The sequence below is a fragment of the Adiantum capillus-veneris genome, chromosome 2, assembly GCF_014529385.1.
Source record: "Adiantum capillus-veneris isolate H3 chromosome 2, ASM1452938v2, whole genome shotgun sequence".
In the NCBI taxonomy this organism is placed as follows: domain Eukaryota; kingdom Viridiplantae; phylum Streptophyta; class Polypodiopsida; order Polypodiales; family Pteridaceae; genus Adiantum; species Adiantum capillus-veneris.
In genome coordinates, this window is record NC_140932.1 from 75491808 (window position 1) to 75635986 (window position 144179).

The 144179-nt window shown below is 44.5% G+C and overlaps 2 protein-coding genes across 3 annotated transcripts; one reads left to right on the forward strand and one right to left on the reverse strand.

Moving 5' to 3' along the window:
• The first annotated feature begins 20816 nt into the window (after positions 1-20816).
• Positions 20817-97778, forward strand: LOC147463001 (major pollen allergen Ole e 10-like). 2 transcript variants are annotated; one of them, XM_086486619.1, is made up of 5 exons: positions 20817-20987; positions 21068-21158; positions 21226-21391; positions 55379-55406; positions 97168-97778. In XM_086486619.1, the coding sequence occupies exons 1-5, from the start codon at positions 20857-20859 to the stop codon at positions 97277-97279; spliced, it is 528 nt and encodes a 175-aa protein (XP_086342745.1). In that variant the 5' UTR covers positions 20817-20856; the 3' UTR covers positions 97280-97778. The 2 variants fall into 2 exon arrangements, with proteins under 2 accessions (XP_086342745.1, XP_086342741.1); XM_086486615.1 differs by having other exon boundaries at positions 20831-20987; positions 21068-21391.
• Positions 97779-130281: 32503 nt separating this feature from the next.
• LOC147463002 (uncharacterized) lies at positions 130282-131479 on the reverse strand. The gene has a single exon (XM_086486624.1). It carries the CDS (start codon positions 131223-131225, stop codon positions 130632-130634), a length of 594 nt encoding a protein of 197 aa, XP_086342750.1. The 5' UTR covers positions 131226-131479; the 3' UTR covers positions 130282-130631.
• Positions 131480-144179: the final 12700 nt, after the last annotated feature.

Below are 144179 nucleotides of genomic sequence, written 5' to 3' on the forward strand. Positions count from 1 at the left end.
CTCAGGATTAGCTCGCAAAGACAGAGTCAAAGAAGTCTGAAAAGTCAGATAAGATGGTGGTAGTGAATTGAGTGTTTTGGAAACCAAGTCCTTCTCTGGAATCACTTCATCAATGCTAAGCAATTGCTCTTTAAGATCCCTGATTTTTATAAGATGCTCGACAATATCGTCACCTTCGTTCATCTGTATTTTGTCAAGTTGTTTCTTCAAAAACTCTATTCTGGCAGTGTTTCTTCCTCCAAACATAGTTTGCAGAGTGTTCCAAGCATCCTCAGAAGTTCTGCAAGATCTGATATGTGGTGTGATTGTCCTCTTTATGGTTAAGGCAATCACAGCCATAGCTTGTGCATCTTTAGTATCCCATCTCTTTTGCTCTGGAGTGACTTGTGAGGGTCCTGCACCAACAACTGCACCACGACCAGGCGTGGCAGGTGCAATGCTAACTGGACGAACTTCATCTCCAGATACATAATCCCACAATCCTTTACCAACCAAAACATTTTTGGCCATAAAAGACCAAAGAGAATAGTTGGTACCATCCAATTTGTCTTCGGATGTAAACGCACCAAAAATCTCTTTCTCCGTAGATTGAGCCATACTGTGGATGCACACAAGAGAGAAAAATAACCTCCAAGAGATTCACAAATCTCCTCTCCAATGCAAGCAAAACTCTACACAAAATCTCAGCACAAAGCTAAGACAAGTTGCTTCCCAAAAGAACTGTTTACCTGAAGAAAATCTGTCAAAAAGCACACCCTCTTGATCTAAACGCCTCCGAAAAGTAACTTCTGCTACGCTGCTCAGAACAAAATTCTGAGGGCTTGAACGGCTTCGAAAGGGGGGTAAAACAGCAGGTCACATGTTCAGAATACTCTCGAAACGTCAAGGATGCTCCCACGAGCAAATTTTCCGAAAACTACCTGAAAACTGCGATTGCGCGCGCGGACGCGAAAACGCAAGTAGAGGCTCTAGAAATCACCTTGCTCTGATACCAATTGTTGAAGATGATGAAACAGGAAATAGAAGGAAGACAGCAACTCAGAGTAGGAAGAAGATGGAGAAGGAGAAGACACAGAGCTTGCGTACGAGATCTCTGTAGTCTGTCTCTCTGTATTAGAATAATAGAGTATCTACAAACTCAGAGCTACAAAGCTTATATGAAACCCTAAGAGATAAGGTGTCCTTTCACACCAAATGTCCAAGGGGAAAAACCCAGTGGGAGAAAAGTGCCCCTGGTGAAGCTCGTATACACACTAACACTACTACATGTCTACACTGATTAGCCATGTAACCTTGGAGCTGTACCACGATGGGGCACAAACTTTAGACGAGCTCATGAGCTCATGTTTACTATTTAGTATGAAAAAACAACCAAGATTATTGACAAGGATGGGGGCCAATACAAGTGACATTATCAAAGAGCGGGTTATAGAAACTCTCAAAGTACAAAAAGGATCTGACAATTTGTCTACCTAGACCATGCTTATAGATAGTGACAAAGCTTTTTGGCCCCGAACTACACCACAGGCCCAGCCCCAACCTACACCACAGGCAAAGACACAGAGCACACAGGGAGAGCCACCCTCCAAGCCCGGGGCTCCAACGGAGGAGGTATGGCAGTAGGTTCGCGGTCGAAAACGGCAGGGGCCACACTAACAGCCTGGCACTCAGGGTGGTCCTCAGGCACCTGCTCAGCAGTAGTGGGTTCCCATGGGGAATCGATTCGGTCCTTTTGAGCAGGACAAGGTCCCTACTCCTGCCCCCACCTCAGCTTCCCCCTCGACAGCCCCCCCTTCCCCCAAGTTCCCCCCTCCTCATCAGCTCCCCCCCCCCCGCCTCCTGCTCCTGCCGCACTCCTCCCCCACCTACCCTGCTCCTACACCCCCCCTCCCGCTCGAGTTCCACAGTTGACCCAGGGGGCAGGGTCATCACCAGCTGCTAGGAGATCTCTTGGCAGCACCTTTTCCACGAGTCGCTTGGCGAGAGAGGGACATCCTTTTTTGCGACCCCCTCTACAGGTACAGACGTCTCCCTTTGCAACAGTCTCGCGTGGTCTGATGAGCTTCGACGTTCGGCATCAATGGGACTTCTTTGCCTACGACTTCACGCGTTTTCTCGACGACTCCTCAGCAGACCTTGAGCTTCAGGGTTCATGTTTTGTTCCTTGCAGCTAGGGGGATAGAGGCCTTGGACTCAGCGGTTGGCTTCTCTTTTCCCCTTTGCAGCAGGGACTAGACTGAGTGGACTCTCGACTCAGTGTCAGAGTGGATCCACACACAGGCCCTAGAGTTCTCTCACCACATGGGAGACCTAGGAGTTACAAACATGCTTTAGACTCTATAGCCATTGGCCAAGTTTGTTGTGACCCCTCCAAATGCAGCAGGATGTAGACACATTGTGGTTCACGTCTTTGTTGATACACAGTGCCCGCCATGCTATGTACACATTCATGAGGACTCCTGGACAGAGGAGGTTGCTTTACGCACGGCTTGGTCTACTTGGGCTTGGGCCAGGCACTCTTTGCAGTCACGCCTATCTAGAGGACGCTCGGATGCGGATTACTCCCCATCCAAGCCAGCTTCGAAGATAGCACGTTTAGCTGTTGCGCGGTAGCATCTGTTCTCTCTCGCTCCCCATGAGGATCGTCTCATGGAACGTGCAGGGACTAGGTGGGCCCAAGTTTCAACGTCAGAGGGGCTGACTACGTAGGGAGATTCAGCGTTGCCTTGTGGGAGGAGAGATTGATCTCCCTATGCTACAGGAGCATCATCTGTTTGAGAGCCGCATTAGACGATGTGGTCAGCTCTTGCGTGGATGATATGATACTTTTTGGTCAGCTGCTTTTAAACCTGGAGGCATCCAGCGTGGGTATGTATGACCATTGCAGATTCTTTGCAGCAGGCCATTGTGGACAGAGGGATTATTGTGTCAGGCAGGGCTCAGTGGATCACTTTGCACTTTTCGGGTTGCCTTGTGGGCTTCCTGAACATATATGCACCCAATGTGGCGAGTGCACGAGCAGAGTTCTGGTCAAGGATTGTTGAGTCTCTACCACCGGAAGACCAGTGGTGCATAGGGGGTGACTTCAACATGTTGGAGGACCCTTCTGACAAGATTGGTGGTAGCCATGCTACTGTGCATGGAGTGGAGCTGGCAACTTGGGAGAGGTTTTGTATGACTGCGGGTTTCGGATGTGTGGCAGCACTCTAGCTTTGTGAGGCCCCCAAGCAGCCTGGCCTTCTCTTTTTTGGACCGTAGAATAGGAGGAGTGAATATATCACAGATAAATCGCTTCCTAGTGACCACTTCTGTGACTTGGGTGGTACAGTTGGCATTCTGGCAGGGACTTCCTTCTCGGACCATGCACCAGTGATCCTCACTGTGGCAGGTAGGCAGAGGAGGGGGAACACGATGCTTTGCATCCCTGAGAGGGTCTTGATGGACTCTGCACTCAGAGAGCGAGTAGAGGCTCTATGGACAGAGAGCATGGACATGCAAGATTCTCCTGCTGACAGAGTGGCCTTAGGACTAGCTCAGCTTAGTCGTTTCTTTCTCCAGGAGTCTCTGGCTTGCCTGGAAGCAGACAGAGGAAGAGCATCATCTCAGACGGGGTGTTGCTTCCCTACAGAGGATGCAAGAGCAACATCCAGACATTCCTTGGTTAGAGAAGCAGTTATAGCAGGCTCGCCAGGAGCTTGTTAGCACAGAGGAGTGGCGCCATGAGTTTGCTTTCCATCGACAGGCATCTCAGTGGACACAGGTGGGTGACAGAGTAACTCGTGCTTTCTTCGAGGCAGTGGGACCTCGGCATAGGCATGCCAAGGTTAGTCAGTTGAGGAGGCCCGACGGGTTAGTTGCTTCTGAGCCAGAGCACATGCGTGCATTTGCTACTCTTTTATCGTGAGTTGTTGTGTGCAGAGCCTCAATTAGAGTGTCAGGATGTATGCAGAGAGCAGGTGTGGGCACAGATGCCTTGTCTTGTGACCGAGGAGATGGGTCAGAGGCTTGAGCTGCCACTTCAGCTTGAGGAGTTGCACACGGCTCTTAGTGCACTCCTCCGTTGTAGCTCTCTAGGTGAGGATGGCTTGACTCCCAGTTTTTTCTTGGAGTACTGGGACTTGCTTGGCCCAGATCTCTGTAGTGCTTTCCAGTACATCTAGCACATAGGAGAGATGCCTGACAACATGAGTGAGGGTCTGATCTACCTCATTCCCAAGGAGGGTGGCTCCTTGGATGAGATTTGATAGTGGCGTACCATCACCATCCTCAACTTAGCCTACAAAATTCTTGCCAAGGCTCTGAGTTTGAGGATCCGGCCCCTTCTAGAGAGCCTTATACGTGGGACTCAGACAAGTTTTGTCAAGGAGCGCAGTATCCTTGACAAAATCTTTACTTTTTGGGAGGCTTCTGCCCTAGCACGGCTCCATGGTGAGGATCTGGTGTTTCTTCTTCTCGATTTTGAGAAGGCCTACGACAAAGTTGACTTGAACTTTCTAGAGGGCACTCTACGCAGGATGGGATTCTAAGATGCTTGGATAAGAGTGGTGTCAGCTTTGTACAGACGGACACACAGTCAGGTACTTTTGTCAGGAGGTAGAGGTGATCGTTTCATGTTCACAGTTCAGTCAGACAGGGCTGCCCTCTTGCCCCTTTCCTCTTTCTATTCTATGTTGAGGTGATGAACAGGTTTTTGGTGTCGCAGCAGGTTGGTTTATGGGGCTTAGCACTCCCTATTCGGGGAGATGAGCTATTGGACGCTGAGTTTGCTGATGACTCAGCCTTGTACTTGGATGGCGAGGAGGCCAACCTTCACAGGTGTGAGCAGGCTCTAGAGACCTTCTGTTGTGCATCTGGCACACTGATCAACTGGAAAAAAACAGTGGCTTTCTTGGTTGGTAGTGCTCCTATGCTCGATTGGATGCCAGGTGAGGGTTTCAGGTGGATCCCCCCAGGGACTGTAGTTTAGTACTTGGGATGTCAGGCTGGTCTGGACTTGTCTCCCGAGCAGTAGATTGCTCCCCTCCTCCTATCTATCAGGAGGAAGTTGTTACATTGGAGCTCCGCACTACTTTCTTTGGTTGGCAGAGTTGTAGTGGCCAACCAGGTGTTGTTGGCGACTATGTGGTACATCACTTCTTGCTGGATCTTCTTGAGTTCTTGTATTAGCCAGGTAGAGAGGCTCATCACGAACTTCCTTTGGTATGGAAGTGACATTCAGATAGCCCGGGCCAAAGTGGCTTGGCAGGTCATCACTCTTCCTTGTTCACAGGGAGGGCTTGGGATCATAGACCCAACACAGCAGAGCAGATCCCTTCTTGGGAAGTTCATTGTCAGAGGACTTCTTCGAGATAAGGAGCCCTGGAAGGAGTTCTTGCTACAACGGCTTTGTGCTAGAGTGCCCCAGGCAGGAGGCCCCTGGCGACTTCGACTAGATGGATCTTCACAGAGATGCGCAGAGTGGGTTTGAGCAGGAGACTGGAGGACCGCTTTGCTATGAGTTTGCTTCGATCTTGGGAGCATTTGCAACGAGGCCTACAGCAGCGGTAGCGTACTTGCGCGGAGGAGCGACTATGATAGCCCCTTGTTTAGAACCCCATGGTTAGCACTCAGAGAGGCCACGTAGTGGGTGGCCGGCCTCATGTTTCCTGGGGTCCCATGGCAGCGGGTCCAGCATGCTCTTTAGGTGACTGGTTACAGTTTCAGGCTTGTCAGAGCATGAGAGGGGTGCAGAGCATGTGCTAGGACATCTCTGAGGCAGTACCAACTGAGTGGCTCACACCACTCGAGCCAGCAGCACCCAAATGGATGGGAGCCTTCACGCGACTGGAGGTTCTCATCTCAATTCGGGCTTGCTCAGAGATTGTTCCCTCCCTGTTTTTTGAGTTACAGGGTGGGGGACGCTTACATCGAGCTGCAATAGAGGCCTCACAGGTGTCAGAGTGCTGTTCTGAGAGGATTCGAGTGGTGGGCATCTGTGGGAGGACTTGTGTCACGATCCTAACCCAACAGCTCTTGAGACTGGACATTGGAGGCTGTGGACCTGGGAGGGCTGTCCACTGGCACGAGTACAGTGGGACCCTGGAGAGTGGCTCTGGAGGGACCCTTTCTCTTCTGCAGACCAGCCAGGTGTCCCTTTCTTTCAGTACATTGTTCAACTGGGACGTCACATACTGGCAGCACAGAGAGAGGCTCGCCCTGCTGCAGCACCTCATTGGTAGAAGGAGGGTCTCACAGCTGAATTCTTAGCAGCTTGTTGGGAGAGGTTGTGGGACTCCAGACAGGCGAGGCGAGTCACTTTGTTTCAGTGGGGCTGGTCGCACAGAGAGCTATAGCAATTGGGAGCTGGCTTGTGCATAGTGGTCTCTCGGCCACATGTGCAGCTTGTGACCACCTTGTGGAGAGTCAATGTCATTGTCTTTGGGACTGTCCTTTGGCACGGTAGGTGTGGCTTCGTGTTCTTCGGATGATGCCTGCTATTTCCACGGCTCGGTAGTACACTTGGGGGGCAGCGGCTTGGTCCACTCTCACGGGCCTGGCACTTCAATTTGAGCTATCTTCCACCAGCAGGATGATAGTGATGCACGGTGGCAACCTACACTCCAGCCTGCCACTGAGCTTACTCCATAGGAGTGGTGCAGTGAGAGAGAGGAGTGTTGGGAGCTCATCAGTGGCCTGAAACTTTGGTTCATCTGGCGGACCTGGTGTTTCCGCATCTTTGAGGCTCGCCTTGTACCACCAGCATAGACTGTTTGCGATCTTTGGCTAGAGCTGATCCACACTCTCAGAGGACAACTCGAGAGACTCGAGGGCATCTCTAACCGCATGCGGGAGCGTAGAGAGGCCTTCCTTCGACTGTGGCATCCTGGGCCTTTTTTCACCATGGTTCAGGGTGTACTCAGATGGCACTACCGCCCACCTATGTGGCTTTTCCCTCCTCCCATTTCTTGATTTAACCTCATTGTACAGATGCTGTGTTTTCATTGGGAGAGTCTCCCCTTCATGGTTGTTGTAGCCCTCTCTCGAAGAGGTGGTTGTAGCCCTATGGGCAATTTCATTAACTAATAGAAGGATCTTTTTCTCGGAAAAAAAAACCATTCAACTTCAATCTCAATACATATTATAGGTACCAAACTTACATCATTGGCGGATCAATGCTAACAAGAACTGAATATTAGGCGCTTGGAATGATTATAGAGCTTCTGCAATCAAGAAGTCTTCTAGAATTCATACAAGTGACAAAGTGTCAAGTGAAGATAATCAAGGGAGTGGAGGCATCATCATCTACCACATCTAAAAGGTAAACAAGAACTGCTAGATCATCCACTAAAGAGAGCTAGCCCGGATCCTTTGTACATTCTAAAGCCATAGAGTCAAAAAAAGAGAAAGAAAGTGATTCAAAAGTGCATCTAGAATGTGAAAAGAGTAATAAAGAAGAAGAAGATGGTCCATCCAATGATCAAATCCCCAAAATCGTGGAAGTTATCGCAATGGAGCAAGCTAAAAATTTGAATGCCATGGATCAAGCAAAGGATCAGAGTGAAGAAGATGAAGAAGGAGACACTCTAATCATGATCATTCAAAGGAAAAGATATCTCCACCAAAAGTTGGCCATCGAACAAGTGTAATGGTATTTATTTATGGTTACTAATAGATATTTATACTTATTTTATGGCTTATAGGGGAAAATTAATATGGATAATTTAATGTTTGATGGATAATATTATACGCTCATGGATAAGGCTTTGCTATTATCTCCATTTATAAACTCTCGCTCTCTCTCTCTCTCGCTCTCTCTCTCTCTCTCTCTCTCTCTCTCTCTCTCTCTCTCTCTCTCACACACACACACACACACACACACACACACACACACACACACACACACACACAATGAACCCATGTGGGGGGAGTATCCTTTGCCCCAATGCCCGCGTCATTCCTCTCTAGTCTGCTTTATCTCTCATATATTCTCTCTCATGTGCGTACATAGTGCTCCACTCTAGGAGGTGCTCTCACTCTCCATTTTCCCTTCATGTGCTTGGAAGATAGAATGTCGTGCAAATGATCGTTTTTGTAGATATGTGTAGATTTCCTCTTGTATGCAGTGTTTTTACTGTGTAATGGAAATGGCCTATAAACTTTGAGAATAGCGGAATTAAGAGAATTAGAGTGAGCATTTTTGTGAGATTACTTTGAGAATATGGAGGGTGAACTTAATTGATGGTAGCAACATAAACATAATACGTAATTAACTTGGCATGAACAATACTTTTGCAAGAGAGAGAGAGTATTAGAGAACATGACAATAGATGAGAACCGGATTTACTTGTAGCCGGTCCCCCTCCAAAAGGTGTTTGTATTATAGATTCTCCAATCAAGAGCGACTTTGTTACAATACAATCTTTGTGTTCCTTGTGACCTTGGTATGCTATGAAGATGGAAAACTTCATGCATCACGAGCTTAACATAAACTTTGCAAAAATCATTAACTATCCCAAGCCTCAGTCCCAAGGCCTCAAACACCTTTGAAGGTGGAGAGAGCTAGCGGGGAATGAGGGTAGGGAAGAGGAAGAAGAAACATTCCATAGGAGAAGGAAATAGTTCCTCACTTATCATAACTCTTCTTGCTTAGCATATCATAATAGCATAGTAATGAAGATGAAGAAGATGGAAATCTTAAGCATTGAAGCATGGCTCTTGGTTGGATTTGCATTCCATAGCCAAGAGTGTTGGTGTAGGCTCTCCACTTCTCTCACAACCTTGGAGAAGGAGATGGAGCTCTTGCATTTGCACTCCACACAATGAGAGAATGTGTGTGTGTGTGTGTGTGTGGGAGAGTATATCCCCCCTCTCATGCTTGGTCCACCTCTCTCTCTCTCTCTCTCTCTCTCTCTCTCTCTCTCTCTCTCTCTCTCTCTCTCTCTCTCTCTCTCTCTTGCTTGTATTATTTTATTATTTCCTTTGGACATGTGTCCTCTTTTTTCCTCTTTGAGAGAGAGAACTTAATTTTTTATTTTTATGTATCTAAATTCTCATTGGACCCCTTTAAAACCTATCCAATAGCATTCAAACACACCATGAGGGCCACATGTGGAGGATCATTTGAACATGTGTCTTTTATGTTTATTAAGTCATTTGCTTGAATGGAATACTTCAAGAACTTTAATCATTTAAGCATGTGAGAAACACCTTAAGCTTTTGGGTAAAGTTTCCACTAAAACTTAGCAAGCCAATAAGCACCTCATGCTTGGGTAAGATTTCCACCTCAAGGTCAGCCCTAGCTTGCCTAAGGTCAAAGGACTTTTGAACACTAACTTTTGGAGTTCCTTAATGAATCTAAACCTACGGTCTTTAAGCTCCATTAGGTAGCATTGCTCTTTGACATACCATCTCTCATTTGGACCCCTTTACCATTGGCCCCGTGTTAAGATAGATCCGTAAGCACATGTCTATATTCTAACCCTTGTTCCGATTCATTATCCCACATTAAATGATCAGTTCAATATGAGAAAATCATTTGGGCTGGTTAGATATTAGATTTTATGACATTACCTCTCTCTTGAAATCATGGTCGTCCTCGACTATGAGGTAAAAGAGATAAAGCCATAGTCATTAATCAATTTGTCTTAGCGGGTAGAGGATCCCATTTTACCTACGACATCATTCCAAGATGGATGACTAATCCATTTGGTGCTTGGGAGACATAGCTGCCGCAAGCATGTGTGCTCTTTAGTCCATTTCAACCTCCCAAGTAGAGCGACAAATTCTACATGGTGTTTGAGAGACGTCCTCATCACAAACATGATTCTTAGTATGCATACTACTTAAATTTGTGCACAATAAAGAGAGAATTAGTCTTATAAGACAAAAACATTGATCATTTACAAGAAACATGTACATTTTCTTACTCTAATGTAGCATTGTAAGCGTTGACAAGGTTCATATTATCCTTAAGCTGGATTCCTTGCATCCATCTAGCATCTTCAAAAGGATCATTTTTAAACTCGATAAGATACCATCGGATAATCTTACCATGTCGTAGTACCTTGTCTTCATGCCGAAGGATAGCTTTGGGTTGTAGCACCTCTTCTTGGTCTTCGATTTTGGGAGGGTCTTCAATAATTGGTTCATTTGGAGGCTCTCCTTTGTAGGGCTTAAGTAGGCTCACATGAAAAGCATTGTGTATGAGCCAATGGTTAGGCAACTTGAGTTGATAAGCCACCTCATTGATTGGCTTCAAAATTTGAAAAGGCCATAGTATCTTTTTGCTAGTTTAGCATAATACTTTTGATGGCCCATAGGATTTTTGCCCGTCGTTTGCCTCAATTGAGCCTTAAGAAACTTAAGTAAGACCTAATCATTTTCTTTGAATGTTAAGGCCCTTCTGTGCTTGTCAGCAATAGCTTTTTGCCTTAGTTGAGAGATAGATATAGCCTCCTTAATCTTTTGAAAAGATGCTTGCAGGTCATAGCTATACTCATCGGCAGCGAAGGTCTTCCCATGTACTTTATGTAGCAAGGGACTTTTAGGTATTCCCTCTATGATTTCAAAAGGTGCTTTTCCCATAGAAGTATGGATAGTATTATTATACGCATACCCTACAAGAGTTAAGTACTTTTCCCATTGTGAGCATTGATCTACTTCTGTAACATAGGTCTTTAGTAGATCAAGAATTGTAAGATTGTCTATCTCACTTTGGCCATCTGTTTGTGGGTGATAGGCCGAAGAAAAATTCAATCTTGTACCTAGATTTTCAAAGAGACCTTTCCAAAAATTACTGGTCATTCTAGGATCTCTATCTGACACGATGGATGTTGGCAATCCATGGTGTTTAAAAATCTGCGATATGAAGAGAGTTGCCATTTGGTGTGCCTTAATAGTCTTCTTGACAAGGATAAAGTGTGATTGCTTGCTAAACCTGTCGACTATTGTCCATATTCCCGTATTCCCATGGATAGACTTGGATAATCCAAAGATAAAATCCATGGATATACTCTCCCATGGTGAATTAGGGATTGGCAATGGTTGGAGTAATCTAGGTTGCTTCCCTCTATCATACTTGTTCTTTTGGCATACCACACATTTTGAAACATACTCGTATGTCCACTTTCATGGTAGGCCAATAAAAGTACGTCTCTACTCCTCAAAGAGTAGGTTGAATGCCTCTATGCCCCGCATAGGAGGAGCATGGGATTCATACATGACTTTCTCACGAAGGGAATGGGTAACACATAGCCTATTGCCATGGAGAAGATAATCATCATGCAAGGTGAATGGTTCCTCTTTCTTCCCCAAAGCAAGGGCTGACATTATGTCTTTAAAGTCAGGGTCAGTAGCATACTCATCTATCATAGAAGATGGATCATTGTAAGTTGCTATAGACACAACATTAACTTTTGGTTGTCGTGAAAGTGCATCAGCCACTTGATTGTGCTTAACAGCAATGTGAGCAACGTGGAAATTAAATTGCGAAAGAAAATTTGCCCACCTCATTTGTTTGTCGGAAAGCTTTGTTTGCGTCATGAAGTGCTTGAGACTTTGATGGTTTGTTCGTAAAATGAATGGAGTCCCCAATAAATAGTGCTTCCATGTGTTTAGGGCATGTAGAACACCTAAAAGGTCTTTCTCATAAATGCCCAAGACCTATTCATCCGTATTGAGCCTTTGGCTCTCATATGCTATGGCATGCCCTTCTTGAAGCAAGACTGCTCCAAGGCAATCCCCACAAGCATCACATTGGACCTCAAATGGCGTTGAGAGATCCGGAAGCATGAGGACTGGTTGAGAGGTAAGCTTCTCTTTGAGCTTGTCAAAAGATTTTTGCTCCTTATCAGTCCATGAATACTTACGTTCTTCTTTGTAAAGTCATGTAATGGTCCTGCTATTTGAGAAAATTTTGCTATGAAGCGTCTATAGTATACACACACAATAAAGCTTCTTAGCTCATATAGATTCCTTGGATTAGGCCATGCTTTTATTACCTCTAACTTCGATGGATCCATACAGATACCATCTTGAGAGATAATATGACCTAAGTATGTATCTCTTGAAAAACAAATTCACTTTTCTTTTGGTTGAGAAAAAGCTTGTTCTCCCTCAATGCTTGAAAAATCACTTGGAGATGTTGCTTGTGTTCCTCCAAGGACTTGAAGTAGATGATGATATCATCAAAGAACACTCCAGTGAACTTGTGGTAGGGTCTAAATATTTTCTCCATCAAACGATTGAATGTGGTAGGTGCATTGGTCAAGCCAAAAGGCATGACTAGATATATTCATAAAGACCAAACGTTGTACGAAATGCGGTCTTTAGGATATCTTCCTCCACTATCCTTATTTGATGATAGCCACTTTTAAGGTCAATCCTACTGAAGTAGGTAGAGCCTTGTAGCTTATCAAACAGACCTTCTACGCGAGGCACATGAAATTTGTTTTTGATAGTGATATGGTTTAGTGTGCGATAGTCCACACACATGCAGTATGTACCATCTTTCTTTTGCACTAAAAGGACTGGAGAACAAAAGGGAGAGGAGCTAGGCCTCACCATCCCTTTGTCTACCAATTCTTATACTTGCTTCATAATCTCCTCTTGTTGAGCTTGGGAAACTCGATAAGGAGGCTTGTTAGGCGGTGAGCTTCCTAGAAGGAGCTCAATTCGATGGTCATCATCCCCTCATTTTGGAGGTAAGTCTACAGGGATATCATCGATGAACACATCTTGGATCCTTTAGAAAGTTAGACAAGTCTAACTCTTCTTGATTCCTACCATTTTCACTTGATAAACCATTAGTGTCATTAGTGGATTCTTTGACAAAAATTATATACGCAAAAATCGAGCTTTTCATTGACTTATCAAAAGCTGGTGGATTTATAAGTGGTATAGTACGACCAGACTCATTAGCATCTATATACATATTCTTTCCCCATTAGGTGAAGTAGATTCTCCTTTCAGGAAACTTTATGTTGGCAGCCATGCGATCAAACCATGGCGCCCCTAGGATAGCATCCTCATGTTGGAGAGGAGAGATGAAAAAGTCTTCTTTGTCGACATAGCTTTGGACATGAATCCTCAACTTCCCAATCAAGGGAGTAACGGAGGCTTACTGTCCCTTGAAAGCTGTGTCAATCGTTACAATATCTCCTATCTCAAAAGTTTGAATGCCCAACTTGGTGGCCAACTCCGTTGATATGAAGTTGTGAGTAGAGCCAGGGTCAAACAAGATGAAGGCATCATGCTCCCTTACCTTTTCCCAAGCATAGGAGAGAGGCGATCCTTTGCAATGAGCATCCTCTTTTGGAGCTTTGATAGTGGAAGCTCTAGGAGTCTCCTTGCGAGCATTTCTTTTGGGGCAAGAACGATAACCATGTCCTTGCTTCCCACACTTAAAACATTTGTGATCCTTGCGAAAAGTTTTAAGATCTTCAGGAGAGAGTTTATTTTTACCTTTGTAAACTCCTTTCTCCTTGGACCGATTGTTGTTGTTGTTGTTGGAATGGCCTTGGGAATAATTTTGGGCATTAATTTTTCCCTTTGCATCACTTTTGTCTTTATTTTCCATGGGCTTGACATTCTGTCTAGCCCCTTGTTGGAAATTGATGCGCGAAGCAACCATGGTATAGTGGATTACTTCGCTGATAGAACTAGGCCGTTGAGAGTTGACATACTCGGCCATCTTTCCAGATAATCCCGCATAGAATTGTTGCTTTTGCTAGACGAAGTCTATCTTTTGAAAGACAGTAGCCTTGAGATGTAATTCCCAAAACTTGTCCACATATTTGTGAATAGACTCATGAGAGAGAAGCCTCCAACTCCGCCATTCGGTGAGCACTTTGTCCTTTGCATCGCTTGCAAGGAATTGCTTCGTGATGGAAACTCGTAGAGTTTTCCATGTCTTCGGGGCTTTGCCATTGCCACGAAGGCTAGCCCACCATTGACGAGCCGATTTTTGGAAGTGCATAGCTACATGGCATACCTTGGAAGACTCTGTGAAGCCCTCCTCTCCAAAGTCCGTATCAAATTGTTGGATGAAGGCCAATACTTTGTCGGTAGCACCAAAGGTGCCATCATAGGTGAGAAAAGAGATACTCTTTCCTCCCTCTTTGAACTTCTTTAGCTTTTGTGACCTTTGCCATGCAAGGTAAGATTTTCGATGTCCTCCCCTCTTGTATTCTCTAGGAGAATAGCCATAGCTTTCATCGGTAGAGGAGGAAGGTGAAGAAGAAGGAGAAGAGGGTGACCTCTTTCTTGCCCTTTTCTTCCTTTGTTTCCTCTCTTCCCTTTTGGAGTGACAAGGAGAAGGACTATGGATTTACCGTTTCCTCTTGAGAGGAGTTGGCGATCGTTTAGTCCGCCTTCTTCATGGAGCCACATCTTCGGAGGAACTTAGGGATTCATTAGTTTCTTGATCTTTAGATTCCTCCTCTCGTATGGAAGAGAGTCTTCTTTTGTGGGTCTCATCAAGAGGCCTCATAAGCTCTCTCTCCTCTTGGAGAGGAAAGGAAATCCCATAAGCACGAAGTTGTTGAGTAACTTTTGCTTGCAAAGTGGGGTTGTTGACCATAGCTTGTTGCAACCTAGTAACAAGATAATTAACAAACATGGGGGCATCATCATTAGCACCTTCATGTGCAAAATCAAAGTTGTCAATGTTCATTCTAGTCTCTTGGTTATTTTCAGCCATATTAATTAAACTTATGTGTTTACTTAGTGCATGCTTTGGCAATTCAAAACCTTAGTTGTTACTCCTCTTAGCCTTTGAAAATAAGCACTTAAGTATCTACACCCACGGCTCGAATTGGTTAATTATAGAGAGTAGTGGAGTGGGTCTAACATAGCGAAGTTGCCAAGGGATAGCTCCTTTCGGACTTTTTATGGCTCAATAATGATAAAGCCGTAGGCAAGTCTAAGAAGCCTCCATTATTAAGACCAAAGCTCCCGAGGTGTGCACCATATCCCACATAGTGAGCTCAACAAAACCGATAATAGATCCCAATCCCACTTACCCTAATATAATTAAAAAAATTAACCATTAATGGGCTACTTAAGGACCTCTCTTATGAAGCAAAAAAAGAGAAACCAAACGCTCTGATACCAATGTAATGGGAATGGCCTATGAACTTTGAGAATAGCGGAATTAAGAGAATTAGAGTGAGCATTTTTGTGAGATTACTTTGAGAATATGGAGGGTGAACTTAATTGATGGTAGAAACATAAACATAGTACGTAATTAATTTGGCATGAACAATACTTTTGCAAGTGAGAGAGTATTAGAGAACATAACAATATATGAGGACCGGATTTACTTGGAGCCAATCCCCCCTCCAAAAGGTGTTTGTATTATAGATTCTCCCATCAAGAGAGACTTTGTTACAATACAATCTTTGTGTTCCTTGTGACCTTGGTGATGCTATGAATATGGAAAGCTTCATGCATCACGAGCTTAACATAAACTTTGCAAAAATCATTAACTATCCCAAGCCTCAGTCCCAAGGCCTCAAACACCTTCGAAGGTGGAGAGAGCTAGCGGGGAATGAGGGTAGGGAAGAGGAAGAAGAAACATTCCATAGGAGAAGGAAATAGTTCCTCACTTATCATCACTCTTCTTGCTTGGCATAGCATAATAGCATAGTAATGAAGATGAAGAAGATGGCAATCTTAAGCATTGAAGCATGGCTCTTGGTTGGATTTTCATTCCATAGCCAAGAGTGTTGGTGTAGGCTCTCCACTTCTCCACAAGCTTGGAGAAGGAGATGGAGCTCTTGCATTTTGCACTCCACACAATGAGAGAATGTGTGTGCGTGTGTGTGGGAGAGTATATCCCCCCTCTCATGCTTGGTCCACACCTCTCTCTCTCTCTCTCTCTTGTATTATTTTCTTTGGACATGTGTCCTCTTTTTTCCTCTTTGAGAGAAAGAACTTAATTTTTTATTTTTATGTATCTAAATTCTCATTGGACCCCACCTTTAAAAACTATCCAATAGCATTAAAACACACCATGAGGGCCACATGTGGAGGATCATTTGAACATGTGTCTTTTATGCTTATTAAGTCATTTGCTTGAATGGAATACTTCAAAGACTTATTTAATCAAGTATGGAACGTTCATGTCTCTTGAGAGTTAGCTTTGAATTGAATACTTCAAGAACTTTCATCATTTAAGCATGTGAGAAACACCTCAAGCTTTTGAGTAAAGTTTCCATTAAAACTTAGCAAGCCAACATGCACCTCATGCTTGGGTAGGATTCCCACCTCAAGGTCAACCCTAGCTTTCTTAAGGCCAAAGGACTTTTGAACACTAACTTTTGGAGGTCCTTAATGAAGCTGACCCTACGGTCTTTAAGCTCCATTAGATAACATTGCTTTGACATACCATCTCTCATTTGGACCCCTTTACCATTGGCCCCGTGTTGAGATAGATCCGTAAGCACATGTCTATATTCTAACCCTTGTTCCCGTTTATTATCCCACATTAAATGATCAGTTTAATATGAGAAAATCATTTGGGTTGGTTAGATATTAGATTTTATGACATACTGTATTTGTAGAGTCATCTCACCTTTTGCGTGTTTCATTGGTATCAAAGCACAAGTCACCACTTCTGGTGATGATGATGGAGGCAACAGAGATCTTTATGCGTGACTAACATGGAGTGAAGTTTATGATTTTCATTAAATTTCTTTTTCCCTTTTTCATTGGTATCAAAGCACAAGTCACCACTCTTGGTGATGCATGATGGAGGCAATATAGATCTTTATGCATGACTAACATGGATCTAAGTTTACGATTCTCATTAAATTTCTTTTTTATTTTGCTAATATTTGAAGACAATAATTGTTACCAAGAATAATGTCTTCAGAATATTCATGTATGTTTAGTTGTTCTTGTTTGTATTCTATCCTGAGTGGGTGCATATACCTTGAATAGTAGAATTTTGAAATCTCTTGTTAAAGAAGAAGCTGCCAAAATTATACAGTGCTAGCATATAATTTGTGAATTGAGACCTTGGTAATATATTGAGAATGGAAAGAATTAGGCTATTATATCACCATGAGTTAATTCTAGAGTAGAAGAAGAAGAAGAAGAAGAAGGAGGAGGAGGAGTAGCAGAGTAGGATGCGTTAGTATAGCTTCACTGGTTTAGGTAGTGTGACCTCAATGTAGATTTTTTGGTTTAGGGAGCACTAGTGTAGATTTTCCGATTTAAGTAATACTTCCAATTGATGTCAATTTTATGATTTAAGCAACACCAATTACAAAATCATATTGTAATGGTAGGCAACCACTGCTATTAGTGTGCTTTTGGTAGATCGGGCATATTATGGAAATGATTTGGATATAGAAAGAGAAGGAGTGAAAAGCAAGCACCTGCCACTGGCTTCATTGCCGCAAGTGCAAAAGAAGACACTAAAGTGAAGATGGTCGAGGAGAAAGATGATGCACTCAAGGAATCGATAAAAGAGAGAGATAAACAATTGATGGCCCAAGAGACCACCATCGTGGACCTCAAAAGATCAAGGAAGATGGTTAATTAGGACCTTGTATCAATCCATGTTGATCCAAACTTCGGTAATAAATCCCCTCTAAGAGACCAAACCAATGTTGGAGGAGTTGCCATGGGAATGTCATGCCTACCTTCCTCTTCAACTCTACTTTTTGCAACTAGTAAGAGTTTAATAACAGAATTGAAGAGTTTGCTAGCTCAAGAAGACAATCAAATAGCTCGAGAGTACCTCTAGTGGGAGTTGAAGGTGTTGCCCTTTGTAGCCTTGAAGTACCTAAACCCAAGCCAACCATAGAAAATTTTGTTGAGCAAATGCTACCTTTAGCTTTCTTGATGAAGAATGGGATCTTGATGAGTAAGAAATAGTTGTTCTAATGATACGGTGGTAATTTCCTACTCAAAATATCTGCTTCAAGTGCTTTCATTGCATGATTTGTGCTATGTTGGGACATTGCTCACTAGAGGGAATTAAATGGTTGTTTCTTGCAATCTAAGTACGTTACTATCAGAAAATGGTAAGTGGTCTTTGTGCAACTTGCCTCGTGGAAAAAAGGCAATTGATACAAACCTGGTTTTTAAGTTGAAACTTAAGCCTATGCTAGTGTTGATCTCGATAATGCTAAACTTGTGCGAAAAGGTATGCTCAAGTGAAGGGCATTGATTTTGATGAGAAGTTTGCTCCCATGGCTACCATTCATAGTTGGCAATGCATAATGGCTTGAATGTACATTTTTTGGACAAAATGCTATGACTAACATTCATAGCATTTGTGCATTGGTATCTTATAATGGATAGAATACAAATTAGTTGGACATAAACACTTCATTTTTGAAGGTTGAATTGCATGAGAAAGTGTATGTAGTGCAACCTCGTGATTTTGTTCAAAAAGGCAAGGGAAACTAAGTGTGCACGCTTAAAATTCTTTGAACGGTTTGAAAGGAAAACTAGGTGTGCATGCTTAAAAGGCTTTGTATGTTTTGAAGAAAGCTCTATGTGCTTGGTATGAAAAGACACATGTTTATTTGGTTGTTCACTTGGTTGCACATGGTTTTCATAATAGTCCAAATGAGTGCAATTTCTATGTCAAAGTGTGGATGATGTATTTCTCATCGTTGTGTTGTATGTTATGTTGCTCAAAACTAGCCAAAGGAAGGACATATTGTTGATTTGAATGCTCTTTTAAAATGTCAAATATGAGACTTTTGCGTCATTATTTGAGCATATAATTTAAACAGGTTGATGATATGTTGCTCAACTGACCAAAGGAGGGACATTTTGTTGATTTGAATGCTCTTTTGACATGCAAAATATGAGACTTATGCATCATTATTTGAGCATATAGTTTAAGAAGGTTGATGGAAGTATCTCTTTGTGCCAGAGGAAGTTCATTAAACCATTGCTGCATAGGTTCGGGACCTTGAAGACTACAAAGTTATTGCCACTCATATGGAGACAGGTTTGATGCTTCATCGTCATGATGCAGGAGATCACTTTGAAGCCACTTTCTATCAATAGGCTGTTGGTTGCTTGATTTATGTATGCATCATGAGGGCATATGTTCAATTTGTAGTTTTGTAAGCTGCTAGATTTACATGTTTTTTAAGACTCGATTTGGGTTGGTTGTTATGACACATAAGTGTCCACCAATGATTTTTGTTTCATACTCAATAGCTCATGCATATTTTGGTTGAGCAAGAAGCAGAGTAAAAGGCTTTCACATCTACTATTGTGTTTCACTTAGACGTCTATGACTAACTTGGGTGTTGAACAACAATCTACCACCACTATCTTCACAGATAGTGAGAGTGTTCTGGTAGTTGTGAGGAACTAAGTGTTCCACACTCGTACAAAGCACACTGAGGTGCATTATTACTATGTCAGGTGGAGACCCTTTGCAGGAGATGTCAACTTTGCTTATGTGCTTAGGGAGAATAACCCTGTTGATTTTTTCACAAAGGCTCTGCCTCATGAGAAGTTCAAAGCTTTTCGCAAAGCTTTGGGCTTACTCCCCATTGTGGAATGATCAAGCAGGGTCCAATACTTCCCTACACATGAATGCCAACCCTTGTTCACCTCATTACTCCCAAGGGGTCAATTTTGGAAACATACATCCCGATTCCCACTCAAGGGTGCCATTTATGCTTCCTTTGAGAAAATGGACGGCGCAAATCCCAATGAATCATGATCTAGGGTCATTTCTACCAACTTTGGAGAATTCGAGAGTGCACATCACCCAATGATCTAAGGCCAATAATCCCACGTGACATGTACCCACCTATTACATCCACCCCTCAATCAACTCTCTCGTGCGCCTATTCTCAATGTGTGAAGCATACATTGCGATTCTTCGTTACTACACTAAGTAACACGGGGTCTTTAAGACCTCGAGGAGATGGGATCGACGATTGTTGATCCCCTGCGAGAATCTCGAGACAAATGGGCAGCTAAAAAAAAAATGCGGGTCCCCCTTGCACCCACGTGTTTCTAACCCAGGACCTGCTACTAGCGAGTTGATGGCGTAACCACCACGCCCACGTGCATCATGTGACTTTAGTGGCAAACATAAGCGCTATAAATAAACTCGGACGTCCACCCCCCTTGTCCTAGTTTAATTTTTGAAAATTGGACGTTGTTGCGCATCTAGTGATTCCCGCTTGTAGTTCCTCACCGTGGATCCCATGGCCGGGGCTTCATTTAAGACCCCGTGTTAGTTAGTCTTGAGGAACAATCGGGTGGGACCGTAGATTGCGATTCCTCGGAGGTGTCAAATAGTACCGAGGATTGCGATCGCCGATCCTCGACTATATGTGACACTGGGAAAGTGAAGGGATCGACGGTGGAAGTTTATTTCACCGTTTATCGCATGCCATTGAGATGAAAAAAATAGGGTTCCTTTGCGTCTGCGTTGTAGTGGCCTGTTGAACCCACGACCTCCCCCTCTGCACCCTATTCATCCTAGCTAGCACGTGTTGATGCACAACAAGCGAGGTCGTTATAATTTCCTACCCCCCCTTTGCACGGCGATTGGATGACCCAAATCACGCTCGCCTTGCCGATCATTCACCTGCCATTTGTCCCTCGACTCTGACCCTGCGTCACTTATGACGAGGATCGCCGATTCCCACTCAGGCAGTCAATGCCAAGCAGGGTTATAAAAAAACCGGGGTGGGGTATATTTTAACCGGCTGAAATCCTAAAATCCCGCTTAGATTTTAAGCTTAGGTTGAAGAAAACTGGGAAATTTTCACAAGTAGCCCCTTATTTTCTTTGTTATGAAAGATGTATTTTTCTAGCCCTGCCGGCACTGCCAAGTCGTACTGGTCAACTGCCACGTATGGCGGGCATCTCTAAAAAATTAAAATGCCAAAAAACCGGAGTCACGTAAATTCTGAGTCAATTAATTTGCTGGTGCCTGAAAGCATCAATGGCAATCTATGCAGCTCTGCATTTAGCTTTGCTCCTCTTAATGATCCCGCCATCGCCATTTGCAGGTCTTCTTGCCCGGTCTTTCAGGAAGCTCTCGTTATGACATCCTACTGTCATTAAATTAACCATGCTTTAATTTCTACAGCTGCTGGTGGCTTGGAAGAGGATCTCAATGTGATGGGTGGGCTGATCTTCGACATTCCGATTCGACAAAGCATAACCCCAAAGAACAGTTGGTGCGTGGCGAAAAGTTCGATCGATGATTCCACTCTTCAATCAGCTCTAAATTATGCTTGTGGCCAGACTACTGCAGACTGCAGCGCTATCAGGCTTGGTGCTCCATGCTTTCTCCCAAACACAATTTTTCATCATGCCTCCTATGCCTTCAATAGCTATTACCAGATGAATGCCAAGGGTGCCGGCACCTGCTCTTTTGGTAGTGCTGCCACATTAACCACAGAAGATCCCAGTGAGTAAACGCATGTGCTCTCTAAGTACCAGAATGGCGAAATCAAAGTGATGTGCATGTGCCTCCGTTTGTTTGAGAGAGAGAGAGAGAGAGAGAGAGAGAGAGAGAGCCTTATTAATGTCTTCTAGAGGCCGAAGTCAGTCTATCTATTCTATATATTAAGCTGAGAGATATTCAGGGGGCCACTTGGCACAATTTCCTTTATCCGGCAGTGTGGCCCTGCATCTCCTGCTACAGTGTGCACGCAGGGGGAGAGAGAGAGAAAGAGAGAGGCGGCCGAAGGCCGCAGGCCACACTAGTGAGACATAATGATGTACATGTGTGTGTCCTTTGGGTATCTAGAAAAAAGGACAAATGTGATGAAAATGAACTTGCTAAACCTGATCAAAAAAGCTATATGCATAGGGCAGTACAACCATCATATGCAAAGGACTAGCTAGCTCCATTTGGTACCAAAATGGGGGTATAGTATGTCATTAGAAATCCCGCTGTATCTCCCTCTGTTTGGCCTGCTCATGTTGTAGTCGAATCTCTCGGAGGGTGTTATGGGGCGTCTACGGGCTCGAACAATCTCTGCTTGCTCTAGGGTGACCACTGTTTGAATGTGGGCGGGTGGGATCAGTGTAGCTCTTTGAAAGAAGTCCGTGAGCTATGACTGTTGCTGGTCTCTCGACTCCAATAGCACTCCAAGTGTGTGCTGTTTCGTGAAAAGGGTTGTATATCGCATAGTAACAAGGAATGGCCATTTTCAGGTCCTCGTTCCCCATTCCCATCCCAATTTCCCGTTCTGAATCCCCTTCCGTGTTTCAAACGTGAGTATCCGAAACAGGGAATGGCATTTCATGCATGTTGCCGTTCCCCGTTCCCCGTTCCGATTTCCCGTTCCTGGTAACTATGGTATATCGGCCTTGTATGCTCTCATATGCTGGCCACCCCATGTCCACATACCTTGCATTTCATCAAATCTTTGTGAATACGTGCAACCTGCTCAACCTCAAGCTCTAGTCTATAAGATAATACTTTGAGCTGTCCAATCGGCAGCTTAGCACTATGTGTTGTCCTATAAATGTCCATATATCTGGGCTGTTCAATGAAGCCACTTGAATAGTTATGAAGTGTTTTCTATAATACCACACCCTTGATGGAAGAGGTTTTCTTGGGTGTATTCCATGTCTCTTGGATGTATAACTGCCAGAGATTGTGCCTGATCATCCCGTTTTTCTCACTATGTGAGAGGTGTATGAATGGTGAGTCTAGATCATACTGAAGTCATGGGATCCAAACCATGTGTGCTGATCTAGTGAGTCATGTGTGCATACCATGATCTACTCTCACCTCCCTCTTCTAGCTGCCTAGATGCCTCGAAAGCTCTGCATGAGAGTTCATTCTGTGGTTGTATCTCAATCTTCGGTTGAAGCATACTGTTTGAAAGAGAGCCTCCGCTAACATGGATGGTGTGTCCAGCTCCGCTTTGATTATGTCATGTGGGATGAAGGGCTTGTTGTGGATGTTGCGGGAGATCATCATGAGTTGTGGCCTCTCTAGGGCTGGAATCTGAAAACGCTGGGCTGATTCTGCTGCTGAAGCTGGTGATGTGTTGATGGCTGAAAAATGTTGAAGATGCTTGTGCTGCAGGTACTTGTACTGCGGATCGTGGATGCTTGTATGGAGGGCAATAATTTATGCTTTGGAAGGGACCCCTAGGGTCACTTATATATGGGATTAAAGTTGGGTCGAGCAATCTCATAAAAAATTCCACCATTTGGTAATTGCTGGCTAAAATGTCACTTTTAATAAGTTGATGAACTACTAACAAGAGGTACTCTGTATGTAGTTGTTACCTAGGCTTGGTACTAATGGTGTTGTATGGGAACACTACCCAGTGTCTACACCTAGAAGACACTGGCTGTGCTCGTGTAATCAGAGGGTATGAAGTTACTCTAAAGTGCCTGGACATGCACGTCTTGCATATAGCCTGACAAGGGTGCGAAAACACTTCTTAAGCTGTCCTAAACCATAGAAGTGGGAGTTAGCTTGTCCACATGCACATGGGGTTGTGCACGTGACAATAGTTCATCAACATCAGCGTTTATCATTCACCATTTCAACATTCTAGCATTTTGTGCAAGTAATCTAAAGCAAGTAATCCCTTGCCAGAGTGAGAGGATCCTTGAGGGTGGTTGGGACTTGACATGCGATGTCATCTCTCTCTCTCTCTCTCTGCGCCTTTCTATCACCCAAGTGTGGTAGATTGGTTATGCCATTTCCCTCTTGAGCTCAACTCCTCGTCGGCTAGATATTTAAGGTCTCTTGGGATAGTTTCCTATGACATTAAAACTCTCTTCTTCTCGGGCGTGTGTGTCGGTGTGCTAATAAAAAGAGGAAAATGGTATAACCTTTTTATCATCCAAGTTTGGTAGATTGGTTATGCCATTTCCCTCTTGAATAACAGGTCTTGAGTTCAACTCCTCGTCGGCTAGATCTTTAAGGTCTCTTGGGATAGTTTCCTACGACGTTAAAACTCTCCTTCTTCTTCTTCTGTGTGTGTGTGTGTGTGTGTGTGTGTGTCTCTCTCTCTCTCTCTCTGTTTCTCTCTTGCATCGAGTTTAGTTCTCTCAAGTGAAGTAAAAGGGACCTCGTGTTCATGTGAAGTACTAGATTTGAAAATCCTTAAACCCTTCCGTTGCACCCGACATTGGTATTAGAGCTTTGGACATGCTTCAACTTCGCGAACTCAAGGAAAGAATCAAGAACCAAATGAACCTCTCCCAGATGTTCTCTCTCGATTTTCGATGAACGGATACACGAAGATGGAGATCTTGCGTACCAAGATCTGCTTGCCTCGTATGTGGATATGGAAGGAGTTGGAGAAAGGATCCCTAACCCTCTTTTGAATTCACATTTTTATTTAGCGTGCATCCACTTTTGTCGATATGGAATTGGAAATACCTCCAAGTACCCTTACCTTTCATCTTCACCCTCAATGTTTTCACGACAGGACTATCCAAGTGGTAGTACTTGCTCGCAAGGCAGAGTTAGCATCAAGGCTGGTTTTTAGTGACAATTTAAGGTTGCCTATTAACTTGTATGGTCCGTGTTTACATCGCAACAATACCTACATCTATGGTACCCATCGGTTTGGAGGCGTTTTCATCGGTTTATGCATCCGCAAGCATCAAGAGCATCCAAAAGTATAGAAAAGCATCCAAAACACAGAAGTTCAGTAGTTGTGCCTCGCCTTTAACGGGGGGGATGTCACGTGCGCATTGCACTTGAGCAAGATGGACATGCTACTCTGCCTTTGGGGCTATTCTATGGGGCCTTTCCAGTTTTGACATCAACAAACGATGGGACCTTGTCAGCTAACCCTTCACTCGATTTCTTGGCGACCCCATGTTGTCTTAGAGATGGCTTGTTTTCGGGTTCATGTCCGGTTTCTTGCGGCACGTGGTACAAATGCTCGAGACTCTACAGTGAGGATACTTTCCACTTTGTGGTCGGGACCAACAGGACTGGACCTTGGGTTCTACACTTGGTTGGCTATGGACTCAGGCCCTTGAGTTCTCTCATCACACGGGGGACCTCGGGATCACAGATTTGGTGCAGACTTTGTGGCCATTGGCCAAGCTCATAGTGAACTTCATGAAACCGGCCCGTAGGGCGGTGAACTTTAGCTTTCACCCGAATCCTTACTTGATAAACTTTACTTGAACTTTACAACACAGAGAAACTTCACGAGTAAACCTGTGATTGCAATTAACACTCCGAGCAAAGCTTGGCTTGGCAGCTAGAGCGCTCCAAAGTAGAGAACGACACCCTGTAGGCCCCAAGAACTAGCGCCCCTTTCGGTTTTTTAAATTCTTATTAAACTTAGGAGAAAAACCTGCAAATTCCTACGAGCTGTCCCGCTTTTACCGGGCTGAAAATGGCCTACTCTTGCCCGATTTTGGCAGCATGACCGCAGAGGACCGCAGTAGGAGACTTCACAGACAAAATTCCCGTGCAAAAGGTGACTTTCCCGGTGCATTCGAGCATTTTCCCAAACCTGGCGAGAATCTGCAGCACGCTGAATTCTCTGTTTTCTGCCCCGAAAATGCACCAGATCACCTGTACATTGATCCCCTGCTCTTGGGGATATTAAGGATCAATTAGAGTCAAAACCCTAAAAATGCAAAAATACACAGCAGGCTGTAATTTACTGTTTCGGGCTCCGTTTCACGTGCCGATCGCATCCGTAGCAAGCCCTTGAGCTCCTACACCTATAGGGCTACTTACCCTTTGAGTTGGACGAGATTTCTTGCGTGAAATCTCTCCGAGTTCACTTGTACCTGCGAGGGATTAGCAATTAGCTAATCCAATACCTATGCAAGAGGCTCTTGCCTTGGCAAACGTGCATCCACACAACTATACATACAGATAAAAAGGCCTCGAGCGGGGCATCATGTTTCTGTATTCAAAGGGGAGAGAGGCGCACGAGAGTGGAATCATTGTGCTACATAAGACAAGAGAGAAGGCGAGCTTTCCATCATAGCTGTGATCACCTACACCCACTACTCACACACACTGGAGTTCGTTTGTGTGCAGAATCAGCCTCCTCTCTCAATTTGGGCGCCCCCTCTTCATGCAAGTATGGAAATTCGACCCGGTGTTGCCATGTGTCCACTTTGCCTCTTTTGAGTCATTTTTCTAGTACCCACTAACTTATAAGTGTCGCGTGGGGCCTAACTGACTTTGAACTGAGCCTAGGCACCCTTTTATTGCCCAGATTTCAGTGCCGATTGGCCCGACCATCTCGTGGCGACCTGGCCTTCACTGCTGCGGGTGAAACTCTAGGCCGTCGGCCATTTCACACTAGCCACACAATGTCCATCCATTTATGACTTGAAAAAGAGGGTCCCCAAAAATCAAATAAAAATCAAAGGAAAGAAACCAACAACTTAGATTAGTGGTTCCACAGCCTCGTGACATACTTGCAATCGCAAAGGTTCTTGATTGCATGCCAGATATACATGCCATAGATGATTTTGTGTGGTTAGTACCCTTTTATCATCACATGTATCCACAAGAAAGGTCATGTAACATAGATACAAATGACTTAATGAAACCTTCATAATTTTTCCATTTCTATCTATGATAGAAGAGAACATTATACCTTTAGCATTTGTAGAGCAGATATATAGGTTGTAACCCAAAGGCCTCAAGGTAAAGCTGTAATACATTCGGTGATTCTAGCAGTTCACTCTCTTCCATCCACTTTGCATCGAGAAAGACAGTAGACCACAAACGCAAGATATGGTGAAGAGGGGGCGATCAGCTTCCCCGACTACCAGAGCAGAAGACCCAATACAATCAGATGTGTGGAAGTGGATACCTCCTTGGCCCCATAAATAGGTGCCCAAGGGGAGGTAGGGCAAAGCCTAGAAAAATTTCCCACAACCCAACAAGAAAATGATATATGCAAATATATGAGGGCGCCCGGACAAAAGTGGGCTGCCGGCTCGAGTTTGGCGGACCGGGTACAACCTAGACTATTGGTGGCCAGCCCGGAGATATACTAGCCGTACAAAGTATGCCCTAGACCTGTGTGAAGAGCAGAGTGGTGTAAATCTAACACCCCCTCTCAGCACCTGATGTTGAACAAACTACGTGAAGCCAAAGATGTGAGGCAAATGATGAAGATGTCTGCTGCGATGTCCACTGAAGGACAATATTCCAGCGAACTCCTTGAGTGTAGTAGCAATCTGGGGTGTCCCGATCGCCAAGAAATCTCCATGTGTGAAGTGCCGTCATGAGCAGTGTAGCAAATCGCTGTACTCCGCTGATACAGGGTGAAGATACTGCGTGAAGGTCTCGAACTGTGTGAACAATTCCTTGTCGTGAAAGAAGTGCCAATAGGCTTGTAAGTGTGTTGCCCAATAAGACCTGTGGTGTCTGTAGTCAAACCGTCTGGAGAAAATGGAGAAGCCCAGGACCTGTCATGAGAATGATCGGAAGCGTGTCAATGCATGAACCTGCAACTCAGTGTGGCTAGGTGGCTAAGCTGTGAAAAACTCCAAGAAGGCCAGATGTAGCAATCTGCGCCGTAAACTCCTCTGAATTAAGGAAAGCGAGACTAAGCAGTTTGCACTGTAGAAGCTACCGTAAGCTGCAACAGTCACCGATAAACTGCACGGACCACCAGTGGATGGTATCCTGTTAGTAGGTAGGGTAATCCAAAATGAGGGGAAAACCAGACTCAACAGTCTGCACTGTGAAGTGCCTCTGAGAAGAGGTGTGGTCAGACCAAGCTGTTTGCACCATAATCATCCTATAGAAGTGGGGAAGTCTGGCCTATAGAAGTAGGGAAGCCAGACTGAGCAGTGTGCATTGTCTTGCCTGTATCTCCTGCCTCCAATCCTCCGATGTCAACCAAAACAGAATCTGCTCCAGCAACGCCACCAAACCGCATCTCGGTGTGGCTCTCAATGTGAATGAGCTGGGAGTGGCCTATTGCCTAGGTCGGGAGATAAGTCTGTTGTAAGGTTACCGAGGGTGAGTGTAAGAAACTCTCAAGGTAGCATTTCAGATGATCAGGAGTGTAGAAGAGCAACTGCACTAATATCCAAGCCAAGCTCCGGGTGACTACGGATGTAGTCGCGGGATGCCTGATCTCCTGTATCTTGCGGGTAAACTCTCCGAAAGAGTCCAAAGCACTGAAGTCCCACTCCAGTCTGTAGATCCAAGCAATGAACCTGTCCAAGAAGAGATCCAAGATCCTCTGCCTACGTCCATGTAGATGCTCCTGTGTAAAAGTGATCTGACGTGTCGAGGTCAAGGTGCCATGAGCATGGCCATATCTCATGTGAACTCCTCTGATGAGTGCATAGGTGTGTCCATAGCAAACCACAAGTCATCACCCCCTCTAGAGTGCGCAACCGCCGAATGGAATGAATGGATCTCCCAAGGATCAAGGAACAGGATTTCACGTCTCCGTAGAAGGTACCATCTCCAAAGCTGTAGCAGTCCAAGATAACCGCTCAGACAACCACCGGATGGTGTCTTGACAAGCAAGGGAGTGAACAACCGCACAAAAGGCAAAAAATCAGCCTGCTGTCCGCCCAAAAAACGCTGCTGTAACAGAGAATTCAGCATGCCTGTATGCCATCAATCGGTATGGGAGCGTCGTAGAGGTTGCGGGTTAGGGGTCCTTGCACTTCTCAGCCATCGGAGGGCTGAAAACAGAGAAAAAAAAAGCAAGTAAATAATGCCAGCAAAGTGCCGATTTTGTGTAGATACATGAACAAGGTGTAGATCCGCAGATGCCAGGCGGTGTAGGAGACTCCCGTGAGTGCCTTGGCCGCTCCCGTGTATGCAAGAGGCTTAGCGTTTGCTGAAAATGCTACAACCTCAGAAAACAAAGCAACTTCTGAAAACGCAGATCTGGTTCAGAAAACGCAAGGCTGAAGTGATGCCTTGGGGTGCGTTTCTCTGCAAGGAGGGGGCGCCAAGAGAAGGATCAGCAAAGCAAGGCCAAAAACGTTGGCTGAACTGCAAAAACACTGCTGATCCCAAAAATACTAGGCTGATGTGATCTTGGAAGGAGTACCTGATGCGGGTATGCGCCTTGGATCATCAAGAGCCTGAAGGTGCTGATACCATGTGATGCCTAAGCTTTGATACCATGTGAGGGTGCGCATGTGCGGAAGCGTGAGAGAGGAGAGAGAGAGAGACAGTAGACCACAAACGCAAGATATGGTGAAGAGGGGGCGATCAGCCCCCCTGACTACCAGAGAAGAAGAGCCAATACAATCAGATGTGTGTGGAAGTGGGTACCCCCCTAGCCCCATAAATAGGTTCCCAAGGGGAGGTAGGGAAAAGCCTAGAAAAATCCCCCACGACCCAACAAGAAAATGATATATGGAAATATATGAGGGCGCCCGGACAAAAGTGGGCTGCCGGCCCCAAACTCGGGCGGCCGGACTAGGTACAACCTAGACTATAGGTGGCCAGTCCGGAGACATACTAGCTGTACAAGTATGCCCTAGACCTGTGTGAAGCAGCACAGTGGTGTAAATCTAACAATACCGTTGTGCAACTTTTCCCTTTTCTTATGTGCCAAAATTTGCTAAGGCACCAAGATCTCATCAAGGTCCTCAACTTCCGGTTGATCCTCATCTAGCATATCTTCTGGCACATCTCTCATGAAAGGTCTTAGAAGACTCACATGAAACACATTATGAATCTTCCAAGTATCTGGCAATTTCAACCTTCCACATGCATAATTTGAAAGTGGAACATAGAGAGAATGTTTGCTCATTGCATATGCTTTTTGGATAACTTTGAGTGTGTCAAGAAGTATCGCAAGGTGTGATGATGTGTTTTGACAACAAAGTCAGTACCTAGTAGGTGGTGCTTCTAACTAGATAGTAGAAAGTGCATGAATGATTAAACTAAGAGTATCAATAAGTAAAAATGACAAATCTTATGTAATTGAGCTGTGAAGAATGGAGACACCACTTGCGGGACACGTCACCTCACCCCTACGCGGGCACGCCGCCCCTGGCGCTGTCTCACCGGCCAAAAACCGCCGCGATATGCCCCACTGGGCCACTCGTCACCTGCAGCGCCAGCTCAAAGCGCCCGTGAGGGCCGACGTCGCCTACGCCATAACCAAGAACTCACGGAGCTCCTACACACCTTCATGCTCCCAAATGGCGCCTTTTTTCGGCTCTTATACCCCATGTCGCCGTGCCTGCACCCCGCATGTGGGTTTACTTTTCCGTCACGTGGCGCCCCTCAGCTCATGGCCTTTAACTCCTTAAAATCCCTCCAAAAAAACCCTTCAAAAATACCTTGGGAATAAAAATTTCCCTCTTTCTCCAGAGCATTGCTCCTTTCTGCCTACTGATGGTATGCTCGAACCAGAAAAACCCACTGAAAGCTATCATTGTGGATTTCAACCTGCTCCCCCTTCACCACTTCCTGAGCTTTCCGAGGATGCAAACCGGAGTCGTCAAAACTAACCAAAATCACCTGGAATCTCACCACCGTCAAATGCTCCCTTCTTTCCCAGGCCGGAACTCGGCACCCGGAACTCAGAATCACGTGCGGTCGATTTCGACTAACTCCCCATAGTGCACACCATCCATGAGACACCTGGCGTGCTCCAGAAAACACCAGATGGCTCATTCTCCAATGCAATCAAGTGGGCTCAGACCCGGCCCTCGGAAAATCTTCTAACGGCCATAACTTGCTATCCAGAGCTTCGATTCGCAATCCGAAAAGACAGGCATGCTCCGTAACTTGAGCTCTACACATGTATGCAGCACTGACACCAGCCCGGGCCACGTGTCCCGAGCTGCCCTGTCCGTCGGGGATCTGCTACACACTCTAGCTTTAAGCTTCAGTATCTTGCACACCGGGGCTCCGTTTGACGAGCCGTCTAGACCGGCTTCTAGAGCACACTGAGCACTACATTCCAGAGCACTGACTTGACATTTCGAGCACCTTCATCTTCCTTCCCATCTGGACCATCCCGTAGCACTTTTGGCCTAAAAAACCTCTTCAAGCATACATTCCCGCAACCCTTTGGCTACCTAGGGCCTTGGCACCTGCCCTAGCCTTCTGCACTGCACTTGCCCTCTGCCTCTGCCTGGCATAGACCATCTCCTAGCTTCGACCAACTTTGGCTGCACCATCGTCCTCCGAAACAAGAAAAGACAGACTAAGCAATCTGCACTGTAGAAGCTACCGTAAGCTGCAGCAGTCATCGAGAGACTGCACGGATCACCACCGGATGGCGTCCTGTTAGTAGGTAGGGTAATCCAAGATGAGGGGAAAGCCAGACTCAACAGTCTGCGCTGTGAAGGGCCTCTGAGAAGAAGTGTGGTCAGACCAGGCTGTCTGCACCGTAATCATCCTGTATGAAGAAGGGAAGCTAGACTGAGCTGTGTATGATCTCTAAGAAGAGGAAAGGCCATACCAATCTGTCTACGCCGTCTTGCCTGTATCTCCTGCCTCCAATCCTCCGGTGTCAACCAAAACAAAATCCACGCCAACAACGTCACCAAACTTGATCTCGTTGTGCTGGGAGTGGCCTACTGCCCAGGTCGGGGTATAAGTTTGTTGTAAGGTTACGGAGGGTGAGTGTAAGCAACTCTGAAGGTAGCAATCCAAATGATCAGGAGTGTAGAAGAGCAATTGCATTACCATCCAAGCCAAGCTCCAGGTGACTCGGGATGTAGTCGTGGGATGCCTGATCTCCTGCATCTCGCGGGTGAACTCTCCAAGAGAGTCCAAAGCACTGAAGTCCCACTCCAGTCTGTAGATCCATGCAATGAACCTGTCAAAGAAGTCTGTCCACCCAAGATGTTGGTGTCTTCTCTGGGAATGTCAGAATCCCATATGCCATGAGCAACAAACCACGAGTCATCACCCCCTCTGGAGTGCGCAACCGCCGAATGAGGGGCTAGAATGAATGGATCTTCTAAGGATCGTATGCCCGTAGATGATCAAGCCGATGTAAAAGCTACCGTGTACTGAAGCAGTCACCAATAGACCGCACGGATCGCCATCGGGGGGTGTCTTGTCAGGAGGTAGCCTCATCCTTAGCGAAAAACACAAGCCAAGAGGCTGCTGTCCACCCAAAAACACAACTGCGAGGTGATGAAAATGATGCTGTCCAGCAGATTTCAGCGTGCTCGTGCACTCCCGGCATGGTCCGGAGCGGTGCACAGTGTCTGGGGAGGGTGGGGAATCAAGATCACAGCCCCTTGTGGGCTGAAAACAGAGAAAACAGCAGTGCTTAATGGCTGAAAACTGATGTGTATGAAGAGGAATGTCGCCGGCAAAGCACTGGATGCTCAGCCGGGGAGCGGGGGCAAGCTCCATAGTGGGCGGGGCATAGTGTTCCCTTTCTCTAGCTGATAACGCAAGAGCTGCTTAGGTTGCCAGAAAAAACGCAGGTCCCTCAAAAAAGCAGGTGCCAGCCAAAAAATGCAGGTTTGAACTGGGATAGTTCCTGCGATGGAATGTCCCCTTGATGCTAGCGCTAGGTGTGGGGAGGGCAGGCCTGTAGGGGAAGAACAAAAACGCAGATGGCTGAGCATGTATTCGCCAAGGTAGGATCAAAACGTACGTACGGATTCATACCGTACCGTACGAACGTACTGTACGATCTGTACGGTACAAATCGATCCGTACAGAGCACTTTTTTTTTTTTTTTTTTTGGAAGATAAGCGTGGCTGAGGGTTTTTGATGCATTTTTGCCGACTTTTGGGCGACCAAACCAGTTCTCATTTGAGCTTTGATATGCCTGTTCAATCATCAATGTCGTCTAAACTTTGAAATCTCTTGCAGTAGTTAGAGAGTATGTGGTTGTCTTGTAAAACATGTCTTTTAATGTCTCTAAAAGTTGTTTCCCTCTCTTGTTTTTTATCAGAAATGTCCTAGAAAGTTTGGTAAATTGAGTTTTTTTTACAAGAGTAGTATTTTTACGTACATAAATTTTTTTCATGTACGGAACAACGTACAGTACGTACATATATGCCACGTACAGTACGTTCTGAACCACCTTGGTACTATTCACAATGAATGTTGTCCAGATGATGGCGCCATCCCTTTTGTGATGTGATCGCTGGCTGCTCTGATCCCTGGGAGGAGAACCGGTTGCAAGTGATGGAGCGCTGGTCTTAGACCATGAAGAGCTCGCTGCTGATACCATGTGAGTGTGCGTGTGTGGAAGTGTGAGAGAGGAGAGGGGAGAGAGAGATAGTAGACACAACACAGGTGTGGGGAAAGGGGGGTGATCAGCCCCCCACTGACCTACAACAGAAAATGCTGTTCTATGAGAGAGCCAGCGTGATGTACAAATGCCAGATGCTATATGAAGTGGGTACCCCCTGGCCCCATATATATGAGTGCCCAAGGGGATCGAGCAGTCAAGATATTGCCCCATGACCTAGCATGTAAATATATGAGTGGGTGCCCATACTAGGTGGGTAGCCGCCCCAAACCTGGGCAGCCAGACAAAAGTGCAACCCTATACATGGGTGGCCAGCCTGGAGACATACAAGCCGTACAAGTATGCCGTAGACCTATGTGAAGCAGCAGAGTGGTGTAAATCTAACAAAGGTTTGGGGCCAATGCTCTCTCGGGGTGGAACTCCGCCACTCCCCGTCTCGTGTGTCGTGTATCTCTTTTAGTTCAGTGTTATTTGAAGTGCTTAAAGTTGTTCAGCCTGTTCTTTTCCGTTGCCACATGGTGCCTGTTCTGTTACAGTGTTATTAGGGCTTTAGTCCTGTTCTTTTCTGAAAGCATACCAGTCCTATTACAGAGCAGACAGAGCAAACTGGTGCTTCCAAATTGTTTTCTCAAGAATCTGTGTGTCCCTGTCCCAAACTTATTAGCCACTCCCACCCTTAGTCCATCATACATCGGGGGCACGCCCATCTTCATCGCTTTGACTTACGGGACATAAGCCATAAAGAAACCAAGACCACATGGCGTTCATGGATTCGGCAATACGACGACATCTATGCTTTGGGGAACTAGGCAAAAGAATCAAAGATTTCTCGAGCAGCAAGATTTCTTAAAGATAATGCTATGCAATGCTGGTTTTCAATCGCGACACAATCACGCGCTCCAAGGACTTGGCAAGCTTTCAAGACAATATTTTCACGCAGTTATATGACTTCTCTCTTTGAAGTCCGGATCTTGTCAGAATTGGGCAACTTGAAAATGCTTGCCACAGAGACCATGGATGAGCGCCTTCTCTACCCACTTCTTAACCATAAATTCACTTGGTTGCTGGGGAAGCTTGGCAACCAGAGACTTGGTTTTCGTCATAAGTTGTGCAAAAGTCTCCTCTGGCTCGAGCATCATGTTGGCCAACTCATCCAAAACCTTCTCTTGGTAGTCACCTAGGCTGAAAGCTGCACAGAACTGCTGTCTTAAGGTTGCCCAAGTTGCAAAATGGTTCTCTGCAAACTGGCTGTACCATTTGTCTGCTAAGCCATCCAAGGTGAATTGAAAGAGTACCAAGTAAGCATCTTCTCTGTTAAGACCACGACCCCTACAGAGAGATACAAATCTCCTTGCATGGTCGTCAGCATCTTCTGAAGAGAGTCCTTTGAAGGTGGGAACTTGATGTTCACCTTGGCCAAAACACTTGCCAAAGCCTCCATGGCCCCTTGCTGAGCCTATTGCTCAATAGCCTTCTGTAGCAGAATAGGAGAGAGCTTTACTAGAGAAGGTGATTTGGAAGATGTGGAACCTGATGAAGGAATGGGTGATGTATGTGGAGGTATAAGTGATGAGGTTGATGGACTTCTACTAGGTACCAAGGGTCGTCTTCTGTTGTAGTACTTCAGAGGGCTCAATAGTGCGCTTTGACGCTCGACTGACCGCCTTGTATGTGTCATGCAGTGACCACCAATCCAACCGAGCTTTGGGCAAGAAAACTTGTACTGGTTGAAGACAGGTCTAGACTGTACTAGACTCAAGCTGGAAAAGAAACGAGGAGGGACTAGACCAGGGACGAGGACTGATTGGACCAGGCTAGAGAGACCAGACCAATTGGCCCAGGGCGAGATAGGACCAGACCAGATGGACCAGGCGAGAGAGGACCAGACCACTACACAGTGCCAGGCAAAGTAGATGAAGCTAGATAAACCCAACTAGCTTCAAGATTTGCACCTCACAGAGAGTGAGACTTCAGTTGAGGTCCCACCGTGATCGCCAAAATGAGAGCACCTGTAGCGCGGATAGTGTGTTGTGCTCTCTACAGTGGGTGCTCCTCAATGCAATGTGTGTGAAAATCTCACTCAAAACAGACTGAAAACAGGAAATAATAGACAACAACTGAGCTCACAGAGACACAACAGCAACAGTAGACCGCAACAAATGACTCAACTATCTCACAGAACTGATACAGACTCTGGCATGGCAGCACACTCAGCTCTAGCCCAGGATTCTCAAGTACAATGGAGTATCGAGGCTCAGATGTGCAGGGATGGTGAATAAGTGCTCTGTGTATAGAGTCTCTGCTCTCGACGACGATGCTGGACCCGATGTAAAAGAAGATGATGATCCTGACCCAACAGCTACTACTCACATGTACAATCATAAAGAGCCACCAACGGCTCATAAATGTCCAGTCAGCTAAGTCTATCTCCAAACTGAGTGGTGGTGGTGACCTGGCCACGATGTCCACTAGACCACTGTCGGTACCCTGCCACGTGTCACTCCCTAGTCCAGAGGGTCCGTCCAGTGTAGACGAGACCAAATGTAACCAACTGTCCAACTGTCTGTCCTGTGAAGCGACACTGTAGCCCTGCTACACAAAGTTACCCGGAACGGGAACGGGGTCCTCTGGAACTTCCCTTCCTCCCCCCCCCCCCCCCCCCTCCCAAAAAAAACCAAATAAAATAAAGACAGAACGCGAACAAGGACCGGAACGGTAAGTTTAAAATATGCTTAAATTAGGTTGGATTTAACCTATATGTTAGTAGAGAGCCATACACACCCATTAGTCCAAGTAGAATCCTATTTAGGCATGCTCTGCAATGATTCTTCAGTCTTAAGGCTTACACGTGATTGCGCAATACACAATACATGAATTGGGATCATCCTTCACAAAAGCATCTTGATTCTTCATAGAAAGAACATTAACTCAAAGTTGAAGAATAGAGTTTAGACTCCACACAAAAGCTTGGAGCAAAAAGATGATATATCATAGATTATAAAGATGGCTTACAAGGCCACCCAAGGCGCTACAAAAAGACATGTAGAGGCTAAGAGTGCTAAATAACAATTGTAAGAGTCAATAGGTGACATGTCAAGACTCGATCACTCATATGGTAGTGCAATACAAAAAGGGGGGCAAAGCCGGCGGTCACAAAGGAAACAAATATCAAAACCAATGAGCAGTGAGTCATGACTCATGCCTGATGTTCACCTGTAGGTAGAGGCAAAAGAGCATCCCACCTCCCAATCTGTAGTGGAGTCTCGGACGTCGTTAATATCATCTCAACCCTCCTGCACAGGCTCATCCTCATGCGTAGATCCTCCTGCCTCTTCAAGCACCTCTGCCTCTGTCTCCATCTCCTACTGTAGAAAGAGATCTGTCACTTTGGATGCTGACTTGCAAAGCATTCTTAAGTTTGCACTGACAAAAACAAGATCATTTGCTTTCTCCACTCCAAGTCGGTTCCTCTTTCTAGATGCAATGTGGCTATACACTCCACAATTGCTCCAAGCAAGAGGAGCTAACGGTCTAACCGCTTGGCTGAGGATGCGGACGGCAAGTCGTTGAAGATCGGAACCATTTGAACCATTTTCTTGCCACCACAAGATGGAGGAAATCTTGGTGCGATCAATTTGGGCATCGGCTGTCCCAAATGATCCTCGCATATCCCTGTAAAATGCAAGCTGATCCTTTATCTTGCGTTGCATGTCACGATCAGGGTGAAGCTTTTCAAGATGGTGTTCCAATGTATGTTTACCTCGAAATTATGCTCCTGCCTTGCACCTTGGAACTCTTGGTCCAACACAAAAGCTGCACCATGAAGAGGTGAACTATAGGCATTCCACCTGCTAGTAGCTTCTGCAAAGCTCTTTGATTTCTTCGAGCCTATTTGGGTCCTGCTCATACTCTTCAAGGGCCTCGACCATGCGAACCATTGCTTCATAGACCTTGCCAATGCAAGGTTGCATACCATCCATCACTCTTAAGCAAGTGGATCACTGGCCATTTTGTCAACACTCTTTATGGACTCCCGGAACTCAGGATCCTCCACCTTCCTTGTACAAATGATCCCTGCGACTGTACTTGCATGGGTAGTCTGAGCAAACTCCGTACTGATGAAGAGCTGCCGCACTTCACTTTGACACTCTACAAAGTTGCTTACCATTAGATAGTTGTAGGCGAAGCGGGTCTCACAATACTTTAGAAGCACTTTGTCCCCCGACTGCTTCAAGAACTCGGCTCGAAGTATGTTGTGGTTGTTGATGAAAGCAACCACCTTGGACGTGGATGCAATGAGAGGCTCTATCCAAGGTAGTTTGCCGAAATCCTTCAAGAGGTTGTTAAGGCAATGTGCCATGCAAAAAGACACCGTGATGTGAGGATAAGTGCCTTCCAAAATAGCTCCTGCTGCCCTGTTTGATGCCTCCCCATCGATGACCAGACCTATCACAAGGTCCGGCCCAATGGTCTCTACGACGGAGGTCCACTCATCCGCAAGGACATCTGCTGATTTTCCTGTCTCCGTGGCGCCATGGGAGTGGACAAAATACATCTTCCCTTTGGAATAGGCAACAATGCCATGGATGGACCTCTTCCTAGTGTTTCTCGATCCATCCGCAATGAGGGTCACGCCATACTTTTTCCATTGCCTCTTCATGTTGAGGGTTGCCATCTCCACAACGGCCTTCTCTCTATCGAGTAGAGTAGTACGGAGGGCCTCGGAAGAGGGTGGCACATAGCGTGCCCCATACTCTCCAATCCTCGTGCACATGGTCTTGAAGTACTCCGACCTAGACATTGCACACAAGAGGTATTAGTATTTACTATTTAGATGAGAATGAGAATCGAGATGATTGATTGTATGAAAAATTGAAAACGATAGTAAGTCTTACCGAGCCTTTATGAAGTGGATGTGATCGTGATAGAAAAAGCGGGCAACACTTGCATCCACATCCTCCTTCCTTTTTGGATTCCAAGTGGTATGTAAGGTGCACTGGTGAGATTTGGAAGTGGAGACCGGAGTAGTATTAGACATTGAAAATGCCGATCGAAATGATGTCGCCGCCGTCTCCGTCGTTGCCGCATTGCTATCACCACCAACCGATGAAGGTCTAGAAGAGGAAAAAAACCAAGTTGTTGGGGTCGATTGCGGGACGCTTAGGCCTTGTCGCTTCTTTCTCTTCTTTGTTGGCTTTGATGGCGGCATCCTTGGCTTCAAATTCCTTCAACCGTTACTCGTTGACGGCCTTGCATATTGTTACTTGTTGTCGCTCTAGCTTAAGGAGGTGAGCACGGACTTTGGTTGTGCTGGATTGCCGTTCGAAGCCGCATAGTTTGCACTTCCATGTGCGTGCACCACCGGACTTTCCCAATACTCGGGAATGCACTTCATCCCACCATGATGCTTCGTCCTTCTTCTTCTTGGCACCCAAGGATCACGTTCACTTGATACGTTCACTTGATGCGGAAGCTTGCGCCATAAGTGATGAGACTTGAGAGAGAGAGAGAGAGAGAGAGAGAGAGAGAGAGAGAGAGAGAGAGAGAGAGATGATGGCGCGGTGGAGAGTGATAGAGAGATGGAGTCTTGACTCTCAAGCTTGAGTCTTGAGGCTTAAAGCCTTGAGGCCCAAGGGAGAGGGAGAGAGGTGATGAATGAGTGAATCATGACTCGAGAGTCGAGAGCGAGAGAGATGGAGAGGTGGAGCTTGAGGGAGAAGTGAAGCGGCAACTTGCAAGCGTCAAGCTTGAGCCTTGAGGCCCAAGGGAGGGAGAGAGAGTGTATTGGGAGAGAGAGAGTACCTTGCCTTGCCTTGGCCCTTGACTCTTGAGAGAGGAAAGTTGAGGGGGATAATAGATATGGCATATGCTTCATTGCCTTGAGGGCCTTGGCTTATATAGGAGAGGAGAAGACCTTCTCTCTTCTATCTCCCCCAAAACCATGCAAGGCGTTCAAAACATCCCAACCGAAAAGTTTTTGAAATCTGTCCAATGGACAATTTTTTTGAACCGCCTGTTCCGCCAACCCGTTCCACTCCCGTTCTGGCCGTTCCGGTTGCCGTTCTTGTGACCGTTCCGGTGACCGTTCTGTTTCGCCCGCTCCGTTCCGGCTACCCAACCCCTTTGGAAACGCGTTCCGGGAACGGGAGGGGTCCGTTCTGCCCTTTCCGTGTTACTCTGCTTATTGCACATTTCTCTTTGATAGACTCTCCTTTTGGACCCCTATTGAGATGCAACCATTTCTCTTTTTGGTATCCTGTTGAGATAGGTCCAGAAGCACATATTTATATCCTAACTCTTGTTCCATTTTTATCTTTCTATATTAAATGATCAGTTTAATATGAGAAAATCATTTGGACCAATGTAATGGAAATGGCTTATGAACTTTGAGAATAGCGGAATTAAGAGAATTAAAGTGAACATTTGTGTAAGGTCACTTTGAGAACATAGAGGGTGAACTTAATTGATGGTAGCAACATAAACATAGTACTTAATTAACTTGGCATTAACAATATTTTGGAAGAGAGAGTATTAGAAAACATGACAATAGTTGAGGACCTGATTTAGTTGGAGCCGGTCTCCCCTCCAAAAGACATTTGTATTATAGATTCTCTTATAAAGAGAGACTTGGTACAATACAATCTTTGTGTTTCTTGCGACCTTGGTGATGCTATGAAGATGGAAAGCTTCATGCATCACGAACATAACATAAACTTTGCAAAAAGCATTAACTATCTCAAGGCCTCAAACACCTTCGAAGGTGGAGAGAGCTAGCGGAGATGAGGGTAGGGAAGAGGAAGAAGAATCATTTATAGGAGAAAGAAATAGTTCCTTACTTATCATCACTCTTCTTGCGTAGCATAGCATAATAGCATAGTAATGAAGATGAAGAAGATGGCAAGCTTAAGCATTGAAGTATGGCTCTTGGTTGGATTTGCATTCCATAACCAAGAGTGTTGGTGTAGGCTCTCCACTTCTCAAGAAGCTTGGAGAAAGAGATGGAGCTCTTGCACTTTGCACTCTACACTATCAGAAATATGTGTGTGTGTGTGTGTGTGTGTGTGGGGAGGGTATACCCCTCTCTCATGCTTGGTCCACCTCTCTCTCTCTCTCTCTCTCTCTCTCTCTCTCTCTCTCTCTCTCTTAATATTTAATTATATGATTTGGGACATGTGTGCTCTTTTTCCTCTTTGAGAGAAAGAACTTAATTTTTTATTTTTATGTATCTAAATTGTCATTGGACCCCTTTAAAACCTATCCAATAAAATTCAAGCACATCATGAGAGCCACATTTGGAGAATTTTTTGAACATGTGTCTTTTTTGCTTCTTAAGTCATTTAGTTTGATTTGAATACTTTAAGCACTTAGTTAGTCAAGCATGTGTCTTTTATGCTTCTTAAGTCATTTGGTTTGAATTAAATACTTCAAGCACTTAATCAATCAAGTATGAAAACGTTAATGCCTCTTGAGAATTTATCTTGGAATTTATCATTTCAAGAACCTTAGTCATTTAAGCATAAAAGTCACCTCAAGCTTTGGACAAGGTTCCCACCACCACTTTAAGCATCTTAGCACCTCATGCTTGGGTAGGATTTCCACCTCGAGGTTAGCACTAGCTTGCATAAGATCAAAAAACTTTTTAAGACTAACTTTTGGAGGTCTTTAATGAAGCTAACCCTAAGGTCTTTTAAGCTCCATTAGATGTACATTTCTCTTTGATAGACTACCTCCTTTTGGACCCGTATTGAGATGTAAACATCTCTCCTCTTGGTCCCTTGCTGAGGTAAATCTAGAAGCACTTATTGCACATTGCTCTTTCGTAGACCGTCTCCTTCTGGACCCCTATTGAGATACAACCATTTCTCCTTGTGGTCTCCTGTTGAGACAAGTCTAGAAGCACATATCTATATCCTAACTCTTGTTTTCCTTTTATCTTTCCATATTAAATGATTAGTTTAATATGAGAAAATCATTTTGTAAAGTTAGATATTATATTTTATGACATTACCTCTCTCTTGAAATTATAGTCGTCCTCGACTATGAGGTACAGAAGATAAAGCTTAGTCATTAGTCCATGTTTCTTAGTGGGTAGAGGATCTCTTTTTACCCTATTACAACATTTCAAAATGGATGACTAATCCATTTGATGCTCGGGAGATTGAGTTGCCGCAAGTATGTCTGCTCTTCAGTCCATATCATACTTCCAAAGTAGAGTGACAAGTTCTACTTGGTCTTTGGGAGACGTCATCACAAACATGATCTTACTTTGGAGGTATGATATAGATTAAAGAGCAGACATGCTTGCGGCAACTAAGTCTCCCGAGTACCAAATGGATTAGTCATCCATTCTGAAATGATGTCGTAGGGTAAAAAGGAATCCTCTATCCGCTAAGAAACATGGACTAATGACTAGGCTTTATCTTCTCTACCTCCTAGTCGAGAACGACTATGATTTCAAGAGAGAGTAATGTCATAAAATATAATATCTAACTTTACCAAATGATTTTCTCATATTAATTGATCACTTAATATGGGAAGATAAAAGGAAAACAAGAGTTAGGATATAGATATGTGCTTCTAGACTTGTCTCAACAGGGGACCACAAGGAGAAATGGTTGCATCTTAATAGGGGTCCAAAAGGAGACAGTCTACCAAAGAGCAATGTGCAATAAGTGCTCCTAGATTTACCTTAGCAAGGAGCAAGGGACCAAGAGGAGATACGGTTACATCTCAATAGGGGTCCAAAAGGAGGTAGTCTATCAAAGACCAACGTGTATCTAATGGAGCTTAAAAGACCTTAGGTTTAGCTTCATTAAAGACCTCCAAAAGTTAGTGTTAAAAAGTCCTTTGACCTTACGCAAGCTAGGGCTAACCTCGAGGTGGAAATCCTACCCAAGTATGAGGTGCTAAAATGCTTAAAGTGGTTGTGGGCACCTTGCCCAAAGATTGAGGTGATTTTCATGCTTAAATGACTAAGGTTCTTGAAGTGTTAAATTCGAAAATAAATTCTCAAGAGGCATGAACGTTTCCATGCTTGATTGACTAAGTGCTTGAAGTATTCAATTCAAACTAAATGACTTAAGAAGCATAAAAGACACATGCTTGATTGACTAAGTGCTTAAAGTATTCAAATCAAACCAAATGATTTAAGAAGCATAAAAGACACATGTTCAAAAAATTCTCCATATGTGGCCCTCATGATGTGCTTGAATCTTATTGGATAGGCTTTAAAAGGGTCCAATGAGAATTTAGATGTATAAAAATAAATAATTAAGTTCTTTATCTCAAAGAGGAAAAAGAGGAGACATGTCCCAAATTATATAATTAATATTACGAGAGAGAGAGAGAGAGAGAGAGAGAGAGAGAGAGAGAGAGAGGTGGACCAAGCATGAGAGGGGGGTATACTCTTCCACACACACACACACACACACATTCTCTCATAGTGTGGAGTGCAAAGGGCAAGAGCTCTATTTCCTTCTCCAAGGTTGTTGAGAAGTGGAGAGCCTACACCAACACTCTTGGCTATGGAATGCAAATCCAACCAAGAGCTATGCTTCAATGCTTAAGCTTGCCATCTTTTTCATCTTCAGTACTATGCTATTATGCTATGCTAAGTAAAAAGAGTGATGATAAGTGAGGAACTATTTCTTTCTCCTATGAATGATTCTTCCTCCTTTTCCCTAACCTCATTCCCCACTAGCTCTCTCCTCCTTCGAAGGTGTTTGAGGCCTTGGGATAGTTAATGCTTTTTGCAAAGTTTATGTTATGCTCGTGATACATGAAGCTTTCCATCTTCATAGCATCACCGAGATCACAAGGAACACAAAGATTGTATTGTACCAAGTCTCTCTTGATGGGAGAATCTATAATACAAACGCCTTTTGGAGGGGGAACCGGTTCCAAGTAAATCCGGTCCTCAACTATTGTCATGTTTTCTAATACTCTCTCTCTTGCAAAAGTATCGTTCATGCATAAGTACTATGTTCATGTTGCTACCATCAATTAAGTTCACCCTCTATGTTCTCAAAGTAATCTCTAAAAAATGCTCACTCTAATTCTCTTAATTCCGCTATCCTCAACATTCATAAGCCATTCACATTATAGTTCATGCCAAGCTAATTAGGTATAATGAATATGTTGCTATCTATCATTAAGTCTTCTCTTGATGCTCTTGAAGAATTCTCTTAAAATGATCGTTATAATTATTTTAATTCCGCTACTTTCTATATGACAAGTCCAATTCCGTTACATCTCTTTGCTAAGTAGCACACATTTAAGCAAGGAAAGTACTGGTGGAAGTGTAAAGTCTAGATCTTCACCATTTCAATTCTGCTGCACCTGTTAAGTCTTTACTTCACGCAGAGCAGTGGTGCATTGGACGAGACTACATGCTACAAAAGGATGACGTGGCATGTACGCCCAGACCAGATTAAATGAAAACTGACAGATATAAGTTGGAACAAGTTGTTCCAACTTATGGGGCTCCCTTTCGATGGGGCCTAAGTGACACAAGGCATTATTTTTAAATGTGTAAAGAGTGCTGACGTGGTAGAGCTGTACGGACGGCCCGAAAATTGCAGAGAACTGCTGATGTGGCAAGCTGTACGAACGCCCGCAAAACGTGTTGGCTGTTGATGTGACACTGTGTACGGATTTCCGTGATCTACTCTGGCTGCATAGAGCGCTAGTTTTGGACCTGAGATGCTTTTAGAACTTGAAGCTTTTCATGTACTGCTTTTAGAAGGCCATGACCCTATAAATTGTAACTAGGGCCTCTCTTCCCGCTCAGATTTTCCTGGGAGCACTGAGCAGAGAGGACCCACGGATTTTGTACTTTGCTCAAGCATTAATATAAAAATAAATACCGAAAGGGGCGCTAGACTTTGGGACCAATATCTCTAGGCACGAAATTACACCGGGCCGTGTCGTCTCTCTCTCTCTCTCTCTCTCTCTCTCTCTCTCTCTCTCTCAAGTTCTGTGACTTTGAAGTTTCTGTTCGTGTATTGCTATTGATTTCAAGTTTGGAGTGTCCAAGCCTGTTATAGTGGTATTAGAGCTCAAAAGATTCTTCTTCTACGAAGGATCAATCCTTTTGTTTGCAGCACATGCAGTTTTTGAACAAATCTTCGTGTCCCGACCCCGGACTTATTAGCCACTCCCACCCTTCATCCATCGTGCATCGGGCGCGCTCCCGTCTTCATTGCTCTTTCTTAAAGGGCATAAACCTTAAAGAGCCCAGATTACACATGGGTTCTCGTGGAGAATTTGATAGAGATAACCCCTCTCAGCGGGAAGGCAAAGAAAAGTTGAAATCCAATGGGGGAACTGAAGAAAAGAATGAAGATTTGGGCAAATTTTCCGGCGGAGAAGTTTACCTGAGCGGAGTACAAGCGTCAACTTCAGGTTGACACGTGTGAAAAGAGTGATCAAGTACTCCAGAGACCTGAGATTTGTGAAACACCTGAAGAATTATCCGATTGATGAGGTTCACTCGAGATGGCGTGAGGCCATTGATTCTCCTCTCAGGTCGGGAGGAAAGCTGAAAGGACAGACGAGTGAAGAAAAGCGGAAGCTGTATTCGCACGAAGAGTTGGATAGAGCTGTTGACCAGAAGATGAACTAGATAATGAAAGGCTTGAAGAACTCTCGAAAGAAGAGAAAATCGGTGAATTTCTCTGGTTATTTGGGTCGAAAGTCGAGTTTCGAGGTGGCAAGCAGATCCAAGAAGCGTGCTTGTTTCGAGGATGACTCAAATTTTTCTTCTCTTTAGAGAGTTCCAACAGTTCATTGTCCTCTAGTTCAGGAGAGGATGAGAAAGGCGGAAGAAGTGGAGACAAGCAAGAAGAGAAGAGTTTTTAGAAAGCCTAGAAGGCATGGAAGGCCATCTAGCAGTTCGGAGGAGGAGAGCTTGTCCTCTTCTGACAGTGACCAAATGAGCAAGAAGACCAAGGAGTTCAAGGAAGGGGGTCAGGTCGTCAGGTTTGATACATTTTCAAGCTACTGGGACACCCATCGAGCCCTTGAGTTTGTGCAACGGTTTGACGTCGCCTTCTTTGGAGGTCAGTTTAGAGAACACTCCAAGGTGCGAAGGGTGGCATCTTACTTGAAAGGAACTGCACAAACATGCTGATCTACTTTGTTGTTACGCAAAGAAGCAATTGTGACGTAATTAAAATTTACAAAAATTTTCACTTCAACTCGGATATCAGATGAATATGAAAGAGATGTCATTACGGCTTGGCATCACTTGAGGATGACTAAGAAAGATACATTGGATGAATACTGCCAGAGGTTTTTGGGATACTTATCTGCGAGTATCTTCGTTTCGAAAGATTACTTTGAGAAACCAAATTGAGCGGTTTTGCTGTGGATTACCAACAGAGGTTCAAGATTATTGTTTGAACCAGAAGTAGAGTCAGAGACTTATGGGGCACATGCTAAGCAACGATTTGGAATGCATGCCGGCTCATTGACTTATCCGACAGTCAGGATAGTATCCACCTCAACAAGGCAAGAGTCTGCCAGTGAAGAGAATGAATCAAGGGAACTGGATGGTAGCTCATCACAGGATTTTGGAGAATCAAATGAGGGTTTCGACGAACTAAGGGAACCGGATGCAAATTCATCAAAGGATTATGGAGAAGAAAAGGGATCAGATGATAGTGCATCTCAGGGTTCCGATGATTGAGACTGACGTGTCAATGGACAAGGGAGGCTAGCTACTCCGAGGTCCTAGGGCACAAGGAAATAAAGGAAAAGGGAATTAGTTGGTAGATTAGAGAATTCCCCAGATCCAGGTGAGGTGCCAATGGACTCGGAGCCTGAGGAGCAACTTGAAGTGGAAGAGACTGAGGAGATTCTCGTTCCAGACAGATACTGGCTCACATTGAAAGAAAAGAGAAAGGTAAAGTGAACGGCGGTTCTTAGTCAAGAACTCTCCGGAATTGGATGCGGAGTGGATGGAGGAGGAGGACCTAGCAGATACTCCTCAGATTTGGAACTTTACCTTGAGGCTTTCGATCTAGCTTCGACTGTTCCGAGACATCCCGCAGATCAGCAGGGTTGAATCTAGTGCAGACGGGACTGCGCAAGAGGGGAGTGACTCCGCTCCTTTGTCACACGTTACCCAGATGGAATAAAGTCACTGATTTTCCCTTCAATTTCAAGGATACTGACAGGCTGACAATATTATGCTTTATGACTTTCTGAAAGATGTACTTCGACACTGGAATTCCCGAAATGAATCTGATTTACATATGCTCTCTCATGTGAGTCGTGTCTAAGTACATGTTGAACGACGAAATTACTGCAGCATTTCGGTCTTGAGATTCCATATGAGATGGACATGATAGCAATAAGAATTAGTCAATCCGATATGAGTGAGATTCGGTGTGGACCTAGATGCGATTGCTAAACACGTTGCCGAGAGATCATGGTGCGAGATCTTGATGGACTTTATGTGATTTGATTTGAATGTGATGTGGATGTTCAATGATTGTCGTCTTTGTGCAAGTGCTGGATTTGTGTTGTCTAGTGCGTCAGTACCTAGAGTCAGTGTCTATTGAACTAGTTTGTGGCTTGATTTCTGCAGCGTAATCGAGGGCGATTACAATTCTTTCAAGAAGGGAGTATGTCACAAAATGATGACATGGCATGTCCACCCAGACGAGATTAAATGGAAACTGACAGATATAAGTTGTTCCAACTTATGGGGCTCCCTTCCGATGGGGCCCAAGGGACACAAGGCATTATTTTTAAATGCGTAGATTGTGTTGACGTGGCAGAGCTGTACAGACGGCCTGAAAATTGTGGAGGACTTTTGATTTGGCAGGTTGTACGGACGCCCACAAAACGCGTTGGTTGCTAACGTGGCAGTGTGTACGGATTTTCGAGATTTACGCTGGCTACCTAGAGAGCTAGTTGTTGGGCCTGAGATGCTTTTAGAACGTGAAGCTTTTCATGTACTGCTTTTAGAAGGCCATGGGCCTATAAATTGTAACTAGGGCCTCTCTTCCCCCTTTGATTTGCGTGGGAGCACATGCCTTGCGGACTTTGTACTTTGCTCAAGCATATAAAAATAAATACCGAAAGGGGTGCCAGACTTTGGGACCAATACCTCTGGGCACGGAACTACGTCGGGTAGTGTCATCTCTCTCTCTCTCTATTAAAGTTCAGCGATTTTGACGTTTTTGTTGATGTGTTGCTATTGATTTCAGGCTTGGAGTGTCCAAGCCTGTAATACTTCAGCATGTTGGAGGACCCCTCGAATAGGCTTGGAGGAAGCTATGTTGTTGTTCATGGGGCTAAGTTGTTGCTTGGGAGTGCCGATGTATAACTATGAGGATTTCGGATGTATGGCAGCATTCAGGATTTGTACGGCCCTTAGAGAGCCTCTCTTTCTCTCATTTTGACCGTCGAGTAGCGGGCGTGAATCCATCCAGGATAGATCAGTTCTATTATAGTGACCACTTTTGTGACATGGGCGGTTCAATATGCACCTTGGCAGGGACTACTTTTTCCGATCATGCACGAATGATTCTTATTGTCTCAGACAAAAAGAGGAATGGCAGTGTCATGTTATGCATCCTAGGGAGGATTTTGTTGGATATTCATCTCAGGGAGCAGGTTGTGGCGCTTTGTACGGAGAGTTTGGACACGGAGGCCCGAGGGGACCCTGCCTCTAGAGAGGACACTGGCCTTAGGGAGCTTAGTCGTTTCTTCGTTCGGGAGTCGATAGCTCGCTTGGCTATTACTAGGGAGGAGGAGAAGCGACTCCGATGTAGCCAGTCGTCCTTACAACAGATGTAGGAACGGTGCCCAGGTAGCCCTTGGATGGAGGAGGAGATACAGCAGGAGTTGATCACCATCGAGGAGCGACACCACGAGTTTGGGGTTGGGGTTGTGTTTGATTTAGTTCTAACGCCCTAAGCAAAGGGTGTTGGACGTTTCGGCAAAAGGGCAGTCACTTTTGTGACTTTTACCCTTCCGCCTACCAAGTACATTTGGCCGATTGGCTACAGATCTCACCCATTCAGTGGCTAGACCCGATTCGAGTTTTCCTTTCATCGCCAGGCTTTGCAGTGGGCTCAGGTGGGGGACAAAGTTACTGGAGTTTTTTGAGATTGTGGGTCCTTGCCATGCACACACCAGTGTTAGTCAGCTGTGAGGAGGCTCAATGGGTCCATTCCTACAGAGCCTGAGGATATGCGCACAATTGCTATTGACTTTTACTGTGAGCTACTTTCAGCCAAGTCATAGTAAGAGCGTCGAGATGCATGCAGAGAGCAGGTGTGGGCACATATGCCTTGTTTAGTCACTGTGGAGATGCGCTAGAGGCTTGAGAGCCCGCTCAAGCCTGAGGAGCTCCAAGAGGCCCTTAGGGCACTCCCCAAGGGTAGTTGCCCCAAGGGGAGGATGGTTTTGACTCCTTGTTTTTTCTTGGAGTACTGGGAGGTGTTTGGCCGAGACCTCTATAGTGCTTACCAGCACATTTTGCATACTGGAGAGATGCCTGATAGCATGAGTGAGGGATTGATCTAGTTTATCCCCAAGGAGGGAGGCTCCTTGGATGAGATCCAACATTGGCGACCCATCACCATTCTCAACTAAGCCTACAAAATTTTAGCAAAGGCTCTGAGTTTGAGAATTCATCCGTTACTTGAGAGCATTATACATGAGATGCAGACGGGTTTTGTCAAGGAGCACAATATCCTTGACAACATTTTTACCTTCTGGGAGGCGACTGCCCTTGCTTGTCTTCGAGGAGAGGATCTTGTGATACTCCTCGATTTTGAGAAGGCGTACGATAGAGTTGACTGGGGTTTCCTTGACAACACTATGCATCGGATGTGGTTTTCAGATGCATGGATTAGGGGTTAGCTCTCTACAGCGTGCACACAGTCAAGTGTTGTTGGCGGGTGGAAGAGGGGAACACTTCATGCTCACACTCTTAGTTCGACAGGGCTGCCCTCTTGCCCCCTTCCTTGTCCTTTTCTATGTTGAGGTAAGTAGGTTTTTGGTGTCATAGGAGGTTGGTTTGCGTTGACTGCAGTGGATGTGTCACCAGAGCAGCAGATTTCTCCTCTCCTCCTCTCCATCAGGAGAAAACTGCTTCATTGGAGCTCAGCACGGATTTCTCTTGTTGGCAGGGTTGTGATGGCCAATCAGGTGTTGTTGGCTACTCTGTGGTACGTCACGTTGTTAGCGTGCAAACGACAAAGAAAACAAGCGCCTCTATAGCTCTGCACGAGTCTCAACGTTGGAAAGAAACCCTGTATGACGATAGAAAACATCAAAGTCGAACACCTATGAAGATGGGCGAGAAACAGCTCTAACTCAAACCATGGCTAAAATTTTAGAAAACCGAGACCATGAAGACGAAGCTTGTGTCGTGAGGATCTCCCTAGAGCATCCATATGCTTGATTCTGATAACCGACGAGAGTGTTACAAGCTTTTGAAGATGGAAGGTCTCTCAAAAGCTCCAAAAAACAAGTCTCTGTAAGCAAAAAAGGATGTGCAGAAAAATGCAGCTATTAAAGGGGGATTTTTTGGTTCTTATCCCAAGGGATTTTCTCTCCCCTCTTAGCCGACTTCATTTCCCCCTTTAGGCACCTTTTTATTGGTCCATTTTGAGCCTTTTTTGGGTAAAAAATGGGTTGTCGGCCACTTTTTGACGAAGGCAAGTGGGGGGGACAATGTCCGGGGACCAAAAAATGGGCAGGGCTGTCCAGGCAGTGGGAACACAAATTGGGCGCCCCCTCCTCTCCCCAAAGCCCACGAGCCCTCTCAAGCAAGGCCAAGAAGCTCCATTAACTCCTTTGATACACCATTAGAGGGTACCCACTCCCCCCTTTATACCCTCCAATTTTCACATGCTCCCCCCCATGTGGGGTTATTCCATTGCCACATGGCATGCTCTCCTCAACTTCCCCAACTTCCCCATGTCCAAACCTGGAATTTTTGTTTTGCCCCTAAACTAAGCCATTTTCTCGGAGGCGTAGCGGGTGACCCCGACCACCAAATATAGCGCCGTAAAGCACGGCTTGGAGTTTATTACCCCAGCTAACTCCAGAAATCTCTAAACATGCCATTGCTAAAAAAAACCATCAAGTCGGCCCACTTGCCGTCTTCCCACGTGCATCCGCCGCCATTTTTTAAGTGAAAAACTATCCACTTCGAGTGCGTGTAACTCATGATGTCGGAGTCCGATTTGCAAGCTATCAAGCACGGCTAGGAATGCTCATTAAAAACTATTTTTTGAAAGCTCGACCAACCCAAAACTCAACCAACAGCTTGACCAAAACCAAGCCTTTGTACAGGGTTTTTTACATGGACACTTTCAAAGCTGGAAGCACTATGTACATATATATACATGAGGATGGTCAGCAAGTTTTTTTGGCATCATTTATGGCTTTTGTACTCATCCAAAAAATGCCCGACTCTTGCTGGATTTTCTTGAGCTCTTGCATCAGCTAGCTGGAGCGGTTGATTAGGAACTTCTTGTGGTCAAGACGAGACACACAGTCGGCTTGGGCCAAGGTCTCCTGGCAAGTCATTACTTTGCCTTGCTCTCAGGGAGGGTTGGGGATCATCGACCCAGCACAGCAAAGTAGAGCCCTCCTTGGGAAGCTTGTGGTCAAAGGACTTCTTTTAGGGGAGGAGCCTTGGAAGGAGCTGTTGCTACACGGGATTGGGCCCGGGTCCCACAGACGGGCGGCCCATGGAGGCCCTACACCTGTTGGATCTTCTCAAAGATGTGCAGAGTAGGCCTGAGCAAAAGATGGGAGGATTGCTTTGCTGGCGAGCCTGCTTCTGTCCTAGATCAGTTTGGACTTCTTTTAGGGGAGGAGCCTTGGAAGGAGCTGTTGCTACACGGGATTGGGCCCGGGTCCCACAGACGGGCGGCCCATGGAGGCCCTACACCTGTTGGATCTTCTCAAAGATGTGCAGAGTAGGCCTGAGCAAAAGATGGGAGGATTGCTTTGCTGCGAGCCTGCTTCTGTCCTAGGATCAGTTGCAGGGTGGCCTTGAGCAGCACCAGCCCACATGCATAGAGGAGCGGTTGAGGCAGCCACTTGATTAGAACGCTATGGTCAGCACACAGCGAGGCCACATGGTTGGCAACAAACATCATGTCTCTTGGGGCCACATGGCAGAGGGTCCACCCTGTACTTTGGAAGACTGGCTACAATTTACAGGACTCTTTGAGGAGACCCAAGACATACAACTATGCGACATGAGGGGGGCACAAAGCATGTGTTAGGATGTTATAGAGGCTATACTTGCAAAGTGGCACACCCCTTTGGAGCCGACAGCTCTATGTTGGATGGGGGCCTTCACGCGACTGGAGGTCCTCATTTCAGTCGGGGCTTGCTCAGCCAAAGGTTCTCTTGTAGTTTCTTCGAGTACAACGGGAGGGCCGCCTCCACAGAATCGTTATCGAGGCACCGAAGGTGGCCAAGTGCTGCTTTCAGAGGATTAGAGTTGTGGGCGTCAGTGGAAGGACTCGTGTCATCGGCCCTGACCTGTCAGATCTTGAGTCAAGACATTGGAGGCTCTGGGCTTGGGAAAGCTGCCCCTGGTGCGAATGCAGTGGGACCCAAGGGAGTGGTTTTGGCAGGACCCCTTTACTCTAGCTGATCACCTGGGGATCTCTTCTTTTAGTACACAACTCAGCTGTGTCACCACATACTGACAGCGAGGAGAGAGGCTCGTCCTGCTACAGGGCCTCACTGGTAGGAGTAGGGTCTCACGTCCGAGTTCTTGGCAGGTTTTTGAGAGCACTTAAGGGACAACAGGCAGCCGAGGCAAGTCACCATGTTCCAGTGGCTAGTTGCACATCAAGCTACTGTAGTAGGGAGTTGGCTGGTGCATAGTGGCCTCTCGGCAGTATGTGCAGCCTGTGACCACCTACTTGAGAGACAACGATATTGCCTGTGGGACTGCCCCATGGCACAGCAGGTGTGGCTTCGGATTTTAGGCTGATGCTTGCACTTTCTACAGTCAGCTAGTACACTTGGGGGTGCTGCAGCTTGGTCCACACTCACGGGCCCAACACTGTGTTTCGAGATGGCTTCAGTCAGCAGGATGATTGTGATTCAAGAGGGCTGGCCCACACTCCAGCCAGCCATTGAGCTAGTCCCTCAGGAGTGGAGTAGAGGTAGAGAGTGGTGTTGGGAGCTCATGTGCAGCTTGACACTGTGGTTCATCTGGCGAGCACGCTGCTTCGAGGCTTGACGTGTCCCACCGGCAAGGACTGTTTGTGACATTTGGCTGGAGCTGATTCACACACTCAGGGGGCAGTTGGAGAGACTCCATGGCAGCTCCAACCACATGCGGGAGCACCGTGAGGCCTTCTTGTGACTTTGGCGCCCAGGGCCCTTCCGTCACCATGGTTCATGGTGCGCCTAGATGACAGTACCGTCCACTTGTGTGGCTTTTTCCTCCTTCCATCTCTTGATTTAGCCTCATTCTACATATCTTGTTTTTTCATTGGAAGAGTCTCCCCACATGCTGATGTAACCCTTTCTAGCAGGGGTAGATGGTAGCCCATTGGGCAGTTTTATTAACTAATGGATCTTTTTCTTGGTGGAAAAAAAAGAGTTGGAGAAATGCACCCTTTTGTGTGCCACCCCAAAGGCCTGCCAATGGGTCGCACAACCAGTTATCTTCTCATGCATGTCGAATGCGCGAGAGTGATGTCCTTCGATGAGGAAAAATTCAGCAATGGTTTCCTCATGCGATCACGTCAGCAGCGCCTCCTCCAATGTCTTCCTTCCCCACACGAGCTTGAGAGAGAGAGAGAGAGAGAGAGAGAGAGAGAGAGAGGGAGAAGTACCAAGTAGAGTTTAAGGGAGAGAGAGAGGTAGCATGTAGAGGCTTCTTGGGCTGAAAGATAGAGAGTAATTTCAACAATGAGGGAAAAGGGGCTGCTTTTATAGATTTCCTTTTGAAAAAAAGGAAAAGTAAATTGTCTTTTGTCTTTGACAAGTGCCCTTACACATGTAACAAGTGTTTTGATGCTTGTCTTTCTTTTGGAATACTCCTTTTAGATCTTCTGGCACCTTCTCTTGTGTTTTGAAAAAGTGCTCGGCCCATGAAGAGGTTGTTCGTGCCTTTTGCTCTTCCTCTTCTCGTAGAGTTTTCAACCTGCTCCTTAATGCTTTCAAGCTCCTTGATCATTGAGGGTTGATTTTCTACCTCCTTTGTGGGGGTATTTTTGCAAGCTGCAGGGTCTCTCTTGAGTGCTTCAATCACTGCATCTTTTTCATTCACGCATTCTTCCGTTTTTGATTTCCAGGATTCAAACATAGCAAGTGCATCCTTTAATCTTTTCTGCATCATACATTCCATTACATTCACTTTTGCCCTCACAATCGTCTGCATTTCGACCTTCAATGATGTGTACATCTCGTCACGCTTACTTAGCATCTCTTTGTCCAATTTTTTCCTCATATCTGCATACATAGCTTTTTTTTCATTTGCATACATCTCTTTTTCAATGTCACCCCTTAAGAAGCTTAGCTCCTCCTTAATCATCACCTGTACCTTCTCATACATTAAGTCATCTTTGACTCTAGACAATTTCTCCGCTCTTAGATAACTTGGCAATAGTGTGCTCTCTTGAAACCTCCGCCTAAATGTCACTTTTGATTTAGGCGGGGTTTCATAAATGCTATCATCCCTGACATCGACTGGTTGGTCCATCCAAGCACCCGAACAATTCCTTGCGATGGGATCGCCTGGGCCTGTGAAGATGTGCTATAGGTGCTAAGGTACTGCTGTCCTGAATGTCTTGTAGAAATCTTTGCGTGAAGAAACAACCGTCAGTCTCACTGTCTTACAAGTGCGTGCACTGCCAACTGTCTACCCACGCTTTGCTACAGAGGTCGCCAGCTACTATACATAACCTGCACACTGCGCTGCACTTGCACACTGCCCTGCACTCCTTAGAAATCTTACAAAATTGCAGTTTGAAGATGAAAAAATTGTACGGCACCCTCATGCTGGACCTGGCTTCGAGTGTTGCCTGCAGCAAACCCTAGCACCACTACTGGCCTGTGCAGCCCACATGCAGCAAGCTAATGCACACAACTTTGTAAGCCATTGATGGAATCCTCAATGTCCTGCTTGCTGCATACCACCTGCACAACTGGTTTAGGTTTTCAGGAGCACCTACGAACAGCCCGTGAATGGGCTGTGTATCATTGCTGAAAGAGAGAGAGAGAGAGAGAGAGAGAGAGAGAGAGATGAAATGAAATGCTATATTATGGTCTTCAAAAGGCCAATGACCTATGAGACCACAAAGTCACAACATGGTGGAATCTAGTACAATGTCTGGGTACAAAAGATAAAAAGTGAGGTGCTGAAAAAAATATCAAAATTCCCTACCTACTAGATGGTAAGTGTGTGTGTGGGGGCGGGGGCGGGAGCTCATACAGAAGTGATACAAGGGCAGATACGAGAGTGAGCATGATATACAATCCTCAACAAGATCATAGGAAGTCCATCATCGATCGTTGGCGGATCTCATCAATCTCCTCCATGGTCAGTAGTCTGACCGGACGTTGTGGATATCGGGCCAGGGTGACCCGAATCCGCTGATGTAGTCCTCCTCAGCCGTGGGCGCCTAGATCTCTCGAGCGCAGTTGCTCGGTCGATCAGCTTGCCTATGGTGTGAGGAGAGTATGAGATATAAAGCATAGTCACAAGGGACGCGTCCCGAGGAGTGGGGACGGGGGACGGGGCTCAAATGGATTTTAAGTGTAAAAAAGAGGGCGGGACAGCAAGTGGTGACAGAAACGTGGGGACGGGAAGCCCAAAAATGGGCGTCCCCTGTGACTATGGTATTAAGGAGACTGACCTGGTAAGCGCCTCAACCGCTATGGGGGGGGGGAGCAGCTAGCTTTGCCCGAATAATGTCATGTGGTACTGAAGCCCTGGCTCTAATAAGCCGTGCAATCATAGAGACCAGAGGCTTCTCCATACCTCCCCATCCATCAGTGCGACCTTTCCTCCCGTGGTGGTCCATGGAAGACCCCCATATCTGAGAGAGGCTATGGAATTAATTAATTTAATGCTCGCTGCACTGCTAAGCTTCATTTTGAAGGAATTACCATGCGGCCTCGTGCATTTTTAGCGCGGGGGGGGGGAGAGGGAGGGGGGGGGGGGGGGGGGGGGGGGGGGGAGAGAGAGAGAGGTGTTTTATGGGATGTTATTGTATAAAATTACTGACATTAGCCAATTTGTATGATGTTTGGTGCAGGTAACGGAATGTGTGTATTTCCTTCCAGGTTGGTTTGTGGGCATCTATGCTTCTTCTTTTTTGTGCTTTCTCACGTTTAATCACTCTTTGACTCTCAATTTAACAATCTGATGTTTCAGCACATGCCTAGATAAAAAGGTAGTTTGTTTTGGAGATGAAACTTGAAATTATTGGTCTGTCATTGTAGCTTCAATATACATTTGCTCTACTTTAGTACATCTAAAACGTGGACTCAGATGAGAGCCACAGTGGCTTGATATTCCTTCTTCAAAAACAGACTTTAAGCAGTGGAACTCCTTGCTCAGACACATACAGGGCCCTTTGTTTAGCCTTGTTATCATAGTCAGTGGGCCTATATGCATGCCATGCGCAGGTGGATGAATGCTATGATGGCAGCTGCATCATTATAGCCTATTGAGTTACATGGACCTGTATGTGATTTCCATTCAATTTTTATGTGGTTCTTTCTATGGAGTTGAACGCAACATCAAACGAACGAGATTATATGATTTGAGTGCACATTCTATACACTCCAGATAAGATTGTCGTGGTATTTAGTCGATACTATGCATGATGGTTATATTCTCTTGTGGGTGACTACCATGGGTCTATACCTTGCACTCTCCTTAAGGGTGAATCTGAGCTTATCCTGGATTCATCTAGGTATTATGGCTTGTAATATAATAGTATGGTTCAGCTTTGAAATAATGATTATAGCCCAAGACAAAAAAATCATGTTTATGTTTATAGTCCGGATGAAAGAAAGAGAGAAATTATTGTACTTTTGCAGTCCAGAACTGCTCGCTACTACTATATGCACGACCGCCGTTGTGCAATCCTTTCCCTAATGCCAGCGTGGAGATTGATCCTCGTAGTGGAGGTTGACCGGCTCTAGGCAACTTCCATCCATTGTCAGATTTTCGGCACACATCTCAATAATGGGGATCAGATGGTAGTGCTGGGTGGATCAGACAGCGGGTTGAATACTTGGGGCTGCCTTATCATTGCCTCATTTGCTGCTAAAGGAGCCCATAGTTTGAAACATACGGCAAATTTGAGGTTGCATACGTTTGGTATGTTTGGAGAATGTTAGAACCAAACATTCTTGACTGTTTTGGAGAAGCTGAAAACCTTGAAGCAATGAAAGCTAGTAATGAATGTTCACTGTTAAGTAGTGCGTTGTAAGTATGTTAAGTGATGGCATATTTTCCCACAAAATAGGCTAGAATTTAGGGTCATGTATTGAAACCGGCCTGTAGACTCGCTAGAGGGCGGTAGACTTTAGCTTTGATCTTTACATTGTTAAACTCTACGACACAGAGGAACTTCACAAATAAGCATGTGACTAGAAATTACACTTCAAACAAAACACAGCGTGGTAGCGAAAGTGCTACCAAGCAGACAGTGACACCGCATTGGCCCCAAGGTTGGGGCGCCTCTTTTGGTATTTCTTTATCCAATTAAACTTCGGAGAAAACCTGTAAATTCCTACAAGCTCTCCGACTTTTATTGGGCCAAAAAAGACCTACTCTAGCGCGATTTCGGCAGCATAACCGCAGTAGGAGGCTTCATAGACAAAATCCCCAAGCAAAAGGTGACTCTGTCAGCGCATTCGAGCACTTTCCAAACCTGGTCAGAAATTGCAGCATGCTGAATTATCTGTTTTCTGCCCCAAAATGCATCAAAACACCTGTATGATGATCTCCTAGCTTCTCCGAAGCTGCTGGGGGTATTAGGGATAAAAAGGGTCAAAACCCTAAACCTGCAAAAATACACAGCAGGCTGTAATTTACTATTTCGTGCTCTGTTTTGTGTGCCAGTCGCATCTGTAGCAAGCCCTCAAGCTCTCGCACCTATAGGGCTACTTGCCCTTTGAATCAGACGAGATTTTTCCTGAGAAATCTCTCCGCGTTCACTTGTACCTTTGGGGGATTAGCAATTAGGTAATCCAGTACCTATGCAAGAGGCTCTTGCCTCGGCAATCGCGCATGAATCCACACAACTGTACATACAGATGGAAAGCCCTTGAGCTGGGCACTTAATGATGGAGAAGCAGCCTTCTCTCTCAAAAATGGGTGCCCCCTCTTCATGGTGAGTCTGGCAAATCGATTTCGTGCCACCATGTGTCCCATTTACTCTTTTGAGTTAATTCCTACCCACCAACTTATAAAGTGTAGTGAGGGGCCTAAAGGACTTTGAACTTAGCCTAGACATCCTTTTATTGCTCGTATTTCAGTGTCGACTGGCCCGAACAACTCATGGCGACCTGGCCTTTATTGCTGCGGGTGAAATTCTCGGCCATCGGCCGTTTCACATTGGCCATACAATGTCCAACCATTTGTGACATCATTCTTGTTGTAGCCCTCTCTTGGAGAGGTGGATGTAGCCCTACGGGCAGTTCTCATTAACTAATAGAAGGATCTTTTTCTCGGGAAAAAAAAAGAGCGAGTGGTGGCTCTTTGGACAAAGGGCTTAGACATGCATAACTCTCCTGCTCACAGAGTGGCCTCTGGACTTGCTCAGCTTAGTCGATTTTTTCTTCAAGAGTCCATGGCCTGCCTGGCTACAGCAAGAGAGGAGGAGCAGTGTCGACGGGGCGTTGCTTCCTTGCAGAGGATGCAAGAGCAGCATCCAGACTGTCCTTGGTTGGAGGGGCAGTTGTAGCAGGCTTGCCAAGAGCTTGCTATCATAGAGGAGAGGCGCCATGAGTTTGCTTTCCATCGACAGGCATCTCAGTGGACCCCAGGTGGGTGACAAAGTGACAGGGGCTTTCTTTGAGATAGTGGGACCCCGACATACGCAGGAGGCCTGATGGGTCAGTTGTTTCAGAGCCAGAGGACATGCGAGGGGTTGCTACTGACTTTACCGTGACCTGCTGTCAGCAAAGCCTCAGTCAGAGCGTCAGGATGCATACAGAGAACAAGTTTGGGCACAGATGCCTTGTCTTGTGATTGAGGAGATGCGCCAAAGGCTTGAGCTGCCTCTTCAGCTAGAGGAGCTCCACGTGGCCCTCAGAGCACTTCCCCGTGGTAGCTGTCCAGGTGAGGATGGTTTGACTCCCAGATTTTTCTTAGGAGTACTGGGACTTGCTTGGCTCAGATCTCTGCAGCGCTTTTCAGTACATCTTGCACACAGGAGAGATGCCTGACAGCATGAGTGGGGGTCTGATTTACCTCATTCACAAGGAGGCTGGCTCCTTGGATGAGATTCGACAGTGGCGGCCCATCACCATCCTCAACTCAGCCTATAAAATTCTTGCCAAGGCTTTGAGTTTGAGGATTCAACCACTTCTAGAGAGCATTATACATGGGACATAGACAGGTTTTGTCAAGGAGAGTAGTATCCTTGTCAACATCTTTACGTTTTGGGAGGCTTCTTCCCTCGCTCGCCTCCATGGTGAGGATCTGGTGATACTTCTTCTCAATTTTGAGAAGGCCTACGATAGAGTTGACTGGGACTTTTTGTAGGGCACTCTACGCAGGATGGGCTTCTCAGATGCCTGGATCAGAGGTGTGTCAGCTCTCTACAGATGGGCACACAATCAAGTACTTTTGGCAGGTGGTAGAGGTGATCACTTCATGCTCACATGTTCGGTCAGACAGGGCAGATTTTTGGCTTCACAGCTGGTTGGTCTACGTGGCTTAGCGCTTCCTATTCGGGGCGACGAGCTACTAGATGTTGAGTTTGCAGACGACTCGGCTTTATACTTGGAGGGCCAAGAGGCCAACCTTCATAGGTGTGAGCATGCTCTTGAGACCTTTTGTTGTGCATCAGGCGCACGGATCAACTAGAGAAAGACAGTGGCTTTCTCCGTTGGCAGTGCTCCTTCCTACGCCTCATTGGCTGCCAGGGTTGGGTTTCAGATGGATTCCCCTAGGGACTAAAGTTCGGTGCTTGGGCTGTCAAGTTGGTTTGGACTTGTCTCCTGAGCAGCAAATTGCTCCCCTCCTTCTATCCATCAAGAGGAAGCTGTTAAATTGGAGCTCCGCACGACTTTCTCTGGTAGGCAGAGTTGTAGTGGCCAAACCAGGTGTTGTTGGCTACTATGTGGTACATTACATCTTCTTGGATCTTTTCGAGTTCCTGCATCAGCCAAGTAGAGAGGATGATCAGGAATTTCCTTTGGTCATGGCGCGACACTCCGATAGCCCCCGGGCCAAAGTGGCCTGGCAGGTCATCACTCTTCCTTGTTCTCGGGGGGTTGGGGATCATAGACCCAGCACAGCAAAGCAGAGCCCTTCTTGGAAAATTTGTTATCAGAGGATTGCTTCCTGGGGAGGAGTCCTGGAAGGAGTTTTTGCTTCAACGGCTTAGTGCTAGAGTGCCTCAAGCTGGAGGCCCTTGGAGGACTTCGACCAGATGGATTTTCACAGAGATTCGTAGAGTTGGCCTGAGCAGGAGATTGGAGGACCGTTTGCTGGGAGTCTGCTCCGCTCCTGGGAGCATTTGAGGAGAGGCCTAGAGCAGCACTAGCCTACTTGCACGGAGTAGCGTTTGCGACAGTCCCTTGTTTTGAACCCCATGGTTAGCACCAGAGAGGCCACTTGGCTGGTAGTAGGCCTCATGTTTCTTGGGGTCCCACGGCAGAGGGTCCAACACGCACCTTAGGTGATTGGTTACAGTTCTCAGGCTTGTCAGAGGAGCTTCAGGGCATGAGAGGGGTGCAAAGCATTTGTCAGGACATCACAGAGGCGTTACCAGCTGACTGGCTCACACCTCTCGAGTCAGCAACGCCCAGATGGATGGGGGCCTTAACGCGACTGGAGGTCCTCATCATAGTTCTGGCTTGTTCAGAGACTATACCTTCCCTGTTTTTCGAGCTACAGGGTGGGGGTCGTTTACACCGAGTTTCAGTTGAGGCCCCACAGGTTGCAGATTGTTGTTTTCAGAGGATCCGAGTTGTGGGCATCTGCGGGAGGACTTGTGTCATAGATCCTGACCCAAAGCTCTCGAGACTGGCCACTAGAGGCTGTGGGCTTGGGAGAGTTGTCCACTCGCACGAGTGCAGTGGGATCCTGGAGAGTGGTTTTGGCGGGACCCTTTCGCCTCAGCTGATCATCCAAGTGTCCCTTTCTTTCAGTACATTGTTCGACTGGGACATCATATACTGGCAGCACGGAGAGAGGCTCGTCCTGCTGCAGCACCTCATTGGCAGGAGGAGAGTCTCACAGCTGAGTTCTTGTCAGCTTTTTGGGCGAGGTTGTGGGACGACAGACAGCCGCGGCGAGTCACTTTGTTCCAATGGTTGGTTGCACATAGAGCTACAGCAGTGGGGAGTTGGCTTGTACATAGTGGTCTCTCGACCATCCTGTGGAGAGTCGGCGTCATTGTCTTTGGGACTGTCCTATGGCACAGCAGGTTTGGCTGCGTGTCCTTCGACTGATGCTAGTTTTTTCCACAGCACGACAATACACTTGGGGGACAGCTGCTTGGTCCACTCTCACGAGCCCGGCACTATAGTTTGAGCTATCTTCCACTAGCAGGATGATAGTGATCCAGGGGGGTCGACCTACACTCCAGCCTGCTACAGAGCTTACTCCACAAGAGTGGTGCAGTGAGAGAGAGGAGTGTTGGGAGCTCATCTGCGGCCCGACACACTGGTTCATCTGGCGGGACCGCTGCTTCCACATCTTCGAGTCTTGCCCTGTACCACAAGTAGAGACAGTTCGAGATCTTTGGCTAGAGTTGATCCATACTCTCAGGGGACAGTTTGAGAGACTCCAGGGCAGCTCCGACCGCATGCGAGAGCATAGAGAGGCTTTCCTTCAACTCTGGCGCCTTGGGCCTTTCTTCACCATGGTCTAGGGTGGACTCAAATGGCACTACCGTCCACTTGTGTGGCTTTTCCCTCCTCCCATCTCCTCATTTAGCCTCATTGTACATATGCTATTTTTTCATTGGGAGAGTCTCCCCTTATGATTGTTTTAGACCTCTCTAGTAGAGGTGGTTGTAGCCCTATGGGAGTTTCATTAACTAATAGAAGGATCTTTTTCTCGGAAAAGAAAAAATTTGCAGGAGCTTGAAGTAACCGTCCTTGCGTTGGACGTTAGTTACTTAGGAGCTAGAGCGATAAGGGACGTATGGGGGTCCCATTGGTCCTCCCATTTTTTAACACAAGAAAACATGAATCCTTCAATAGCTCCCCAAAAAAAATTGATTGGGACCCACATTGGTCATAGTGCACTAAGGCATAGCGACTTGGGTAGGGTAAAAAGTCCCCATTTTCACAAATGAAGCTATCAATTTTGAAATTAGTGTCAATGTACAAAGAAAATATTTACAAAACGTACACATATTAAAGAGGGGGTCAAGTTGACTATAGAAGCACCATAGAAAGGGGGCTATATGGGTTCTTTAGAATTTGTAGATAAGGGGTTGGGCTAGTGCCATGGGGTCCGTAGATAAGAGGGTTTTTCCCATATGGTTGCACGCACGTGACATCCCCCTCTTAAGAATAAGTGAATCCCCCGGGCCCCAAACGATGGCACCCCTTTCAGTATTTCTTTATTATTGCTTTAGCAAGTTACAACACCGGTGGCTCTACTCTGTATCTGCTCCCACAAGAATGCCAGAGAGAGAGAGCCCACCCTTCATATTTAAAAGGTATCTAAATACAAAGCAATTAGGAAAAAAAATTCATTCAAGGTTTTGTTCGGACAATCGAACTCTTGACGAGCGACGACTGGCTTGTCCTTCTATATCAAGGTGATCATTCGGTTCTCGATTTGGAGTGTCGCGTCATTCTTGTCGTGCCAAGGCATGCCCAAGAGAGTGTCTCAATTACCCAACTTCATGATGTGGAAATCCGCTTTTTCTTGGTATCCCTCACCGGAAGAGCACCAATGAGCGGTACCACCTTTTGAGTTTGCCCAGTGGCCAGCTCGGCCTCCAGTTCTCCACCCCGTGAATCATAGTCAAAATCCATCTGCTTCAGGAAGTCAGGATGGATGAAATTCTCAGTAGCTCGCGGATCAAAGAAAATTAGGAAGCCGCTAATGTCACGTGCACATCTAACCCTATGTGCATGTGGACAAGCTACTTCAGGTCTAGGGTTTAGGTGAGCTTAGGAAGTGTTCTAGCACCTTTGTGAGCCTGTGCGCAGGCCGTGCATGTCCAAGCACTTAGAGTAGTTGCATATCCTCTGGTTACACCCAACATGATCATCACCACGACATTCAATACCCATCATGAGCATTTTACAGTGCACAGAACCCATTTTCCCAATTTGTCCATTTTTCACTTATTATTTAATAAGTGTCTTTGTTGGAAAACTGAGTAGGGAAAATTTGCTAAGTGACTATATAAGAAACCTAGCGCTAGCACTTTCTGGCAGAAGAGGCAATAGAAGTTCCAGGCTCCAGCAACTTGCAGTGCACCTTCTCAGCAAGACCGGCAGGAGGCCTAGCGTTTCCAACAAACCGTAGAGCAGATAGCGGTTTTGGCTACAAATCAGCTTAGCGTTTTCTGCTACAGATTCAGCCTAGCGTTTTTAGCATATAGCAAATCAGCCTTGGCGTTATGCTACAGATTTCCTGGCGTTTTTCAATTGCAGACCTTGCCTAGCAATTTGCACTTTCCGGCGTCGGATCAGCCCGAGTTCATCAGCGTTTTCAGTTTTCAGCACTTAGCCTCGCACAATCAGCCCTTAGCCTCGCAGATCTCACCTACCCGCAATAGATCCTCGCCATACCGTCAGATCAGCCAGTGTTTTCAGATTCAGCCTGTTATTCACAGATTTCAGCATCTGCGTTTTTCAGCGCATCGTCGTCGCCATGGCCGTCCTCGCCGACACAGTGTTAGTAGTCAGTGTTTTGCAAATTTCAGCCCTAGCGTTTTCAGATTTCAGCCCCTCCTCGTCGTTGTCATCATTGTCGTCAATATCGTCGGCAAGTCTATTGCATCTAGACCATTGCAATAGCATAGACCTCTCTCGCCATAGAGAGGGGGGCCCTTGGAGGAGGGTTTGAGAACCGTCTGGTGTCGTATTCTTCTCTCTCTCTCTCTCTCTCTCTCTCTCTCTCAGCACCTTCATTCACAGTGTCATTCACTTTGTTTGTGATCATTGCACTCTCTCACTAAAAACGGAAGGCTCTCCCTTTCGTAAGTAAAAGGAACCATTGCGCACAATTCGCAACACTCATCTTGAGCAAAGTTCAACATTCACTTCCGCTGCACCTTGCAGCTGATTATGCCATATGCTCCGCACAATTCATTTGAACTTTCGACATTAATGCCATAAATATTAGGTGCAAGTCCAATGGCAGGTCTAGCTCTCTTAGCCGGAGGTTGTCCTGTGGGTGTATCTGCTCTTGGAGCTAGAGGTTGCTCTAAGGATGTCTCGGCTCTTTGAGGACAAGTATTGTACGTATGTCCTGTCTGAAAACATTCAAAGCATCAGCCTCTTGTAAGAGGGTTTCTCGTTGACGCTGTGTCAAACAAGGCCTTTGAGGTTGACTTTCACGAGATTCCCGAAGGTTTGTTCGTTGTTGCCGAGAGTTCTGATTGTTTGCCGGAGTTTCTTCGGTAATAAAATCTAGCTTCCCTTTCATCAGCTTATAGCCGACCGTAGCATGGTCCATAAGCTCTTACATTGTCGATACTTGTTTAGACAGACAGTATTCCTGTAAGGGTGAGGGCAGTCCAATGGTATATCGCTCACATTGATCCTCCAAGGGAATCAACTTGAAGAAAGACACCGGAAGGTAGACATCGAGAAACCTTTGGTTGTAGTCTTCCATGATCTCCATGGCAAGCATTTTCAAGTTTCCACATTCTGACAAAATTTGGACTTCAAACAAGGAGGTCATATAGCTTCAATCAAAAATAGCCTTGAAAGCTTGCCAACCGCATGCTCCACCACTACATAGCATTATCCTTGAGAAATCCCACAACTCAAGAGATCTTGGTTCTTTTGTATAGTTCCCCAAAGCATAGATGTTGTCGAATTGTTGGAGGAACTGCAAGGCTTTCTACAGATCTTTTCACTCCAGAAAAGGTGAAAAATTTGACTGTTGTGCCGCCATCCTTGAAATCCTTTGGTTGGTTAGGCGCAAACCCCAGATAGGGATAGTAGGGATATCCATACGGGCTCCAACCATTGTATCCAAGTGGCAATGGTGGTTGGGGAGGTGGTGGCAACAACGGTGGCGAAGGTGGTTACATTGGATCAAGGTGAGACGACTGCACCATGTTCCTAAAGACTCCCCCAATTGGAACAGACGATTGAGAAGGTTTCCGGTTAGAGGCTATTGTACTTTCTAGTGCCAGAGCAGGGGGTACCACCTAGGGCATCAGAGGGGGTAACATGTAGTTCACGAACTGTTGAAAACTTTGCGGCATTGGGAAATTTTGCTAAGGATGCCGCAAAAGTATGTCACAAAGCTCGTTGAGAAGAAACTGCATGTACTCTGTAGAATCCAAAAATGCCATTTTGCTTGTTCTTGGTAGGACCAGTATGCTTTCAGAAAAGCACACTACTGGAGTTCTGATACCACTGTAACGGGAAGGCACCACGTGCCAACAGAAAAGAACAAACGGAACAAACTTTAAGCACTTCGAAACAACTGAACTGAAAGAGATGCACAACACACGAGACACGGAGTAGCGGAGTTCCACTCCAAGAGAACACTGGCCCCAAACAACAAGAATGCCAGAGAGAGAGCCCACCCTTCATATTTAAAAACAAAGCCATTCCAAAAGCAATACCTGAAAAGCTACAAGTCTAAAAGCATCTGATCTCCAAAAGCCAGCGCTAAAAGCATAGTTTCGAAATCCGTACACCTGCCACGTCAACAACTTGTCAGGGCGATTTGCGAGCGTCCGTACAATCTGCCACGTCATCAGCTAGCGGAATTTGCCGAACGTCCATACAGCAACCACATCACCAGTTTTCACACAAGAGATTACACGTGTGTGTGTGTGATTTTATTTTTGGTCCCCGTCGAATGGGGTACCATAAGTTGATAAAACTTTAAATATTTGACCCACTCGGCGAGAATCTGTAAGTTGGTGAGAACTTCGTCTTCTTCTGCTTCCTCTACTCGGCCGAGATCTATAGGTAGACTCAGGAAGCCCTAACCCAGTCGGATTTTCAATGGCTTGACACGCCAGTAGTTTGTGACATATGGATAAGGGGAAGACTGTTCAAATGGAGAAAGACTCAGATACTCTATCCAACTCCTTATTTTCCAATCAATCTCTAAGTTTAAAGAAGCAGTTGAGGAAAGAAAAGAAGCTTCAAGTTCAGGCTTACTTAAATGATGATGATGCTTATTCATATCTGGAGAGGTTTAAGATGCTCTATATGGGAGGTAGACACATGGTAGCCAAGGAGAAAGCTTCGAAATTCAACGATCAAACAAAATGCCAGCTTCCCTCTCACCATAATGTATACAAATTCTGAACAAGGATCTCGGAGTACATGATCCCTAAGGCAGATGTAAATGGGAGTCCCCAGATTAGGAAGCCAACTACGATGAACACACAAAGTCTAGGGATCCAATTAGAAACTTTACTGGAACTCGACCTACGTATAGATGTATGAAGGCAATCAGAGATGAGATCAACTCGACCCTTCAAACACTGCAGATTGCTAGAAAGATACTTGATCACAAAGTGGTTGTTTTACTAGCGAACAATGCATCAAGTAGCAGAGGCAGAATCACCAGGATGACAGTAAGGGAGCAAGGACAGTCTCTCAAACGATTGTTCCATCTGGTCAGGATAACGAAAAAGATGATGCCAACAATGTGGTGCACTAGATTGAAATTGTGCTAGAGTCACCATTTTCAATGTATGCCTTGCCAATGAAAGAGGATGAACTGCCAAGGTTTTACCTAGCCATTCTCCAATGTCCAATGAACCTACTAAATAGATGGGTTACGTCAAGATTGTTGGCCATCCCCACGACTGGCATGAGCACACCAATGCTTTGTGGGTAGCTTGGACCACAGTGCTCAACACTATTGAGAAGAAGGATATAATCTCTGAGCTCCAAGAAGATCTGGCCAACTTCAGGGATATGATGGGCCAATGGAAGGAGCGGTTGGGTTAGCTTGTGAAGCATACAAATGATCTCCTCCAATTGTCCATCCAAGCATCTAATATCCCCAAGAAAGATCAACCCAACCGAGCTAGCCATGAGCCACAGTTTAGAGGGATGACTAAATCATGTTCGAGGCCAGAATCGAAGTGAACAAACCAGATCCAGATGGTTGGATAACAACTGCCTCCATCTGCCACAAAATGGCCAAAGCCAGATTAGCGAAGGACAAGAAGACAATATATGATCCAGACACAAAGAAGTACCATCAGCTCATTCCCTATGAAGAAGAGATATTGAATTAAAGAAAGGAGTAACTGGAGCAAGAGGCAATTTACAGGCTAATCATGAAGAATAATGCAGCCTCAAAGACTCCTCAGAACCAAATGGTGGCCAGACAATCTAGGTCCAATCAACAAACTTGTGGAGCACCATATCTGTTCACTCAAATGCCAGTTGGTGCAATTCGGAAGCCTAAAGTCAAGAAAGCACCAAACAAGAGAAAAAGGGGAAAAATGCCTTTGTCATCTAAAATCTTGAAGGATATAAGTCTTGATAGCACTTTCCTTAGGGACGACTCCTGGAAGCTGTCCCATATTAAGGTGTTGTAGCAGATTCCATACTAGGTGTTTCAACAATTCCATACTCTATGCGAAGTGGAACAATCAGAGACCCAGTGACGACGCCTCTAAATAGGACCCACTAATCTCATTTCACGACCTTATGACCTTGTGTGAGACTTTAGGAGCACTTACGAGAGGCTATTGTTGGTCAATTGTATCCCTTGAGCTAGAACTTGATCTCAAGTTGTCAGTCAATTTCAAAGTCTTCTCTCCAATGTATAATTGAGTCTTGAGCATGAATCTGAATCACTTGTATCGGTATGCTGATCTAGTGAGAAAACGTTGGTATGAACTGATGCAAGCGCTAGGCTAAACTGATGCAAAAAACGATGGGCTTATCTGATGCAAAACGCTGGTCTGAACTGATGCAAAAACGTTGGGCTAAACTGATGCAAAACGCTGATGATGCTGGGGTGATGGCGATGGAAACGCTAGATGCCGAGGTGTTGTGGACACTGGATGCCCCAGCGAGTACTAGGTTCTGATATCCTAAAAACTGAAAATAAGTCTCTTTTATAGGTTTCTTAGCCATTTGTCCTACCTACTTTTTATAAATGTCATGTCAAAGTCACTTCTTAAATTTGACTTGAGTGACTATTCATATGCCTGTATGCTTAGTGATTGTATTGTGCGGGTGAGAGTATGCAACTATGACTTGCCTGATCAAGTACGTCCTTCTAGAGGCTCACCAAGCTAGATCCTAAGCTATACTCACTAAGACGGATGCTAACCGGAAGCAGTAGCTTGTCCACATGGCTCAAGTAAAATGCACACGTGATGTTCCCCCTGTTAGAGGTGAGACACAACTGCCGAACTTCTTGTGGATGCTTTCTGTACTTCCGATGCTGAATGCTTTTGCTGCTTGTGGATGCATAAACCAATAAAAACTGCCTCCAAACTTACAAATATTGCGGATGTAGGTACTGCTGCAATGTAAACACCAACCAGACGAGTTACTAGGCAGCCTTACTACTATTGCAAAATATCAGCCTTGATGTTGACTCTGCCTTGCAAGTAAGTGCTACCACCCGAAGATTCTTGTCGTGAAAACATTGCGGGTGAAGATGAAAGGTAAGGGTGCTCGGAGGTATTTTCACTGGTTCCATGTCGACGGAAGTGGATGCATGCTACATGCGAATGCGAATGCAGAAGAGGGTTAGGGATCCTTTCTCCGATTCCATCCACATCTGCATACGGGCAAGCAGATCTTGGTACTCCAGATCTGGATCTTCGTGTATCCAATGTCGATCCTCGTTCAAAGACATAGCGATGAAGATCGAAGCGTCCCCGATGCACGATAGACTAAGGGTGGGAGTGGCTAATATTTGTTGGCAACACGAATGTGAGCGGGATGAAAACACAGACAACGCCTCTATAACGACCCGACACACACTCTTGGGAAGATACACACACACACTATGGGGCACCACTCGGCTTACACCACACCTGGCTGAGACAGGGAACACACCTTTGGAGTGAGAGGAGAGAGACTATCCACTTGCCCACTCTACACAAACACACACACACACACACACCCAAAAACTCAGCTCAAAAGAGGAGAATTTCTGATGTTTAGATACAAATGAGCTCGGGCCAACACCAATGGGGCAAACAGCTCACACAATATGGGTAAAAGATACCAGATACAATCACAAACTGGAGCAGAAACTTCGCTCATAGGAGAAACTTACACAGAAAAACAGCAGGAAAAGAGTGAAGAATTTGGCAAAATGGACAGCGCCATCGCGTCCGGAACGGCCCAAAACCCCAGTCTACAATGTCAAAGTGCTCAAATCCGACCTCGGATGAGCAGTTTACGGCCAAAACAGGCTCCAAAATGAGCAAAAACACACCTACGGCTGTTCCTTCTCTCTTCTCCACGTTTTTTCTGGTCTTCTCTCTGTTTTTTCAATTCCCACACTTAGCTTTATTAGTTGGGCACCCTTGGCCTTTTAGATGACCTCAAACGGACCCCGAACACGCCAAAAACTGACCTCGCAGTGCATAGTTGTCACCTTTTTCCATCATTCGCACACCTGGCACTCAGCGTTTTTCCAATAATGCATCTCGCCACCACGTGAAGTGGCCCCAAAAAGTGGTCCTAATGATGACCTTTCTGCATAACTCTCACCAGAAAACACCCACGTTGTGTCCGTACTTCTCCGCGTGCAAGTATTGGACCCATTCGCCCTCCTGACGCCACTAGATGCCATCTGACGCACCTGCTTACCTCATGTCGTCGGCCCACGGATAGCTTCCTCGAGAAGTTTTACGTGCTACCAACTCCTCCTCATTGTAGAAAAACACAATGGTACTAGTAACGATGAAAATCGATGCACTATGTACATGGTGTCCTACCTGTACACATGTGGGCCCCACGTAACCACCTGGCTCTGGAAAATGGGCAATACTTTATTTGATGCACCATGCATGGATATGTACATATGCGTAATCCCTTGCTCCAAAAAACTCCTGACATAATTTGCCCATCCCCTAGCCTGCTAGATCATTCATGATCAGCAGCAGCAAAGAGAGATATGAGACTCGCCGCATCACAGGTCTCCTCATCCCTCACCAACACAGCTTGATCCACAGACAGCTCATCTTGCTCCACCATCATCAACCTGGCATGATACAATTTAAGACGCAATCCATTTACCCTTGACGTATGTAAAATCCCATCCAGGTTAGCCAACTGATATGTACCATTCGGGAAACACTCCACTACCTTGAAAGGGCCTTCCCACTTAATTTGAAACTTCTTTTGGAAGGTGTTGTCCAGTTTGCTGTTGTAGCGCAAAACCAAGTCATGCTTCTTGATACCCTTACTTTTGACCTTTTCATTTATCTTTGCCAAAGCCCTATCTTGCATCTGCCCATAATGCTCCAATGCGCTCATCCTATCCAACTGGACCTCTTGTAACTGCAAGAGCCTCTCTTTGAATGCATCACTAGGCGGCCCAAGCAACTTCTCTAACATCTTGACCGCAGGCAACTCTACCTCCACAGGCAATAGTGCTTCCTTTCCATACACCAAATGAAATGGAGTAAACCCTGTACCTGTCTTCACCGAAGTGCGGTAAGCCCATAATGCACTAGGCAATTCCAAATCCCAATTCTTTCCTTGGTGCTCTGTCACTTTAGAAAGAATTTGTACCAACTCACCATTGAATCTTTCATTTAAGCCATTACACTGCGGGTAATAAGGAGTGGTATGCTGGTGCTTAATCTTCATCTTTGTGCATAAGAAGTCTAACAGTTTAGCTCTAAATCCTGGCCCCTTATCTGAAAGTAGCTCTAATGGCACCCCAAACTTGCAACATATTTCATCATACACAAATTTTGCCACATCCTTTGCAGTGATCTGTTTTACTGCTATAGCCTCTGTCCATCTAGAAAGATAGTCCACTGCCGTCAAAATATAGCTTTTGCCCCTGCTTGTGATAGGTAACGGGCCTATTGCATCAATCCCCCACTTTTCAAACACATCAAACTCCATAATGGTTTTTCGTAGCTCTGGCTTCAACACTCTCTTCCCAAATGCTTGACATCTATTGCAAGACCTACACCAATGGTGAACATCCTTGTGCAAACTAGGCCATACATACCCCTCTTGCAAAATCTTATGCAAGGTGATCTTTAGAGCAAAATGGCCACCACATGCGCCTTCATGATTCTCTTCCAACACTCTGTAAAGCTCCTCCCGCCAAGGTACACGTCTCAACACGAGATCAGCCCCTTTCATGTATAAGACATCACCAATCAATTTGTACCTGTATGCTCTACGCACAAAGCCATACTTCTTAGACTTCTGAATCTCCTTTGGAATGATTCCTGTTAGCAAAAACTCCTCTTCTTGAGCCAAACTTTCCCGGCCATGATAAAGAGGTAAATTGGTCCTCAACACGAATAGCTCCCCAATCATGCCTTGAGCTGCTTCATGTGCCTCTCCATTTAGAGCACGTTCAATGTGTCTGATGCTCCATGCTTTGAACTTTTTTAACACGCCTTTAATTCTGAAGCACATTTCCTTCAATGAGGTGTTCTTGCTCTTCCACACACCCGGCACTTGCTTCACCACTAACAAGGCATCACCTTTTATGCTCAACCTTCGAACCCCATGCTTCAAACAAATGTGTAATCCGGCTTCCAATGTAGCATATTCAGCCTCATTGTTACTATGAGCATCCAATTTGAACCCTCTCTTGCATACTAGCTTCCCCTCTGGATCATAAAGTGCTATACCCCCTGAAGCTGCATCATGGCTCTTTCTGTATGAACCATCAAAGAACAACACATGTGCATTGCTGATCTGTGGCACTTCTTCAACTACCTTTCTCACCACCTCTTCCTTAACAATAAGGGGATTCTCCTTGTAGGTCAACAAATCAGCTAGGGTAGCCCTTGTACTATCTTCCACTAGAAAAGAGAACTCAAACTCTTGCAGCTCAATTACCCATTTCTTCACCACATTTGACATGTTAATACCATTAATTAACTGTGGCAAAAAGGCATAACTTGTCAAGAAAACAAAAGGCCGTGGTAGCAAGTAATGACGAAATCGTCGACAAGCAAATATTACACTGGCCATCACTAGCTCTACTTCCGATAACTTTCTCTCCGCTACCAACTTCACTCGGCTTGCACAATACAGTGGCCTCATATAATGGCTGCCCTTCCCCTTTTGCAATAGCATGGCTCCAATGGCATCATCCCCTACTGATGGATTTACATAAAAAACTTTCTCCCAATCAGGAGCCTGCATGGCTGACAACCCCCCTAACACCTCTTTCACCTCTTGAAACACTTCTTCACACTTGTCATCCCATTGCAATGGATCATGCTTTGCCACTTGTTGTAATGGATAAAGAAGCTGCGAAGACAATGGAATAAACCTTGCCATGTACTTCACTTTGTGTATAAAGGTTGCCAATTGCTTTGTACTCGTAGGTGATGGAAGAAGAATAATAGACTTAACCTTGTCTGGATCAGCCTCAATGCCATTTTCTGACACCATGTGGCCCAATAACTTCACCCTTGGCTGTGCTAGATGACATTTCTTTGGATTTAGTTGTCCTCCACATTCATCATATCGAGCCAATACCATCTGCAGCTTCTCATGGTGTTCAGCCCTACTGCTATAAACACAGAAGTCATCCATAAAAGCTTTAACACAACTACCAATGAATGGTTCCAACACCCAATTTGCTCTCTCTTGATAGAAGGAAGGTCCATTTGACAACCCAAATGGCAATACTGTGTAGCAATAGCAGCCCCATGGCGTAATAAAAGTGGTCTTTGTGCGGTCTTTAAGAGAAATCTTCAATTGAAAATAGCCTGAAAAACCATCACACACACTGTACCTCTCATAACCTGCCACTGAATCCAAGATCTGATCGATGAATGGAAGAGGATATGGGTTCTTCTTAGTGGCTGCATTTAAGGGTTTAAAATCTACACAAATCCTCCACTTCCCATCCTTCTTTGGACTGACTACTACTGGACTCACCCATTATGTGGTCTCCACAGGGACTATGAACCCTGCCTTCAATAACTTGTCCACCTCTACCCGCAAGGCTTCCATTTGCTCTTGACCCATCCTTCTTAGCCTTTGCCGCACTGGCTTAGCACCTTCTTTCAGCTCTATATGCATCTCTTCACCCTTGAACCCTCTGATCTCTTCATATGAAGTAATGAACAAATCAGGAAACTAGCCAGCATATGCAAAAATATATCCTTCTCCATAGCTGAGAGGTCTCCACTAATCATTTGCGTCATTAATTCCTGCTTCTTTGACAACTCAACTTTGGTTTGCATCAGCCCTTCAATCACTTCATAAGGCCCTTCACTTTCATCTTCAACCTGATTCGCAAATGCAACTAAACCAATCTCTTGAATTTCTTTGTCCATCAAAAGAAATGCAACATCAGCATCCTCATCACTGCTGGTAGTGCTATCACTATCCTCATCTGTCACCGTGGAAGAGTCTTCATCACTAGACTCATCCTTATCTTCATAAAGCTCCTCTAATCGTTTCCTTGTGTCCATATTATAAAGCTTCTTGGTACCTGTCTTTCCATAGAGACTAATCGTACCATGTCGCCAATCTTGAACAGCTCCCACTGTACGTAACCATGGTCTGCCCAGTATAATAGGATATGCTCCCAACCCTGCTGGCATCACATGAAAATCAACCACTGCCTTTGCATCATATGCCTCCACTTCTAAGCTCTTTACAACACCCAAGCATTTTACTTTTTGATGGTTTGCCAATCTGATCCGAAACCCTGACACCCGAGCCACAGTGAGACCCATCTTCTCAACGCATGAGTGTGTTATGACGCATATTTGGGCTCCGCCATCCACATAACCTTGTCCCAAATTTTTCCTTTTATGCCACACATCTACTATTGGACAAATGTCGGGTAGCTCATCCATTGCCAACACCTTTACTGAACCTCTCTCTGGCTCTTTCTCCATTGGGTTAACCATCCTCTTCCACTGTCGCTTTAGCTTAGGCACCATCTCTATAAGCTGCCCAAAAGTAACATCTGCCTTCCTGCTCGTCAGATCCTCCCTCAAGTCATAGCTTAATTGCCCATCCCCTAGTGGAAAATCTGAAACATGAAACTTTCGACGAGCTCTCCTTTTCCTCTTGGCCTTGACATCCTCGCCTTCATGGCTCTTTCCTTTCTTCTTACTAGGACCTGGGGCACTTCTTCCTTCCTTTTCCTCTGTGGTCCTCTTCCCAATAGGCATCACTAATGTATCCTCTAGCTTTGATGCCTTCTCCAAGGTGACTACACTTAGCACTTTTGTCTTTCCTTTTTTCTCCTGGGTCAATCCACTGGTTCCTTCATCTCCCTTAATTTCGATGCCATAATCATTTGACCTAGTTAGCACCTGTCTTGGCAATGGATACATGTCTCCCCCCATCCTTGGTGGCTTATCACATTGCGGGCTGATGTGACCCAACTCTCCACAATTATAACATGTGGGCGTCTGCCTCCAAAACCTACCATTTCTTTGTCCAACACCATTCCTAGGCCTTTCTTCACCTCCTGGCTGATTTGCATACCTCCCTCGACCTCGATTATTTCCCACTTGACCTAGCATGTTTAGGCTGAGATTCTTCATCAAATCAACCACTTGCCTCATGTCTTGCCTTAGGCCATCATCTTGCACTGCTGTAGTGACCACTGCTGGCATAACCTGAGTAGTAACAGGAACTACTGGTTCATGATGAACCCCTGACATGCGCCCTTGTAAAGACTCTATAGGCTGAAACTCAGACCTCATTGGCAAAGACTCCACCCCTAACTGGCTCATTTTCCTCAGCTTCCACTCTTTGTTCCTTGCTACCTCTAGTGCATCCTCATATGTCCTAGGCTTCTTTAGCTCCACTCTCCAACGTATATTCTCCCAAAGACCCGCTAAGAACCTGTCCTTCTTCATCATGTCAGGCGGGGGTACCTGTGGTGCTAAGGCCTTGCACATTCGCTCCCATGCCAATGAAAACTTTCGTATATACGCATCTACTGGCTCACCTTCCTTTTGCACTAAAGCCTGTACTTCTTGCCACACTTTGTCAGGGTCTTCTATCTTCACAAACTCCACTTCCAATCCATGCCTTAGATTGTCCCAACTCAATCTTATAGGTGGATCAGCCATACGCAACTCCTCTTCAAATGCTTTGGACCAAGCTCGTGCATCACTCTTCAAACAAATTTGGAGAAGGCGTAACATCTGCGTAGGGTCATGAATCTGGTTGCTAATGCATGCAACCTCCATCTTTTCCAAAAATTCTTCCACATCTTCATCACTTCTTCCATGAAACTCGGGATAAGAGAAAGCCATGGCTAGAGAACCCCTTCAAACACACGTGCAAGAACCCAAAACTTTTTACTACCCAATCCCCAGAAACCTCAATGGAGCTCAGCTTTAGATGAGAACAAACACATGCACATCAAATGAGTTTTCATAGTTGATCATCGGAATGACAACAGGCAAAGGACATTCCAGGATCTTTCTCAATCTTCTTGGCCCAAACATAAAGACTATGCGCTGCTGGAAAAAGATCTTCCTGGACACATGAACATTAATCTGAATTCTTTGAGTTAAATGAAATGGAGTGAATTGAGGGCCATTTTGATCATCCATTAAAGCCAACCATGAAGCTCCCAAGAAGGCACACATGACTCAACCTCTGATTTTGCCAAAATTTCAGCAACATAACAGCATAAATGGCTCAAAATACCAAAAAACCAGCCATCATAACTTGGGAAAATTTCGTCAGAGTTTCCCCAGAAGTAGAGCAGTAGGAACCCAAAATATAGACTGTCTATGTACGCATAAACTGTCAACAATAGAACCCGAGCATCAAGTAGGACTCACTAGTACATAGCCTATGGCGAGGTCACGAAAAGGGTGCTCCAGCTACCTGTATCACTGAAAGGATCTCCACATTTGAGAATCCCCCAGCTCAATAAAAACCTCACGCTATCGACCCTCACACGAAAGCTAATGCAAATCGCGTATAGTCGAGTCTCAGAAATGACTATCTTCCAGACCAAGTCTCAGAAATGGCTGGGACTGCCAAATAAAACCATATATGGCTCCACAAAGGCGTACAATGGCAGTTTCCACAAGTAACGTACAATCCAGCAGACAATGCGCTCAAATAGGCGCCAAGTGATGCATTCCCACAACAACTGCAAGTGACATCACTGCTAGTATATCACTGTACTCCAACTACCTGTACCTGTGTGAATCACCTGTACCTGTACCTGTCCCTGTAACCTGTAACCTGTAATCTGCAACCTGTAATCTGCAATCCCGAAGCTCGAAGCTCGAAGCTCGAAGCAGAAGGTACTCGAAGCTGATGCTCAGTGGGGGCACCAAAAGAATGTGAGCGGGATGAAAACACAGACAACGCCTCTATAACGACCCGACACACACTCTTGGGAAGATACACACACACTATGGGGCACCACTCGGCTTACACAACACACCTGGCTGAGACAGGGAACACACCTCTGGAGTGAGAGGAGAGAGACTATCCACTTGCCCACTCTACACACACACACACACACACACACCCAAAAACTCAGCTCAAAAGAGGAGAATTTCTGATGTTTAGATACAAATGAGCTCGGGCCAACACCAATGGGGCAAACAACTCACACAATATGGGTAAAAGATACCAGATACAATCACAAACTGGAGCAGAAACTTCGCTCATAGGAGAAACTTACACAGAAAAACAGCAGGAAAAGAGTGAGGAATTTGGCAAAATGGACAGCGCCATCGCGTCCGGAACGGCCCAAAACCCCAGTCTACAATGTCAAAGTGCTCAAATCCGACCTCGGATGAGCAGTTTACGGCCAAAACAGGCTCCAAAATGAGCAAAAACACACCTGCGGCTGTTCCTCCTCTCTTCTCCACGTTTTTTCTGGTCTTCTCTCTGTTTTTTCAATTCCCACACTTAGCTTTATTAGTTGGGCACCCTTGGCCTTTTAGATGACCTCAAACGGACCCCGAACACGCCAAAAACTGACCTCGCAGTGCATAGTTGTCACCTTTTTCCATCATTCGCACACCTGGCACTCAGCGTTTTTCCAATAATGCATCTCGCCACCACGTGAAGTGGCCCCAAAAAGTGGTCCTAATGATGACCTTTCTGCATAACTCTCACCAGAAAACACCCACGTTGTGTCCGTACTTCTCCGCGTGCAAGTATTGACCCCATTCGCCCTCCTGACGCCACTAGATGCCATCTGACGCACCTGCTTACCTCATGTTGTTGGCCCACGGATAGCTTCCTCGAGAAGTTTTACGTGCTACCAACTCCTCCTCATTGTAGAAAAACACAATGGTACTAGTAACGATGAAAATCGATGCACTATGTACATGGTGTCCTACCTGTACACATGTGGGCCCCACGTAACCACCTGGCTCTGGAAAATGGGCAATACTTTATTTGATGCACCATGCATGGGTATGTACATATGCGCAATCCCTTGCTCCAAAAAACTCCTGACAACGTATCAGTCAGGGCAAGGCCACAAAACTTCTTTGAAATAGAGAGAAAATAAATCTAAGACAGTTTCTTGGTTCTTCTTGGATTCCTGATTCTTCCCTCAAGTTTGCGAAGCCGAAGCACCTCCAGAGCTCTGATACCAATGTCAAGTGCAGCAAGAGGGTTTATGGATTTTGACTCAGATCTAGTACTTCGCACAAACACAAGGTTCCTTTACTTCACTCGAGAGAACTCAACACGACGAGAGAGAGAGAGAGAGAGAGAGAGAGAGAGAGAGAGAGAGAGAGAGAGAGAGAGAGAGAGAGATGAGATGGCACCGCATGTTGGGTCCCAACCACCCACAAGTGCCCCCTTGCTCTGTTGCTAGAGCAAGTACTCGCTTTGATTACTTGCACAGATGCAAATACAATGGCTAAATGCTGAATACTGAGTGTTGACGCTTCATGTAGATGAATTGCAAAACGCTAGGGCTGACCTGATGCAAAACGCTATGCTGACCTAGTGCAAAAACATTGGGCTGATCTGATGCAAAGGCTGGGCTGAACTGATGCAAAACATTGGGCTAAACTGATGAAAAAACGTTGGGCTACTGGTAACTGATATCCTTTTGACAACCACAAGCCCATTTACTAACTCTATTCTTCCTTATTTAAACAATTAGGAGTCAGTGAAAAATTGCTCACTACAGAACTCCACCAAGCAAGCATCTCCCTCTTCTCATCTCCTCTCACTACGCACGCAAGTGCACACTCTTGGACTATGCAATCACAACTGGTATCAAAGTCGTGGTTATTGGCTAGGTCATGGAGAGGAATCAAGAAAGCTAGGGAGCTTTGTGAGAATGCAATGGGCACTTGTGAGCTCAATTGAGAGTGATGTATACTCTTGTGAAAGCTCAGCAGGGAGTATGGAAGACGGTGTGTAGATGAAGATGCACTAATAACTATGTGTGTGTAGCAACACTATTTTGCAGTTTCATTTTCTCCTTGTGAATTGCAAATCTAAGATTTCTACAAGGCCCCTCCATTTCGACGTGGTCTACAACTTTACATAAGAAACTTCTTGTGAATTCCTCACTGTTTTTCTACTATCTTGCTCAAATGGACTGTATACAGAAAATTTTAGGTTTTTTTTTTCTCAGAGTGTGTGAGTATGACGCACTAAAGAAGGATAATAAACCGTCCACGAGACCCAATTTGGTCCCCTGCTGGACAAACACTAGGGAACTGCAAAAAAAAGAGACTCTAAACTCGGTAACCCTAGAAATAGGAATCTTTCCTCATGCCACCCTACTAGGTGGGCACGTGAATGGCTCCTACCGCCAGAGAATGGCTCCTATCCTACTACGACCATGCCGATCATGGATACCTATAATTCCCAAATCGTCCACATAGTGGATAACAAGTGTTATCAATCCTCCTCTCTAAAAAGCTATAAATCCAGGTCTACAGAAGAACGGTGAAAGGAATGGAAGTAGAAGCTTCTCGCAATGTTTCCAATAGCTACTTCGGTAACTTGACCGGTTTGCCCCCGAAAGATGGAGCTACTCATATCTCCTCATCATCTGCAACATGGTGAGAACCACCATCATGAGTCTGTGCATCACTCCCCATAGCTTGAGGGGCAAGGTTAAAGATGAAGGGTAAGGAAATGTTATTTCCCAAGCTCAGTATGCGTTACTATGGGCTTTTTCAAGTACTTGAAGAGATCAGCGATGTTGCTTATAGGCTGAAATTGCGTGACACTTGGAAGATTCATAATGTGTTTCACGTGAGTTCTCTAAGGCCCTTCGTGGGTGTTGTGCCAGAACATATGCCAGATGAGGATCAACCAGAAGTTGAGGAACTTGATGAGATCTTCATACCTGAGCAGATTTTGGAACATAAGGAAAGAAAAGTTAAAGGAAAAAGTTGCACGATGTTATTTGGTGAAGTTCAAAAACTATCCATCTATGGATGTAAAGTGGATGGAAGAGTGTGAACTGCTAGAGTCACCGAATGTATTGCAACTTTACCTTGAGGCCTTTGGGTTATAACCTACGTATGCCCCAACTCAACGTGCTCAAAAGAGGGGTAATGATGGAGCTAGCACATCATATGTACATACAGATTCAGTGCAATAGAAGCGTACATCGCTCTACAAGTGTTAAAGGTACAATGCTCACTTTTATGATAGATGGCAATGACAAAAGTATGAAGGTTTCGTTAAGTCATTGTATCTATGTTCCATGACCTTTCTTGCGGATACATGTGATGATAAAAGCGTGCTAACCACACTAAATCATCTATGGCATGTATATCTGACATGCAATCGAGGGCGTTTGCGATTTCAAGAGGGGGTATGTCATGAGGCTATGGCAACCACTAACCTTAGTTGTTGGTTTCTTTCCCTTGATTTTTATTTAATTTTTGGGACCCTCTTTTTGAATGAAAAAAATGCAGCATATGTACAATGAGGCTAAATCAAGAAATGGGAGGAGGGAAGAGCCACACAGGTGGACAGTAGTGCCATCTGAGCAACCCCTGGGCTATGGTGAAGAAAGGCCCAGGGCGCCAGAGTCCAAGGAAAGCGTCGCGGCGCTCTCGCATGCGGTCGGAGCTACCCTGTAGTCCCTCAAGCTGTCCTCTGAGAGTATGGATCAGCTCTAGCCAAAAGTCACGAACAGTCTCTGCTGGTGGTGCAGCCTACAGGGCGAGCCTCAAAGATGCGAAAACAGCGGGCCCGCCAGATGAACCAAAGAGTCAGGCCACTGATGAGCTCCCAACACTCATCTCTCTCACTGCACCACTCCTGTGGAGTAAGCTCTGTAGCAGGCTGGAGTGTAGGTCGCCCCCCCTGCATCGCTATCATCCTGCTGGTGGAAGATAGCTCAAACTGGAGTGCCGGGCCCGTGAGGGTGGACCAAGCCGCTGCCCCCCAAGTGTACTGTCGAGCCGTGGAGAGGGCAGGCATCAGCCGAAGAACTCGTAGCCACACCTGCTAGGCCGAGGGACAGTCCCAAAGACAATGCCGTGACTCTCCACCAACTGGTCACAAGCTGCACATGTGGCCGAGAGACCACTATGTACAAGCCAGCTCCCTACTGCTGTGGCTCTGTGTGCAACCAGCCATTGAAACAAAGTGACGCGCCTCAGCTGTCTGGAGTCCCACAGCCTCTGCCAAAAGGCTGCCAAGAAATCGACTGTGAGGCCCTCCTCCTGCCAATGACGTGCTGCAACGGGGCAGGCCTCTCTCTGTGACGTCCAAGCCGAACAGTGTACTGAAAGAAAGGGACTCCTGGGCGGTCTACAGAAGAGAAGGGGTCCCTCCATAGCCACTCACCAGGATCCCACTGTACTCGTGCCAGTGGACAACACTCCCAAGCCCATAGCCTCCAGTGTCCAGTCTCAAGAGCTGCTGAGTCAGGGTCTATGACGCAAGTCCTCCCACAGATGCCCACAACTCGAATCCTCTGGAAACAGCACTCTGCTACCTGCGGGGCCTCTACTGCAACTCGCTGTAATCGTCCCCCACCCTGGAGCTCAAAGAACAGGGCTGGGACAGTCTCTGAGCAGGCTCTGACTGAAATGAGAACCTCCAGTCGAGTGAAGGCTCCCATCCACCTTGGTGCTACTGGCTCGAGAGGCGTGAGCCACTCAGCTAGAACTGACTCTGAGATGTCCTGACACATGCTCTGCACCCCTCTCATGCCCTGCAGCTGGAGACCCTGCACCTCTGACAAGCCTGTGAACTCTAGCCAGTCACCTAGAGAGCGCGCTGGACCTGCTGCCATGGGACCCCAAGAAACATGAGGCCGACTCCCAACCAAGTGGCCTCTCTGAGTGCTAACCATGGGGTTCCAGACGAGGGGCTGTCGTAGGCGCTCCTCCATGCATGTCGGCTGTCTCTGCTCTAGGCCACGCCGTAGGAGCTCCCAAGATCCAAGCAAACTCACAGCGAAGCGGTCCTCCAGTCTCCTGCTCAAACCAACTCGGCGCATCTCTGTAAAGATCCATCTGGTCGAAGGTTGCCAAGGGCCTCCTGACTGAGGCACCCTGGCACGAAGCCTCTGCAGCAAGAACTCCTTCCAGGGCTCCTCGCTTGGAAGAAGTCCTTTGACAACGAACTTCCCAAGAAGGGCTCTGCTCTGCTATGCTGGATCAATGATCCCAAGCCCTCCCTGAGAACAAGGAAGTGTGATGACCGACCAAGCCACCTTGGCTCGGGCAATCTGAGTGTCACCACCTGACCAAAGGAAGTTCCTGATCAGCCTCTCTACCTGGCTGATACAAGAACTCGAGAAGATCCAGCACGAAGTGATGTACCACATAGTCGCCAACAGAACCTGATTGGCAACTACTACTCTGCCAGCCAGCGAAAGGCGTGCTGATCTCCAATGTAACAGGTTTCTCCTGATGGACAGGAGTAGGGGAGCAATCTGTTGCTTGGGGGACAAGCCCAGGCCAACCTGACAACCCAAGTATCGAACTGCAGTCCCTGGGGTATCCATCTAAAACCCTCTCCTGGCATCCAATCTGGCACAGGAGCACTGCCAATCGAGAAAGCCACTGTCTTTCTCCAGTTGATCAGTGCGCCCGATGCACAGCAGAAGGTCTCTAAAGCCTGCTCAGATCTGTGAAGATTGGCCTCCTGGCCCTCTAAGTACAAGGCTGAGTCGTCGGCAAACTCAGCGTCCAGAAGCTCATCTCCCCGTATAGGGAGTGCTAAGCCCCTCATACCAACCTGCTGTGACACCAAAAATCTGCTCATCGCCTCCGCATAGAACAGAAAGAGGAAGGGGACAAGAGGACAACCCTGTCTGACCGATCGTGCGAGCATGAAACGCTCACCTCTACCTCCTGCCAAAAGCACCTGACTGTGAGCCTGTCTGTACAAAGCTGACACCCCTCTGATCCAAGCATCAGAGAAGCCCATCTTGCGTAAAGTGCCCTCTAGAAAGTCCCAGTCAACTCTGTCGTATGCCTTCTCAAAATCGAGAAGAAGAATCACAAGGTCCTCCCCACGGAGCCGTGCCAAGGCAGAAGCCTCCCAAAAAGTGAAGATGTTGTCAAGGATACTGCGTTCTTTGACAAAACCTGTCTGAGTCCCATGGATAAGGCTCTCCAAAAGTGGCTGAATCCTCAAACTCAGAGCCTTGGCAAGAATTTTGTAGGCTGAGTTGAGGATGGTGATGGGGCGCCACTGTCGAATCTCATCAAAGGAGCCACCCTCCTTAGGAAAGAGGTAAATCCGGCCCTCACTCATGCTATCAGGCATCACTCCTGTGTGCAAAATGTACTGAAAGGCACTACAAAGATCTGGGCCAAGCAGGTCACAGTACTCCAAGAAAAAGCTGGGAGTCAACCCATCCTCACCTGGACAGCTACCACGAGGAAGGGCCCTAAGAGCCGTGTGCAGCTCCTCAAGCTGAAGTGACAGCTCTAGCCTCTGGCGCATCTCCTCTGTCCCTGCCAGGATGCCCACTGATCCCCCCAAGTCACTGAAGTGATCACTAGTGTAGAAGCGATTTATCCGCGATAGATTTACTCCTCCCACTGTGCGGTCCGATCTAGAGAAAGCAAGACTCTCTGGAGGCCTCACAAAGCCAGAGTGCTGCCATGTATCCGAGACCCTCAAAGTCAAACAAAACCTCTCCCAAGCTGCTAACTCCACTCCATGCACAGTAGCATGGCTGCCTCCAATCCTGTCAGAAGGGTCCTCCAACATGTTGAAGTCCCCTCCTACACACCAATGGTCAGCCTGTGGCAAAGACTCAACAATCTGCGACCAAAACTCTGCACGAGCACTCGCCGCATTGGGCGCATAGATGTTCAGGAAGCCCACAAGGCCACCCTGAACCTGCATAGTGATCCACTGAGCCCTGCCTGGCACAATAATCCCTCTGCCCACAATGGCCTACTGCAATGAGTCCGCAATAGTCATACATACCCCACCCTGGATACCTCCAGGTCCAAAAGCAGCTGACCAAAAGGTGTCATATCGTCCACGCAAAATCTGACCACAACGCTGAATGCGGCTCTCAGACAAATGGTGCTCCTGAAGCATGAGGAGATCAATCTCTCCACCCACAAGGCAGCGCTGAAGCTCCTGACGCAATCGGCCACGCTGTCGCTGAAACTGGGGCCCACCTAGTCCCTGCACGTTCCACGAGACGATCCTCATGGGGAACGAGAGAGAACAGATGCTGCCGCAGCAGCAAGTCGAGATATCTTCGAGGCTGGCTTGGATGGGGAGTAATCCGCATCCGAGCGTCCTCTAGATAGGCGAGACTGCAGTGAGTGCCTAGCCCAAGCCCAGGTAGAGCGAGCCGTGCATAAAGCAACCTCCTCTGTCCAGGAGTCCTCATGAATGTATACATAGCAAGGCAAACACTGCGTATCAGCAAAAAAGTACACCACAATGTGCCTACATCCTGCTGAGTCTAGGGGTGTCACCGCAAACTTGGCCAGTGGCCACAAAGTCTGTAGCAAATCTGTAACTCCAAGTTCACCCATGTGGTGAGAGAACTCGAGAACCTGTGTATGCAACCATCCCACCACTGAGTCGAGGGACCACTCCGTCTCGGTCCTACCACAGAGGGGGAAGGAGAAACCAACTGCTGAGTCCAAGGCCTCTGCCCCCCTAGCTGCGAGGAACAAAGCGTGGACCCCGAAGCAGGCTGCCTCGTGGTCTGCTACGAAATCGCCGAGAAAGCGAGTGAACCCGTAGTCGAAGAAATCCCAGAGGCGTCGGAGGTCAATGCTCGTCAGACCACGGGGGATGGCTGTAAGGGAAGAAGTCTGAATCTGCAGAGGGGGTCGCAAGAAGGGCAGACCCTCTCTCGCTAGGCGACTCGTGGTAAAGGCGCTGCCAAGAGATCTCCTAGCCGCCGGCGAGGGACCAGTCTCCCGAGTCGATTGTGGAACTGGAGCAGGAGGGGGGGGAGAAGAAGCAAGGGGGGACGGAGGGGAAGAGAAGCGGGGTGGGGCGGTAGAAGTAGATGGGCGAGGAGGGGAGTGGGCGGGAGCAAATGGCGGGGGGGAGGATGAGGAGGAGGGGAACTCTGAAGGTGGGGCAGCTGGCGAGGGTGAAGTGGAGGTGGAGGCTGGCGTAGGGGGCTCCTCCTGCTCAAGAGGGCCAAAACGGTTCCCCGTGGGAACCCACTGCTGCTGAGTAGGCACCTGCGGGCCACTCTGAGGGCCAGGCTGTCGCTGTGGCCCCTGGCGACGACGGCCACGGGCCTGCTGCCACCCCTCCTCCGCTGGAGCCCTAGGCTCGGAGGGTGGCTCTAAATCTGTGCGCTGTGCCGCTGGCTGTGGCTGCGGCCCAGCCTTGGCAGGCTGGGGTTGAGGCTGAGGTGTAGGTCGAGGCCTCCTCCGTGGACAGGCCTTCGCTAAGTGGCCCATCTGTCTGCAAATGAAGCACTGGTTCGGGAGACCCGAGTACTCAACACTCTGTCTAAACCAACCCCCACTCACTCGAGGCAGAAGGATGGCCTTCGGGAGCATGTGGGTATCTCTGACCAAAACTCGAACTGAGGGAATGCCAGCCGCCTTGGCAGCTACTGATGCCGCCGTGCGAGGTGACTCCAGGACAGTCCCGATGGCGGAGCCAATCCTGGAGAGAAGTGGTAGGTACTCCCTCCGTAAACCTGGAAAGCAGACTGAGATGGGGATGTCTGCCTCCTCTACTAGCACGTCCGAAGTCGGGTCAAAACCATGTCGCCACTGTCGAAAGTGGGCGCGTGATGCTCGGATGGCCAGTGGACTCATAGCAATGACCTTGGAAGCCATCTCGGAGGTCTCGAACTTGATCTAGTAGTACCCCCGTCCGAGAATCTGGACATCCAAGATCTTGCCCACCTCTGCGAGAAGGCGGGCCTGGAGAAGGTCTCGCAGCTCTCCTCTGCTAGGTCGGGTGCCGAGAACCTTGCAGATGACTGTAGTCGCCTGCAATCTCTCTACCTCTGCGACAAGGCTCGCTTGCTCTGTAGGCGATAGAGCAAGTTGAATGGTGGACTCAGCGGGGTCGGGCGAGGGGGCTTCTGGCGAGTCCCTCTGTGGTGAAGCTGGAGTCTCCATCTGTGTCTACTGCTGTGGCGTAAGAAGGTGGCGACGACGGGAGGGCGGTGCAATTCAGCGCGCCAACCACTGCTCCAAAGAAATGAAACAGGTGCCGAAGGTGTTGATTTGCAGAGAGTTGTCGATGCAAAGAGTGAGAAGGGGGGGGGGGGGGGTGTGCAACGGGCAGGTATGGATAAGGGTAGCGCGAGGGGGGGCAGCGGGGGACTGGGGCGGCAGCTGGGCTGGGGGCGGCCCAGCTGGGGGCGGTGGCAGCTGGGCAGGGATAAGGGCAGCGCAAGGGGGGGCAGCAGGGGACTGAGGGCAGGCGGGGGGGGGGGCAGGAGGCAGCCAGCTGAGGAGGGTAGCGTGCACGGGGGCGGGGGGGGGGGGGGCAGCGGCAGCGCTGGGAGGAGGGTGGGAGCGATGGGGTTAGCACAGCAGCAGCGAGCGCGTCATTGAGTGAGGTGGAAGCATTATCACCACTCGCTCTTTGAGCGCAAAGTTCAGCAAAACCCTCTCAGGGATACGTAGCATCGTGTTCCCCCTCCTTTGTCTATTTGTCACTGTGAGGATCATTGGTGCATGGTCCGAAAAAGAAGTCCCAGCCAGAATGCAAACTGTCCTACCCAAGTCACAGAAGTGGTCACTAGTATAAAAGCGATCTATCCGAGATAGCTTCACTCCTCCCACTCTGCGGTCCGAACGAGAGAAAGCCAGGCTGTCTCGGGAGCCTCCTCCAGTTCAAGAGAAGAGTCACCCAGGAACCGTGTGAGGCTGTAGTCGAAGAAGTCCCAGCGTCTGCGAATGTCAAAACTAGTAAAACCTCTAGGGATTGTTGCAAAAGGAGAAGTCTGCACCAAAAAAGGCGGTCTTAGGTGGGGCTGCCCCTCTCCAGCCACACGGCTTGTAGCGAAAGCACTACCAAGACATCGCCTCGCGGCAGACGCGTCCCTTGCGTTTGAGGAGTGGGGGAGGGGTCGGGAGATGAGGCTGGGGGCCCCACCGGGGAGAGAGGAGGGATGGAAGTCGGAGGTGGAGGTGGGGGGGGGGGGGGAGGAGGAGGCCGGGGAGGTGGAGCGGCAACGTTTGAGGGAGGAGGAGGCCGGGGAGGTGGAGCGGCAACGTTTGAGGGAGGAGGAGGTGGAGGTGGAGGTGGAGGAACTGAAGTGGACGGGGCCTCCTCAGGCGGGTCTTGCTGAAGGGGGTCAAAACGGTTCCTAGTCGGAACCCAATGCTGCTGAGCTGCAGAAGGTTGGCGACCAGGGGGAGCAATGGGACAAGCCCGTCCCTGTCGTTGGCGGCCAGGCACCTGCTGCTAATCGTCAGCTGTTTGATCGTTGGTCTCAGTCGAGGTACTAGCTAGTGTCCTGTGTGTCTGGCTGCTGGGCATGCTGCCTTGGGAGGCTGTGCATGTGTTGTGGGTCGAGGTCTCCTGCGAGGACATGCCTTTGCCAAATGGCCCATCTTTCTGCAAATGAAACACTGATTCGGGAGGCCCGAATACTCCACGCTTTGATAGAACCAACCTCCACTCACCCGAGGTAGTAGGATGACCTTCGGGAGAGTGTGGGTGTCCTGAACCAGAACACTCACTGAGGGGATGCCGGCCACCTTGGCAGCTACAGAGGTTGCCGTGCGAGGTGTCTCCAGGACAGTCCCAATCTCTGAGCCTATCCTGGACAAGAGTGGCAGGTACTCCCTCCTCAAATCGGGAAAGCAAACAGAGATGGAAGGTCTGGCTCCTCTACCAAACATCTGTAGCTGGATCAAAACCATGCCTCCACTGTTGAAAGTGTGCTCGGATGGCGAAGGGGCTCATCGCGATGACCTTGGACGCCATCTCGGAGGTCTCGAACTCTATCTGATAGTAACCGCGTCCGAGGAACTGAACATCCAAGATCTTACCCACCTCTGTGAGAAGGCGAGCCTAGAGAAGATCACGCACCTCTCCTCTGCTGGGTCTGGTGCCGAGAATCTTGCAGATGACGGAAGTTGCCTGAAGGTGTTCCACCTCTGTTGCGAGGCTCGCTTTCTTTTGTCGGCGAAAGAGCAAGTCGGATGGTGGGCTCTGCGGGGTTGGGCGAGGGGGCTTCTTGAGAGTCCCTTTGAGACAGAGCATGAGCCTCCATCAGTGTCTGCTGCTATGGAGAAGGGTGAAGTGACATTGACGAACGACGGCCCTCTACTAGACAGAGCACTTCGAAGGAGTCGAAGAGATCAGCGGAGGAGGACCCGAGGGGGAGGGGCAGTGGGCTGAAAGAGGGGAGGGGAGCGGGTGCGAGGTAAACAGGGTGTTGAGGGGGGGGGGGGGGGGGGGGGCGCAATGAATGGCTGCGGGCTAGGTTTAGGGCGCGCGGGACGGGAATGGAGTAGGGGGCGGGTAGTGGACAGCGGACAGCGCAATGGGCAGAGGGCAAGTAGTGGGTAGCGTGCTGCGAGTTGAGGGCAGGCAGTGCGCAACAAGAGGAGGCGCTTGCAGTTTTCCACTTAGTAGCATGACAAAGTGCAGCCAATGTGTCATAAGACGGGCACCACGTGCCACTATAAAAGAACAGACTGAACAGACTTTTAGCACTTCAATAACAACTGAACTGAAAGAGAGAGACGACACGCGACACGGAGTGGCGGAATTCCACCCCAGAGAGTATTGGCCCCAAACTTTGGCGCCCCTTTCAGTATTTCTTTATATTGCATCAACTCAGTACAAGCCGGTACTCCAGACTGTGCACCTTCGTCCAGAAGCATGCCAGAGAATGAGCCCTTTGCACATATTTAAAGGCCCTTGCCCTATGAAAAGAAGTTTACTTGAAAATCCTTCAAACTCAAAAGCTTCTAGTCCAAAAGCAATTCCAAAAAGGTGCCAGCATAAATCACGGAATTCCATACAATTTCCACGTCAGCACGATAAGCGCGTTTTGCGGAAATCTGCCACGTCATCAGCTGCTACGCAAATCCTTCTTTGTGTATATGTGGGTCTTTCTTTATGTCACTTGGGCCCCATCGAACGGGGTCCCATAAGTTGGTAGGACTACTTCTTCTGTTGTTGCTTGTTCTTCTTAGGGTTTAGGCCCTTTGGCCATGATCTACAAGTTGGCTGCATTCTTCAGGGCTTGACACGCTAGCAATTTGTGACACAATGCTTGCAACTTTCATAACCACGCTCTCCTTGCATAGCTTTCACACTCCCTGCACTTCCTCGCATGTGTTCTGTGCTCATTTAACCCAACGCGCGTCCAGAATCTCCTACCTAAGTGCGTGTACACCAATTATGGCTCTCTTAAGCCTTTGTACTACACCTTTCAAGAGTTCGCCTTTCTTCTATAGGCATGCTAAGCCTTGCTACCAATTCAAGTGCCCATGTATTGGTTGGGGTTCAAAGTGCTGCTCTCAATGCAGCTTCTTGGTAGGCTTCCATAAACAAGCAATTGGAGTAGAGTGATAAAGCACAACAACTTTTGTTGCTAATTCCTATCCAAATGCATTCAATAGAATAGCTTATGAGGACGTACGAGAAGTTTTCTACATCGTCACATACATTAAAAGGTCATAGATACAGCCAACTGTCCACATACCTTACTCTCAATGGCCTTTTTTAGACGTACACATGGCCAATGTCACGAGTTTACAAAGCAACTTTGTCTTGGAGCCTGTTATACCAACAAAACAACCTCTACTTTACAATCCAAGACTTCTGCTACTTACAAGAAAATCCTACGCATAGATCACACAAAATGATAGTGATAACACCTAAAGAGCACCAAGGAAATGTTGAATCTTGACATGCCTGACTAAGAATTCCATCATTGTCATAGAACTTCCAAAAAAGCAACATACAAACATTTGTCATAGAACTTCTAGAAAAGCAACATACAAACACTTATGTAATAATTGAAAAGAGTTGGAAAAAATGCATCCGCAAATATGTCTTTGAAATATCAACCATAGTCACTTGGAACGGGAAATCGGAACGAGATCGACAAGACCATTAGAGACGAAAATGGCTTGCTCATTTCACTCATAGCCAGTAGAGCCTGTTGAGGCTCAAGCCCAGGTACTTTATGGGTCCCCGCAGGAAGCACTCGCACGTTGCGGAGTTTGTTGGGGCGCCAAGATAGGTTCCTTCCGTCCATGAACAGGTGGTTAGGACGCCGATTCCGCAGGTTTTGCCAGTTCAGCCCGCCACCTTTCAGAGTCCACATGTTGCATTAAATGGATAGGGAACTAGTTTTCAGGCAATGCATCTGGTTTTTCCACCACCCACTGTACATCCTGGGTATTTCGGGGGTGGATCTGTGTTCCAAAGTATGGCTGGTTATGCGCCTAGAAACCAGCAATATATGCTAGGAATAGTCTTTGGGGGTATGCAAGGCATGATGCCGAACCCCATGTATGGTAGTATTGGCATGCAACAAGGGTTTCGATGCAATTCAGAGCCAGTTTGGGGTGCCACAAGGCAATTTTGGCATGGCTGGTTTTTTCTGAATAGCAGCCAGATATGGCACCGACTCCTCAAAATGTCAATGGCCAAGGGGCGCCGATGATCCCTATTACAGTGCCCATGTTGCAAACACTTCCCTACGCAATTTGGGAGTATTGGAAAAGCCAAAGCCATACAAAGAAGATAGTGCAGCGGTAAAGTTTGATACCTTCGGTGGTTTCGAGGACAAGACGAAGGCTCTTGCCTTCCTCCAGCAGTTTGATACAACTTATGCAGGGGGGAATTTTAAAGAGGCCTGCAAGGTCAGGAAAGCTGCCACCTTTTTGAAAGGAAATGCACGGTCATGATGGACGACATTGTTGATGCAAGGACATGCACCAGCCACATGGGTATACTTCAAGCAAATGTTTGCACCTGCGTGGTTGTTAAACGAATTTGAAGCCGATGTCATGATGGATTGGCACCAACTTATTGCCGCTACTTGCAAGAGCTTAGAGGAGTACAATCGGAAGTTCTGTAAAGCGTTGCTCTCAATAACTTCCTACAGGTTTGTGCCATTGACAGAGCAGATAGAGAAATATTGTTGCGGGTTGCTTAAAGGGTTCAGGAACTATTGCACAAAGAACCGAGTGGCCACCCTTACCCAGCTCATGGAGGTTGCCAACATTGGAAACGACTTGTTGAAGGGGGAAGATAGTGGATTCCAGGTCAATGTGAAAGGGGGCCAGCCCAAGAAAAATTCAACAAAAGAAGCCTTTTGCAAAAGCGGCTCCTTAAGCGTCCCAGGGGCCAAAAAAGGCAAATAAGCAAGGATTCAGCCGAGACTTCTAGAGCGCAGGCAAAGAAACAAAAAAGGAAGCCTTTCGTGCGTAAGTCGCTCGAGGAAAAGGTCTTGATGGGAATAAATGCTTTATATGCGAGCAGCCTGGTCGCTTTGCTACAGATTGTCCACAAAGGAAAAGACGAGTTGACTCATACGATAAAGAGGACAAGAGAGGGAAGAAGCCCAAGCCCAACGACAGGTTTAGTGCCAGACATGGTGGGTGACAGGCCAAGCACGGATGCCAGCGAGTTATGCAGAGCTTGGGGTAAAGTCAGAGACCAGACGGCACTTATCTTTTTTGATCCAGGTGCCAAAGCGAACTTTATCTCACCAGAGTTAGCTATGAAGCTGGGCATTAGAGCTGAAGAGATGGGGTACACGGCAGAGGCAGGGTTGGCATGTCCTGGCCACTCAGAGTGTGTTACTCCCATTATTGGAAAGCTGTGTCTACATATTTAGTCATATGTTGACACAGAAGAGTTTTCAAGAATAGGTTTCCTATTCCAAGGATTGATGATAGGGTGCTTCAATTTTCAGCAGGATAGACCTTAAGAGCGGGTACCATCAAATTCATATAAGGCCAGAGGATGTGCACAAGACTACATTTAGGACAACATTTGGTCTCTATGAGTTTTTAGTGATGCCATTTGGTCTTACAAATGCTCTTGCTACGTTCACTAGGATGATGGACCGGATTTCTCGCTTGCATCAAAAGTTTGTTGGCACATTCTTTGATGACATGATAGAGTCTATTCGAAGAATGAAGAGGAGCATAGGCGTCACTTGACCATTGTGTTCGGAGAGCTGAGGAGTCACAGGTTACTTGTCAATCGTAAGAAAAGTGAATTCTTCTTGGAAGAGATCCACTTTCTTGGCCACATAGTGTCAAAGGATGGTGTTCGAATGGATCCCGCTAAGGTTGAAGCGATCAAGACATGGCCACACTTAAAGACTGTGCATGATGTCGGAAGCTTCTTGGGATTGTGCTCATACTATCGAAGATTTATGAGGAATATTGTAGAGATAGCTTCACCTCTTCACGCTTGCAAAAGAAACAGGTCACTTTCAGATGGGCCCAAAAAGAGATTTCAGCTTTTAGTCTCTTTAAGGAAAAGCTGACTACAGATCCAGTAATTGTTTACCAGATCTTAGGAAGTCATTTGTGGTCTAGTGTGACGCGTGTGGCAATAGCATCGAAGCAGTGCTAATGCAAGATGGATAGATAGTAGCTTATGAAAGCAGAATTTGGCAAGGGCCAGAGAAGACTATGCAAATCTACGAGAAAGAGCTTTTGGCCGCGCTTTCTAGTTGGAAGCACTACCTATCAGGTGTTGATTTTGTTGTCCAGACAGACCATTAGACCTTGCGATACTTCTTGACACAATCAAAGTTATCCAAAAAGCATATGCGATGGGCAAACATGCTTTCTATGTTTCACTTCCAGATTATGCATGTGGAAGGCAAGAAGAATGTTGTGGCTGATGCGTTATCAAAAAAACCTCATATTTCAGTTGTGTCTATTCCTTATCATCATGAGCTTGATGACATGAAGGAACAATATGCTACAGATGAAGATTTCACAAGGATTTTTGAACAATTGCAAGAAGGATGTCGTCATGAGCAATACCTCCTCAGAGACGGTTTTATGATGATGCATGGCAGAATATGTGTCACTAGGCCATTGCGACATAAGGTCATGGTAGAAAGTCATGTCCCACCGTATGCAGGGCATTGTGGAATAGATGCGACAGTAAAAGCGGTCGAGACATTCTTTTATTGGCCTACTTTGAGGAGAGATGTGGATGTCTTTGTGCGAGCATGCCTGATTTGCCAAAAGGTCAAATTTGATGGGCAAAAGGCACCAGCGTTGTTACAACCGCTTTTGATCCGGATAAGCCATGGGAAAGCATTCCTATGGATTTTATCTTTGATCTTCCAAGAACGCTGATAGGGAATGATGGTATATGGACCATTATGTGCAGGTTCAACAAACAAGCCCATTTCATTCCTGTCAGGAAGAAGATAAAATCTGATCAAATGGTACGATTGTTCATGTACAATGTGTTTATGTACCATGGTATGCCACACTCGATTGTCAGTGATTGTGATCCTCGCATGACGAGTTTGTTTTGGAGAGGACTGTTTGAGAACATGGGCACTACGCTCAAGTTCTCGTCTTCGTTTCATCCACAAACTAATGGACGGTCAGAAGGGGCTAATTCTATTGTCTTAGATCTGCTGAAATGTTGTGTGTTAGATAATAAGGGCAAGTGGGAACAATATTTGTCTATGCTTGAGCATGCGTACAACAATACGATGCATTTGTCCACAAGCAAGGCACCTTTTGAGATTGTTGAAGGTGGCAAAAAGGTTCCTACCATTTTGCATACAAAGGACAAGATCTTTGAGGCGGATCGATATGTTGAGAACATGGATGAAATGTATAAGAAAATCAAAGTTGCCTTGGAGAAGACTCGGGCAAAGCAGAAAAGCGTTGTTGATCGTCACCGACGTGAACTGTTGTTTTCACCTGGTGATTGGGTTCTATTGAGGTTTGAAAAGGCAAGGTTAAAGAAGATGAAGGGCGAGGAACGATTGTTTCCTAAGCTCAGTACACGTTACTATGGGCCTTTTCAAGTGCTTGATAAGATCAGCGATGTTGCCTAAGGCTGAATTTTCCTAACACTTGGCAGATTTATAATGCGTTTTACGTAAGTCTTCTGAGACCCTTTGTGGGTGATGTGCGAGAAGATATGCCACAGGAGGATCACCCAGAAGTTGATGAACTTGATTAGATTTTGGCTCCTGAGCAGATTTTGGCACATAAGGAAAGAAAAGTTAAGGGACAAGTTGCAAGACGCTATTTGGTGAAGTTCAAGAACTATCCACCTATGGATGCAAAGTGGATGGAAGAGCATGAACTGTCAGAGTCACCAAATGTATTGCAGCTTTACCTTGAGGCCTTTGGGTTACAACCCACGTATGCCCCAACCCAACGCGTACAAAGGAGGGGTAATAACAGAGCTAGCGCATCAAGTGTACATATGGATTCAATGTAATAGAAGTGTGCATCACTCTTCAAGTGTTAAAGATATAATGTCACTTCTATAATAGATGGAAATGACAAAAGTATGAAGGTCTCATTAAGTCATTTGTATCTATGTGTTATGACCTTTCTTGCGGGTACATGCGATGATAAAAGGTTGCTAACAACACAAGATCATCAATGGCATGTATATCTGGCATGCAATCGAGCACATTTGCGATTTCAAGAGGGGGGTATGTCACGAGGACGTGGCAACTGCTAACCTTAGTTGTTGGTTTCTTTCCGATTATTTTTAAATAATTTTTGGGACCCTCTTTGTGAAGTTGCAAATGGCCCGACATTGTATGGCCAGTGTGAAACAATCAACGGTCGAGAGTTTCACCCGCAGACGGGAAGGCCTTGTCACCAAGCGGGCCGATTGGCACTGGAATCCGAGCAGTAAAAGTATGTCTAGGCTCAGTTCAAAGTCATTTGGGCCCCTCGCTACGCTTAGAAGTTGGAGATGATTTTGCCAAGTCCAACTGAAGAGGGGGGCGCCCAAAATGAGAGAGGAGGCTGATTTTCACCTAGTGTGACCTATACATTGCGTGTTAGTAGTTGGTGCAGGTGATGAAGCTTTAATGGAAAGCTTGCCTTCTCCCTTGCACTATGTAGCGCGATGATTCTACTCTCGCGCATCTCTCTCCCCTTTTGAATACAGAATCGTGATGCCCCGCTCAAGGGCTACTCATTTGTATGTACAATTATGCGGGTTCACGCGCATATGCCGGGCAAGAGCCTCTTGTCCAAGTACTGGATTAGCTAATTGCTAACCCCCCGCAGGTACATGTGAATTCGGAGAGATTTCTCGCGAGAAATCTCGTTTGATTCAGAGGCAAGTAGCCCAACAGGTGCAGGAGTACGAGGGCTCGCTACGGATGCGTTCGGCTCACAAAACGGAGCTCAAAACAGAAAAAACAACAACAAATCCAAGGAGAGGGGAGTTTATAAAGGCAAAAACAAACTCTCTCTTGAAGATCTAGAGCATTATCAAAAAAGATAACCGTTGTTTCAAGTGCGGGGAGCAAGGGCATGCTTATCGTGCTTGCCCCACAAGAATACACGTAATGAGCCTCCTAGAGCTTCCATAGTTGAAATTCAAGAAAAGGATGGTCATTATAAAGGATCTCCTCTTTCATTCTCTTTGACCCTGGTTCTACTCAAAATTTCATATCCACAAAGTTGACCACCAAGCTAGGCATCCAAGCCTATGAGATGGGACAAGTCCTACCTATGGATGGTGCTTTCAAGGGACAAGAAGCCTCAAGCATTCCCTTAATTGGGAAATTGAGGCTCCATGTCCAAAGCTATGTGGACAAGGAGGATTTCTTCATCTCTCCTCTCAAACATGAGGATGTAATCCTAGGGGCACCATGGTTTGATCGCATGGCTGCCAATGTTAAATTCCCTAAAAGACACAACATGATGTGTAAATTTGCAGGTTTAGGGTTTCGGCCCTAATCGGTCCCTAATACCCCGAGGAGGTCCGGGGAAGCGAGAGGATCGTTAAATAGGTGATTTGGCGCAATTTGAGGGCAGAAAACAGAGAATTCAGCATGCTGCAGATTCTCACCAGGTTTTGTAAAGTGTTCGTATGCGCCGGGAAAGTCATCCATTGCGTGGGATTTTGTCTGTGAAGTTTCCTAGTATAGTTATGTTGCCGAAATCGGGCCAAAACAGGTCTTTTTCAGTCTGAATTATGCAAGACAGCTTGTAGGAAATCGCAGGTTTTATTGCCTTTTTGTTAAGAATAAAGAAATACTGAAAGGGGCGCCAGTCTTTGGGGCTAACAGGTTGTCGGTGTTTGCTTGGAGCGCTCTAGCTTCCAAGCCGTGTGTGTTCGAAGTGTTAATTCCAATTACAGGTTTTATTTGCGAAGTTTCTTTGTGTCCCAAAGTCTAAAGTAAAGTTTCGGGTGAATGCCAAAGTCTACCGCCCTACGGACGGGTTTCATATCGGTAGCTTCCGCATATCGTGTGATGCCATTTGGGTTGATGAATGCGTTGCAACCTTCCAAAGGTTGATGGCTCACGCTTTAGGGAATACTTGCACATATTTTTAAAGATCTATATGGATGATTTGTGTGTACGTTCAATGTTACGTGAAGACCATATAGAGCATTTAAAAGAAGTTTTTGAGAAATGTCACACGTATAGGATTTGTCCTAACCTACAGAAGTATGTTTTCATGGTTAGACAAGCCAAGATCCTAGGACATATCGTTTCAACAAACGGAATATCCACAAATATGGATAAAATTAGGGTAATTGTGGAAATGCCACGTCCAAGGATAGTTAGAGAGGTTCAGTCATTTGTATACAAACCTTGGAACTCTCACCCCAACTTGTTTCATATCGGGTTCCTTAAAAAAGTATTTCAAGAAGTTTGGAGGACATTTGGGAAGGCAATGGGCCTTTGACCATGAGAGTTCATGACTTAATTGACAACATACACTAGCTTAATCAAGCAAGAAACACAATGAAGAACACCATCAGTTCAGCCATGGAAGCTCCGCTTACACACAAGCATAAAACCAACTCCAAACTCAAATCTGAAACTCCAATTTCATAGATACACCTCTAGTTTACCTCGTGAAACAGCCCAGCTTCCTCCCTCAATTCTCCATCAACAAGAATTCATGGATTCATGGAAGCTTTAACACTTCCATAGATCCATAGACAAGCAACACACTTATTTGAGGAGAGATTGAATGGGGTGAAAATGTTGATATTCAGCCATAAGCAAGCACCCCCTTCCTTACATGAAGGCATCGTAATTGCGTGGCATTTTTTTACCCTTTTGGGCCCAAAATAGGCCTTTTTTGGCTATTGTACTACTATTTTTGGTAGTTTTTAATCTTGAATGACCTTTTTTGAGGAAAAACAGTAAAATGGAGTGGGCTATTCTTGAGGGCTATTTGTGTGGCAACCCTAGAATTCCGTATGCAAATCTTTTAGCTGTTCGTGCACCCCTCTCCAGGCCTTCTAAAGTAGGCACCCAAAGTGGCCCTACCTAGAGAAAAATGGCACTCTTCATCACCCTCAGATGCCATGCACACCTAATTGGCCATGCTAAAATGGTTGCCAGCATAGACAGAGAAACTAGTGTCTACCCAAATAGCAGGGAGAAAATATGAGGCTAGCGTATGTTTGATAACAACCATTGTAGCCAATGATATGTTGAGCTCCTGTCTTAAGGGAGAAAGCTTGTCCATACCTGCTTTTGACAAAACAAAAGGATCTTGTTTAAATAGTAACAAGGGACGCTCATTTTTTGGGTTTTCGTCCCAACTGTCCACCCATCTCCCTTCTAAGCCCTGTTCCCCGTTCCCCGTCCCGGCTATCTGGGACGTGTCCCATGTTTACTACGTAAAGTTTTTTGAAAAGAGCTGCTGGCATGCAAGTCTTGCCATGGCACTTGTATATTGTACAGGCATATTCAGCTGCTTTGTGCGAGAAGAAGTTTCCAGGTTTTCAAAGCAGGTTACAATCTTCATGCAAGGCTGCCCTAGATTTCTGTATGTTTGATGGATTAGAGCTTCCCTTCAAGCCGGGAATTTAGGCAGTAAAAGATTGATGTAAGTTGAAATGTTTTGGTCGTGGAAACAATTTTTCTTACCCCTTACACCTTATTTAGTGTTTCCTTTTGTTTGATTTTTGTCTCAATAAAATCACTAATGTATGGAGAGATTTGTTTCAGTGGCTCTTTGAATCAAAGTACCCGAGTTGTTGAGAATAATGCCAGCAGGCATCTGTTAAAAGGGGTATATTTTCTGCCAATTGCATATTTGCTTGCTTACACCCTATTTTAGAGCAATGCCAGGGCCCCATGAATTTGCGGAGTACATAAAACAGGGATTGCATTTGGTGCAAGATGGCTTGTTCCTTTTTCTGAGAAATACTTGAATGGGGCCGGGAATCGAGCCCCGGTCCACACCCACTTGAAGACTTTGCCATGAGAAGGCGAGTATGTACAGAACTTAGAATACACATCCTCTTGAAGTGGAACTTGGAAAGGCCCATACACCTTCCAGCTGGTTTAAGGTCTATGCAAGTATTGCCGTGCTTAAGAGATGCTTCATTTTGCGCCAGCAATCCTTTATCTGGAAGTTTGTGAGGCCTTAAAGTGGCCTAAAGTTGAGGTATAAACATGCTCACTTCTTGGCAAACCAAAATCAAAGATCAACAACTTTAGGCCTTAAAGTGGCCTAAAGTTGAGGTATAAACATGCTCACTTCTACAACTTTCATTTTTTACTATCTTAGGTGTACCATCTATTAGACCAAACTCAAACTTCATTGTAATGGTCTAGATCCTGTGCATTGTTCATAAATGTCATGTGTGTGTGTGTGTGTAGAGAGAGAGAGAGAGAGAGAGAGAGAGAGAGAGAGAGAGAGAGATTTATTAACCTCTCCTAGAGGCCAAAGTTGGCCTACAAGACAATGGTGTACATGAGTGTGTCCTCCCGGTATCCACAAAAGTGCTGAAAATGAAGGGGTAGGGAAATGACAGTAGAAATAAGCTCCCCGGGAGCCATGAGGAGCTATTTTTACGAGGGAAAGGACAGAATGTGTCTTTGTGTGATGATTGAGATGCCTTGACATCTTCCTCTTGTGGCATTCAATAGTAGCTTTGGTTTGTTTGTGGTGGATCTCTTTGGATTTCTCGCGGCAGGTGACCTATTTGCCTGCTCTTTCCAGAGAGATACCTCTAGAAGCCCACCGAATGGCAGCTTTTGCTCAACCACCTGCACCCCTGTGATGCATCCTGCCCACAACCTCTGAACTAACCTAGCCCATCTGGCCCAAACCGCATGATTAGGACCTCACCTCTCATTGCAAGATCATTATCTTGTGTCCCTAAAAATGCTTGTGCTCTCTCTCTCTCTCTCTCTCTCTCTCTCTCTCTCTCACACACACACACACACACACACACACACACACTTTTTCTTTTTGTTGTAAATCTATTCGATTAATTTACTAGTGGGAAACCTCAAAGTGAGGAAAACCCTCCGAAAGGGTAATGTACAAGGGGAAAAACATAGAACTACTCAGCTGTACAGAGTAGCCAGAAACATTCATAGGAAAGCCGATGTATCTCTGCGGTGATATCACCAACTTCCAAAGCAAACTGTAACGATTGCCTAAGGGAAAGCTTGAAGAGTGGGAATGGGTCTGCATGAGTACGATGAAACATGTAAGCATTACGCTGACTCCACAGGGTCCAATAAGCCCAGTATCTGACCCACATAAAGAAGACCGCAAAACGTTGTAGAGTCGGTGAGAAAATGCCAAATACCCATAACCTTTTGTGAAAAACACCCCCAGGAAAGCAGAGCTGCATACAGGCCGATACGTAGCAAAGGAAGTCTTTAGTAATGCAGCAATCCCACAACAAGTGGCAAACAGTCTCTCTCTCTCTCTCTCTCTCTCTCTCTCTCTCACAGACACACACACACACACGGCGTGTAGGTAGGCTTTTGTCGAGTTCTTAACCTTGTTACACTGTTGGTCTACAATGCGAGCCCTAAAATGTGTCTCAAAGGCAGTTCTCCTTTGAATGTTTGTGACTTCTTACCATGAGTGTAAGTTTAGAAGAGCAAGTACATCCAAAGGTAGAATGTTTTGAGAGAAAGTTTGTGACTTCTTACCATGAAATGTGTTTAAAGGGAGTTCTCCTTTGAATGTTTACGACTTCTTACCATGAGAGTAAGTTTAGAAGAGCAAGTACATCCAAAGGTGGAATGTTTTGAGTGTGCTACCTACACTGCATGTTGCAAGTACATGGACTACAAAAATTGGTGAAGATAAGGTTTCAATTGAAATGCAACTCTCATCATTTAATCAAATTATTGTAGAGAACTGCAAAAGCAAGGTAAAGTGGACTTGTAGGTGAGGACACTTTTTATGATTTGTGCCTTTCAACTTCGGTTCAATATTGGGATAGCTTGAAAATTAAAAAGAGTATGCATTCACAATTTTTTTGGTGCAATTGTCTTGTGATATTCTTTGTTCTACAAGTACTTGAAGGAATGTAAATCAAAGAGATACAGGTTGCACATGTGAAAAGAGATTGAATTTCTATCGGCCTCTAAGATTACTATAGTTGATTACAAAGGTATTTCAGAAAAAGAAAGCTCCATTACGAAGGAAAGTAAGTAAAATTATTTTAAGCTATTAGAAGCACAAGGACCTTATGAAGGAAACATGTAGATATAAAACCCAGGTATAAGAGCTAGTTTGGAAGATGTGAAAGGTCTTTTTCCCAAATCTCCAACATAGATCCCCCCAACTCTCCAAGATTTCTCAAGCTCAAGCTCAAGCTCTTTGTAGCTGGTGCATTAGCATCACATGTCCCTATATAATTAAGCCATTCTGGGGTAGATTTATTTTCATTTATTCTAGCACGCACATTTTCTCGATATCGTCGCCTTTTATATCTCTTACTCTTGTCTAATTTTTTATTACGAGCGATCTTTAGTGAAGAGTCACTAGATGAATCGCTACTTGTGTCTTTTGCTCCCTTGGATAGATTGTTATCTACGGTACCATTGGGCCTTGAATGGTTTGTCTCCACATTTGCACTAAGATTTAACTCTGATTCTTCGTCCTTAGAGTCAATTTCAATTGATGATTCTGATCCTAAATCGTGTGGGCTATAGTCTTGTGAGACGCTATTGGTTCCAATGCCAGTCAAACCTTCATCTTGTAGGTCATCAGAAGCTATATGCATTGCTTCTAACATATTTAAGGGTACGAGTGGTGGCATTTCATCCCCCTTAGGTGTTACTCAGGTCGTCTCTCTGTTTCCCCAAGTGTCTATGGTTGTTGCTAAGTGGACCCAATCCACATTGTCCGATTCAGTCATCTTAGGTAGTACATCCATATAAGGAGAATCTTCCCCAACATCAGTGTCCACTTTATATGTGTAACAATATTGCAATGGGGTCGAGTGAATTGTGGTGTCAGATCTATGATCAATTATAAATATGTTTCCTAGAGGATGTGCTCGACCAGTTACAAGATCCACTCGAATGATAGAATCTTGGAACTGCAAGTAGACATGGTTTTTAGACCAGTCATGCACCATTTTTGCTTCCCTCATGAAATGACGTCCTAAGATAATCTCAAATGCCATAGTGTGCTTGGAGAAATCCATAACAATGAAGGTATTTCTTATTTTATGTCCAAAAACCTTGATCTTGAGATTTTCTAGCATCCCAATATGTTTAACAATAGATTCATTGGCCATCTTTACTACTATGGTTGTGGTCCCAAGGTGAGGTCTTCCTATAGTTTTTCATCAATTTTTAGTCACAATGCTAACCCCAACGCCACCATCAAGGATTCCCTTCATAGTTAATCCCTTGGTAGTGATTGGTATGGTTACATTGGATTCATCGCCCTCAAAGGGTATTGTCCCAACTTGTTAATAGGTATTTCTACAATAGGGTTCTCATCTAGTTGGGTTGTGGATCTAAGTGTTCCCCCTCTATTGGCATCTCCCTAGCTCCATCCATCTGTGAAAATTGTGGTAGCCCGACCTTCAGTTTTCCATTGAGGAAAGTTCGAAGAGCTAAGAATAGCTCAAGGTCTCCATACAGTTTAGACATGATGGTGATTCTAACTGCTGAAGCTATGAAATCCATCAATTTGATAATATTTTACGGCACCTTTTGGGCTTCAGTCCCTTGATGTGGGGAAGATGGGATCGCCATTTCTTCGATAGGGTCAGGTAGTCCCTCTGTAAATATTTTTTTCAACGAGAAGTGACTACGCCCACTTTCCCATGACTTTAAGTCACTTTCTTCTTGGATGACACTAGGTATGCCTACGGATCTATGGACTTTGTGAGGTTGTTGTTGCATAGGGAACAATGTGTCTGTAATCTGGATCTGCTTAGGTGTTGGTTCTAGATCCCTTTGGGTATCTTCTACCAAACTCCTTAATTGCTTGACTCGCTCGATCTCCTTTGTAGGGTTTGGGTAAGTTCCTATCTTCTTCTTGGATCCTGGCCATTGTGGCTCATGACGATCTTCCTTGTTGGTTTCTTTCCTAGTGGTCGTTTTAATCTCCATGGTTTCACATGAATCAGAATCCTCTTCAGCGTCGTTCATATATACGGGGTCGTCACCATTCCCTATGTTGGTCTTTGAACTGGGGTTTGACTTCGCTGCTTTTTGCGATCTCTTCCTTCGTGTTTTCTTCTTCTTTTGAGATTGGGCAATTAATGTCATGTTTGTTTCTTCAAGAAAATAATTTTGTTTTTGGAGCAGCGATCGTGTGAGTACATTTATTGGTACCACATGTGTACTTTGTGATGGCTCCTTAGCAACCTCAATCAACTTTAATGGCATGATCTTCGGTGCATTTGGATTATCCGGACATTGGACAATTAAATGATCTATGCCACATCGATTACACATGAGTATCAACATTGTAGACGTGCTCGCTTGATTGGTTTGCATTAGTCTGGCGTTCTTTTGTAGCCTAATAGGACACTCGGCCACACGATGCAGACCTCCACACGTGTTGCGTTCTTTTGTAGCCTAATAGGACACTCGGTCACACGATGCAGACCTCCACACTCATAGCATTGAAGAGGTAGTCTCTTGGCAGTGTAATTGATATTTTGTCCTCTTGCAGCAAGAGCAGGTACTTGATAGACAGGTTTGACTTGTCCCCAATAGTCCTCCATGTAGTATTGTGAACTTTCTTCAAGCACATCAATCCCATAGGCAATATTAGGGTCTATATCTTCCTCACAGCCTTCCAAATAAGCAATAGATGACTCACAACCCACTTGATTCATAGAAGTGATTCTCGGATGTGGTGGTTGCGATCCTAGCACTGGAGGTGGTAAGGGTGTTGTTTGAACAACATTCTGGGCCCTAGGGACCATGTGTTGTGACGTTTGTTCAAGAGGTGGGACTGGCATCAATGCAGGCACTCGAGGTGTGTTTGTCCATGCTAAGGTTGGTCTATTGACCATCGTGCGCTTAAATATTGTGCAATCCTTAGCTTGATGACCATAACTCCCATAGGTATTGCAATTCCCATTGAATTTTACTCTAAAAGTAAGACATTCACTGATACTATGCGGACCATAGCATACTAAGCACCATTGTTGCTCCCTTCTTGGATACATATATTGTTTTGCGGAGCACGATTCTCTAAGACTCTCTTAAATGGCCTTGGTGAGATCTGCTAAAGTCATCTCAAATATCTTTGGCTCCTTAGCAATACGCTTTAGGGTCATTGACTGATGGCCCGACGCTTGTGAGCTAGTAGATTTGGGCTCAACAGACTCTCTCTCTCTCTCTCTCTCCTTGAATCATTAAATTATTCTCTACTTGGATCGCATTGGTGGTGACTGCTTCCTAAGTGGTGATACCTCTAATGACTAGGCCATTGTAGATATCCTCATGTCGTAATCCCCTACTGAATCTATCAAGAAATTGACTATTATTGAAGTGCTCATTTGGATTACAATGAGAATTCAAATGCTTCAAGCGACTAATAAAGTCTCTCACCGACTCTCCTTCCTCTCGTTGGGCTTTCTGGAGCTGAGAGGCTACACCCCAAAGCACTCCCTCTTGTATGTATTCTTTCAAGAACAGTCTCCTAAGGGTAGGGTAAATCATTTTTTCTTCCACCCTTAGGGTTCTATACCAATCCCCAGCCTTCCCACTTAAGGTTAGGTTTAAAGCATTACTCTTATGCAGGTCATTGTGCTCTCCTAGAGAACCGCATATTTGTTCAAGCACTTCGATATGCTTTCTCACATCCCCGTCTCCACTAAATTTTTGTGTGAGCTTGGCTATTTGTACTGCATTACTTCTAGGCTCTCTATTAGGCGTGTTACGCATATTCTCAGCAATAGATCGATCGATGGTTTGAGCAAATGCTGCCAAATTTCCTAAATAAGCAGGTGTAGTGGCCGCAGGTGCAGACGCTCATGGAACTACATGTGGGATGAGAGTTGGCCTCGGCCTTGGCATACGCGCGGCCCTCGGGTCCCATACCTCGTATGGTGGTGTACCACGTGGTGGTCCAAAGTTCATAGGTGTGACCCTAGGCATAGCCGGTGCCAGATACAACATGTTATTGCTAAATGGTATGGCCCCACTTGAATAAGAGCTTGGATAATGCCATGGTGGAGTGTAAGCCCTTGGCATCATTGGGGGTGTGGGAGCTACGTGGGCATGAGGTGCAACAGGTACATAGGCTTCATGCACACCTATAAGTATTGTTGGGGACACTGCGCTACTAGGTAGCGGTGCAGTGCAAACGAGGTCCAAGGTGTACTTTTTGTACTCGTCACCGGAGTAGGTATCGTAGCCGTAGTGTCTCCGAGAGATAGATGAGTTAGATTTGGAAAAGTAAAACTACTACTTATGGGTTCAGATTGTACCAAAACTCCAGGCAACACAATATATGAAGGGTCCATTGGACTCACTGAAGGAGTTTCCATTTGTGATAGTATCGGTTGTCTAGCCTTGCCCATATCCAAAAATCTCATAAGGCCCGTTGAAGGAATGTTAATACCTTGGTTTTGCCTCTCAGATTGGATGATGCTATGGATGACATTGCAGACCATCTGTTGTTTCTCCTCGAGACTTGTGGCGCTAGAAGTAGATTGTACAACTTCTAATCAACCTATATGGTATGTGTAACCCGTGTAAAGGTCAGTCAAGGTTTCAGTTTGTAGGTCATATTCTCAATTTTTGTTGAGAAATAACCCTTCTAGGCTCGGTGTACTAGAGGTTTCCCTTGAGGTGGAAGCATTGTTGTTCCTCACAGTTTGACCCAGAGTTTGACCCACATTGCCTATTAAATCAGGAGCACTCGATTGCTCGATTTCTATGCCTATTGTCCTAGGGGTCTTTCCTTTCATGGCTCGGCGTTGTTCTAGGAAACACTCCATTTTCCTCTCCCTAGCCGCTTGCATATAGCATTCAACTTCTTGCACCTCCGCAAGACTCCTACCATCAAGTAGTAGAACTTCGAGGAGTGATTGCTTCGTAGGGTTTTCCATGAAAGTAGGGGATAGGATATCAATGTGGAAACTCTTGGGGAGTATAGGCTCCCCCTGAGATACCAAAGGTGAATCTACCTCTCCCTCACCTTGATTAACTTCACTAGCCACAGGTCCAAAGCGAGTAGCTCTACTAAAGGTTTCTATAAAGTGACTAAACACACTAGATCCAATTGTGGAGCCCAGACAGGTACGTTTTTGTTTACTTGCTCGGGGTTTGGTGTAGGATGCCCTTCCATAATATCGTAGTCAGATGAAGAGTCACTAGCCGCTATGTTTGGGTCTTGGGTTGTACTACATTGGGTCTCGCCGAGGGCCCGGAACCTAAGGTAGGTGGGTATTGAGAACTCGCATAAGTCGAACTGCTCGCTAGTTGCTCGACCTCTAGCACACGACCAGAGCGTAGATGCATGTGCCTTTGGCACCCTATAAGCGTCGATGAATACCCTCGAAGGTTAACCACTTGATTTTTTGGGCGTTTTGCACTCTGTTTTCACTTGTTTTTTATGTTGTTTAATATCTTTTTATGATCGATTTTTGGATTAGAGTGTGTGGTAGCTCAAAATGAGCGTATTGTTCAGGGGGTCGTGTTGTGCTTTACAGCACAACTTTAGGTTACTCGAAGCTCCGATGATCCTAAAAGGGTCGATTTTTACTTAGGCATGAGACTAAAATAAGTAAGTACAAAGGGTGACTGAGGCCTGGGCCTGGGCTTGGGCTTGGGGAATGTTCCCTATCCCGGTCCTCCCTTTTAAATAATTTTTTAATTTTAAAAAAAATATATATATTTGTTTTTAATAAGGTCGCCGTAGTTGCGTTGCGTACGCGAGTACACACATACACCTAACCTACTTACTTACAACTAACAGAGCTACTGTTACACACTAACATAGTACTACAACAACTAATTAACTAACAGATCTACTTATTGCACTTACATAACTAACATTATAGATCTAATACCTTAAAGCTAACACCTTATCAACAAAAAACAGTACCTTACACCAACAAAAAAGCTAACACCTTATTAACAGAAAACAGTATACTGCAGCAAAAACAAAGGTCACAAATCCTTCTCAACAAGCCACACACCTTCTTTCTCTACCTTTCCTACATTTCATAATACACCACAAAGCAACATAGAGTGTTGTTCGAGCTTAGTGCAGGGCATTTCCTCGACAGCAGCCCCAAAAATGTGCGCATCTGTCGCACGTGTCAAAGCAAGGGACTTGCCGTACACTGTGTGCGGACCACAAATGGTTGCAAGCACACAACCAGATTAATCTAACAAGCTCAAGAGAGAAAGGGTGCGTCACTCACGGCCCTACGCTTGCCTTCGTGGAGGATTCCTCGCCGTGAAGAAGAGGCAGTACCGTCGTGCTACGCTCAACCGCCTCGCCACCGTCGTGCCGTCGTAATTCTCGATCGCATACACACAATCTCTCTCTCTCTCTCTCTCTCTCTCTCTCTCTCTCTCTCTCTCTCTCTCGCATACACACACACAAGGAGATGAAGAAGAAGATGGAGATGGAGCAAGAGCACTCTTCAATTGCACAAATGAGAGAATGAGTGATTTTTAGATTTAGGTGACTTTTATATGAGCTCGCGCATTCACACTTGGACGCCCATGCTTAGCCAACTAACCCCTGAATGTTCCAGTTAGCGTGCGCCTCTCATCGGCGATCACTCTTACCCTTTTCCTATTGGACTGACAAGCCCGGCCCATGACTACTAGAAGTGGGCACTGGTGGTTAACGGGGGGGGGGGGGAGGGGGTTTACTTAATAGTTATGTGACTATCACTTGAGTGTCGTAAAAGGGATTATTAATTTTCATTTTTCTCACATTTTCACATATATATATAAGGGTACTATAAAATGGAATTGGGAAAGAAATTTATAGATTGAATAGGAAAAGGGTGTATTTTATTGTCAAAAATTTACATATAAAGGGTTTGAAAAATAGTCCTTAAACACACATGATATACACAATTTATACCTAGTGACCCCCTCAAGCTTTATAGTCGATTTGGATGACACGTAACTCATCATCCCCTTAATCTCAAACCGGTCGATTGTCATTGCATCTCAAAGTCTTTTTTATTTTGCATCTTGATGAGCTTTGCTACTTTTGGAAAAGTCTTCCTTATTTCATCTAGCTCGTTAGTCAACTTTTGGATTTTTTTGTACATCATTAGATAGATTTCATTTTGCTCATTTCTAGAACTTGTATCAAAATTGGAGCATCTCCCATTTGGAAAACTATTCTCATAGTGCCATGCATGTGTTGGCCTCCTCTACCTCTTGGCTGATGGATCCTTTGATGAAAAGTCAGATTATTCTCTGTCAACATTTTTTGTTCTAGGTCCTTTTTATCAGTACTCTCCACATCAGGCCTGACTTTCAAAACTTTTCAAGACTCTTCATAACAGAACTAGTTATCGGAATTTCTGTTGTTTTCTCAGAGTTCTACTCACTAGGACTAGCTGTTGGGATTTCACTTGTCTTTCTAGAACTATGTCCACCAAAACCAGTTGTTGGGGCTCCACCCATGTGGGTCACCAAAGCTACTAGCAAAATCTTCTAAATGGATTTGTCTTTTGAGCACTCAGGCATCGCTAGCTTTCTCCTCTCTAGATCTTGTGCAATTTGAGTAGCCAAGACCCTTTGCTCCTACCACTCGTCCACTTCTTTTTAGATTTTCATCTTATGCACTAGGTCTCGGATCTCCAATTGAAGGTCTCATCCTTGAGATCTCAGAGATATGTTTTGACAGTCCTTCAATTTTCCTTGTCTAGGTTCCTTTTTTTTGGTTTTGGATACTTCTTTAGAACACTAGTCATCAGATCAACTGGAGTTGGATGATGAATCTTGTGATGTATCACTAGAGCTTGAGCTGCATTTACCTCTTTGGACCTTCTTCTTCTTGGCCTTTTGCTCCGCTTTTAGAACTCTCTGAACTAAATAATTATTTTTTTTGGTCAGAGTTGGTATCTCATGCTCTTGTAGCTTCTTTCTCTTGAACCCGCTTAAGACTAGGCTCACATCCTCTTCTCAGATGGTAGCTCAGCTGCCTAATGAGCACTTTGATCTTCTCAATGTAGCTCGTTACTCAGAGCTTATCCTGCTGAATCTTTTTCAACTCATAAGGATATCTTCATCCCCTTTATTCTCACCATACTCTAGTATAAAATCATTTTTCCGCTTGTTGTATATTCTCAGTCTACATGTTGGATAATGGTAGTACCATTTTATAGATGCATCCTTCATAGTCTAAGGGAAATATTCTACCCAGTCATCTTCACCAATGTTTTTGATGCTATGATATTTCTCAAAATCTTGAATATGTAACAAACCGTCTTGTACACTCATCAATGTACATATTTTCTCTATAGAAAGGTTTCTATTTTTGCTTAGTTTGTAAATTTTGATATATAGTAAAAATGTTTGAGACGCTTTAAGGATCACAGGGTTGTTTTTGGAATGAAAATGGACCTTCCTCGTACTTATTATTTTTGGTCAAAGTGTGCACTCTTACAAATTTTGACTCTCCGCTAAGCCATAAGGAATGTCCATTTTCAATTTTGAAAATTCATACCCCCATATTTTCTCTGCTTAAGAATACATTTTTGAAGTCAAAATTGAAATATTTGTAGTGTATATATCAAAATTTACAAACTGATCAAAAATAGAAATCTTTCTATAGAGAACATGTACATTGATGAGTGTACAAGCTGGTTTGTTACTGAGTGCCAATGTGGAACCTACATTGTGCCTGTGAGGATCCCATGTGGCATAGCCATGCCCTATTCTATCCTAGACACCCTCTATCTTATCCTAATCATGCCCCTATCCACACCCTACCATCCCCCCACCATGTGAAGGCACATATCCTTGCCCTACATGGGTACCAAGGTCACATGCAATCGCCTATGCATAAGGGCATGTTCCCATATAGTCAAAGAAGATAATTATCATATGCAATGAGGGAAAATATGATCTTTTATCGCAACTTTACCCTATCATAGGACATGCAACATAGACAAAGCGTTTTGGGATGTCATGGGCGGTGCCCGTGGCGGGGCCCACACTGGTCGCCCACTGTCAGCCGTTAGTGGTTGTTTTAATTAAAAATTTTGGGATGCTTTAGGAATCACAAAGGAAAATGGACCTTCCTAGTACTTACTAATTTTGGTCAAGGTATGCACTCTTTAAAAAATTGCCTCTTCGCTATACAACCACAAGGAATGTCCGTTTTCAATTTTAAAAATTCCTAACACCGTATTTTCTCTACTTAAGAATACATTTTTGAAGTCAAAATTGTAATAATTTCAGTGTATGTATCAAAATCTACAAACTGAGAAAATATAAAAACCTTTATATAGAGAAAATATGTACGTTGATGAGTGTACATTGGCTTGTTACAAGATATGAACATCGAGATCATCCCTTTTGATGCCTGTGAATGTGGAAAAAATCTGCCTTTATATCATTGGATTTTCCTTGTGTCTAGAGCTTTCATGATGATCAGCTTCCCACTCCTTATGCATATGCTGTTCATGGTAATTTGTTTCTCTCTCCTAATGTTTGGGCTTGTCTTGGTGGTCAATTTTTTCCTCCCATCTCTTGGATTTAACATGGTAGTTTTTGTTCATTTTGTGACTATTTCAAGCTGTTTGTCATTGATTTTGAATGATTGTGCTTATGTTTGTGTGACTCATTGTCCTCACTATTGACTTTAGCTTTGCCCTTGTCAGCATAATGGCAAGAACCGTGTGACTAGGAATGTCATTCATCTTTCTCTAAATGTCTTCTTCATGAATATTTTGACTATTCAAAAACTTGATGTGCATCAACATCTATGATGCGTGGGTTTTCTTGTCTCTCCTCACCTTGAGAGCATGATTGAACATCACCCGATATGGCTCCAATCCTTCAACAACAGTACTAATATGAGCATGATCTTCAACAACTATTCTTGTGGCTCTCCTACCTCTTGCTAGGTGTTGAACATGTATTGTGAATAACTGACTAAACTTAACTTGGGAGACTAGTTCCTATCAAGAGCTTTAGCTCATCATTTTAATCGGCAAAATGGAATGAGTTGGATCCTAATGGCTACCCGAGGGGTCCATCTCAAAATGTAAGTGTAGCACGTGAGTTCACTTGGAGGGGTATTTTATATACCAAAGAGTTACAAAATTACATGTAACAAGAGGGGTTTAAAAATGGAAAACTAAAAAAAGGTTACATATTTTATGAAGGAAGAGGAGTCTTTTAATTCATGATGAAGTGTGTGTGTGTGTGTGTGTGTGTAGAGGGGTTTTCAAAATACCTCTTGAATGCACATGCTATATGTATTTTCGAAAGGTGGAACCCCTAAGGACATCTTTTCTAGGGTTAGGCTCAAAATAACTGAATAGGTTCAGACTTTGAATATTAGATGACTTCAGATAACCAGACGACAGACTCAAACTTTAGATTACTTTGACATCAGATTTTAGATGAATGACTAGTTTATTCAAAAATTAATGCACAAAATAAACCAAAAATTTTAAAAAATATCCTTTTTTTTAAAAAATCTCCACACATAGAGGAATGGTGCAGCTAAATTAAAACTTTCAATTTTCAATAAGTTTTGCCAATAAAAATCAAAACTAAGCAATTAAACCGGCAAAATTAGGTCAAAACTTGACGCATCTGGAGTGTGTAAATTTTTGTTTTGAGCTCAAAAACGTAGCAATTAATCATTACACACGTCAAATTTACAATGAAAAATTGAATTAAGCATGCACATGAACCAACTTTTAGGCACATATAAACACACTAATAAGTGGCAATTTTTACCAATTTCTAGGTGTGTACACACAAGCATTAAATCATGTCAATTTTGCAAATTGATCACACAATTGTCTAATTGGGTATGACCGCAACACAAATCCATCGACACATTGGCCAAATCATTATGCATACATTGATTTTTAGGTGCACACACAAGACAAAATAGTGCACCCACACCTAAAATTAGGCATACACAAAACTATCAAAACCATTTCATGATCCAATCCAAGACCATAAACCATACTTCAATCCCATCACATGGGTGAGTACTCCACCCAACTCAAGTGATGCACATCCAATCCTGCAAAACCACTTTAGCATATAACATGGCTCCAAAAAATTTGACAGCATTTCGGCAGCACAATTATATCCAAAAAAAATCCAAGAGCCACACTTGCTTCCACAATATAAAAATCATAACCATAATATGTGAGGATCTCAACCCTTGGCCATAAACCATATTCCTTACTGAATCAACTCCCACACTTTGAGTTTGACCATACTCACTGCAACCAAACTGAGCCAACACGTAGCCTTGAAAATATGAACTTTTTATGTGTCAAAGAAGTCCAAACAACGACCAAACACAACTTCAAAATCCCACTTTGTGCATAAGTGACACACTATGACTCAATCTCACTCCCTAGCACATAGAGCTAGTTTTGGCCTGGAAGGGTGGAAAGCAATATACACATGCACATGAGGCATCCACATCCATCCATGAGGTTCTATACATCATATGACATCATCCCATAAACTCAACCATGATTTCAAATAGCCCAATTCATGCCATACTTCACATATATGTGAAAAAAAACTTTTTACTATTTTTTGGGTGCATGCATAATATGTAAATAAAATATTCAACCTCAAACCAAGGTATTAAGCTCAATATTATAACATATACTAACAACTTATTACATCACTTTACCCATATGAAACTTATGCAACCAACCATAACACAAAAAGAAAGACACCTTCTTCGTATTTGCACATACGGTCCGGGTTGACTAACCATAACACTTCATATAAGTCACATGGAAATTAAATACATGAAATCAAGTCACCCCAAAAAAAACCATAAATCATACATGAACCACTCATCAAACTCACGATGCTATACGGTACTCCCCCTAGGTAGCACCCCTACATGCATAGGTAAAACCCTATAAGGAACGGTTAATAACTCGCACTCACAAAGTGCTATTACTCCCCCTCGGTAGCACCCCTACATGCATAGGTAACCCCCTACAAGGAATGGTTAATAATGTGCACTCACAAAGTGATATCAATTATCTAAATACATTTATCAGAAATTTCAATCTAAATTAATCTTATAAAGGTAAATTCCATAAATCTAAGGCAACTAACTAGAATTGTTTTTGAAACTAACTTCATTTTTTAAAAGAGGAGTTATAATGCTCTCATTAGAGGCCCACAACTTTTTCTTGATTTTGCAAGAATTATTTGTGAAAGTTTTAGTGACCTACTTAAGTTAGTATCTAATTCTCTCAAGAAGGAGTCGAGTTTTGAAGGGTAATTTTATCATAACCAAAGGAATTCTCTTTGAAAGAGGATTTCTCTTCCAAGTAGTGTTATCCTCCCTCTCCTCTTGTCAATTGGAAGACCCAAAATCTTTAAACCACTCCTGGCTACAAAAATAAACCTTCTCCATGTGGTAGCGAGGTATGCCTAAATCCTATCTCAAAGAATAAATTTTTACTCATTCATACTTCATTGCATGAGCATTTCTCACTACACTAACACGTCCACTCTTAGGAATGTTGCATTTTTACTCTTGCACTACCATTCATTGAAGGGTTCTATTATTGCATGAGAAGAGGGGGGAGTAAGGGGATAGCTTCACAAAAGTGACGATTGTGCTTCTTGAATATAAAACTTCCATTGCTTCCATAGAGATGCCCCATGGATGGCAAATGATGCAAGAAAAACAAAACAAATGAAATTCACCCAAGATGGAAAGTTAGGTCAAGACAAAATCTTAAACTCCAAGAGACTCATTGTATTTTTAAGTTCTTGTTTGAGTGGACATTAAAAGGAGATAGGAACTAAGGGATTATAACTCAAAGAATTCACTTTAAATTTCAACTATGAATAAAAACTTTACCCAGAAGATTTTACATGGATAGTCCTAGCATAACATAGAAGTCTTAAGTAGGAAACTTGTCTTACATGTTTGGAAAAAGACCAACACAAATGTTTACATGTGGAATGTAACGGGGGATGGTCCTTTCTAGGTAGTACTCATAACCGTTGGTCTATATTTTGAGCTCGCGTTCATTCAAGGCCCTAGTATTGGGAGTGGGTCCTGATCGGGTGGTGAGAACCATGGAAGAGTTTGAAAATCGGTCTAGTCCGGGTAGAGCTGATGCTGACAAGAAAAGGAGGAAGGAAAAAGGGAATCCAAGAAGGGATTAGATAAGGGAGGAGAATGTGATTTAATTAAGGAAGTGTTCTAATTGTTTGGTAAAAATGGAAAGGCTAGGAACCTAAATGGGTTATCCCGCAATTGTCCTCATCAGTCATGGACCTTTGCTCTACTTCTTGGAATTTTTATTTAAAAGTAACTTAAGATATATTAATTGTAAGATTTTCCCAAATAATATAAAGAAAAATGAGAATTGTAAGCCGTGTAAAGGCGCCGCCTCCACAGGTGGTGGAGGACATAGGATACTTGAGTCCTGGGACAAGGATAGAGATATGCCTAGAGAAATATATGTGATTTCTTGAAAGATAAGTAGATAACTTTAATATACTAAACAAAAAAGAAAGTAAAATATTCTAAAAAGAAAAAAGGTGGGAACAACTTGATAAATGCACACTTACAAGGGTATGCAACAGTTTGCATGCTGCTTTCAAATGCTTAAAATGTATTCTTAGTTAGACACGTTTGGAATATTTTTTTCTAGTATCATAGTACTACCTTGAAAATGTGCATCTACCAAACGATTTGGTGGAGGGGTGGATTCCGGAGGGTTAATTTGTTGGCCAAAAAGTTGAACCCCATATTATGTTGTCCAATAAGTTAAGCCAAGAACGGGGAAAAGGGATTTCAATCTATGGAGTGAGGATCAAACTTGGGAACGAGGGATTTGTGTAGTTAGTAAATATACTCATCTTAGGGGAACACAATGACGATTGTGCTCGGTCATAACCGAGAAAAAAGCGTCAGTGACGTTGAACCAAGGGTAAATTAGAGAACTCTCACCAGTTGACCCTAGAAGGTAGAGGTTAAATTTAGTTTGATGGCTTCGATTGAAAATTTTTAAATCAATAAGGAAAGATATTTCGAGATTACGGATTCCATATGAGAAAAAGTATTAAGGCCGATATTGTTTTCAGTACAATGGTCTCTCCACCCACACTTGGCTGTTTTTTTAAATTTAAATTTTACAATAATGGCCATGATCTTTGCAGATGAGCGAGCTAAAGTAAATTAACCATCCATACGCTCAATCCAATCCTAAAGAACTTTTCCCACATCTTTGCCTTCCCGCTAAAATTCCTAGGTTGAGACTTGTAGAGCATAGCATGAATGCCTCAATCAATGATCGGTCGGTTGAGACACAATTGGAACATTGGTATTTGAAGCCACTGCATTTTCTCTAGGAGGTATGTTTATCTACTACACTATATCAAGGAAGATCATTCTTAGTACAATACATTCTATTTCGTCTTAATGTCTCCCTTAGTAAAAATAAGGCTGCCAATTGAGAATATGATGAGAGAGAGAAAGAAGGAATGATGAATAAATTAAATCAATTCTACATCTTAAAATTTTTTGTGGTTTAACATTTTACATTGCCTTTCAAATGCCATCAATAATCTCTAATAGTTCTAGCATAGTGTACCCTATCATAAATGTTATGACATCCTTCAACTACTTGATCATAGTGGTCTCATTCTGGAAGTATGTTTGGTGGGCTATTCCATCAGTTTCTCAAAATTGTAGGTGTGAACATTGCTTTGTTTGCATAATGATTGTACCTTTCTTGAGAGAGTGACTGGTTTCTCACAGGCACTCCCATGTTACTATGGACCATAGCATTCTTAAAGCTAAAGTAATCATCAAAGTAAGCAGAGTTTGAGTAAAATTGTCATGTGTCTCCCATCCATTGGTTCTATGTATACTGGAACATTCCCATAAGCAATGATGTCTATTGTAGGCATTGTACATGATCTTTATATTGCATGGATTGTGGATACTGAACTTCTACAAAAGGCTAAAGGAATGTGTGCCATTTTGTAAATAGTTTTGACCACACACACTAAACATAGCAATGTCATAACACCTTGATGCCATTGCTACAGGAAGTATAAGCTAACCATGTTTCCTTTGTCGGTCTTAGGGTAAGCTCATGGGTATCGATGAATAACAGTTGTTTATGATGACGATGATCTTCTTTCCTATCTTGGATTGTACCCACTCGATGCTTTACATAGGTGTAGCTTTGTGTCCCAATGGCTTGAACTCTGGGTTCCCTACAACGTAGAGATACCATGCTTGGAAGGTATTCGATACAATACAATCTGTCGATAATTGTCGCTTCTTCTGTATCCCATCACATCTGGTTGTAACAAGTTGTTGCACCTTAACTCCCATATGAAGATGCTCTTCGACTATCAACCGCAAGAGTATGCTTATTCTTATTTCTCCAGGTAAAATTTCAGTCATCTATACACACACCCCATCACTCATGTTAGTCAAGAATTGACAAAACATAGGTTACAACTCAAAGCTTACTACCTTAGAACAATTTAAATCAATTCAAATTTTAAATTTTTCAATCATAAATGATAAAAGATTATATGCTACTTTGAAGAAGGAGCATAAATACATAAAGGTCCAATAAACCAATTCTTGATTTCTATGATGGAGGTGCTATCCTTGTATTTACTCACATCTCAGGTTTCAAAATTCAAAATTTATACTTGGGCACTTAAATTTACATCTTCTTCCTTATATCATTTCTCACCATGAGAGATATTTGTTAGTGGTAATACACAAATGTAGCATGTCGTTCATTGATATCTTGTCTATACAAATATTTGCTTGGGCTCATCACTATACGATATACTTGAGCAAAGCTCCAAACACATCTTGACTTCTCATAGTCATCAAAAGTGATGGTGACATTATGAGGATTGTAATTAAGGATAGGACTGTAGACTTTACTAAACCAGTCTTGAGGTACATAATAGAATTTGTTTTCACTACTTGAGTTCTTTTAGATCCTAAATATGACCTTTTCACAAAAGCCATTTCTTTGGTTAAGCATGAGTCCTTTCTTGCCAAGGATGATGGCACGGTTTTTGGCACTTCCAAAGGTGAACATAGGTTAAGGTAAAGAACGTATCCTTGTAGTAGAATGTTGCTCTCTTGAAGCCTTTCCTTGACCCAAATTTGTGGATCGACCATGTACCTAGCAGGCACTTAGATTTTGGCGTTTGAGCTGGGCATCAACATACAATTCTCATGCTACATAGGATTTTGGAACGAGATAATGTATAGTCCCTTTTGAAGTTTGAACCACCACAACTCTACAAAGAACATTGAATTCAACAATATAGTTGAAAAAGACATTTGCAAAGTCACTTGGGAGTTCAACTAGACGGTTAAGGAGATTCGTCTAAAAACGAGACAAGGAGAGAAGACTTAGTATACATGGATACCAAAATTGAGTTTACGCTCTTCATCGATATTTGATTATTATGGTTTCTTACAACATTATGCATTTTTTGGAGCTAACTCTCCAAACACTCTCTTAACTCTTATTACTAAAAATTCTCTTGAATTTTTCATACAATAGTGTGGTCTATAGTTATCTTCTAGTCTTTCTTTCCCTATAATGGCTATAAGTGCTTCAAACTTCTTGGCAACTTCAGCAATTATAAGCATTTGTGAACACATGGCCAAGTAATAGTACATATCCACTAGGCCTAGCCACATCTTCAGTTGGAGTAGCGTGAGGTTTGCAAACGAACCCTTTGGACTATCATCAATATAGATAAAGAATTGGCAGAAAGATTCTTGGTTACGAGTGAGATAACTACATTCAACACTCTTTTAACAAGTCATGGTTCTTGGCATTGCAAATACTTTGGTCCCGATCTCATGATAAAGGAGTTTTCTTATATCCCTCGATAACCGTGCCACCATATCGTTGCCCACTATGTAAAAAACTTTGTTCCCCTTGCTAAAGCATTCAAACCTCACCTTAGGAGCCATTGTTAACTACAAAGCAAACATTCAAAAAAAAATTAATATACTTTGTATGATACTCCAATCAATTCATTGTAAATCAATATCATGTGAATCCATAGAAGAAGATAGTTCAAGCAGGTGTCATTAATCAATAGCACTCTTAAATGCATCATGAATACAATATTCTTTCTCAAACAGCATGCATGATGCATAACTAACCCAACTATCCCTATAACCTTAGGCTCTGATACCAAGTGAGAGATACCCCTCCGAGGGGTCTATGAAAAAATTTCACAATTTACACTTTTATATAATTTCAATATACATCAGAATTGCATAAGCATTTATAAAGGGGAGGAGTACCTCATATGGAATTCAAGCCATGAGCTGGATTGCATCCGGAGGCACCTAGAGACTAGTGCTTTCCCTATATGTGTGATATGAATGAAAGTGTACCCAAGAAAATGACAAAGTGGAGGGTAAATAAATGTGTACACTCCATTGCGGGAAGAGAGAGAGAGAGAGAGAGAGAGGCGGGGGGGATGAAATAGAGTACACAAAGGCACTAGAAAAATGACAAAAGAGAATCTTTAAATGCCCCATCTAAATAAAACAGGCAACCATGAATTAACACAATAACAACTATAACATCAAAATATAAATAACTAGCAGAGCATTGGACCCTGTGTAGGGATTAATCAGTCTATCCATCCACTTTTGCTCTATTTGAACAAACAGAATTACAATTCACAAGGAGCGAGTCAGAACACCTCTAACTTACCTGAGCCAGACATAATATGAGGCTGCTTCGCCTCCCTCCATGAACTCGTGCTCTAAAAGGATTCCAAATACTAGCAGGTGGTATGAAATCAATACCAACCATATACCAGTCTAGGCGCCATGCCTCTTCGATGCCTAAGTCAAAGTAAGATTCTCAACGTGTTAGTCATGTAGATCAGTCAACCCCCGACGCACTAACCATAGAGATGAGCCTTATAAAAAGAAGATCTATGTAACACCCTTGATCCAATAAATCCCTTGGTCATTGACTCTTTCATCTAAGGTTAAGCAATGTAGATGATCATAATCTTATAGCGAGGTTGCTACAAAAAATATAACACGTGAGTGCAATCACAATAGCATTTCCATATACACAAACAATCTTTTACAAGCAGTCAGACTGTAACCACTGCATAATCCAATCCAAGACCATAAACCATAATCCACTCTCGTCACATGGGTGAGCAGTCTACCCAACTCAGGTGATGCACGTCCAATCCTGCAAAACCACGTTAGCACATAACATGGCTGCAAAATTTTTGGCAACATTTTGACAACACAACCATATGCCAAAAAAAAATCTAAGAGTCGAACCAGCTTTCACAATCAAAAATTCGTAACCATAATCGGTGAGGGATCTCACCCGTTGACCATAAACAGTATTCCTTACTAAACTAACTCCTACACTTTAAGTTTGACCATACTCACTCCAACCAAACAGAGCCAACATATAGCCTTGAAATAATGAACTTTTTATGCATAAAAGAAGTCCAACCAATTACCAAACAACTTCAAAATCCCATTTTGACAATGTTTAACCATGCATAATTGACGCACTATGACCACATCTAACCCTCCTAGTACATAGAGCTAGTTTTAACTTAGAAGGGTGGAAAGCGGTATACATATGCACATGAGGTATCCACATCCAACCATGAGGTTTCATATATCATATGACATCATCCCATCAACTCAACCATGATGCAAAACAGCCCCACCACTTTGGTCAAGCACATGCCATAGCTTCACGTATATGCGAAAAATAAATTTTTACTATTTTCGGGTGTATGCATTACATATAATGAAAGAATTCAATCTCAAACCAATGCATGAAACTCTATCCCATAACATAGACTAATACCTTGTCATGTCACTTTACCCATATGAGACTTATGCAACCAGCCATAACACAAAAAGAAAACCACCTTCTTTACACTTGCTCATATGGTATGGATTGACTAACCATACACCTTCATATAAGTTTATGGACATCAAACACTTGAAATCAACTCACCAAAACAAATCATAAATCATACATGAACCACTCATCAAACTCACGACGCTATATGGTACTCCCCCTTGGTAGCACCCCTACACGCATAGGTAATCCGGTATAAGGAATGTTTAATAACTCGCACTCACAAAGTGATATTAGTGATTTGAATACATTTATCAACAATTTTAGTCAAGATTTTGATTTGGTTAAGTAGGTTCATTCATCCAATGAAACTACACAGTAGTTCTCCAAGGAGCCTGGGGTAAAAAATATTGATTATGCAGTGGGCAACAAGCTGTATTTTGAACATAACTCTTGGCTCGTGCAAAATTTTTACATGACACACGGAGAGAAAAAGTTCTAAATGATGTGTTTAATCTCTGGTTCAAAGGGTGTGACCTGATTCATAGCAGTTTAAGAGATACAATCACACGAGTATTCTTACCGCCTACATGAAGTGAAGCGAAAAGCGCTTTTTATGCACCTACTGTTGGGTATGCAAGCCCGATGATCGTGTCTAGCTCATAGGAATTACCCCTATAGCATGCAGGTAACGAGAGTCTATAGTGGAGATTGCATGAATAAAAGCAATGGTCAATATCACTTTAAAAAGGATATATGTAAAAGAAGAGTTAATAGAAGCAGTAGCGTTATTTTTTGTAGTACCGAGTTCTCTCTCTCTCTCTCTCTCTCTCTCTCTCTCTCTCTCTCTCTCTCTCTCTCTCTCTCTCTCTCTCTTTCTCTCGTGCTCCTCTACAAGCTCATGCAGCCATGGATTCCCATCTGCACCCTCCATAGCCCTCGACCTTAACAACTAGACGCAGCAATCATCAAACCAAGGATTGTTTCAGCAAAAATCCTTGCACCCATTGTGGAAAGACTAATCATCCGTCGGACAAATGCTTTAAGAAGAACAAATGACAGGTCAATATGGTTGAAGGTGATGAAGACGATGCAACACCAATGCTTTTCGTAGAAAGTGATGTCCTATAGTTTTTTTTTCTTTAGTTTGTGTTTATGTTTCCGTTATGTCAGTTATTTTTCAATAATTGTATGGGTTATAGACACTGCCATAAAATAAAATGGTAAGACCACCCTTGTTGTTTGGTCGAGTTCTGGTATGTCTCACATTGATAGTTGTTTGAGGGAAGTACACACACACACCTATGTTATTGTCAAGGGGGGACTTCTACTCAGTGGTTTCAAGTGAATGAACTCTGCCATGGTCTATCTGTCTCAAGTCCTTGTCAGTGGTTTGGGCTTGAGGGGGGGGTTGTTGGGTATGCAAGCCCGGTAATCGTGTCTAGCTCATAGGATTTACCCCTATAGCATGCAGGTAACATGAGTCTATAGTAGAGATTGCATGAATAAAAGCAATGGCCAATATCACTTCAAAAAAAGTATATATGTAAAAGAAGAGTTAATAGAAGCAGTAGCGTTATTTTTTGTAGTATCGAGTTCTCTCTCTCTCTCTTTCTCTCGTGCTCCTTTGCAAGCTGATGTAGCCATGGCTTCCCACCTGCACCCTCCATAGCCCTCAACCTTAACAACTCGACGTAGCAATCATCAAACCAAGGATTGTTTCAGCAAAAATTCTTGCACCCATTTTGGAAAGACTAATCATCCTTCGGACAAATGCTTTAAGAAGAACAAACGACAGATCTATATGGTTGAAGGTGATGAAGACGATGCAGCACCAATGCTTTTTTTAGAAAGTGATGTCCTGTAGTTTGTTTTTCTTTAGTCTGTCTTTGTTTCCGTTATGTCAATTATTTCTCAATAATTGTATGGGTTATAGACACTGCCATAAAATAAAGTGGTAAGACCACCCTTGTTGTTTGGTTGAGTTCTGGTATGTCTAACACTGATAGTTGTTTGAGGGAAGTACACACACGCCTATGTTATTGTCAAGGGGGGGACTTCTACTCAATGGTTTCAGGTGAATGAACTCGGCCATGGTCTGTCTGTCTCGAGTCCATTGTCAGTGGGTTGGGCTTGAGGGGGGGGTTGTTGGGTATGCAAGCCCGGTAATCGTGTCTAGCTCATAGGAATTACCCCTATAGCATGCACGTAACATGAGTCTATAGTGGAGATTGCATGAATAAAAGCAATGGTCAATATCACTTCAAAAAGGCTATATGTAAAAGAAGATTTAATAGAAGCAGTAGCGTTATTTTTTGTAGTACCGAGTTCTCTCTCTCTCTTTCTCTCGTGCTCCTCTGCAAGCTGATGCAGCCATGGCTTCCCATCTGCACCTTCCATAGCCCTCGACCCTAACACCTACGTGACCATAAACACACCATGTGCATAAATGAACCTGCTAAACATGGTGAAACAAGAATGTAACATCCTTATACACGTCCGACAAGCCCATACATGCCCTCATATATGAAAAAGCAACCACCGAGAGGGTAGTTACTAAAAAACAAAGGAGAGAGAGAGAGAGAGAGAGAGAGAGAGAGAGAGAGAGAGAGAGAGAGAGAGAGAGAGAGAGATGATAGCTATGGAATTTAGAGCTTCTTGCCGTGCTTTAGAAATTACCGGCTGTCAAAGGGCTTCTTGCTTTGCTGCAAGAGAGCGGTGATAAGATCAACGTAAATATTTTCACCACGAAGTCGTTGAAGAGCACATACACTTTGAAAAGCGAAGAGAGAATAATAAGCAAGTAGAGAGAGTGTAATCTTCTTCTTTTTCTTCCCGCAAATGAGAGAGAAGATCTTATGGAGATGGTGAACGAAAGCTTGCACCACCCCATATAATACGTATGTATAGCCATGGAGTAGTAGACGCAAATGTCGACACTGAATATTGAGCACTAGAGGTTTCCTGCCAAGGCGGCTTGCTCCCTAAAGCAAAACAAGGCGCCCCCTCTATTGCCTGGAACAGCTGCAAGCTGTTGGGGATTTTTTTTTAAACAAGGCACTGCTTTTGGTGGTCTAACTCTCAGCCCTTTCCTTTCAATTTTTATAGCAAAAATTAATTAATTGGACAGTATTCAGGCAACTAATGAGATCGTGACTAGACTATACCACATCGTGATTCCCTAACATAATTATGGCTTTTTCGTACTACCCCGGCATATCTACGATTTTGATTTTTTTTTTTGAATAATCCCATAAGAATTTTGTTTAATTCCATTTCTTCACCGGATGTTCATTTTTATACCCGATAGTGCCTAGAAATATTATTTTGTATTTAGGTCATCCTAACAAGCATGTTGCTTTTCAAAAACGTCAAAAAGTAAGAAAAACTTAAAATAGCGTAAAAAGCAATGTACACGGGAAAAAACCTGCTAGTGAGGGAAAAAATGCCCCGACGGTCCTAGGTGTGTTCACACACACCACTACTACATGTGTATATTAACAAATCCCCCGTTTGGAGTGATGCGGTGAACAAGAGCTCGCACATAGAGTATAGGGAAGTGCCATGCCCTGAAGACATGATCGGTCCACAAAGGGTGGTAAGCCCAAAGCTTTGTGAAAAGCTTCAAACTTCTCACGACACAATGCCTTTGTGAAAAGATTTGCAAGGTTTTCTTGTGTTGGCACATAAGCCAAGCTAATCTCTCTTGCTGAGAGTCTCTCTCTGACATAATGATAATGCACCACATTGTACTTTGTACGAGCATGAAAAAATGGGTTCCTTGCAACTGCCAATGCACTCTGACTGTCAGTGTAGATGTTGGTAGTGTTCTGTCCAACAACCCAATCAATCATAAGGCGTCTGAGCCATACACACTCAACTGTAGCTGTGAAGACTTCCTTGTACTCATTCTCACAACTAGACGTAGCTACAGTAGGTTGCTTCTTGCTCAACCATGATATGCGTGAATTGACGACCACGAAACAAAAACCACTCATGGACACTCGCGTGTCATAACAACCAACCCAATTTGAGTCCAAAAAAGCATGTAAATTTGGCGGCAATGATCCCCCCTTGGGATAAAACAATCCAAGATATAAAGTGCCACTCAAGTAGCGAAAGATCCTCTTAATAGCCAATGCTTAGACCCTGGGCTATGCATAAATTTGCTGACATCTAAGACTACAAACTGAATATTCAACCTTGTACTGCATACATAAATAATGCATCCAATAGCAGTTTGGTAAAGAGTGACATTGGCAAGATTTCTAGCATCAGAAAGACTCAACTTCAAACTTGTTTCCGTGGGAGTGGCAATAGGCTTGTAGTCCTCAAGTCCAAACTTACATAGCAATGTCTCTATGTAACGTGTTTAACACAAGGGAATACCACCATTACACTACTTAAACTATATGCCCAAGTAATGATGCAACAACCCCAAAGTTTTTATCTTGAAAGGAGCATCCAAATCTGCCTTAAACTCATCAATATGTGTCTCATTCGGACCAGTTATTATCAACAAATCATCCACATATAGAACAATAATGAGAAGTACATCGCCCTCACGCTTTACATACAAAAGTAGCTTTCTGTTGGACTGTTACTAAAGACTGGTTTGAACAAATGAGTGTTAGCTTTCTCATACAAAGCACGAGGAGACTGCTTTCAACCCATACAAAGCTTTCTTACACTTGCACACTTTATCCTCTTGTCCTTTCTTGACAAGATCGCGAGGTTGCGCTATATAAACTTCCTCAAATATGTCACCATTCAAGAAAGCAGTAACAATGTATGATTGATGTACATCCCATCCAAAATGAGCTGAAAATGCACATAGAAAATGCACACTAGTCATACGACAAGTGGGTGCAAAAGTCTATTCATAATATATGCCTTTTTGTTGTGCATAGTCTTTTGCAACAAGTCGAGCCTTATAGCGATCAATCTCACCATCGAGTTTGAGTTTCAACTTGTAAACCCAATTTGTATCAATGGCCTTTTTGCCAAGAGGCAAATCACATAAAGTCCATGTGTCATTTTCTATAAGTGTATCATATTCAGATTGCATGGCAGCCATCCAATTTTCAAAATTATGTGCTTCATCAAAAGATAGAGGTTCCTCTACATCACACAAGCTAGAAACAACCAAAGCATAACAATTTGATGTATAAAATGCATGGAGAGAATCTGAACGAGTATGACTAGACAAAGGTGCATCCAATTTACTATCACACAAAGTATAAACCAACCATTTTGGCATACCTCTAGCGTGCTCATTCTCATCCCTTTCCACATCAAGTACATCATGTACATCTGCATCAAAAATTGGATGATCTGTAATATTTTCAGAAACCCCCATAGGCTGTATATTTTTCTCATTGGAATCTACATTTAAGTCTCCACCACTGAAAAGAGACAGCAAACTATCATACATGTCATGTGAGCTTACATTACTATCTCTAATAAATGACAGCAAAGCTGAACAAAATCTTCCATAAACACAACATCACGTGAAACCAAGATACGCTTTGTTTGTGGATGGTATAACCTATAACCTTTGCTTTCAGAACTATAACCAACAAAAATGCATTTAACAACCTTACCATCCAATTTTTTACGCTACGTTTGTGACACCAAAGCATAAGCCAAGCAATCAAAAACACACATGTGATCAATAGATGGCTTCCTATCATGTCATGCTTCATAAGGAGTCATAGACTTCAAAGCTTTTGTAGGACACATGTTAAGTACATAAGTAGCACACATGATGGCCTCGAGGCAAAACAAACGTTGCAAAGCTTGACTCTTGACCATACATCCTGCCATTTTTGTAACTGACCTATTTTTTCTTTCAGCAACACCATTTTTTTGAGGTGTATATGGAATTGTACATTGGTGTTTTATTCCATGACTAGCTAGAAATGCATTAAACTCATGAGACATATACTCCCCCCCCCCGGCTCTGAACGGAGGGTGTCCATAGTACATTTTGAGACATTTTCAGCCATAGCCAGAAATTGCTTGAAGCACATAAACAGTTTGAACTTAGCTTTAAGTGGATACACCCATGCATACCTAGAGTAATCATTGATGACAGTCACAAAGTAAAGGTAATTGCCCAAGGACAGAGTTTCCATAGGCCTACAAACATCACTATGCACAAGCTGCAACCTGCATGTAGTCCTTACTGAACCATCCTTTGGAAACTTTGAACGTTGCATCTTACCCAAAATACAACCTTCACAAACATGCTTCACATGTGCTTCAAGAGGCTGCAAAGAAGCAACCATTCAGATTTCTACAAATGCAACAAACTGGAAAAATTCATATGCCCAAAACGTGCATGCCAAATTTTTGCATTTGAAACAGCCTTTGAATCCACAACTGCATTTGCAAAATTCTATCCATGCTTGTCATATAAAGTGATCTTATACATCCCACGTCATAAAATGCCAGATGCAACAATTTCATCACCAAAATTGAGATCATGAATTGTACATCTGTCATCCACAAATTTGACAACAAGACCAAGTCTAGCAAGTGCAGATACAGACAAAAGGTTCTTCTTGATCCCAGGTACATAAAGTGACATTCCAACCGCCAACACAATCATTCCAACTCCCTTAACCAAATAAGAGGCATTGTTGGCACAAGTGACTATATTTCCATGAGTGACAACCTCGAGAGAGGTAAACAAGTCACGATGAGAGGTAATGTGCTTTATAGCACCACTATCAAAGTACCACATATGTGAATCTGTAGCAACTGACACACATGCATCATGGGTAGAAGGATCATGTGCATTTTGCACTAAAAGCCCACTCTGCATCTACATCAACATCACAATCTCCTTTCACAGAAGACTCTACAATAGTTGCACTTGTAGTGGAGCCAGCCTCTTTCTTTTTAACCTCTTTCACCTTCAATTTTGGACACTGCTTGATCAAGTGATCATTAGCTTTACAATAATGCCAATGCATTTTCTTTTTGCCCTTTTCACGAGAATTCCCAAACGAGGTGTTGCCAGCAGAAGCATTGAAAACAAGTGATTTTGCACTCATCCAAGAACCATGAGAAGTGTCTACATTGCTGTTACCATTTTTTCTTTTAGCAATAATAAAGGCTTGTGCAACTGTACGCTGTTTAGCTCTGTTTTTTCTTGAAAGTGACTCTTGCAATGACAATGTGCATAATGCATCAAACTTGGCAACTTCAGAATTTCCTTGGGTCATAAGTCTCCAAGAACTAGCAAAATTCTGGTAAGAATCTAGCAAAGCATCAAGAACGGTCTGCACGAGGGAACTGTTTAAAATTTCACTTGAAGAAATAAGTTGCTCATTAATATCCTTGATACTAGTAAGGAAAGTGTCCATTTCATCTTCCTCGTGCATAATCTTCAACTCCAACTCTTTACACAGCAATGCAATTTTAGCCTCATTGTGACTTGCATAAAGACCAGCCAAAATATCCCAAGCTTGTTTTGCAGAGTGAGTTGAACGAATGTGAGGAGTAATAGTGCACTTCACAGATGACGCAATCAATGCATGAGCCTGCACATCTCTAACATCCCAACAAGATTGCTCAGCCATAGGAAAAATAGCTCTAGAACCAGCGAGTTTGGGAATAGATTCATGCATTTGAGAGTGGTAGACTCTTGAGTTGGGATCCGAAAGTTGAGATTCCCAAGGAACGTCTTTGCGTCCAGGAAAACACAATTACACTGCAGGAAGAGGACTCTGGGAACAAAGTCGAAAAAGAGTTGCAGGGATGCCATGCCCTGAGAGTTGCAGGGATGCCTTGCTCTGAGTCTAGAAGATGAGATCTAGAGGCGAGAACCTTGATTCTCGAGGATTAAATATGAAACAAAGGTTCCTTGGAATAGGGTTTTGCCCTAGGAATAGGAAGTTGAGGCATTCTGGTACCATCAAGTCTGATTCTAGGACGAACGTGGTAATACCTTCGGTTCAAGTGCTTTTATAGACTTCTCCCAATAATAAAGATAATAGACTTCTTCCTAATAATCAAGATACTTTTACGGGGGGGGGACCAACCCATCTTTTGGTGCCCAGTACTGTGTCGATCTTCTCTCTCTCTCTCTCTCTCTCTCTCTCTCTCTCTCTCTCTCTCTCTCTCTCTTATTGCTATGTGCTTCTATTTGTGACATGTCCATCAAGTAGCAAGTTTGATTTGGGTGAGAAATTTAAAGAATATACTACTTGTCAAGTGCAACAAAATCGAAATGGTATAGATCTAAGTTTTACACTTCCACAATCCAAACTTCTTTCCTTGCATTAGTGGCTCCTTTTAGCTTTTATGATGGTTCCTTTTACCTTTCCCTAAGAGAGGGAATGAGAGAGTGTGGTAGAGATGCGTAGAGGGAGAGAGAAAGAGAGAGAGGAGGAGAATGACAGCCGATGGGGTCCCAACCAACCCTCTCAAGGGCCCCCCACACCGTTGCCGATGTGGTATTTAGATTGCGTAAAGGGAATGTACACACAATGCCATACCTCAAGAGCATACTCTAATGACTCGAATGATGACTGTCACTATGGTAACTCCTTAACATGAGGCACCTCTAGGACTAATTTGATGCACCTTTGGATCCTTCTTGATGTGGGACTGCGGATGGCCACCAAGGGGTAGATATGGGGTTGAATTGCGTTGCCGATATGAGAAGAATGAAGGGTTGAAAGTTGACTGCAAAAATGCAAATCTGCAACGTAAAATGTAACAGATCTCTTGTATAAAGCAGGGTTGAAAACGCAGATATCGATGACGATGATGATGGACAGCAATGGAGCACTCGATGCCGACGAGGGAATGGCCGAGGAGAGGCTCCATGGGTTGCCAAAGTACCGGACTGCAACGGAAAACACGTGAAGCCACATTGCCGCTTTCCGACAAGGGAGATGGCCTGAAACCTGAAAACCAAAATGATTGGCTAGACTTGTTGGTATTTGCATGCGCTGCTAGGACTGAAAAATCAAAACACTACCAGATCTTGCTGAAAACGCTAAGGGTTGATTTTTTGCAAAATGCTAGGGTTGGTTCTATAGACTTGGTAGCGTTATCTACAACTTGCTCCAATGAGGGGTCTACTGCTCCCTTTATAGGTGAGGAATGGGGCTTATAAATTAACTAAGACTTTGGTAGGGCAAACGTACACCACACCCAAAAAATGAATCATTGGAATGATTTATTAATAAGTTTTGGGTGAAACTGTCACACATTTGCCCACCTAAGAATCCGATCGACATGGAGAATGTGACATCCCCTCCTGCTTAAGGTGAGTAATTGGTACCGAACTCCATGCACACCATAAGATGGTCTCGGATGACGTTGCTTCTAGATGATATCATCCATGATGACTTTTGAGAGAGAGGCTCCTTGGGGTGATTTGAAAATGTCCAAAACACAAGGATGGTGATGATCCATCTACTCGCAATCAATGGATTGCCTCTTGGATCAACAATGCCCTTGTTGATTACTGGCAAACAATAACTTTTGTTGCTCCCAACTAATGGGGTGAACCAAATTGCAACAGGATATGCAAACGTTGATGCCCACAAAGATTACCGGCCAGCCTATGGTGCCGAAGATTGGTGAGAGCAATGGCGAATGGGAGATGAAGATGGATATGTCTTTTGGAATGCCCACGAACCATGACAAGTCCACGTCTCATGAAATCGCCAAGTAACTCTTCAAAGATAGAGGCTCCTTCCAAATGTTGATGCGAAAGCAAGACGAATGGTCCAACAGTGCCAAATGATCAATTATCATGAGTAAGCTACTCACCAGCTACTTCCTCCATCCTTGAGCGATTGCCAAATGATCAATTGTCATGAGTATGCTACTTGTCAGTTACTTCCTCATCCTCGGGCGTTTGCCAGAATGGATACTCATTGCTAATGATAGCATTGTCAATCCCCATCTGAAAGAAACATCCATTGTGAATCTCCATTGTATCAGACTTCAACTCGAAATGTTGTCGGGCGATAAGCCAACATTCAAATGCATGAAGGACATTCGCACTGAAATTAAAGAAATGTTGGTCATGATGCAGATTATCAAACAAGTATCAGATCGTAAAGTGAGGATACTAATGGAGAAAAACGCTACCAATAGCAACGGTCCTAGAACACGAATGAGTCTCAAAGAACGAGAGCTCCGCAAAGCTTATTTTATCTAACCAAAATTTTCAAAAAGGTGCTGCTCTAAGAAAACAGATCATTATGAATTTTACCATTCACCGGTTTCATTGTATGCATTACCTATGAAAGTTAAGGAACTGACCAAGTTTTTCTCTGATCTACATCCCAAATATAACGAGCCAGCTGATCTGCAATGATATGTGAAGATAGTGGATCAGTTGGCGAGAATAGTATGAGCATAGCAGAGTGGAGTAGGTGGCTTGGAAAGATGTCTTAAATGAAAACTGAGCAAAAGACTATAAGCATGAACTGAAAGCTAATTTGCATCTTGTTTAGAAGCAAAATGCACCAATAAAATGATCAGCTCAGGCAACTGATTAAGATTACCAATTCTTTCCACTCAGACATTTGACCAAGATTACCAATGATTTACTTCAATTGTCTGAAGAAGCCTCCAAAATCCCATAAAGGGAACTGACAAACAAGGCAACATCAAAACCTCAGTTCAAGGAAATGAGGAAATGGCTGGAGTGTTTTTCGAAGCCCAAATCAAGGCAAACCAGCTTCATTACTAGAGGAATGGATTGGATTCATGCAGCTTCAGTTTGTAATAAGCTGGCCAGAGCCCAGATCATGAAGGTCAAACGCATTGTATGATGCAGATACTAAGACATGGAATGCTTTGACGCCCTATGAAGTAGCTGATGACTGAACGCAAGGAACAACTAGTGCAGGAAGTTATTTATCCGCTAGTTAGAAGAGTAATGCAGCTACTAGTGCTCAAGATACAGATCACCCTCTCTGACTGTTCCCTGCGATGTTACCCCCTTGCCCCTCAGCAGAGCAAAAAACATGGACAACCACCTACAGGCTGCATTTCAGTTCTCAAACATCATGCAAAACACAGCATCCATCATTTACTGCCTCATTTGCGGAAAAAAGGGCCATAGAAGCAACAATCACTGTACCAGAGCTTCAGTAACAGAAGATCAGCTTTGTTTCTCTCTATGACACTAATCTTACCTTGTGAGCTTAACAAGTCAAACCGCATCAAAAACTGTCTCTCTCTATGACAATAATTTTACATTGTGAGTTTAACAAGTCAAACCGCATCAAAAACACACACACACACCAAGGAAGGAAAATTCCTTGCCGTTGAGCACAAACAATAGTCATACAATGTCAATTTCATACAAAACCATAGAAAACAATGTCCAGTCTATTGGAAATTCAAGTTTGCAAAGAGGGTATGAACTTCCTGTTGTTATTAGCCACTGCTGTCCTTTCTTTCTTCCCCCAGGTTTGAGCCAACATATACCATAGACTATCAGACATTCCTTATACAAGTATACACAAACAGCATTTTCACCATATTATAAGGGCTAGCCAGCTCTTCAAAAAACTTCGACTGGGGAAAACACAACCTCTATACCTTGCAAAAACTATACGACTGTATTGCTGAAAAATTATACATGTCCATAGTTGACAAACAGATTGGCAGTGATAAACAAGCAGTGCAATGCAAAACTACAAAATTTGCAACTGTTAAACTACAAAGATTGCAACACTTAACTTGGAAAAGAAAGTGCAAATCGATAGAAAAACCATCTAATATTCATTACAGAACCAGGAAGACAAGAACATCCAAGAAAGCTGCCATCTTTAGCAATCGACAGGAAAGGCTCCAACACATGAACACACAGGACAAGCACAATGACGAGGAGAACACCACAACAAAATAGTACCAATGTTTCACTTGTAGACATGATAGTAGATTTACAAGATGTGAGGAGGGTAGGGGCTGACCGCACAAAAAGAACCACCAGGGCATATGTGATACAAGTCCTTTAACCCACCCAAGTACCTTAAAACGAAGAAGCGATGGAGAGGGTGCACCTCGTGTTGGTGAAAGAACACATCAACATTTGCTTGATCAAGTTCATCTGTTGTTTTTTGTATTGTCCATGCATATACACTAATGAGGATGTGAGCGCTACTTCTTCGTCAGCTCACTAGCATCCTTCTTCACAACCCTGTGGAGAATGTGACCATTTTGTTGCTTGTTTTTGCTCAGCGACTGCTTGCTGCTGTTGTCGATGATGCCTCCAAGGCCAATGCTCAGTGTAACCTTGTCACCATTCTTGGGCTTGCAGTCATCATCATCTTCTTCATCAAAAAGGCTGTGAGATTTCTTTGCCTCTAAGGGCTGGAAGAAGTTGCCATAGGTATACTCGGGGGTGAAGCCAACATCATCATCGAAGATGAGAAGGTGGCCATGCCATTCCCATACGCGGCAGCCAGACTCCGCATCTTCATGGTAAGCAACACAAATATGGTGATCCTCAACGTTGACAGCCTTACCTGTGTTAGGCTTGAGGGAGTCCCAGTCTCCATCAGTGATCTTCTTCACAAGAATCGCTTGAAGGGCTGCTTCTTCTCTGGCAACTCTGCCCTTGCCTCGCACATCCACGGGAGCGGAGAGATCCACGTTCAAGCCATTCAAAGAGCTCAATGGATTGAGACCGTTCAATGCACCGAGGAAAGGGGGACGCTCGTCCAGACTCCGCAGAAAGCTATATGGATCCATGGCTACAGCGCGCTAACCCTATCTGTAAATCCTGCTGCCAGGTTTTAGCTTAGGGTTTTAGAACTCGAAGATATTTGCGATGAGACCCAAGCATGAAACAGGGCTCTAGCACATGAAAATGGCATATACTACGATTTTGATCCCATTTTAGCAGGAATCTACTCCACTCCACAGCTTTGCGAATGAAAGGAGATGCAAAGAAAAAGGGTCTTATGGGACCAAAGATACATGTCAATGTGCAATGCTAAAGGATCACGGTACTGTAGGTCTAGGTCATGGATAAAAATGTGCAGGAAGCAAGTGCAAATGTGAGCAAAAGTTGAGCATTGTAGTAGTGTGTGGTACTCAGTCTCATATATGGTGTTGTGTCTTAACCAACTTTGATTATGACATGAGCCTTATGCATTTGTGACCTTGCATAGAGAGAGAAAAGGGTTAGCCAGTCTGCTGCCTTGACACTGTACAATCTGGCGATTGAACCAAGGATTTCATACACACGTAATCACGTGTGTGTTTTTTGTGATCACATTGTAGATTGCCAAAAATTCATCTCTTCACATTCATAGAAAATGACAATGTGACCTGAAGGCTAGGAGAGGGACTAATCTAGCCTAACATCAGAGGTCTAGCTTGTTGAGCCACGTTGGGCTACATCAGCAGCTTGTCAAGTAACGCACTCAGTAGGCCCAACATTATGCCCGACAGGCCCTCCAGTGGGTAATATATAAGTGGGCCTTGGGGGACCTCTCATTTTCACGAGTCCAAGCTTTCTCTAGCTGCAAGCTCTACCAAGCCCTCCCAACCCAGATAAAAATCTATGATATAATCCTTATTTTTTTGAATGTTTGTCTTTAATTTTTAAAGTGTGCCCATCTTGCATTTCATGACGGCATCAGTCCGATTGTTGGATTGGAAGTGTCATTACGATACGCTATACCAGCAATCACTCTTCATTTACAAGTGATCGATCAATTTGTCTTCAACATTGGTTCTACTTTAGACTGGCAGTGTTATCATGCAAATCGGTGAAGCTATTTTGTTTTAAATGGTCACTTTTTTCACTTCTGCATCGATTCTACTTTGGACTGGAAGCGTCGTTGTTGAGCATGGTGGCTACGCTTGACCTATGGGTAGTTCTACTATCCTTGTCATCGGCATCAGTCCTATTGTTGGACTAAGAGTGTCGTTCTACAAGCTAATAGGTTGATTTCTACGTTTTGTGTGTGATGTATGCATACGTGCTTTTACGCTAGTTCAGTGTTGCTCTCGGCATCAGCTTTACTATTGGGATGGAGTTGTCGTTAGTTTCATTGAATGATGCCATGCAACGCTAGTTTGATGGCTTCTCTCGGCATCAGCTCTACTATTGGGTTGGAGTTGTTGTTAGTGTTAGGAAATAAGACGTAGCTAAATAGATAATTGAGTAGATTACTTAATGGAGAGAGACAGATTTATATACACGAGATTATAGAGTAGAGAGAGAGAGAGAGAGTACACACGATATACGTGGTTCACCCAATGTGGGCTACGTCCACGGGAAAGCAGCCACTCAATGGCTTTAGTACTTCAAAACAAGAAGTAGTTTACAAAGGGATTATACCCTTAATGGAGCTCCCGCCTTGCTTCACACTCACCTTGTTGCATCAACTTCACACTATGAAATGTGTGTAGAAATGGCCTCCTTTTATAGGCCAAAAGGGCTGCCCTCTCTTATGAGAGACAGCCATGTGTAGCCGCCCTTGTGCAAATAAGTCCAAATCGGACCCTCCAATCCGCCCATGTGTGGCCACCCTTGAGAAGATAAATCCGCTTTTGAATTCGGCCACCGGCCACCGGCCATTGACTTCCGACCACCGGCCATCGGCCATTGACTACCGGCCATCGGCCAACCAACCAGTTGTTTTTCGACCACTTTCTGGCCGCCGTCCGTCCATAATATTCCGGCGAAAAAGAATATTCCGGCGAAAAAAAAGTCTCGGGGACCTCCGCTCCCGAGGCCTTTAAAGTTGTCCCTGATTCTTGTCCGTGAAAATTTTGGTTTCCGATGAGTGATTTTCCTTCACGCACGATGGCTTCTCCTCATAATGGGGGCCTTACAAATGTGCGCTTTTACCACAGAAAATTACAAGGGTAAATCAAGCTCCATACTTAACAATCTCCCACTTGGAGACTGATCTCCAAACCAAACCTGTGACTGCTTTCCATTCTGGCTTCTTATCCTTGAATGCCGATTGAAGATGAGCAAAAGCTCAACTTCTCCTTGTTGACCACCTTTGTAAACATGTCTGCAGGATTTTCACTTGTATGCACCTTTCCTAGCTTTAGCTGTCCCTCTTCCAAAAGAGTGCGTATGAAGTGATATCTCACCTCAATGTGCTTTTTCCTTGAATGAAAAGTTGAGTTCTTCGCAAGATGGATAGCGCTTTGGCTATCACTGTACAAGACACAATTGTCTTGTTTGAATCCAAGCTCTTCTAAGAATCTGTGAAGCCACAGAATTTCTTTGCTTGCCTCCGTCATTGCTACATACTCTGCTTCCGTGGTAGAAAGTGAAACCACTTTCTGCAGCTTTGAAGCCCAGCTTACTGCTGTGCCTCCAACCGTGAACACATAGCCAGTAGTGCTCCTTCGAGTATCTTTGTCACCTGCCATATCTGCATCAGCATACCCTTCTAGAAAAATATCAGTTCCTCCAAAATACAAAGCATTTGTTGTTGTCCCTTTTAGATACCTAAGTATCCACTTCACAGCTTGCCAATGCTCTTTACCTGGGTTGTCTATGAACCTACTCACAACTCCCACTGCATGTGCAATGTCTGGCCTTGTCCAGACCATAGCATACATTAGAGAACTTACCGCTGCTGCATATGGAACTTTAGACATATAGGCTATCTCCTCTTGTGTCTTTGGACACATATCCTTCGTTAGTTTAAAATGACCAGCCAAAGGTGTAGAAACTGGTTTTGCATTTTGCATTGCAAACCTTTCTAGTACCTTCTTGATGTAATCTTCTTGAGATAGCTTTATTGTCTTCTTTGTCCTATCCCTTGATATTTTCATACCAAGTATCCTCTTTGCAGCACCTAAATCTTTCATTGAAAAAGATTTGGACAGCTCCTCTTTTAGGTCTTTGATGTCCTGCATGTTAGCACTTGCAATCAACATGTCATCAACATACAACATTAGGATGATGAATTTCCCATCTCCCAAATTCTCCGTGTAGACGCAGTGATCCGAGTTGCATCTTGTGAATCCATGATCCAACATCCATCGATCAAACTTCAAGTACCATTGTCTTGATGCTTGCTTTAAACCATACAAGCTCTTCTTTAATCTGCAAACCATTTTCTCCTTACCTTTTACTTCATACCCCTTTGGTTGAATCATGTAGATTTCCTCCTCTAAGTCACCATGAGGGAATGCCATATTTACATCCATTTGCTCGAGATTTAGATCATGAGCAGCCACAAGGCTTAAGACAAGCCTAATTGAGTTCATTTTTACAACAGGAGAAAATATTTCATTGAAGTCAATACCTTTCTTTTGAGAAAAACCTTTTACCACAAGCCTAGACTTGTACCTTTTCTTCCCACCTTCTTCTTCCTTTAGCTTGTACACCCATTTGTTTTGAAGTGCCCGCTTACCTTTAGGCAACTCAACCAACTCCCATGTTTGGTTGCGATGTAGTGAGTCCATCTCCACTTGCATGCTCTTCGTCCATTCTTCTTTGGATTCATGTTGCATAGCTTCTTCATATGATTCCGGCTCTCCAGAATCTGAGATCAAGAGATGGTTGAAGGAAGGAACAAACCTTTCTGGAGGTCTACTTGCTCTTGTAGATCTTCGGGGAATAGGTTGAGGCTCCTCATTTGGTTGACGTTGTTGCACATTGTCACCGTTTGCAGTCCTTGAGTCTTCATCGTCCTCAAGCTCCATGTACTCATCACCTGTTTCTTTTGTTTGTTTTCTTTCCAAGTAATCTTTGTACATATTTTGTTCGTTAAAAATTACATCCCTACTCCTTAAGATTTTACCATCTTCAGGATTCCATAGGCGATACCCAAAGTCTCCTTCTCCATAGCCAATGAAAAAACACTTTTTGGACTTTGCATCTAACTTTGATCTTAGGCTTCTATCTATGTGCATGAAAGCCTCACACCCAAGCACTTTGAGAAATGCATAATTCACCGGTTTACCTGTCCATGCCTCTTCTGGAACTCCCCCATCCAATGCCGTTGAGGGTGACCGATTGATTAAGTACACAGACGTACTTACAGCTTCCGCCCAAAGCTCAAGCGGTAGGCCTGCATGTAGCCGCATGCTTCGTGCTCGTTCCATGATTGTCCTGTTCATCCTTTCCGAAATCCCATTTTGTTGAGGTGTCCTTGGGGTTGTCCTTTGCCTCCGAATGCCATTGCTAGCACAAAATCTTTCAAAAGCTTGGCTGCAATATTCGCCTCCATTGTCGGATCTAAGGCATTTAACCTTGGTACCTGTTTCATTCTCCACAAAGGCTTTCCACCTTTGAAATATGGAAAATACATCGGATTTATTCTTCATGACATAAACCCATGTTTTTCTAGTCGCATCGTCTATGAATGTTACATAGTACAATGAGCCACCAAGTGATGGTGTACTTGCAGGACCCCAAACATCAGAATGAACCAACTCAAGTTTTTTATTTTTTCTTTCATTTCCTGATTTTTGAAATTTTACCCTCTTTTGTTTACCATAAACACAATCTTCACAGAACTCTAAGTCCACTTCTTTCAAACCTGGTAGAAGCTTCTTTGTTTGAAGGATTTGCATTCCTTTGGCACTCATATGCCCAAGTCGGTAGTGCCACACCGCACTGTCAACTTCTGTAGTTGCTGCACAAGCTGAAGGTTGCGTGCTAACAATACACAAGTAAAGTGTACCGACTTTTTCACCCTTGGCAACCACCAAAGATCCCTTTGAGATCTTCCACTGTGCGCTCCTTGCCGCACTGTCGAAGCAAGGGACTTGCCGATACACCGTGTACGAGCCGCAGACGGCTCCAAGCACACAACTAGTTTAACTAGTAAGCTCAAAGAGGGCAATGGTGTGTCACTCACCGCCTTATGCTCCTGCCGTAGAGGATTCCTCGCCGCGAAGAAGAGGGAGACGCCGCTACGCCGCGCTCAACCGCCTCGCCGCCGTCGTGCCGCCGCAACGCTCTCTCTCTCTCTCTCTCTCTCTCTCTCTCTCTCTCTCACGCACACACACAAGGAGATGGTGAAGGAGAAGGTGGAGATGGAGCAAGAGCAGCTTCTATTGCACAATGAGAGAATGAGTAAAAATTAGGTTTAGTTGGCTTTTATATGAGCTCACCCCATTCACACTTGGGCGCCCATGCTTAGCCAACTAACCCTAGCATGTTCGTGTTAGAGTGCGCCTCTCATCGGCGATCACTCTACCTTTCCCTATTGGACCGACAAGCCCGGTGCCTGACTCTACTTAAATAAATAATACGGTTACAGTGTCCGTCGTAGGCGATAGGGTGTTCGTGAGCCACGAGGGTTAACATCCACCTTTTGTTTCCGAATGCAATGTTGTGACCTTCATCGTCCAATTGTCCTGTAGAGATCAAATTTTTGCGAAGAGAAGGAACATGCCTAACATCTTTAAGCTTCCATTCATTTCCGTTAGCAGTTTTGACAGAAACTGTACCTTTGCCAACAATCTCACAAGCTTCATCATCTCCCAAGTATACATACCCAAAATTACCTTTGGTGTAGTCTTGGAAATGTTGCTTGTGTGGTGTCGCATGGAATGAAGCCCCGGAATCTACTATCCAGGAATTAAACACATTGTCTAATGAGAGAATTAGAGCATCTTGCTCTACTTTACCTGCCACATTGGCCTCCGATGTTGGCTTGTTGTCTTGAGACTCTGTCTCCTCCTTCTTCTTGGACCAGCAATCCTTCTTGACGTGGCCCTTCTTGCCACACTTCCAACATTCAAGAACTGACTTTGTGCGTGACTTGCTCCGCCTTGAGCGATCACGACCCTTTTGGTTTTTGAACCTCTCCTTAAGCCTTCCTCTTGTTTCCACTGATAGTGCAGCACTTGATGATTCTTCTGTGCTTCTCCTTCGCATTTCCTCGCTTAGGAGAACACCCACAACATCATCAAACTTAAGAGTATTTGTGCCAGAGATAGAATTACTTACAGCCATCACAAGGCTGTCCCAACTATCCGGTAGAGATGATAGTATAAGGAGAGCTCGTACTTCGTCATCGAAATTGATTTTCATTGATCGAAGTTGACTTATGTTTGTGTTAAAGTCATTTAGGTGTTCTGCAACTAAACCATTCTCTGCCATCTTTAGATTGAAGAAGCGCTTCATAAGAAATACCTTATTGGATACCGATGGTTTCTCGTAGAAGTCGTCAAGTGACTTCATCAAGTCCTCCGTGGTCTTCATCTCCGAAACATTGAAGGCCACCGTTGACGCCAAGCTTAACCAGATTGTTCCCAGTGCCTTTCGATCAAGGACAATCCATGCTTCATCTGCCAATATTTGCGGGCTTCTTCGCAAGACCGCCTAGTGGCAAATAGAGGTCCTTCTGGTAGAAATAGTCTTCAATCTGTATCTTCCAATGTTGGTAGTTTTTGCCGTTGAACTTCTCAATCTTGAGCTTCCCTTCCTCCACCATAACTCCCACTCAATTCAAGGAATCCTTTCCTTGATATAATTTAGCTACGAGAAAACCTTGCTCTGATACTAGTTGTTAGGAAATAAGACGTAGCTAAATAGATAATTGAGTAGATTACTTAATGGAGAGAGACAGATTTATATACACGAGATTATAGAGTAGAGAGAGAGAGAGAGAGTACACACGATATACGTGGTTCACCCAATGTGGGCTACGTCCACGGGAAAGCAGCCACTCAATGGCTTTAGTACTTCAAAACAAGAAGTAGTTTACAAAGGGATTATACCCTTAATGGAGCTCCCGCCTTGCTTCACTCTCACCACCTCACACTCACCTTGTTGCATCAACTTCACACTATGAAATGTGTGTAGAAATGGCCTCCTTTTATAGGCCAAAAGGGCTGCCCTCTCTTATGAGAGACAGCCATGTGTAGCCTCCCTTGTGCAAATAAGTCCAAATCGGACCCTCCAATCCGCCCATGTGTGGCCGCCCTTGAGAAGACAAGTCCGCTTTTGAATTCGGCCACCGGCCACCGGCCATTGACTTCCGACCACCGGCCATCGGCCATTGACTTCCGGCCACCGGCCAACCGACCGGTTGTTTTCCAACCACTTTACGGCCGCCGTCCGGCCATAATATTCCGGCGAAAAAGAATATTCCGGCGAAAAAATGTCTCAGGGGCCTCCGCCCCCGAGGCCTTTAAAGTTACCCCTGATTCTTGTCCGTGAAAATTTTGGTTTCCGGTGAGTGATTTTCCTTCACGCACGATGGCTTCTCCTCATAATGGGGGCCTTACAAATGTGCGCTTTTACCACAGAAAATTACAAGGGTAAATCAAGCTCCATACTTAACAATTAGTTTCATTGAATAATGCCCTGGTTTTTATGCTAGTTCGATGGCTGCTCTCGACATTAGCTCTATTATTGGGTTGGAGATGTCGTTAGTTTCATTGACTGATGCCCTCCTCTTTAGTCTAGTTTGGTGGTCGCACTTGGCATCAGTCCTACTATTGGAATGAAGTGTCGTTAGCTTCATTGAGTGATGCTCATATTTGTTTTAAAATTTCAAGTTATGTTGTCCTTAAAAATCATGAAAAATGTTATCATTGTAGTATAGATGGATGCAGTGAAAACGAAAGAGTTGGAAACAAAGATTAGTCACATATGTCTATGCCCTGGCCATGGATGAGATCACCTCCACATTGGAGAGTGAGACACGTAGAGAGCGTTTCTTTGAGAGCATAGTTGAAGCAGCTCGGTCACACTTCGTAGCTTATGATGCAAAGGCTATTTGTAGACTTATAGAAAATGTTGTGGGAAATATGGTACAATGTCTGAAAGACTTGGGTGTTAGTGCAGCAGCAAATGCGTATCGAGCAAAGCTACAACATTGGACTAACGTATGGCATGTAGAGAGACAAAGTCTAAAAGAGCACGCAACATTGATGTGCAAGATGTCCACATTCACTAGGCTAGGACCATCTTTTCTTCAACAACCGCCTCTCAAGATGCGGTAGTGTCAAGGCTTGATGCACAAGTTGGGGTAGACCGCGAGCATGTATTGCGCACCTTCTTCATATCCCAATGCGGCATGCATGTTTACCTCATACCTGAGGCCATTGAGCGTGGTAGAAGGCTCGACGAGTTGTATCAGAGTGCACTATTGAAGGCTTACTTAGTTGCCACCTAAAGTGCAATATGTAGGGAAGGGCTTCATAAGACATGAAGCAGGAGAGGTGCCACTCTTTTGATCTAGAGGTCAGTGTGCAATTGTTTCCCAACACATGAAGAGCCATGGCACATCATCTTCCCTCGCTTCAATGGAATGGATTTGGGTGACATGCTAGAGTGCATCCCACCACCAAAGGACATATTTTCCAGCATATTGGCCATGCAAAAGGAAGCTCCAAGACGCCATCCCACACAACAAGAGTTGGAGATGTGCAAGCATATGCTTGGGTGGGCTCCTTCTTGTATGAATTCCCTATTGAAGACCATGGTGCATGCACATAGCATTGCCTGTACCACTAAAGCCACGGATACATATGCAATGGCTTTCTACATTGAACAACTATGTGATTGGTACAAAGATTTTTCTAAGCATTATATTGTTCCTTGGCAAAAGCAGAAGCAAGTAGATATAGTCATGATCGTCAATATAATGTACAAAAACTATTTGAGCCACCACCAGGCAAAGAAAAAATTTGCAAAATATGAGTGAGCATTTTGATATGTTAGAGATCAACCCAGAAGCGTGTCTTGTTAAGTGAGATGATGCCTAGATCTAGTTTATTATGTTGACTCTTGTAATTCTATAAAGATGTATAAATAATACCCAATCACATTTGTCGACATCAGACTTGTATGTTTTACAACTATCCGATCAGATTTGTAGAGATCGGACTTGTAAATTGAATTTTTCTGTATAATGATGGATTCTATTTCTATCTCTCTCCCACTCGCCCAATCTCTCTCAACACTTATGGACCATGGTGCAAAGTGATTCAATACATTATGTGGTGTGGTGCGCATATGATTTAAATCAGTGTGGTGCAGTCATCAATTGATTTAAGTGATGTTTTCAAAGTCATAAATGGTCATCAGCTGTTAATACTATAGACCCAACGTGGTAGTCCTACTATTAGTGATAATTTTTTTCTTCCCGTGCTTAATTACCATGCAATGGTGTTGTGTGTGGTGCAAAAAAAAATTGTTGTTAAAATTTAAGTGTGATGAATGTCGTTCAATTAACACATTGTAAATGTGTTCTTGTTAGGCATGGGCAAATGCGAAAAATCTAGAAAGGCATATAACCGCCTACGGTTACTTGCAAATGCGACTGGTCCGAACGACCACGTGGGGTTTCTTGCACAAAGCTTTGAGTGGGCACCGGCTAACGACAAGCAATGGAAGGACATCAATAAAGACGTCACCACAGAGATGGTTAAGGAAGCATGGCCAAGTGTGACCGATTTCTCCATAAGTACGGGGAGATTGAAGTTGGAAATGCATTGTGCCAGATATTTTCATGCACACAGAAGCCATATACCTTGCTTGCACATGCAACACCTCGAACCACACGGATTGTACCCTGTGGTTTGCAAAGATGTTATACATGAAATTTGTTTTAAATGAGCCAGTGGACTTTAGTAGCAAGGTGCCCAACAAGGCCATAGTCGATATATGTAGTGAGACGGTTACAGTGTCACGAGAAGAGCTGAGATATGCATTGGCCAGTGCTGCTATGCAGACACATGATTCTATGGAGGAATTGCAGACATAGTTATATACCTCCATGTAGATGACAGGGGCAAACACAAGTGAGACTAGAGAGGTGTAGAGAGACATCAAGCTCCTGAGGTGTGAGCTCCATGAAATGAAGGAGCGGTGCCAACATCAGTTGATCATGAGTATGGTTGAGCATCCCAACACATTGCGGCCACCTTCAGTCTACATAGCAGATGATGTGGGGCCTTGCTCAATTTGCGTCCACTACAGATGGAGCGGTCACTATAGAATAGCTTACGTCCATATGTATCATCTACCATGTCTCATGTAGAACATGGTGAACAAGAAGGAGTGCCATATATGCAAGGCTCCCATGGAAAAGCTTGTTTGCACGATGTTCAAAAATGGAGAAAGACTATCAGCATTTAGTGGTTGCCATTGCGAGAGAGAGAGAGAGAGAGAGAGAGAGAGAGAGAGAGAGAGAGAGAGAGAGAGAGAGAGAGAGAGAGAGAGAGAGAGAGAGAGAGAGAGAGAGAGAGAGAGAAGCTCTTTTGGACAACTTAAATTTATCTTTATAGACACAACATGAGTGAAAATTGTAGAACATGCTTTGTAAAGATAACTTATAATTTTATATGATGTGTTTTGAACGCTGAGCATGTCCTTGTATCATAAGTTCTCAAAAGCATCTTCAAGGTCTCTAGGAAGCCCTATATCAATATCTCTCTCAATGGTTGGCATTCTTGCGAGTCATTCATATAAGTTTGCTGTCTTCACCTTTGCAGCTTCTTTGAAAGAGCTAAAACGGTCTCTTAAATGGACATATAAGGTCTTCTCCTTTTCCTTTTGTAGATTCTTTGAAAGAGCTAAAATGGTCTCTCAAATGGACATATATAAGTTTGACCTTTGGAGGCCAGATTAGTGGGCATGCAATCAATAACTCGACCCGATCAAGAGCTTATCTTCATCAGCTTGCTTTTTTCCATCGTAGAAACACCCCAAATTTCAAGTCATTGAATTGGCTAGTGAATACACGTGCTAGTTTGCTTACCACTCTTGCAAGAAAATAATAACCATTTGTTATAACTAACAGAATCCAAATTTAGTGCTTTAATAATAAGGCTCTCAATAGTGCCACTTACAACTTTGCATAAACACAATAACACCATGTTTGGCATGTAAATATCTGGCTAACCTCATCTTGGTGGCATTTGCTCATTTGTTGCAAACACGTTTCACCACATTGTCCTGCTAAATTGGTAGCCTCCACTAGCTTCTCTCTAGCTCCCTCAACCAAGTTGTAGCATGCAATTGTCGACCATGCCAACTTAATTAGCAGCTATTGCTTCTAGAACCTACATAATCAGAGTGTTGGAATTTTCTACTACAATTTTGGGTCATATTTTGTTGTAGCCTTGAACACTTGCCATATTTGGTGCACATAGTCAGTGCAACTTGGCAACTTTTTTATTTGAAAATTAGTGCTTCTTTTTGGGGGCGTACAAATTGAAGTATTTTTTTTATTTTATTTGTTGTCACATGGCACCACATTCGGCTAACCTCATGGTCATGATATATTCAAAACCACTTTCAACTTTATCTTCAAGAAAAAGAGAGCATTCACACGCATGGAAAGCAAATTGAGCTTGCAAAGATATTGTTAACACTAATTTGACAGGAATCTTGTAACCAAAACTTGCACACACTTTGGAAACTTTAGTAGATGCATACTCACATCCTTGGCACAAGTGGGTATTTTATGCATAAAGGCATCAAGGTTTGAGCACAAGTGAATAAATAAATGTATGTAGCAAATGATGGTATAGCATTTGATTCTCAACATACATATTGCCCCTTCAAATCTATGTGTGCCATATTCATTCAAAGCGAACCAACGAATTGATGAAGGGACATCGACAACATGTATAGGATATGAGTGTTCCTTGGTCTCATTGTGGGAGTCTATTTGGGATAGCTTGGATATCTTGGTCCTAGCCTCTAGGGTGATCCTTTGTTTAAGGGGGGGGATCTTAATTTGTGTGATGCCATAGTCCATTAGAGACATTTTGCAAGTTGTGTGGCATAATATGTGCGAGTTGATTAGCATGTGTGAAATGGCTTATGTGTCAGTGCAATCTCATTTCTCTCTTTGTATCTCCACTCTTTCATGGACTCCCTCCCTCCATATGAAAATCTCTCTCTCTCTCTCTCTCTCTCTCTCTCTCTCTCTCTCTCTCTCTCTCTCTCTCTCTCTCTCTCTCTCTCTCTCTCGCTCTCTCTCTCTCGTGATAGATATATCTTTGAAGGGTTGTTCCTAAAACATTTAAAATTATCTTTTCTTCTCTTCGTCTTCTTCCACTTACCCACACAAGCATGCAATACCGAGTAACCATGGACTACTTTGCCTTCATTGTCATTGGACATGAAAAATACAACATAGAACATATAGCTTGCAACATAATTAGGGCATATATTGAGTTGTATGAAATTTTTGGATGCTCCTTATGTGTTATGCAAAGGATATGTGGGAACATTGTGATTTTTTTGGAGGGAATGATATAAACATGGTTTGCCTACATTTGCACATGCATAATATTCTAGATCTATTTCTATGAATAAGGTTTTTTTGCCTATGTACAAATTTCCCAAGGATCCTTTTGGCTCACATAAGCTAATATATTTACAAGGAAAAATACATTTCTTAACATGTAGGTTGCTATCACAACCCTTTTGACTTGCTGTCATGTTTGGAAGAAGCTCCTTTATGCATGATCAATGGGGTAATGTCAAGGTGGCAAAGAAGGTGATGGGAAAGAATGATACCCATAAAAAAACCACCCAAGGTGGCAAGGATGATGTCTTGTGGCAAGTATGTGGTGCAACAACGTGAGCCATGGAGAACCTAAATCACCAAATAACTAGAGAGAGAGAGAGAGAGAGAGAGAGAGAGAGAGAGAGAGAGAGAGAGAGAGAGAGAGAGAGAGAGAGAGAGAGAGAGAGAGAGAGAGGAGGGGGGGAGCAGGCATGTGTATGACTATAGATGAATG

What these genes read in the sequence shown, in the direction of transcription:
- LOC147463002 (XM_086486624.1), bottom strand. Translation starts at nt 131,225, where the DNA reads ATGGATCCATATAGCTTTCTGCGGAGTCTGGACGAGCGTCCCCCTTTC.
- LOC147463001 (XM_086486615.1), top strand. Translation starts at nt 20,921, where the DNA reads ATGGCAATCTATGCAGCTCTGCATTTAGCTTTGCTCCTCTTAATGATC. An exon ending in CCCGCCATCGCCATTTGCAG is followed by an intron (nt 20,988 to 21,067) that starts GTCTTCTTGCCC and finishes TAATTTCTACAG; the next exon opens with CTGCTGGTGGCTTGGAAGAG. An exon ending in ATTAACCACAGAAGATCCCA is followed by an intron (nt 21,392 to 55,378) that starts GTGAGTAAACGC and finishes TGTTTGGTGCAG; the next exon opens with GTAACGGAATGTGTGTATTT.